The following is a 144,179-nucleotide window of genomic DNA, read 5'->3' as shown; positions in this document are numbered from 1 at the left end:
GAAAAGCATGATCAGTTTACTTATGGGCTCTGACTGTGGGTTTAGATCCATATGATACTGTTAAAAAAAAAAAAAAATGAGTAGAACAAATCAACCCATTGTTTATGGTGTTAGAGATATGAAATATGTTTCTTTTGATATGAAATCACTAAAACATTTGGATCTTGGGGAAATTTGCAAGAAAGATTCCAATATATGTATCCAGTCTAAGAACTGAGTTTAACACAAGCAAAGTTTCTGCATAACTGCAAGGTAAAACTTTTGGCCAGCATTTGGGGGGTTATTGGTGACTATCAAAATCCCCCAAACCTAGGTTTCCCCTTTCAGATCTTGGCTTCTCCTTGGGAAGGTTTGGCCGTCTGCCCCAAGACCAAGCACCCAGACTTTCACAAGACACAAAAAGCTGTTTCCACCTCAGTGCTTTGCAGTTGTGAAAAATGAAAGATTATGGAGAAGTTACTCAGTAGACAACAAAACTTGCATAACTGAAACTGACTAGAAGAATCTTTTTTTGTTGTGAGAATTAAAGAAAATGCCACATCAAGCATGAATAATGAAAAAAATTTAAATCAGCAACAACAAATGACTGAGAGCAAGCTTTATCCATTAACCACCTCTCTTAGCAAGACAGAAACAAATTGTCAATGCTAACATGTATGAGATCCAACAAAATGGCCTCTTTCTAGGACACAGAAGATGCTTGGGGACTTCAAAACTTGATTAAAGTGATTCAGACATGTAGGAGAAAACTGAAAAACAAAAACAAAGACAAAAACAACAAACACATTTTGTTGTTTTACCACTGTTCTAAAAGTTGCTTCATCCTGGGTGACTGTGGAAGGTAAAAACTGAAAAAAAAAAATCTAGCTGTACTGAGAAATGTACATATATTTAGGAAAAGTGAGAGATTGTGTAGAAACCTGGAGTCAGACCCAGTTCCACTCTTAGTAACTCTGTGACTTGGGTATGTGATTTAACTTCATGAGTCTTGTTTCCTTATGGGTAAAACAGAGTGAGGTCTAAATGCGACAGCATATCTAATGCATGATGGATGGTCTAGTCAGTTTGTGTATTGATAGTATCAATGCCAAGAAATTACTTATTAAATTATTTTAAAGTCCAGGAGCTATAAATCCAACCAGACTGGTATTGGTAATGGACGACTTCAGAAACCATTTTTAAATCAAAATTAATTTTGTATATATTACTAAAACTTATTTTTAAAAATTAAAAAATTTTAAAGTTAAAATGTTTAATTTTTCTTTCTATAAAGTAAAATAACTGAATTAAAGTTGGGTTGATGGTCATCGTAACAATTTTGGAGTTTTTCATTATGTTACAATTGACTAGAATTTCTTTTCTTTTTCAATTTGCCCATTTAAAATTCTGGCATTGATCCCTTTTCGATTCATCTGGATCTCTCATGTCAGTAAATGCTGAACTCTACCGTAAAGCAGAAATTACTTGCATAAGATAATGTAACTTATTTAGGGACAGTTTAGAAAATGTTTATTTGGATACCTGTGTTTTGTTTTTAAAGAAAGATGCTTCACTTCTTGGTAATTTCAGAACAAGCTGTTTTCTAGTGGAAAGTAATTCCTCTTTTTACACCTCAAGTTAAATATTTCTGTCTATCCTTCAGTCAAACTGAAAACAAAATATAGCAAAACAATGACCCTTGTTGGTTTCTAACTAAAGAGAAACAAGTACACCATCAATGAGAACTTGCCCTCTTTGTTTGAACAAACACGCATTTAGTGCCTACTGTATCTACTTGGCTTCATGAAGAATATAGAGATGAGCCAGACATCCACACTACCCTTAAAAACACCACGATTGAAGCATATTATCATTACTTATGGGCATAGAGCCGCCTCCTCCTCCCAAAACAAAACAAAAGACACAAATAACAGTGTTAGAGAAACCACTGAATCGCCAGAAAATAATTAAAGCAGTTTGAACTCAATCTTTATCCTCTCTACCACTGAAGTTATATTTTCTCAATCCTTGGCGAGTTCGTGAATTTTGGTGCCTCATTGATTCTAACCCAAATGTGGTATTTTTGTAGTTGCATGAGTTCTGCCATATCAGAGCACTGGAACATATGAAAGAGGTTTAATAAATAGTATTAAGACTTAAAAAAATTTTTTTAACGTTTATATTTTGTGAGAGAAGGACAGACAGAACATGAGCGGGGGAGGGGCAGAGAGAGACGGAGACAGAACACGAAGCAGGCTCCAGGCTCTGAGTTGTCAGCACAGAGCTCAATGAGGGGCTGGAACCCACAAGCTGTGAGATCATGACCTGAGCCAAAGTCGGACGCTTAACCAACTGAGCCGCCCAGGCACCCCAATAGCGTTAAGATTTTTAAAACATTTACTATATGTTGGGCAATATTCTCCGTGCTTTGTGTGCATTGACTCATTTAGTCTTCCTAAAATCTCTACGAGGAAACTACCGTTATCATCTCTTCTTGACAGATGGAGAAATGAAGGAACAGAAAGTTTAGATAACCGGACCAAAATCAGATGTCTGCAGGATGCAGACACAGTGTGGCTTCAGATCCCGTGCTCTTACCCTCCCTGCTGTGCTGCAGCCAAAGACTGCCTGGAGGCATGTTAATGAAGAGGTTTCAGAGTTTATTACCACTGGGACCTACCTGGGTTGGACAACTCCAGAAGCAGTCAGATGTTCGTTTGCCTGTATAGTTTTGTTTTTCCAGGCAATGGGGGATAATCTGACTAGTGTTGTTCTAGATATTCTAGTGTATGTCTTTGATGAATCCTTGAGCTCATTTCTATTCAGTATATAACTGGTAAGTTCAACTGCTGGGCCATCAAGATATAGACATACATAAGAGTGGGATTTCTGGGGCATAGTGTGGAAATGTTGGGAAATGTACCAATTCGCATTTCCAGCATCAGCGTGTGAGAACTCTAGTTATTCCACTTTCTCACCAACATCTGGCATTTTGTTGTTTCTATTTTAGGCATTCTGGTAAATCTGTAGACATATCAACTATGGTTTTCATTTGCATTGTCCTCATGGCTGATGGAATTGAGCTCTTTTTCATGTTTATGGGCTATGTGGCCATCAGTTTCCATGAAGGGGCTTTTTAAGTGTTGTGTTCATTTTTTATTAGGTTGTCTATGATTGATTTGTAGGAATTCTTATCAGATTCTACATATAAGTCCTTTGTCAGATATTTTCTCACCCTGTGTGTTTCCTATTCTTTCTCTTAGTGGGGTCTTTTGATGATCAAAAAGCTCTTAATTTTACATCGTCCTATTTACCAATTTTCCCTTTATTTTTTTGTGGGTCCCATTTAAGCAAAGTTTGCCTACTCCAAGGTCATGAAGACCTCTTTCCACGTTTTCTTTTAAAATATCTACTGTTAACTTTTCACATTTAGATCTTCAGTCCTTCTGGAATTAATTTTTTGCATATCACATCATAAAAAGTATTTCTACTTTTTAAAAAAGTGTTTATTGGGGCGCCTGGGTGGCTCAGTCGGTTGAGCATCCGATTTCGACTCAGGTCATGATCTCACACTCATGGGTTCGAGCCCCACGTCGGGCTCTGTGCTGACAGCTCAGAGCCTGGAGCCTTGCTTCAGATTCTGTGTCTCCCTCTCTCTCTGCCCCTCCCCCACTCGCATTCAGTCTCTCTCTCTCAAAATAAACATAATAATAAAAAATTTTTTAAGTGTTTATTTTGAGAGAGAGAGAGTGAGGGAGGGAGATAGAGATCCCAAGTAGGCTCTGTGCTCTTAGCACAGAGCCGGATGTGGGACTCAAACTCACCAACCATGAGATCATGACATGAGCCAAAGTCAAAAGTCAGACACTTAACTGACCGAGCCACCCAGACACCCCACATTTTAAAAAATCATATGGATAACCAATTGTCCCTACACTATTTACTGAAAAGACTGTCTTTCCCCTTGCTCTATAGCAGTGTCACCTTTATCATAAACCAATTGACTGTATCTCTGTCTACATATCTATTTATCTGTTCATAGACTCTATTCTAGTACATTGATCAACTCGTTTTTTGTCTAGAAAATTTTGTTAAAGCAGTATTAATGAGTTTGAAATTTGCCTCTTTGTATTAGGGCAACACTTGAGTTGTGGGTTTTCGTCTGTAGCTCTAGCCAGGCCATGGCACCCACCAAGGCTTTCATCCTGTGGGTATTTATATGATGAAAAGACAATGCATCTGTTTCTCCTACTGTTTTCTCTTCCCCCTCCCCCCCAAATCTTTATTCAGTCTCTTTCTCTCTGCATGTGTTTGTCTCTTTGTAAGTATAAAAGCAACTCATCGTTGACTTTTTTATTGGATATATTCTCTTCTTTGGGCAATATTTTAAAAGCAGATGAATATAGGATTTAATGTATTTTTTTATAATAAAGAAATTAAGGTACACTTATCTATGTATACTTAAATGAATTTTTCCTACTATAAATTTAGTGCACCCTAATTTTAGAAAAACATTTTGCACTCTCACCCTAAAAAATGGGTATTTGAATTCTACAAGGAAATGATTTTGTCCCAATCTAACAACCACTACAAAACAATACATCCTTTCTGTTATAATTTAAACATCTATAATAAAAAATAAATATTGTATATAACTGCATTCCTAGAATGTTTGCTGACAGCTACAATATTGTAGGGTCAAATGAGCTTTATCTCATACTCACATGTTTGGGAAGCAATATGCAAAGCAATATGCAAAGCAGATCCTCTGTTGGGATGTCTGTTGGCCTCACAGGGAAATAGACTAAAACAGAAACAGTGGGCCATGCCCATCATTTGTGCCTTTCTGTTAATGGTTTATTAAGGTTCCCAGTCACCAAAGCTAAAACATTTGGACCATATTTACTCTTCCGTTTTCTCATAGCTCAGCTTCAATATTGACCTAATCTGCTTTCACAGAATTTCTTCTTCCAATTTCTTCTTTTGTGAATTCACAATTACTGCCCTCTCTTGGCCCTTCTGTTAGGATGTTCATATTGACTTAAACAAAAGGAAGATCATTATCTCAGCAAGAAATATACATGTAGAATGGCTCTGTCTCTATTTCTCTGCAATTCTCTTGGCCTCACTCTGTGGTGGGGGTGGGGGGTTGACTCTATATACACAAGCTTGTAGCAAGACAGCTATGGTAGTCCCACATTCCACACTGAGCAGCCACACCTCGTGTGTCTCACTGGCCACGACCAGGCCCCATGCCCATCCCCCAAACCAATTGTTGGCAAGGATTTACCCAGGAGCCAGGGATGAGACCATCTTTTTCTGGGTCACATGAGGATAGATACCTTAACAAAGTCGGGGCCTTGCCACAGTGGAAGATGGGGGTTTGAATGGTGGTAGACAACCAACAGTGTCTGCTCCAGACCCTAATCACCTCAGTTTAAGTAACTGTAAGCTTCCTCCTAACCATGCTCCCTGCCTTTTGTTTCAGCCCCCATTTTCTCAGCATTTATAATAAAGTCACCAGAATTCTCCTTAAACATATTTCTGTCATCACAGCACTTTCTTAGTATTACAGTGGCTCCTCCCTGAGTGAAGGATAAGGTCTGAACACCTTGGCCTCCCCATTCGAGATGCCCACAATGAGCCTCCAACCTATCCCTTTATCCTTTCTTCTCCTACTCCATTATAACAAGGGTGGGCATTTTTAAATTTTCTGTAAAGGGCCAGATAGTAAATATTTCAGGCTTCGCGAGCCATGTGATCTCTGTTGCCACTACTCAACTCTGCCATTAGAGTGCAAGAGCAGCTATAATTAATATGCAAACAAACTAGCATGGCTGTGTTCTAATAAAACTTTATTTACAAAAACAGTAGACCAGAGGTAGCCCCCAGGTCACACTTTGACAATCTCTGACTTTTAAGAAACCCCTTACTCCACTGAACAAAGCAGCATCCCATTAGAGTCATAATGATGACAAGGTAATGGTTTGAGGCAGTGCTACATATGCAGGATATATGGCAGGGTCCAGGCTTCCTGTCTGATACATCATCAAAATTTGCAATAGCAGCAAGATTTTCTGTAAATGTATTAATTCAGCGAGATCATTATAGTGATTCAAAGATCAAAAGATCCTACAGGGCTGTGTTTCAAATCTTCTCCAAGCTGTGGCACACGGATTTGCTGGACTGAGACAAATAAATGGGTTTATTTCTCTCCTGTGCAGATAACCTCTTGGTGAGTCATCAGTTCAAGCTCATCTTCCTACCCTCACCAGCAGATACTCACCCTAACTCCTACAATCTTTTTTTTTTTTTCTGATCATGCTATTGCTTTTTTTTTATTGTAAAATATACATAACAAAATTTACCATCTTAACCATTTTTAAGTATACATTTTTAAATGCATTCATGTGCAACTATCACCACCATCCAGCACCATAGCCCTTTTCATCGTAAAAATTGACATTCTGTACCCGTGAAACAGTAACTCCCTATTCCCCGCTTGCCCTTGCCCCCGGCAACCACCAATCTATTTTCTGTCTCTATGATTTTGATTACTGTAAAATATTTCGTATATGTGGAATCATACAGTATTTGTCTTTTTGTGGCAGGCTTATTTCACTTAACATAATGTTTTTGCTTGTTTGTTTTTTTTTTTAATATTTATTTTGAGAAAGAGAGCATGAGCACAAGCAGGGAGGGCGAGAGAGGGAGAAACAGAGAGAGAGAGAGAGAGAGAGAGAGAGAATCCCAAGTAGTCTCCATGCTCAGCACAGAGCCCAATGTGGGGCTCAAGCCCATGAAATGTGAGATCATGATCTGAGCTGAAATAAAGAGTTGGGTGCTACGGGGTGCCTGGGTGGCTCAGTCGTTAGGCGTCCAACTTCGGCTCAGGTCATGATCTCACGGTTTGTGAGTTTGAGCCCCATGTTGGGTTCTGTGCTGACAGATCAGAGCCTGGAGCCTGCTTCGGAGTCTGTGTCTCCGTCTCTCTGCCCCTCCCCTGCTCGTTCTCTCTCTCTCCCTCTCTCTCTCTCAAAAATAAATAAATGTTTAGAAAAATTTTTTAAAAAGAAGTTCAATGTTCTATTTCTATAAAAATAAAAAAAGAGTTGGATGCTTAACCGACTAACTCATCTAGGCACCCACTTAGCATAATGTTTTTTAAGGTTTATCCAGGTTGCGGCATATGTCAGAATTTCTTTTCTCTTTAAGGTTGAATAATATTCCATTGAATGTATACACTATATTATGATTATCCATCAATCTGTTGATGGGACACCTAGGTTGCTTGCAAGTTTCAGGTATTGTGAATAATGCTGTCATAAACATGGGTACACCTCTTTGAGACCCTGTTTTCAATTATTTTCTGTGTATACTCAAAACTAGAATTGCTGGGTCATACGGTGATTTTTTGAGGAATTGATATATTGTTTCCCGCAGTGGTTGCACCGTTTCATTTTACATTCCCATTAACAGTATGCAAGGGCAATTTCTACACATCCTCACCAACGTGTTATTTTCTGTTTTTTGTTTTTTGTTTTTTGTTTTTTTTTGGCAGTAACCACTCTAGGGTGTAAGGTGGTATCTCATTATGGTTTTGATTTGCATTTCCCCAATGATTAGCGATGTTGAACATCTTTTCATGTGCTTGCTAGCCATTCATGTATCTTCTTTGTAGAAATGTCAGTTCAAGCCCTTTGCCGGTTTTTAATCAGGCTTTTATTGTTTTTGACTTTTAGGAGTTCTGGATATCAATCCCTTATCAGATATATGATTTGCAAATAGCTTCTCCCATTCTGTTGGTTGCCTTATTGCAATGTTTGCATTGTCTTTTGATGTGCAAAATTTAAAATTTTTCATGAAGTCAGTTTGTCTATATCTTCTTTTGTTGCCTGTGCCTTTCATGTCATATTCAAGACAAATCCAATCTCATCAAGTTTTTGCTCTATGTTTTCTTCTAGAAGTTTTATTATTTTAGCTCTTACATTTGAGTCTTTGATACATTTTAAGTTAATTTTTGTATATGGTGTTAGATAAGGGTTCAAATTCATTGTTTTGCCTGTGGATATCCAGTTTTCCCAGTACCATTTATTACAAAGACTGTCCTTTACTTACTGAGTGGTCTTGGCAAGCTTGCCAGAAATTATTTCATCATATATGTTGAGGGGTTTATTTCTGGGTTCTCTATTCTATCCCAGTGACCTATATGTCTGCCTTTTCCCCAATATTGTACTGTTTTCATTACTACAGCTTTGTAGTAAGTTTTGCAATTAGTAAGTGTGAGTCCTCTAGCTTTGGTCTTTGTTAAGATTGCTCTGGCTATTTGAGGTCCCTTGAGATTCCATATGAATTTCAGGATGCATTTTATTTATTTATGCAAAAAAATACCATTGGGATTTTAATAGAGATTCACTGAATCTGTAGATTGCTTTGGGGAGCACTGGCATCTTAACAATATTAAGCTTTCCAACCCATGAACATGGGGTGTGTTTCCATTTGTGTCTTATTTAATTTCTTTCAGCAGTGTTTTGTGGTTTTCATTTTGTGAGTCTTAAACCTCCTTGGTTAACTCCTAAGTATTTTTTTCTTTTTGATGCTGTTGTAAATGGGATGTTATATCTTCTTGCTGTATTAATTTTTTATTAATATGTAATGTCCTTCTTTGTCTCTTGCAAACTTTTTGGTTTTAAAGTCCGTTTGTCTGGTATTAGTATAGCTACCCCTGCTTTCTTTGCATTACTAGTTGCATGGAATATATTTTCCAACCTTTTACTTTCCATCTGTTTGTACCTTTGGAACTAAAGTAAGTATCCTATAGACAGCATACAGTTGTATCATGTGTTTTGATCCATTCTGTCAATCTTTGTATTTTGATTGGATAGTTTTAGCCATTGAAATTTAAAGTAATTATGGATAAGATGGGACTTAATTTTGTCATTTTTCTATATCCTATATAGCCTATAGCTTTTTTTGTCCCTCATTTACTGCATTACTCTCTTCTTTTGTGGTTAATTTTTTGTAGGGAAATGCTTAAGTTCCCCTCTCTCTCTCTCTCTCTCTCTCTCTCTCTCTCTCTCTCTCTCGTATATTCTATAGCTATTTTCTTCATGATTCCCATGGGATTACATTTAACATCTTAAAGTTCTAACACTCTAATTTGAATTTATGCTACCTTAACTTCAGTAACATACAAAAATTCTGCTCCTTTACAACTTTGTCCCCATCCATTTTGACTATTGAAGTCACAAAATTATATCTTTATATACTGTATCCCCCAAAACATAAACTAATAATTCTTTTAAGTGCATTAATTTCTTAAATCATTTAGAAAACAAAAAGTGGAATTACAAAATGTTGTTACCATAATACTAACTTCTATAATTGCCTGTGTATTTATCTTTATCAAGATTTTTATTTCTTCATATGGCTTTGAGTTACTGTCTGTTGTCGTCTCATTTCACCCTGCAGGACTCCGTTGAGCATTTCTTTGCAGAGCAAGTCTAGTAGTAATAATTATCGGCTCACTGCCTTCTGGCCTCCAAAATTTCTGATAAGAAATCTGCTGATAATCTTATCTGAGGATCACTTGTATGTGATGAGTTGCTTCTCTCTTGCTGCTTTCAAGTTTCCCTCTTTGTCTTTGTCTTTCAAAAGTTTGATTATAATGTGTCTCAGTGGAGTTCAGAACTGAAAGTTCATTGAGCTTCCTGGATGTTTATATTCACGTCTTTAATCAAGTTTGGGAAGTTTTCAGCCATTATTTCTTCAGATATTCTCTTTGCCCTTTTCTCTGTCTCTTCTCATTCTGGAACTCATGTGATGCATGTTCTGGCTCACTTGGTGGTGTCCTACAGGTCACTTTGGCTCTGTTTACTTTTCTTCAGAGTCTTTCCTTTCTGTTCCTCGGACTTGATAATTTCCATTGTCTTATCTTCAAGTTCACTGGTTCTGTCTTCTGCCCTTTCAAATCTGCCATTGAATCTCTCTAGTGAATTTTTCATTTCAGGTATTGTACTTTTGTGCTCCAGAATTCCTTTTGGGTTTCTTTTTAGGTTTTCTATCTCCTTATCAGTCTTCCTGTTTTGTTCATATATCATTTTCTTGACTTCCTCCATATCATCCTTTAGTTCTTTGTGCACCTTTAACACACTTGTTTCAGAGTATTTTTCTAGTAGATCTGCCATCAGGTCTTTATCAGGGACAGTTTCTGTTGATTTATTTTTTCCTTTGAATGCACCATACTTTCCTGTCTCTTTGTATGCCTTATTTTTGTTTTTGTTGTTCTGGTTGAAAATAAGACATTTGAATCTAATAATGTGTTAACTCTAGAAATAAGATTCTCCATATTCCCTAGAGTTTGCTGTTTTGTTGTGGTTTTTGTATATTGTTTTTATTTTGTTGTTGTTGCCGTTGTTGTTACTGTTGTAGTCTGTCTCTGCACCAAGAATCTGTGCCAATTTTACCAAGGTGTAAACTTAAGGTCTTCTCAGGTCTGTTATGAACCTATTCCTTTCTCTGGCCATATGCAGTCACTTAAAAAATTTCCCCATATCTGCAGTTATAAATGTCCTAGTCTTTGTTGTCTGGCTCCCCAAAGGGAAAAAAGAGAAAAATGTGAAGTTTTAGGGGATAGTAAGAAAAAGGGCTTTGACCCTTTAAGTCCCCTGGAAGTCATGTCAGCTGGAGGGAGAGGGGATTGCAGCAATGAGAGGAGATGCAACAAAAATGGCCGCTGCCTCTTTGTCTGCACCTCTGTGGTTAGATGCAGCAATCAGTGATAAGAGAAAAAATCCTCAATATTTGGAGAATAGGGTCTTTTTTGCCTGCCCTGGCTCCCACAAGCTGTGTGTGGGCTATTCCAGGAATATGTGCATAGCTAGCCTCCTGCCATAGGAGTAGGGGTAGGAAATAGGCAACTGATATTGTGCTATGAGCTGAAATGTATCAAACTTAACTGCAATTTACCATGCCTTCCCCTGGAAATTGCAAGTCTTCAATAGATTCCAGAGTTCCAAAATAGTTGTATCAGACAGATTCTGCCACTGTAATTATTGTCCAGGTGGGAAAACAAACTCCTGATGCTTTTCTACTCCATCATCTTTCCCCTGCTGACTCACACAGTCTTATCACTGCCTCTGCCTCCCTGTAAGAGACTGAAGAAACAAAAGGAAGAAACCCAGACATAGTTTTCATCCAGGATTACACTTGTATGTACCGGACAGTGGTTGGGAGAGTGTTTTATTAACTCACAATAATTCATGCCAAGTATTAAAGTATTTCCCATGGACATAGGGATCACAAGCATGGCTGAAGACTAACGTTTGGCTTTAGTTAATTAGTTGGCACCTATGTCAACAAAGAGTTTAATAAAACTCTGTTAGAAATAGGGTAGGAGAGTGATTGAGAGCAGGGACTGTAGAATTAGGCTGTTTGGGTTTGAATTCTGGGTTTGCTGCTTCCTGTTTCTTTGACCTTGGTTAAGTTGCTGTACTTCTTTCTTTCTTGATATGTGTAATGGAGCCAATGATAGTACCTGAATCAAGAGAGCTGTTAGGATAATTACATGAGTTAATATGTGTAAGAAAACTCAAGCACATTGTAAATGCTGAACATGAGCTGGTAGAAGAATATGCATGTTCTGTCCATAGGCATGGGGTAAAATTTCTATAAGAAAAGGACAGAGTCGGGGCGCCTGGGTGGCGCAGTCGGTTAAGCGTCCGACTTCAGCCAGGTCACGATCTCGCGGTCCGTGAGTTCGAGCCCCGCGTCAGGCTCTGGGCTGATGGCTCGGAGCCTGGAGCCTGTTTCCGATTCTGTGTCTCCCTCTCTCTCTCTGCCCCTCCCCCGTTCATGCTATGTCTCTCTCTGTCCCAAAAATAAATAAAAAACGTTGAAAAAAAAAAATTAAAAAAAAAAAAAAAAAAAGAAAAGGACAGAGTCAGTATCTACTTGGGTAGGCAGTCTGCTCTGTGTAGTCAATCAAGGACTCAGATGGATAATGGCCCTGTTATATTCAGTATGTGGTTTCTGAGGTTTCCTTAGGGGGCCTCCATACAGCTTGTTAAACTAGGAGAATATAGAGGAGCTCAGTGGAAAGTTTTTATGAATTGGTTTTATTGGTTAGAATTTCGTCGGTTAGAATTTCATTGGTTAGAATTCAGTCACAAGATCATACCCAGTTGCAAGGGAGGCTGGGACATATAATCTAGCTGGAAAAAGGAGTTTATGAATTTGGAGGGAGAGCTATCAGTGTTGGCTACAGCTGAACATCAAGACCAAATTAGTATTGGTATCCCAGCAAGAAAAGACTACATTGAATTAAAATAGCTATAATGTCACTGGCCTCTATTGAGGTTGTTTTAACAAAGCACTTTTTGAAACTGGTCATTGAATATACTCTAAAAATATGGATGAGGACATTGTTCACGTCATTACATAATGTGCTTTCTAAGGAACTCTAGGAAAAATTTCCCTTTGATCTTAATGCCAAAGTAATTGTGTTTCCTCAAGTGAGAAGTTTTTTTGTTTTACCATCAACCTTAGAAGTATTAGTAATTGTTTAACTGTCCAACATTGGATTGGAAAACTTATAGCAAATTTAACTTTTTAATTCAACTGATATTTAATGAGTATTTACTGCCTGGCAAGCTTTGAGCTAGATACTGAAGATATAGGAAAGAACAAAACATACATGGGTTGGATCCTGCCTGGTGGAACTCGCAATCTGGATGAGGGTCTGGGAGTGAAGGTGGAGATACATAATAAACAGAATAATGACTACATAAGTGCAACAATACCAATAAATAAGAGACCAAGGTAGGGGCACCTGGGTGGCTCAGTCAGTTAAACATCTGACTCGATCTTGGCTCAGGTCATGATCTCACAGTTCGTGGGTTTGAGCCCCACATTGGGTTCCACACTGACAGCGCAGAGCCTGCTTGGGATTCTCTTTCTCCTTCTCTCTCTGCCCCTCTCTCCCCATTCAAAATAGGTGGATAAACTTAAAAAAATAATAATAAAAAGACCAAGATAAAATTTAAGAGTCATGAAATGACTTTACAGACAATGAATAGGGAAGGGATTTCTCTGAAAAGGTAACATTTAAACTGAGCCGTACAAAAGTTGTTGTACTTCCAGCAGGATGTACAATTTGCACAAAAGCTTTAAGGTGGGATTGAGCTTGACATGATCAAGGGATAGAAGGGAGGCCAGAGTGACAGGAGAGTAGCAAATGAAGGAGGGAGAAAAGCACAAGATGAAATTGGAAAGCTAGCCATATAGGACTTTGAGTGCATGGTCAAGAGTTTGGTTTCCATTCTAAATGCAATGGGAAATTGCTGAAGGCTTTAAGCAGGAGAATGATTGATCCTGCTTGTGTTATGAGATCACTTTTGCTACAATGTAGGGACATGGAAGCAGGGAGAACAATCGGGTGATGGGTGTCAAGGTCTGGAAAAAAGCAGATGGTAGCTCAACCACAGCAAGCCTGTGTATTCTGACAGGGAGCATGCATTCCTGGCTTGTGCCCAGGAAGAAGAGACTCCGTGGTTTGGGCTTTATTCTTCTTTCCCTACCCTTTCTTGACCCACTTTCCATTTGTGCTTGTTTGTTGTATGTTAGAGAGCCTTGTGAACAGCTTTAAATTCTTTCTGGATATTCTGTATAATTCTACAATCCTGGGATATAGATCCTTCTTTGTTCCAAAAGTGATTCATTATATTGCTTAGAAAGAATAAATATTGTTGGGGCGCCTGGGTGGCTCAGTTGGTTAAGCATCTGACTTTGGCTCAGGTCATGATCTTGAGGTTCTTGAGTTCAAGCCCCACATTGGGCTTTGTGCTGACAGCCAGAGCCTGGAGCCTGCTTTAGATTCTGTGTCTCCCTCTCTCACTGCCCCTCCCCCACTCGTGCTGTCTCTCTCTCTCTCTCTCTCTCTCTCTCTCAAAAATAAATAAACATTAGGAAAAAAAGAATAAATATTATTTCTCAAGAGGTTTGGTATTTCTGGGTAGTCAATTGGGAAGACAGTTGGGACTTCTAGAGAAAGTGGATCCAGAGGACCCAAACTGCTACTTAAGAACAATTTATAAATGTAGATTATGGAGCTCAGAAAGAAGTTTCTCTTTGATATTTCTCCTAGATTACATGAAAGAGAGTCACTGGGGAATTCTGTGGACAGTCAGGGAAGCTTCAAGTTTGGTGGCTATAAACAGAGGAGTTAAAATTGGGGAACAAAGGGGTGAACGTGGAGAGAGGGAAGTAAGACAGGAGAGTACTTCCTCAAAGTCAGGATGGTTATGAGAATGCTCTGGTTTGAACTTCAAGAAGTTACTGGAAATGAATAATGTCACACACACACACACACACACACACACACACACACACACACACAGACATCTATTGAAAAGATATAGCAAATGTCTGTTGCAAGTCAGCTTTTGGCAAATTAAAGTACCATGATGACCCTTCAATTTGCTAGGGGACAAGAGGCATTGACTGTCCCAGTGTGGGTACGGACAGGGAGTGAGTATCCTGGCCATTGTATCCATAATGAACATGCATTTCTCCCTCTCTTGAGCCCGACAGCACACCACAGCTTGCTCACTCAGTCCACTGGGTCCACTCCTATATTCCCAGAACATAGGTCTCTTCATCCTTAGTATCATGTCTGGCTGGGCCTTTAGCAGCCTTTGGTACCTCATTTGACTCGACTATTTTCCTGTTCTATTGAGCATGAAGGTAATAATTTAACTACCTTAGGCATACAGTATATAGAGTAAATGGTTTGTTGAATTTGATTGCTTAATATTTTTAGAAAACTAACAATTTGTAGAGATAAATTTGTATGTATGAAACATATGTGTGTATACATAGGTGATATAAAGATATATAGACACACACACACACAGAGTGTTTGCCTGCAAGAGAGATCAATAACGCGTATGTCTATTGGACACAAAGTAGCTGCCGCCTATGAAGAAAGGGACAGAGAGAACAGGAGGGGAAGAGTAAAGGAACTAGAGCTGACAAAGAGTAGAAGCAAAAATGTCAACATACCCCCTACTTTTAATGCAAAGCATGCCACTGTCAGATAATGTCACAGTTCCTGCCACTAGAATCCATGGTTCTGTCCCTAAAGATCTTGTTCTCTTTTATAATCCCAGGCCAGGAGGGGCTCCATTCAATCCCCTTTTATTTGTCAGGTTTGATACTCTTAAGAGGTCTCACTTTAAACAGGCTCGAGAACTCCCATTGGTTTCTCTTAAGGTTATCTCATATATATATATATATATATATATATATATATACACACACACACACACACACACACATATACACACATATATATAATATATATACATATATAAATATATATACATATATATATATATATTTCTGATTATTTCAGTAGTGTCTGGTTGCAGATAGAATCAGAGATGCTCACTATTACAAACACAAAGGAGAGCAATAATAAATAAAAGAACTTGGAGCTAGACTATGGGGGCTAAATCTCAGTTCTCCCATTTACTCAGTATATGTCCTTCGGCAAAATTGTCTGCCCTCTCAGTGCCTCAGTTTCCCTATTTATAAAATGATACCAATGAGCATACCTACCTTCTAGGGTTGTTGTAAGAGTTAATTGGGTTAATACACATAAAGCACTTGGAACTGCCCTAGCAACATTTAGAACGCCGTGAAGGTTAGCTTGTATCGCTGCTTTCCTCTTCAGCTAGGAATTACTACAAGTAGGAGTAGACTGCTCATTCCACCAGTTCTTCCTGATCACTCCTCTCCCACACCAAGCCTGTGTGATGGGATGCCCCACCCTAGAGCAGGATCCGAGGATGTCAGGAAAAGAGGCTGGAGTGCAGTGTGTGGAGTGGTGGACCTTGGGTTTAAGGTGAAGTGCCAGGTGTTTCTTTACCTTCACCCACCTGTTAGAAGAGCCCATCTGACTGCCCAAGTCTTGTTCAGTCCAGCCCGTGTCCAATTCCTTCCCATACTCAACTCATCTTTTATTACTCTCTGGCCAGTAGAAGGTGCTGAATCTCATGGCCACCTCTCATCCTTCTTACTGTACGTATCAGCTCTGTTTGCTAGGGAAAAGGCCCAGGATTGCTGGCCAGGTGATAAAGAAAGTGTGGGGCTGGGGAAAAATCTTCCCCAAACATGATTGGAGCAAAATACCCTTGGACATTATACCCTCAGCAAGTTCCTCAAAATTTAAGTGACATTTTTCAGACAAATGAACTTTCCTAGTCTGATTTCCTGGAAAAGCCAGATATTCAAAGAAATTGTATGGCCCTGGTGGCCAAACAAGGTCAGTAAATTCTCCCACTGAGCCCCTTCTCAGGCTTGAAAAATTACCTGCTGGCACAGGAACATGTTTGAAACTTGTGGGCGGGGACTGCCTCCGAATATTTGCCCTCCCACAAACTCACCACTGGCCCACTTCAGCTCCCACAACTAGGTCCTGAATTGCGGCAAAAGCCACATTCATGTAAGTACTGTCAAGCCAGATGACCAGCCAGTCTGTTTTTCCACAATATGTGTTACTCTCCTGGGACACATGTCTTCAGGTATATACCTTTTGATGCAGACAGACTACTTACGGCAGGTTTTTCCAAGGAAATAATCAGACAGGGACCCATGTCATATATACACATAGGTGAGGTCATTTGTGGTTCCGTTGTTTTATAATATCAGCAATACTGGAAATCACCCAAGTGGTTCTCAGTAGTGACGGCTTAAATAAATTATGGTGTAGTGATGCAATGAAATACTCATGAGTCATTACAAGTAATCATGGGATCTATAATTGTTGACATGGAAAGATGCCCATGGCAATTTTGATGAGTGATAAAAGAAGTTCAGTGAACAAACAGCATCTTAATATAATGGCGTTTATTAAAATTGCATTCATACATACATGTGTGTCCAAAGAGCTATAGAAAATTATGTTCACCAAAATACTAGTGATTATCTCAGGTGTATTTGGGTAATCTTATGTATTTATTTATTTATTTATTTATTTATTGTTATTATTTTTTTTAGAGAGAGAGAGAGCGCACGAGCAGGAGAGAGGAGCAGAGGGAGAGAGAAGGAGAATCTCAAGCAGGCTCCATACTCAGCGCAGAGTCCCATGACCCTGGAATTATGACCTGAGCCAAAATCAAGAGTCGGATGCTCAACCACCTGAGCCACTCAGGCGTACTATTTGGGTAATCTTTACTCTTTTCTTTAAAAAAAAATATATTTAGCAATGATATAATGTGTCATTTTGCAATCTGAAAAAACAAACTAAACTTTTTACATTTTAATTCTGAGGGGAAAAGAATGAGCTAGGTTTTAATCATATTTTTATGAATACAATCTTGGGTTGACCATACCAACCAGGTAACAGCATAAGAATAATATAAATAACATTTATTGAGAACTTACTATGTGTTAATAGGCTCTGTTCTAAGCACTCTCCATGTCTCAAACCATTTAATCTACACAACATTCTACATTTGACATTTACCCCTGTTTTACAGATAATGAAACAATACCAAGAGAGAAAGTCCTTTGTTCAAGGTCTCAGGGCTGGTACAAGATGAAACAGAGAGTTGGGCAGAGGTCTCTGATCATGACCCGTGTGCGGCTCCATGGACAGTTCACCTGCTCTTTATCTGCAGGGAGGTCTGAGAATGGGTGAGTGGGTGATAGGAGTAGCACTCCATCCTCTTCCTCTATTGTTTTGAAGGGTCTTCAGCCTCCCATTGGCTACCTGTTCACTTACCTCCTCTCAACTTCAATTTCCTCTTTCATAAAATAAGAAAGACTTCTTAGACCTACTGACTTACAATGCATTACTCCCCTCTGTACCATGTATGGACCTAGGAGCTACTTCTGTTGTGGCACTTACACTGCCCCCCACTGTCATCACCAACATCCTATCTCACGCTGAGAGGCCCCTGGATCCCTCAATGCGCAAGTCGTCAAGACAGGCTAGAAGACAGCTGAGTTGGGCGTTCTCTGTGCCTGCATTTACCACTCTCTACAATAATTCTGTTCATGTGTCATTCTCCCCACTGGACATGGCCCCTCAAAGCAAAGACAATGTCTTGAGCACCTCTGCATCCCCAGTGCCAGGACCATAACATTGTTCAATTAAACAACACCCTTTGTGGAGTGAATAACTAGAAATTACGGCCATGTGGCCTTATGCTATCAGAGTAACAGTCTGGGAAAGCAATGCTTGCATCTGAATTTATTTTTAGTGTTCTGTTTTCTACCTTGTCTGGCACCACATTCAGAATAGAAATGTTCATTAAATAAAGAAGTCACTAATTTTTAACATGCCACTTATGCAAAAGGCACCAGCAGGCCCTGTTTTATATGAATTACCTAATTCAAGAAATACTAGGCTTTCTTTTTTTTTAATTTTTAATGTTTATTTATTTATTTTGGGAGAGAGAGAGAGACAGAGAGAGCAAGTGGGGGAAGGGAAGGGAGAGAGAGGGAGACAGAGAATTCCAAGTAGGCTCTGCACTGTCAGCACAGAGCCCAATATGGGGCTCGAACTCACGAACTGTGAGATCATGAACTGAACTCAAGAGTTGGATGCTCAACTGACTGAGCCACCCAGGTGCTCCAAGAAATACTAGGCTTTCTATATAAGTTAGAAAATATTACAAAACTCCATCTCGTTCTTCAGGCATTTTACCACCATCCCTCAGAGCAGCTAGTGGGGAGTAGAGGCTGATTCAACGTTTCTGCCCTCTGTGTCAACTGCTGTCTACTTTACACATAGTCCCACCTCTCTGCGATTACTATGGCTTCTAAATCCCCACATGCCACGAGTTAGGTGAGTAATTCATGGCTGAATGCTTACGTATTACCCCCCCAAGGGTAAACCGAGGATCCTGATATCTGCTTTTCTTACAAAAGAAAATCCAAGAAACATAGACAGATACAAGGCACATATTGAAATAGCCACTTTTGGCCGGGGAGTTCTCATTTTCTATTCCTCCCTTTTACTCACTTTTCTTCACAAGGATGGTGGCAAACAAAGTAATCAAACCTAGGGATTCTCTAATGCTGAGCTATCAATTAGGGCATGCTGATGACATCCAAATCACCTGTTTTCAAAGTTTCAAAACATGCATATCTCTGCACCTCAACCATGGAGATTTTCAATCAAAAGGTCTGGGGGAGTGTCCAGGCACCTCTATGTTTTTAAAGTTCCCCAGGGGATTCTGATGTGCAGCCAGGTTTGGGAAAAACTGATATGGGTCAGTCTCCTCAAAACGTGAGTCAGCTGTCTTCTCCTGTCTCTGACTGTATTTGAAAAGATGAAAATATGCATCATTTCACTTTCTTTTTTCTTTTTTTAAATGGAGTTGAAACCAAGAGTCAATGTGAGAACTTCTTATTTCCTTTATCTGAGGTTGAGTTTAGGTGTCCCCTCCACTTGACCAGGCACTGCGTCTCCTCCTAAAGATCTCTAAGGGCAAAGGATGCCAATCTAGACTTCAGGAGAAAGATTCCCTCCTCCATTCCACTCTGGGACCTTGTTGTAGTTGTGGTGAACCGTGGTTAGGGAATTCCTGGACGAAAGGGCTATGTGATGCTATGTTTTCTAAAAGAAATACACATTTGGCCTTTGGTTTCTGTTTCTGGCACAGAGCTCCTCAATACCTTGGAATTTCCTAAGTGATGAGGACTGTAAATGTGTTTCTGTTATGTTAGTGAGGTGACTTATGGATGCATCTAAGTTTGGGGCTGGTTTCCAGGAGAACCAACCAGTGATTAGAGACGCGGAACTTTGGAGTTTTAACGCCCTGACCTCCTGACAATAGAGAGGTGTCAGAGGTTAAATCAATCACCAGTGCCCAATGATTTCAACCAACAATCATGCCTATGGAATGAAGCCACTAAAAACCCAAAAGGGGGGCACCTGTGTGACTCATTCGGGTGTCTGACTTTGGCTCAGGTCATGATCTTGCGGTTCAAGGGGTTCAAGCCCCATGTCAGGCTCTGTGCTGACAGCTCAGAGTCTGGAGCATGCTTCGGATTCTGTGTTTCCCCCTCTCTCCGCCCCTCCCCCTGCTCACACTGTCTGTCTCTCTCTCAAAAATAAATAAACATTTTTTAAAAATCAAAAAAAAAAAAAAAAAAGGAAAAGTTCAAAGAGCTTCCAGGTTGTGGCGTCAGAATGCTTCTATATGCCACTGTGCTGGGCTCAAACTCTATCAGGACAGGAGGGCCTTTGTTCAGATCTCACCCTTTGTATCTCTTCATCTGGATGTTGATTAGTATTTTTAATATCCTTTGTAATAAATTAGTAATCTAGCAAGTAAATTGGCTTCCTGAGGTCTGTGAGCCTGTCTAGGAAATTACTGAAACCCAAGGAGGGGTGGTGGGAACCTCTGATCAGTAGCTGGTCAGTCAGAAGCACAGGTGACAGTCTGCATTGTGACTGGTATGTGAAGTGGGGACAGCCTTGTATCACTGACCCCTCCACCTGTGGAATCTGATACTACCTCTGGGTAGATAGTGTCAGAATTGAGTTGAATTGTAGGACACCCAGCTGGTATCCAAGAACTGCTTGTTGGTGTGGGAAAAAACTCACCTCCAACACACACACTGAAATGAGTACACAATTTTAAGCTGGTTCTGGGGATCCTTCAGTCCTGAGTTCCTGGGACCACACCAGGTTCATCTCAGAGCAGGCCTCAATGTCTGGGGCCAACACTCTTGCCTCCCTCTGTCCCTCAAGAGATGAGCCAAGACCAGGAAAATGGAGGAATGTTGGGATGCATGTAGACAGTTTAGTTCCTTAACTGTCTCTACCTTGTCCTTCCCCCAAAACCACCCTAGAAATGACGCCATGCCTATGTCAGCATGTAGCAGTAAGGGGATCTCAAGCTCTGCTGCTCCTCTGTGTTATTAGAACTGTCTGATGTAATGGAGGCCACTTGAGCAAAAATGGTAATTCTACCAGCTACCTAGGCAGACCTGACACTGGAACCACAGGCCGGTCTGCAGAAGGGACTGGAATGAGGACCAGAATTCTAGTCAGGGCTGTCTCTCCCTTCCCTTCTTTGGTTTCCCTCTGAAGAGCTTGCCTAGGCTACATGGTGAAGAGGCCTTCTGCCTTCCTGCCCATCCCCCTGCCTGATGGGTAGAGAGAAACCTTCATCGTATCTCAGTCCAATCTCATACCTCACAGGTCATTTATGACTCAGCTCAGTTCCAGCTCTTTTAACAACTTTCTGATATATAATTCACATACCATACAATCCACCCCTTTAAAGTATACCATTCAACGGTTTTTTGTATATAAACAGAGTTGTGCAACAATCAGTACAATAAATTTTAAAACATTTTCATCATCCTGTAATGAAACCCCATACCCTTTAACAGTCACACCTCTATATCCCCTCCTAGTCCGAGTCCTCAGCAACCACTAACTACCGTCTGTCTCTAGGGGTTGTCTGTTAAAGACAGTTCATATCTGTGGACTTATACAGTATGTGGTCTTTTGTGACTGGCTTCTTTCACTGAGCATGATGTTGTCAAGGTTCAGCCACACTATAGACTGAATCAGTACTTCATTCCCTTGTAAGGCTGAATTCTTTTCCACTGGATGGATACACCAAAGTGTATGTATCCATTCATCAGCTACTGGGCAGTTGAGCTCTTTCCACTGGGGGCTATTATGAATAATGCTGCTAGGAACATTGGGGTACACTTTTTGTATGGACATACATTTTCATTTTCTCTTGGTTATATGCCTAGGAGTAGAATGCTGGGTCATACGGTAACTCTACGATTAACATTTAGGGGAACTGCCAGAGCCCAGTTCCACTTGAAATTCCAGTCTCACATCCTTTTCAATCTCCCCCTACTCCAGGAACAGGGTAAACATGTGGGTCAGCTCTCTTGGAGTGAGAGAGGCAAATATCCCCAGGATGGGTCTGGGTCAGGCCAGTGATGGTACTCTAATAAAGGCCAAGGACCCCTGTGCCTGTGGCTTATCCCCCTTCTGTGTCCCTTGAAGCCACAGGAACCATGGAGTTTTTAATGGCCACTGAGGGCAGGAAGGCCTGGGATGAGGGGTGCCTCCATTTTCATCATCCCTGAAAACAACCCCACAGCCCTTCTGACATCCCAGAAATGGGGTACTTTAGGGAACTTCTCACCTTCAGAAACCCCAGGCAAGCAGCAGGTGTTACATTTTATGAAGAGCACTTTCAAACTTCAGGATGTCCAGCATCCCTTTCTTCCCTCCCAAAGATGAGAGGAGAAGAGAACAGTACATATCCCCTCCAGGACCCCAGAAGGTCCTTCTGGTCTCTGGAATCCCTCTCTTGTGTTTTAAATTTGAAAGGCTGGTGGAAGGGGTGCCTGGGTGTTCAGTAAGTTAAGCTTCTGACTCTTGATTTTGGCTCAGGTCCTAATCTCAGGGTTCGTGAGTTCAAACCCCACATCAGGCTGTGCACTGACAGTGCCTGAGCCTGCTTGGGATTCTCTTTCTCTCCCCCTCTCTGTGCTCCTCCCCTGCTTGCATGAGCTCTTTCTCTCCTTTTTTCTCAAAATAAATAAATAAACTTAAAAAGAAAAAAAGAAAAAGAAAGGAAGGAAGGAAGAAAAGAAAGAAAGGAAGAAAGAAAAGAAAGAAAGAAAGAAAGAAAGAAAGAAAGAAAGAAGAAAAGAAAGAAAGGTTGACCAGTTCAACCTCTCCCACCCCTGCCTTTTCCACCCTCATTTCTCAGCCCTATGCCTCAGAGACTCCCCTTACTGAGGTCTGACAGTTGTGACTTCAGTAACTTTATTCTCCACAAGGAGCTATCTCAAAGGAACTTCTTCCCTAATAGTCAACTGAGGGGAGATGGACTGGGGAAGTACTTCATCAGTAGCTCCCATGAACCCATTCAACTTAAAATAAACCTCCCTTTTATCTGAGTTGCTTTCCGGGAATGAGCCAAACTTTGACCTCGTTCCTTCTAAAAATAAACACCCATCTCTGTTGCTCTGGCCAGAACACCCTTCCCCACCTTCCCTTCCCTCATATTAAGGCAAGGTCTTCCTTAGCAGGTAGGGATCAGGTGGGTCACTAGAGGCCGACCTCCAGTCCCTGGACTCATCATGAGTCAAGGAAGACTGGTTTCCAGGGAGGCCCCAGGTGGTCTCCTCCCCTCTCTCTCTGCCTCCAGTTGTCTGTGACCTTCTCCATCTTCAAGAGAGGGGGCTAGCCATCATTGCCATTCATCACATTCCACATCAACACACATCAAAGCCTTAGTTGCTCAAAGAGGTAAAAGAACTGTATGCTAAAAACCATAGAAAACCTATGAAATAAATTGAAGATGACACAAAGAAATGGAAAAACATTCCATGCTCATGGATTGGAAGAACAAATATTGTTAAAATGTCGATACTACCCAACGCAATCTACACATTCATTGCAATCCCAATTGAAATAGCATCAGCATCCTCCTCAGAGCTAGAACAAACAACCTAAAATTTACATGGGACCACAAAAGACCCAGAATAGTCAAAGCAATGTTGAAAAGAAAACCAAAGCTGGAGGCATCACAATCCCGGATTTTAGCCTATACTACAAAGCTGCAATCATCAAGACAGTATGATATTGGCACAAAAACAGACACATAGACCAATGGAATAAAATAGAGAACCCAGAACTGGACCCACAAATGTATGGTTAACTAATCTTTGACAAAGCAGGAAAGATTATCCAATGGAAAAAAGTCTCTTTAGCAAATGGTGCTGGGAGAATTGGACAGCAACATGCAGAAGAATGAAACTAGACCACTTTCTCACACCATACACAAAAATAAACTCGAAATGGATGAAAGACCTAAATGTGAGACAGGAAACCATCAAAACCCTAGAGGAGAAAGCAGGCAACAACTTCTTTGACCTCAGCCTCAGCAATTTCTTGCTCGACACATCTCCAAAGGCAAGGGAATTAAAAGCAAAAATGAACTACTGGGACCTCATCAAGATAAAAAGCTTCTGCACTGAAAATGAAATAGTCAACAAAACCAAGAGGTAACTGACGGAATGGGGAAAGATATTTGCAGATATATTGGATAAAGGGTTAGTATCCAAAATCTTTAAAGAACTTACCAAACTCAACACCTGAGAAACAAATAATCCAGTGAAGAAATGGGCAGAAGACATGAATAGGCACTTTTCCAAAGAAGACATCCAGATGGCCAACAGACACACCAAAAGATGCTCAACATCACTCAACATCAGGGAAATACACATCAAAACCACAATGAGATACCACCTTACATCGGTCAGAGTGGCTAAAATTAACAACTCAGGAAACAACAGATGTTGGCGAGGATGCGGAGAAACGGGAACCTTCTTGCACTGTTGGTGGGAATGCAAAATGGTGCAGCTACTCTGGAAAACAGTGTGGAGTTTCCTCAAAAAATTAAAAATGGAACTACCCTACGACCCAGCAATAGCACTACTAGGAATTTATCCAAAGGATACAGGAGTGCCAATTCAGAGGGGCACATGTACCCCAATGTTTATAGCAGCACTTTCAACAATAGCCAAATTATGGAAAGAGCCCAAACATCCATCAGCTGATGAATGGATAAAGATGTGGTGTGTGTGTGTGTGTATACACACACACACACACACACACACACACACACTCACACACGAATACTACTCAGAAATGAGAAAGAATGAAATCTTGCCATTTGCAACAACATGGATGGAACCAGAGGGTATTATGCTAAGTGAAATAAGTAAGAGAAAGATATCATATATTTTCACTCATATGTGGAATTTAAGAAACTTAACAGAAGACCATGGGAGAAGGGAAGGGGAAAAAGTAGTTTCAAACATAGAGGGAAGCAAACCATAAGAGACTCTTAAATACAGAGAACAAACTGAGGGTTGATGGTGGGCAGGGTGGGGAAGGGAAAATGGGTGATGGGCATTGAGGAGGGCACTTGTTGCGATGAGCACTGGGTGTGGTATGTAAGCAATGAATCATGGGAATCTACTCCCAAAGCCAAGAGCACATTGTAACATACACTGTATGTTAGCTAACTTGACAATAAATTACATTTAAAAAAATAAAATAAAACCTTGGTTTCTGACTTTGGGGAGGTTGCTAAGGCTAGTTCCAGATAAACTCCTGACTCCTTGAAATTCTCACCCCTTCCCAAGTTCTTGGTCTTTGTTCATTTCTCCAAAACCCTGGGTGCACTTTTTTTCTCATTCTTAGGCTGGATTCTTTTATTTTTTCTGTATAAGGCCAAGCAGGGTGGGAAAGGTTGGACTTGTTGTTTGGATCTTGAACAGTTAACACTGATTTATCTCCTGCTATTGGACAAGGACTCTTCTAGATGCTTTACATGAACATTTACATCACATTACATTATATACACTGCATCTGGAGGAAAATATCTGGGGAAGAAAGAATAGAAGTGAATTCTGCCCTGCATTTACAAAGTGATCCTGGTAAAGCAGAACAATCTCTCTTTGCCTCAATTTTCCCTTCTATGAAATGGACCTTGGAGGCCTCGGAGACTGGTGGTAGACACTGGTGAGGTCATTATTATGCTTATCATATTGCAGTATTTGTGACCTACGTTCTAATTTTCCATTAGTAAGTATCAATGCAACATGGAGGGGTCTGTATTCTGCATGTCAGCTATGCCTCAGGGATCTTTTGTGACAAAGAGAACGACACTAAATTAAATAAATTGGAAACAAACATAAACCCTTGGCCAAGTTCTTAAACTGATTTCTTGTTGCTGTTGGTTAGCAATTGAACTGTACTGTCCATTACTGATTTTTGATGATTATTTCCACATCTTTACAAAAGTCATCTGTGTCCATGGCAAGTTATTTAGGAAATAAAGTAGAAGTCACAAGAAGAAACTAAAACATCACCTGCAAGTCCTCCACCCAGAAATGCGCTGTTAACACTGGTATCTACCCCTCCAGTGTTTCGTTGAGGCATATGGATTTCTGAGGCAGTAAAGTGTGCTGAGATTCCAGTTTGAGTTTCGTTTGGGAACTTTGTCAAAACTCCCAGCCCTTCTCTGGGTTTGAGATGAGTCTTTTTGTCCCCCCAAACCTCAGTTGCTCAGCAAGAGCCCAGAGGAAAGAGTGGAGGGAAGAGGTGGACAGAGAGGGAGGGGGCCTAGAGCACAGAGGGAGAGATACAGCGGGGAGTGGGTCTCCCCCTTCAACACAGGCAGAACTCTGATGGATTGTGTGGGGATCTTGAAGACAGTAAACTCTGAGAGCCACACGGGGGACCTATGCCCTCTCTTTAGACTATCACGGTAACTGGAGAAGGTCAGGTAAGAGCAGGCATCTCCCCTGAAACCACACACCCAGAGCTGTGGGTGGAGAAGCAGGTCCCCAGAGGAAGTCTGGCTTCCCACAGACACAGCCCCATCCTTGAGGAATAGGCAGCCAGTCCCGTTTGTAGCCAATACAAGTTTTACTCCTTCTTGTTTAACGGATGCAGTTGAAAGAACAAGGAAGAAAGAAGAAGGCTGCTTTTTCAGAAGAAAACCAATTAAGGCACGTCATGGAGAGAGTACGAGAAAATATTAGATAAATGCGGCTAAGAACACACACCCTACGTGCACCTCAGAGCCTTGTCCCTGCTCAGGCCACACCTATGAGCCCAAGGGGATAGGGCGGCAGGAATGGGTTGGTCATCCAGCCTTGCGCTCAAGTTGGCCTGTTCTGCACCCGCTTTGAGTCTCACTGCTGGAAAGCCTCACATGTAGTGGTACCACAGAGGCCTGAGTCCAAATTCAGCCATGCAGCTGAGGAAGGGTTGCTTGACCTCGACTCTTTCTTCATATGTAAAATGGGCTCGATGGTATGTAGACCACACATTGCTCCAAGAATGGAGTCCTGTAGTGGGTCAATTTCCCCAAATATTTATGTTCACCTGGAGCCTCAGAATGTGACCTTAGGTGAAGCAAGGTATTTGCAGAAGTGATTAGTTAAGATGAGGTCATCTTGGATTAGGGTGGGCCCTAATCCAATGGCTGGTGTCCTTCTAAGAAAAGGAAAGGACACTCAAAGATACACAAGAGAAGAAAGTCCTGTGAAGATGGAGACAGAGATTGGAGTGATCAGCTACAAACCCAGGGGAGTGGCCAAGGCTTACCAGAATCACACCGCAAGCTGGGAATCAGCAAGAGGGCATTCTTGACTGGAGCCTTTCGAGGGAGTGGCCCTGTGACACCTGATTTCACCCACCTTGCCTCCAGAAATGTGGGGAAACCTTGAGCATACTGTCTGCTGTCTTAATCCACCCAGTCTGTGGTAACTTCTTACAGCAGCACTAGGAAACAAACAAAGGCATCTGCAAAAAGTCCCTGGCACACAGCTAGAATGTGCTGGTATTCTCTTCCTCCCCTTTTCCTACTAAGTGCACCAGCTTCTTCAGGGACACATTGCAAGGTGCACCTGAGGGCAGAGGAGCAGTGCTTAAAAGCAAAACCAAAACTTCTCAGTAGGCTGGGTTTCAGCCAGTTCCTCAGACTTAGTTTTGGTTTGAATTACCCTCGTGTTACAAGGAAGCCTGAGCTAGATGGAGATGATGTCTTTTCTTCTCTTCCCTAACGTACCTTACGTGACAGCTTTTTGTGGCCCGTCCTCATATGTCCCTCTGCCAGCTGGGAAGAATCCTGGCTGGGAGCTGAGGCTTGTTGCAGTGGTTTAGGGAGCAACCTACAATTTTTGTTTTGTTTTGTTTTTGGTTTTGTTTGGTTTCGGCTGTTTATTCAGTTGACTCCTATGACAGAGTCTGACGCAGGAGCTACTGTTTGTTGTTTCTTTTCTTTAACGTCTTTGCCTGTGGGGCCAAGTTCTGATGTGAGTATCCAGTAGGTTGAGATTTCCTCCTCACTGAACTGGTGTTGCAGACGATGATGAGGCTGCCACGGTCAGGTAAGTGTGGGCACACTTTCCCTTCACATCATTGCAAGCAGGAGAAAATCTGCCTCGGCAGTTATGTTCAGGCACGCTAACAAGCTAATATCTTGCTGTCTCCAAAATAGTGGGATTTCTCAAGCTCGCTCGTATACGTATTACTCATGTTGGGAAGATTTATGAGCTGAGATTTTTTTTTTTTCCTGCACAGAATAAATATGCAGTGCAAAAAAAAAAAAATTAAGTATCTTGAGATTGTCTCTCAGCTTAGAATTTGGGGAAGGTTAATGGAACTTAAAAATTTGTTTTTTTGTTTTGTTTTGTTTTTTGTTTACTTCAGATCTCTGGTTGTAATTATCCCTTTGGCAGGCAGGCAGCGTTCCAGACTAATCTGCATTTACAAGCTATGCTCTAAGAGTAAACTGTTTATTTTTTTTTATTTATTTTTTAATATATGAAATTTATTGTCAAATTGGTTTCCATACAACACCCAGTGCTCATCCCAAAAGGTGCCCTCCTCAATACTAAGAGTAAACTGTTTAAAACAAAGAAAAGCAACAAAAAACCCAACTACAATCAAATTAACTTATAATACATGCAACTGTTAGTTTTAATTAGATTAGAGGCCTACTAAATTAGATTTGAGGCCTACTAAAAGACTTACTTTTCTATATAAAACGATTAGAGCAAGATTAGCTAACTGAAAGAACACTGTTGCTATGTATTGCTCACTGCCTGGGTGCAAACAGTAGAAAAGAGAGGACCGTGGATTTCATGTGGGAGAGGGGTGAAGTGAGCAGCTTGAGTGAAATTGCCTATAAATAAGCTTTCTATTCCTGAAATTCTATGATTCTGTGCAAGGGAATTGCAGACATCGATTAACACAGTGCACAGTAAGAATATTCAGTGTGAATAGTAATCAGATGTAGTATCCAGAGTTAAATGCCAATTGACTGGATTTTCTCTGAGCTCCCTCCCAAGCCCAAGAAGTCAATGAATGCACGAACACCATATTGCTCCTGCCTCTCAGAAGTGGTCTATGCGCCTTCATTACCTGAACTCTCTCTACCAGCAGCTCTTGCTGACCTGCAGCTTCCAGATGTGCTCTCCCCAGATTTCTCTTTCTCGGGAGACTTTCCATTCGACTGCAGGTCTTCAGGGACAAGGACTGCACCTTTTAGGTTCTCTGAAACTCAAGTGCCTGGCACAGTGCCTCAGTCATGCAGAGGTGCTCACTGGGTGCCTGTTGAGTTGGAAAACGATTTGATTTGATGAATCCACAGTTGAATCACCAGATGTGGGTCATTTGTGTGTTTGTGGAATACACAGGGAGCAGATGGGGGTTGATTTGAGAAGGATACAGTGCAAATGAGCTCAGAGGCAGTATTTCAGGTTGTGCTTCTGAGTCAACTTGCTTTAAGATGCATGGGATAGAGATCCATAGATAGTTGTGTGACGTTTTTATTCCACATAGCAGTGCCCAAATATACCACGTACCTTCACTGGGACATACTTAAGTCACCCTGCGGTGAGGCTTCTGCAGCCTGGTCTCTTCCTGTCACAGCCTGCTCTACCATTCCACCTGTCTCCTGCACCTTGTGGTCCCCCTGTCTTTAATCAACTGACAGAATTCCAATAGATACAGGAATCTGAAAGTTTATCCAGCACCAATCACCTCAATGCCTTCCAGCACTCTCTAACACCTCTGGAGGCTGGTTTCCAGTTCTAATTTTCCAGATCTGTATTATCAATCCCTCTGCTTCTTGGGATTTTCTTCCTTTGGCTCTGAGATACTACGGTGGGGAGCTTTTCATACTCTTGGACCATTTCTTCTTTGCCTTCTGCTCTGGACTCCTACTCCTGCTCTTCTAATTTGGAGGCATCCGTCAGAGAGAATTCAGACTTTTTTTTTCTCCAACCTGTGTTTTTATATACTTTCCCTCTGAGAGAATTAATTCGTTCCCCCAATGTCAATTGGCATTTGCATGTTGGAAATAACATGTTTGTCTCTAGCACTGAATTGTGCCCCAAACGTGAGGCTTTCATCTGTCTTGAGTTGTTTCAATTACTTCATGACTCAAACCCCACTCGTGGCATTCCCTGTAAAATGGCTCTTGATCTAGTCTTTCCTCCACTCTACCCCTCTGCAATGGCATCAGCATTGTGTCTTGATTTTCAGGCTTCAAAACCACAGTCAACTTGTTGCTTCTCTTTCTTTCCTGTATGGCTGATCACTTGTCAATTGTTTTGTCAATTGTTTTGTCAATTGTCTTGTGATGAGTTTCTCCTTCCTCTGCCTTTCTTCCCTTTTCTGAACCTAAGTCAGGGGCTTTACCAAATATCTGAATTAATACTATGACCCCCTCATTGAGTGACTGGCATTCAATTTTACTCCCTCATTTCTATACAAAAAAAAAAACAACCCATAGATTTGATCTGTTTCACATACTTCTTTGGGATTGTCACTCACTTGTTGACAAGCTATAACTGGCATTAAACTATTGACAGAATGTCTCAACCCATATTACCGGTCTAGATATGCTGTTCCTGGTCCTCCTCGATAAGCCCTGTGTGTGTGTGAACCTCTGAGATTACTTCTAACTCTTCTGCAGGAGCCTCCAGAGTAGCTCCAACTCTCCAAATCCCACTCAATCTTGGACGTATCCTTCCACCAGGCAACTTGCATGGTCTGGGCATTTTCATGTAGAAACCTTTCACATCGCCTCTTACTATTTTTCATGTGTACAGAATTTTGATGTTCTGACTATGGTATAATGTCTTAGAGGGCAGGGATCCTTTCTTACATGAATCCTTGTCTTGATTGCCACTTTGATTTGAGTGAATTTTCTAATTCAAAGACGTGCAAAAAGTGGGAGCATCATATTCATTGGCTAAAAAGTTGAGATGCAATTTAAGTTAAACTTGAACTGATGTTAAATTGACTAATGTCTCAGAGTGCCTGGGTGGCTCAGTTGGTTAAGCACTGACTTTGGCTCAGGTCATGATCTCACAGCTGGTGGGTTCGAGCCCCACATCGGGCTCTGTGCTGACAGCTCAGAACCTGGAGCTTGCTTCGGATTCTGTGTCTCCCTCTCTCTCTACTCCTCCCCCTCCCCTGCTCATGCTCTGTCTCTCTAAAAAATAAATAAACACTAAAAAAAAAGTTTTAATTGACTAATGTCTCTTGATGCCTAGCTCAGAGCTTTCCACCATGCCATCGAGAGAAGCAGCTTCCCTAGTGGCGTGGGGGAGCCATCTGAGCATGACTCTTCACCAATCTAAAAAGAGTGGCCCTTATTACAAACAAATTTTAAGTTGTTCCATATTAAAAATGAGAAATTTTGGTCTAAATAATAATAATAAATACATACATACATGCATGAATAAATAAAAATTTTAAAATAAATAGATTAAAAAAGAGTGGCCTTGCTTCTTCTCTCTCTCAAGTCTGAGCATCTTGTGACTGAGAGCTCCCTTCATGGCTCTCTTTAGGGCCACAAGAAAACGTTCTAGAATTTAGTGTCTTCTGCTGTCCTGTTCCGTTTCATACCATGACTAGACCCCAACCTCTACAGTATGTTCATAGGCAGAATTGTCAGGAATTACCCAGAATTCATTAAGAATTATCCAGAAATTTAAGAAATTCAGCTAAACTGATCATTTGATTGAAAAAATGCCTTTTCTTTTCTTTTCTTTTCTTCCTTCCTTTTTTTTTTTTTTTGAAAATGTTTTTTCTAGTCACATTCTAGTGTATTCCTTAGAGGGGAGCTTGCCCGAGTACAGACAGCTACAATGAACATCCTCTGCCTGATGGAAACTCCAGCACAAACAAACACATACATAAGGAATATACAATCAGGATAAAAATGAATGGCCATGTAGGCCTGGACAATTATATACTTATCTCCAAAACAAAGGTGAATTTTAGAAGGGGAGATGGAAGGAAGAGGGAGCATGGGTGTTTGAACACATTCATTTCATCTCATGGAGAGGTGTCCTCTCTGTGCTCTTTCAGCCAAAGGAGTGCCTTACATACAGATGCTTTGTAAATGATGCTTGAGTGAATTAATTTGGGCAGTGCACTCCATAAGTTTTCCAAAGTAACTCTTTCAGGTTTGCCAGTCTGAATATAAAAGAGTTCAAACTTACCAATAGTAAAGGTTCCCAGAACCTGCTCTTAGAAACCATTCTACGGTGAGTGACATAAATCGATGAAAATTTCTTATTTGATGAAAATGATTAAACAAATTAAGTTTTCTGTTTCTCTCATAGAGGAAGGAGTCAACTGGGGGCCAGTAGTCTCAGAGTATGATACCATATTGCCACACATGCACTCGTTCATCTGTTCCTTCAGGGAACAGTCATTATCCATTATAAACAGTTATAAACATTTATGAAACACACAGACATGCATACACACAAACACACACCAAGATAAAGAGGAGTGTTATAAGGACCTAATACAGTACAAAGAGCTCTTGTTCTAACATGAAAGACAGACATGTAACAAATTAATATACCAACAAGGAGTTGAGTGCTAACATTAGTGAATAGCAGACAACAAATGAGCAGAAGGAACAGCTTGGAGCAGCTAGAAAAGGCTTATCTACTTGTGTTGAGTGCATAAGAATGTAAGGCCACTTAAGGAAATATTTATGACCCAGTACAGTTTCTTCGAGCTCCAGTAGAAACTGAGATAAGGGGAAATAAGATTGGACAAAATAAATGGAGATCAGACAAGAGAGATTAGAATCTCAGAGCACCTGTGAGGGCCTTGTCATGGAAAGCACCTGTATTACTTCTGTGGCTAAGGCAGGAGGGACCGGATCTGAAAAAGTTGTGTAGCCCATGCAAAGGAGAACTTTACCTTATAAATCACGGGAGCTATTGGAATCTTTTAAGCAGGAGTGACATGGTCACATTTGATTATTCAGTATTCAGGAGAGTCTTCCTGCCAGGTAAATGGATAATTCATTCATCCAGTATGAACCAAGTGCCAGCTTCCTTCCAGACACAGTTCTAGGGACTGAAAGATGTTAATAAGCAAATCAGACAAAGATCTCTGTTATTTTAGTGATTAGATTCTTATCGAAGATAGTAGATGATAATATAACAAATGAGTGCATTATGTGGCATGTCAGATGGTCATGAGTGCTTTGGAAAATTGAGAGAGATAAGGAGAATTGGGAATGCTGGAGGAGTGGTGGTGTTGTGATTTTGCATAAGACAGTCTCATCGGAAAGACCAAGGAAAGTCTCTGCATTTAGGGAGTTGCACACTGGCAACAAGGTCTGCTTTTGAGGGAATGGATCTGGGGAAGAAGCCCCAAAGACCTGGCATCAAGCTTAGGGCCACTTAGAGAACTCCAGAGTCCCAAGAACCCAGATTGTGGCGGGTTTTAGGGGCAGGTCAAGGGCCCCAGAGGACGCTCTTAGCTCTGTAAACACCATGAGCATGGCCACTGTCGAGTCCACTAAAGCACAGGGCTCAAGGCAGTGGTCCCTCTTGCCTGGGCTACTAGACAGACTTAGGGCTTTATTCTAAGTGAAATGCTAAGCCATCAAAAGATTGTGAGCAGGATGCTCTGCCATGGTATAAAGCGGAATGACGAGATGCTGAATAAAGATGATGGCAGCGGGGTGGTACAAAGAAGACGCATCATCCAGAAGTATCCCGGCATAGAATTAATAGGACTGGGGGATGGACTGGATTTGCAAGACGAGAGACGAGTAGGTTCAAGACGACACACCCAAGATTCTGGCTTGAGGTGGGTGTTCATATTATTGGCATTACAGGAATATAGGACACAAAGAGTTTTCATAAAGTGCCCAGGGTCTTAGAGGTTCATAATTCTAGACCCAGGTTTTGAGCTCAGATGTGTCTGACTTTAGAGCATGAGCTCTTATCCATTGCACAGAAGAGACCTATCCCTAGCTGGAAGAAGCTGCTGGTTGGAAAGTACCTTCATAACAGTATCTATCTCTCTGTGGAGGCAGTGTGCAAGGAAAGTCCCCTTAGACGGGCAACGAAGAAGGGGAAGTTACAGCCAGGTCTGGGTGAGCCAGGCGTCCTTTCTGTTGCCAGAACGTGTTACACGCTATCCTTCTTAGCTCTAGAAATAAGAATGCTGGGCAAGTGCAGCATGAAGATGATTTCTTTTCTGGGTACATTTGCATTTTCGATAAGGAAGAGGGTCTTCAAGTCCAGCTAAGGTCTAGCATTTCCCTATGGAAAGCACTTGATGGAGCTCCTAGTTGGTACCCGTGGTAATATGTCTCTTTCTAAAATGAAAACAAGATTACAGCCCTCTGTGGACCTCACAATCCCTTCTAGCTACTGCCTCGTTGCTCTCTCTTGTTATAACACTCTTCTCTGAAGCACTGCCTATATTCTGTTGTCTCTACACTCTTAGCTCTTATTTTCTCTCCACTTCACAGTCTTTTCATCTGCACCAAATCCATGGACGTCCCGCAAGTGGGCTCTCTCATGACCTCCACACTGCTAACGCCAACTCTCAGCAGCATTTGGCTCAGCTGAACACCCCCTCCTTGAAACACTGTGTTTTAAATTCTAGGTTTCCACGGGGCATCTGGGTGGCTCAGTTGGTTAAGCATCCGACTGCAACTCAGGTCATGATCTCACGATCCATGGGTTCAAGCCCCGCGTTGGTCTCTGTGCTGACAGCTCAGAGCCTGGAGCCTGCTTCGGATTCTGTGTCTCCCTCTCTCTCTGTCCCTCCCCCACTCATGCTCTGTCTCTCAAAAATGAATAAAAAAGTATTACAAAAATTAAAGTCTAGGTTTCCTTATAATTGAGGTATGGCGAGGCCAACAGATCAGGAGATAACTGCCATTGAAAAAATAGGTTGTTGTGTCTTCAGATCTTGAGAGAAGGAGGCATGCCACCCTTCAGGGACCACCTAGGGGAGCACCCGGCTCAGACAGGAGGCAGAGCGGAAAGGGAAATGTGGCCAGGAGTCTTTATTGTGGTTTCCACAAGAAGGGATGGGAAGGCAGGCTTAAATTGTCTAGTTTGAAATTATTCATCGGGATCTGGAACATAGGGGTTGTCCCTTATTGTGTGGTACCTGGCCCCAGGGTGGTTGGGGCAGTAAGGAGGTGGTTGGAGTGTGGGGTTCTGGATTGGTTGGTTTGCATTTGAAAGGCACCCTCCTGGTGAGTTGCTCACTGCCTCTAGGAATTGACTAATCCTTGGGGTGGGGACGGGGGCTAGTCCCTGCAGGATCAAGAGCCCAGATGTCCAAGTATCAGAAAACTGAAAATAAAAGGCAGGATTAATTAGCCTTTTTACCCTTCCCCTCAATCTTCTTTGCTAGTGCCCACCGTCCCAGGGATCCATAAATGTTGGAATGCCCCATATTCCAGTCCTTCGACACTTTTTCTCCTCTGTCTCTCTCGTGGTGATGTCACGCAGCCCTATGGCATTAAGTAACATGTAGACATTGAGCACTCCCAAATTTACCTCTACCCCAAACTCTGGACCCCCTGTTATCCAACTGCGTACTACACATCTTCATGTGGATGTCGAGCTGGCATCTCAAACCGAGTACGTGCCAAACACGTCCTGATTTCTGCTCCTTAATCTGTTTCTCTCCTCCATCTTCTCCAGTTTAAAAAATACCACCTGCATTGCCCTAATGCCTCAAGTCTCAAATGTGGAAAATTTCCTGCATTTATCTATTTTTGTCAAACTACATATCCAACCTGACAGCAAATCTCATAAGGTCTTATTTGAAAAGACAGAAGACCTAAGTAAATGGAAAGACATGCTATGTTCATTTTTGGAAGACTTAACATTATGAAGATTGGTATATTCCCCAATGGATCTACAGATTGAGTGCAATTCCTATCAAGATTCAAGATTCCAACTGCCTTTTTTTTTTTTTCCTTTTTGGAAATGGACAGCCTGGTCCTAAAATTCATGTGGAAATGTAAGGGAGCCAGAGTAGCCACAGACCCAGGAGCTCAGTCTTTCTGTGAAGGAAGCCTAGTAGCTAATCATTCACGGCTGCACCCTGAGAGGCAGGGTGCCGATTAACACACCTGTAGGGGCTGGTGTAATCCTTTCCAGAGACCTTGGAAGGCTGGTGCTATTTGCACACTCATCCTCTGACGTACTGCAGAACACTAGTGTCTCCTGCCAGGGAGCCTTACAGGGTATACTGGGGTTTTGCAGCAGCTGTCCAGGGGACTCCTTACCCCTTCATCACCCGGCTCTGTTGGCCAGAGGGCTAGAATTCCTAGGTTCCAGAGGACTGTGAAATTGAGAGACAGCTCTGGGCAGGGTGATGCCTCCAGAGCACTGCACAAACAGCACGCTGATGCACACACCCCAGTCTTTCTGTGAGGAAAGCCTTTTTGCTTCTCCTAGGGCTGCACCCTGAGGGGCAGGGTTACGGTCTTGCACACATTTGGTGGCCTGCAGAGCTGCTCCTGATTAACGTAGGCTGTGGGCGCCATCTTGGTGCCCTCCCTCTGCTTCATTTCAGTTCACCAGCAGGACCCAGAAGAAAGCTTGTATACTCATCTTGAGCCCAAATTGTTGTGACTGCTACCCAGAGGACACCTCCAAGTTGCCTGGTTCTGGTGGCCAGTAGGACTTACACTTGCAGGCCACAGGACTGTATTATTTCTATACTTTTGCAAGCTGATGCCTGAGGATCTGACTTTCAGTCAACCTGAATCTAGATGTAAAGATCCTCCCCTTTTGGATACTAACAGGCACATCCTCCACTACTGGGAATTATTTTAAGAAAATAGAATCAGCTGCTTGGGCAAACATAAAGATTTGCAAGACAACCAAGAGATGAGACATGGTTGAACATTAAGGTTCATCTCCTACATAAGACCAATCCTTCAAGACTGGGAAAGTAGTTGTTCCATCTACAGTGTAGAAACAGAGAGTTCAGCAAAATGAAGAAAGTGAGGAATATGTTCCAAAGCATTCAATAATTAGTATTGGAAATATTGGACAACCACATGCAAAGAATGCAACTGGACCACTCTCTTACACCATACACAGAAATCAGTTCAAAATGGATTCAAGACATGGATGTAAGACCTGAAACCAAAAAAGTCCTTGAAGAAAACATAGGCAATGAGCTTCTTGGCAAAAAAAGACATATAGATAACCAACCGGTACATGAAACAGTGCTCAATGTCACTAATCATCAGGGAAATGCAAATCAAAACCACCATGAGATATCACTTGTTAGAATGGCGAGTATCAAAGAGACAAGAAATAACAAGTGTTGGTGAGGATGTGGAGAAGAAGGAAGCTCCTGTGCACTTTGGTAGAATTGTAAATTGGTGTGGCTACTATGGAAAAAAGCATGGAGGTTCCTAAAAAAAAAATAAAAATAAAACTACCATATGGTCCAGCAATTCCATTTCTGGGTATTTATCTGGAGAAAATGAAAATGTAACTCAAGATATATACACCTTCATGTTCATTACAATATTATCGCAGTATGATTTATAATAGCCAAGATATGGAATAAACCTAAGTGTGTGTGTGTGTGTGTGTGTGTGTGTGTGTATGTTTGTGTATGAGAGAGAGAAATGGAATGTTATTCATCAAAAAAAAAAAAAGAATGAAATTTTGCCATTTGCAACAACATGGATGAACCTCAAGGAGATTACACCAAGTGAAATATGTGAAACAGAGAAAGACAAATATTGTATGATTTCATTTACATGTGGAATCTAAAACAAACAAGACAACAAACAAACCAGGCTCATAGATACGGAGAACAGATTGGTGGTTGCCAGAGGCAGGTGTTTAGGGGTGGGAGAAATGGGTAAACTGTTTTTGTTTTGTTTCTAACTTTAAAAATTAAAAAAAAAAATAGGACTTCTTAGAGAAAGGTTAACTGTGTGTGTGGGCAATAGACACATGAAGTCAACTTAAGGCAATTTGTACAGAAAGCAAACAAACTTTCCAAGATTGATAGGATTGTGTGAAAAGCAAACAGAGGCTACCTTGAAGGGACTTCCAGTAGCCAAAACTATAATGATTTAATCTATAAAAGAACAATTATTATCTTTTTAAAAACCCTCAAAATGGGATCAGAGACCTAAATATAAGAACTGAAGCTATAAAATAGAAGAAAACATAAATCTTTGTGACCTTGGATTAGGCAATGGTTTCTTAGATATGACACCTAAAGCACAAGCAATAAAAAAGAAAATAGATAAATGGGGCTTCATCAGAATTAAAATAATTTGTGCTTTAAAATTAAATTAAATTAAAATATTTGTGCTTCAAAGAACATTATCAAGAAGCTGAAAAGACAAGTTGCAGAGTGGGATAAAGTGTTTGCAAATTATATATTTGACAAACAGTTTGGCAATTTCTCAAAAAGTAAACATAGAGTTAGTATTTAACCAAACAGTTCCACTCCAACATATCCAAGAGAGTTGGAAACATGTCTACACAAAAATTTGTACATGAGTGTCCATAGCAGCATAATTCATAAAAGCCAGCAAGTAGGAACAACCCAAATGGATCGTTGGCGTATGAATGGCTAGACAAGATGTGGTATAGTTATAAAATGAAATACTATTCTACCATTAAAAGGAATGAAGTACTGATAGGTGCTACAGCATAAATGAATCTTGAAAATATTAAGCTCAGCGGAAGAAGCTGGATTCAAAAGGCCACAATGTATAATTCCATTTAAATGAAATATCCAGAATAAGGAAAACAATAGAGACATAAAGTGTACTGGTGGTTGCCAGAGGTTGGAAGGAGAGGGAAGGGAAATTGGGAAGTTTCTGCCAATGGGTATTGAGTTCCTTTCTGGGGGGTAATGAAAATTATCCAAACTTAGATAGTGGTGTGGGTTTCACAATTCTGTGACTATACTAAAAACCACTGAATTGTCTGTGTTTTCCATATTTATGTACATACACATGCATGCACGTGCACACACACACACACACATAATCCTCTGTTGTATGTCAGTTACACTTCAATAATGCTGTTGGGAAAAAATAAATTTAAAGAACAAATGTATATTCGTATATAACATATGCCACTTCTCACCTCCACCAGCTCCATCACTCAAACCAACCTATCTTCATCTCTGCGTAAACATGCCTCACTGATCATCCTGCTTCTCATCTTGTCCAACCCACTCTCCTTCCCAAGAGTCTGTTGTCTACACCAAAGTTGAGTCCTCTTTTAAAAATGCAATGAGATCAGGTCATTCACCAGATCTAAATCCTCTGCTGGCTTTCCATCACACTGAGACCTCAGAGCAGATCTGCTTGTACCTGATTTGGATGTACGGCTCCAACCAATTTCCCTTGGAGAAATGGTTCCATAGCTAATAAAATTTTGAAAGCCTCTGTGAGGACAGAATAGCTGACAGTAGTATATCCTGTCCCTTTTGCCTCAGCCACCAGAAGTCCTGGGATGGGAGAAAGCCTGTGAGCAAATGTGGAAGCTTAGGAGTTTTAGCAAGACCAAGGTTAAGCACCCGCTCAATGTCGCCACTTCTGTGCTCTCCCTGTCTAACCTGCTTAGTAACAGGTAGTTCAGATAATGGGCAAACTCCATCACAACACTCAAAAGAACTTGTCACTTTACCTGCTCAGGGAAATATCAAGTGCTTATTGAGAATTTAGTTCTGTTCTACTGTATGCTATCTTTGAGTACCTAGCTCCCAGAGTTCAAGCCCACCTCAAGAAGCTGGTATGCATTATTCATTTGACAATCATTTGATTTTCAAGGATCCACTACTGAAAAATCTATGGGAGGCTTTGTGGAAGGGACAAGGAGGTTCAGACAATCAGCAGTGTGGGTGACTCGTGAGGACTGGTTCATATTCAGAGAAGGAAGAGCTTCTAATTTGGATCGATAAAGAATGCCTCACTTCCCCTCACCCCCTCTCCGGCATTCAACTTATAACTTCTCTTCCAGGCTTTGCTCTGCCCCCTCTGCTTCCCCCTCACCCCCAGAACAGTTGTTTACGAGTCATTTCCCTGTTTTCAGGAATGAGCAAATCACCAAATCACAAGATCCAGCAAAACTGCAGAAGGCCCTGAGACTTTCAATTATTTGTTTCAGATCGAGTACAGAGCATGTTCTTCCTGCTGATGTTGAGCTTGGGAAAGCAGCTTCATCAGACAGCAGGTAAGAAAGGGCAAAGGGAGGGGCCTGAGAAAGAGGAATAGGCAGCTGACCCAGGCTGAAGCCAATGGTGAAAATGAGGTCCTCAGGCTGAAGGCTTTCTTTGAGAGGAAGTGTGATTACTGTCACATGCACAGTAAAAAGAAGGGTGCCCAGGGTGGCTTGTATTTTCCCATGCCCATGTCTTACAGGAACAGTAACCATTCGGCAGATGAAGGTACTGGAATTCAGAAAGCTATTTAATTTTCCTGAGATTATATAGTCATTAGGCGTCACAGGCAAGCTTCCTGCAGAACTTTCTACCTTACCAGCCTACAGTGATGATGAGAATCAAGCATGGCCGACAATCCCTAGTCTTCCCACTTGGAATGGGTTTTTGGAGTTAAGTTTGATCATGGACATATACTGAATGTTGATACTACACATTTACAAAACCAAAAAATATGTACGATGAATTATGTTTATGAATTAGCCAAAAGGAAACTATAAACATATCGTATCTTGGGGCACCTGAGTGGCTCATTCGGTTAAGCATTGGACTCTTGATTTTGGCTCAGGTCATGATCTTGCAGTTCATGGGTTTGAGCCCCACATGGCACTGACAGTGTGGAGACTGCTTGGGATTCTCTCCCTCTCCCTCTCTCTCTGCCCCTCCCCCATGCTCCCCCTCTCTCTCTCAAAATAAATAAACTTTTAAAAAATCTAAAAAAGAAAAGAAAAGAAAAAGTAAAGTGGCTCTATATATTCCGTTGGACATGCCATGCTGTAATTTATTTATCCAGTCCTTTATTGATGGAAATTTTAGTTATTTCAAAAAAAAATTTTTGAGTCTTGCTGGATTAATGCTTGGAAAAAAGTCTGCTTACTAAAGACTGTGATGAAAACGAACTCAGGGTATGACTCAGGTAAACCATTTATCATGAACGCTTTCCTTACCTGTGTGCCCTGTGTGTGGTGCTCTATTCTGTTATCTGTAAAACAATTTAAAATTTGAAGAGAAAAACTGGCAGAAAACATTTCATTTTTTAAACATTTATTCATTTTTTAATATGAAATTTATTGTCAAATTGGTTTCCATACAACACCCAGTGCTCCTCCCAACAGGTGCCCTCCTCAATACCCATCACCCACCCTCCCCTCCCCCCCACCCCCCATAAGCCCTCAGTTTATTCTCAGTTTTAAATTGGCGTACAGTAACATTTAATCTTTTTAGTAAAACATCTATGAGTTTTTGGCAAACATGTAGTCCTATAACCACCCCTACAATCAAGATCCACAACAGTTGTACCACTTGCCAAGCAAACACACAAAAACCATCCCCAAACTCTTAAAGCCAGGTGACCACTGTTCTCTGTGCTAGAGTTTTACCTTTTCTAGGATGTCATGCTAATGGGATTATTCATTAGATATGCTTTCTGTCTGGCTTCTTTCACTTAGCATAATGCAATTGAGATTTATCAATATTGTTAGATATATCAATAGTTCATTCCTTTTTTTCTTGTTGAGTAGTATTCCACTGTATGTACATACCAGAGTTTGCTTATTCATTCCCTGGTTGAGGGACTTTTGGGTTGTTTCCTGTTTTGGGGCAATTATGAATCAAGTTACTATAAATGTTTATATATAGATTTTCATTTTAATTTCACTTGGGTAAACACCTCGGAGTAGGATGGCTGGGTCATATGGGAAGTAAATATTTAACTTTATAAGAAACCACTAAACCTTTCCATAGTGGCTATACCATTTTTACATTCCCCTTGCAAAGTGTGAGAGCTCCAATTGTTTCACATTCTTGGCAGCACTTGGCATTGACATTGTCATTTTTTTTAAGTCATGCTAATAGGTGTGTAGAAGTATCTCTTTGTGTTTTAATTTGCATTTTCCTAATATCTAGGAAAATAGATATTTCTTAATATCTAGGGATGATGAGCATATTTTCACATGGCAGTTGGACATCTATATGTCTTCTTTGGTAAAATCTGTATTCAAACTATTTGACCATTTTTAACTAGAATTCAGAAAAGCTATTTAATGTACCCAAGATTATGTAGTCATTAGGTGTCACAGGCAAGTTTCCCTCAAAACTAATGTCCTTTCTACCTTACCAGCCTACAGTGATGATAATCATCAAAAATGGCAGACTTATTGGGGTGCCTGGGTGGCTCAGTCGGCTAAGCATCCGACTTCAGCTCAGGTCATGATCTCATTGTTTGTGAGTTCGAGCCCCGCGTCGGGCTCTGTGCTGACAGCTCGGAGCCTGGAGCCTTCTTCAGATTCTGTGTCTCCCTCTCTCTCTGTGTCCCTCCCCTGCTCATGCTCTGTCTCTCTCACTCTCAAAAATGATTAAATGTTTTTAAAAATGGCAGACTTATTAAGTTTTTTTCATTTTCTTATTAAGTTTTTAGAATTCTTTGTATATTCTAGATGCAAGTCCTTTATCAGACGCATGATATGCAAATATTTTCTCTCAGTCTATGGCTCATTTTTCATTCTCTTACCAGTGTCTTTTGCACAGCAAAGATTTTAATTTAGATGGAATCCAATTTGTCTTTGTTTTCTTATATGAACTGTGCTTTTGGTGAGATGGCTAAGAACTCTGCCTAATCCAAACTCCCAAAGATTTTTTCCTATATTTCCTTCTAAACATTTTATTTAAACATTTTTTTTCAATGTTTATTTCTTTTGAGAGACCGAGCGTGAGCGGGGAAGGGGGAGAGAGAGAGGGAGACACAGAATCCACAGCAGGCTCCAGGCTCCAAGCTGTCAGCACAGAGCCTGACACGGGACTTGAACTCACAAGCTGTGAGATCATGACCTGAGCCGAAGTCAGAGGCTTAACCAGCTGAGACACCCAGGCGCCTCTCTTCTAAACATTTTGTAGTTGTACATTCTTAGGTTTACCATCCATCTTGAGTTGATTGTTGTCATCAAAGATATAAAGTATAGGTTGAAGATCTTTTTATTTTTTTGGCATGTGGATGTCCAATTTCTTGAGCCCCATTTGTTGAAAAGACTATCCTTTCCCCATGACTCACCTTTGCACCTTTGTCAAACATCGATTGACCATCTTCGTGTGGATCTACTTCTGGACTCCATTCTGTAAACTGTTCTGCTGATCTCTGTGTGTACACTTTCATCCATAGCACACTCTTCGAATTTCTGTAATGTTGTGGTTCTTCTTTTCTTATAATTGAATTTCAAAACCTAAGAACATCTTGTAACCCAGATACATTTAAGGGGAAATATTCATTTCTTTACTTTGTCGTGTCTTGGGGGGAAAAGTAGCCCCAACTGTTATTCCTTTTATTGATGTTTTCTTCTTTCTCCATCCTCCAGAGAAGAATAAAACCAGGGGGGCACATGACCATGGTGATGCTTGAGGTCACTCTGCGGGTAGGGACCACACCCTGGGTCACTCCACTTAAACTATCTTCAGCCTCTGAAACCACTTGTTTGGACCCCTGAGGTATACAAGGCAGAAAATCAGGTTTGGGAAAGGATTTCTAAGAACTGAGATGCACCCAGGCCATTTTCCTACAAAGAGAAGCAGATGAATCAGGTGCCCAGAACAGGCTTCTATCCTAAAGCAGGAACTATAGTTTTCTGAAGACTGTGGTTGTTTAAAGCAGCCCCCACCCTTCAAGTTCATTAAGTACACAGTCTGAAAAAAACACTTAAGCTTCTGTTATTAAATGGGGGAAAAAAAGTATAAAATTAGCTTAAAGGGGAAGCTATCTTGGGAGGTCATGCAAATGATTTGTTTTGTGTTTCTGGAGATGTGACAGGTGCTGACTCCTATTGATGCCTGATTGCAAGTAAAGTGCACAGCTTCCCCAAGAGCTTTCAGAAAGGTCCAGCACTACTCAAACCAGCTTCTTTGGTCTGATTAAAAAGCTGCATATATGAATTTTGCATGCTCTGGCCAAATTTTTTTACCCTTTAATTCAGTCAGGGGGCCCAAATGATAGGAAAACCTGTTTTGCTCTAGGTTTTGCCTGCTTAATTTTGTAGTCGTGGAAACTTTCCGATTTTTTCCTTTGTCTCATAACTTTAGGAGTTCAATGCTAGGTTAAAGCATAATTTCATAACTATATTAACTTCAAGCTATATTACAAAGGTATAGTCATCAAAACAGTATAGTACTGGCATAAAAACAGACACATCACTCAATCGAACAGAATAAAGAACCCAGAAATAAGTACACATGCACAGACATACACACAGAGAAAGAAAATATATTTTTGTTATCATAAAGCTGAAAAGAGTATCTATGTCATTTGTGGATGTATTGTATACATGCCTGTGGATATATAGTCATATCTGGAGAGTTGTTAGCACAGGCTTTCAAGACACGGAGATCTGAGCTGAAATCCCCACTCCATGAGCTGCCATTCTTTGGTCTTGGGCAAGTGGTATCACTTCTGTAAGCCTACATTTCCCCATCATAAGACAGGCATGGTAACTCCCACCTTGCAGAGTTTGGGGAACATCAAGTGAGATGCTGATGTAAAGGTTAGCTCAGTGTCTGGCTCATTGTGTTCAATAAATGTTAGCTATCTCTCTGCTTCCCAGTAACAGTCCAAACGCGGGCTAATGTTAGAACTCTTGTTTCCCAGACATGAATGTTGACATGACTCAACTCAAATTTGTTGGAGTGCAGAGTCTGCTTCTCTAGTCTGAGGCACGGCTTGAGATTCTAAATTCCTAACTTGCTCCGAGGTAAAGCTGAGGGCACTTTGAAAGGCAGGACAGTAAAAGGCGTTTGTGTGTGCAGATGTTTTATTGATCTAACCAGTGATTCTCAATACCTCTACACGTTAGACGCTCTGAAGGAAATTTTGTTTTAAAATTGATGCTGGCCTCACAAAAGAATTAGAATTTATATTTACAGGATCCAAGGTGGTACTCCTGTATCCCTTGGGTAAATTCCTAGCAGTGCTGATGCACAGGAGCACTTGTACCCCAATGTTTATAGCAGCACTCTCAACAATAGCCAAATTATGGAAAGAGCCTAAATGTCCATCAACTGATGAATGGATAAAGAAATTGTGGTTTATATACACAATGGAATACTACGTGGCAATGAGAAAGAATGAAATATGGCCCTTTGTAGCAACATGGATGGAACTGGAGAGTGTGATGCTAAGTGAAATAAGCCATACAGAGAAAGACAGATACCGTATGTGTTCACTCTTATGTGGATCCTGAGAAACTTAACAGGAACCCATGGGGGAGGGGAAGGAGAAAAAACAAAAAAAAGAGGTTAGAGTGGGAAAGAGCCAAAGCATAAGAGACTCTTAAAAACTGAGAACAAACTGAGGGTTGATGGGGGGTGGGAGGGAGGGGAGGGTGGGCGATGGGTATTGAGGAGGACACATTTTGGGATGAGCACTGGGTGTTGTATGGAAACCAATTTTACAATAAATTTCATATATTAAAATAAATAAATAAATAAATAAATAAATAAATAAAAATAAAGGATCCAAGGTGGGGCCTGGTATTTTTAAAAAAGTCTTTCAGGTGATTCCAATGACGGCCAGAGCTGAGGCACTCTGCTTAGTGATTCCGCTGTGCATCGAGGCTTGAGAAAAATATCTTCACACAGTTGTTTGCAAGCATGTTTTTATCTCCTCTGCAATTTACAATAAGCAAGAATAATTTGGGATTTTAAATGTGTATTTCATTTCCTAAACTCATTTTTATATGATAATCAAGCTCAAAGCTTTGCATGTCTTAGAAGCTTTGAGACAAAACTACACCAAATAAGAACTCATCCTCCAGTTACCCTGGGCCATCAGATATTTGATTCATGTTTGCTAATTGCTCTTTCCTCCTGTGAACATAAAGTGAAAACTGTTCACCTACCTAAGAGGTAACGTACTTTATGCCACAGCCCCTGCACACACACTCTGTAGAAGGCAGAGGAGAGAAGCAAGCAGAAAATGGATTTTTGTCAAAGGCCCAGAGCGTAAAGAGGGGAGTTCTGCCCTCTGCTATGGGGAGTTCCAGAGGAAGTTACAGACTGTCTCTCTCTGTCATGAGAAGAAAGCCTAAGTGTGGTAAATAAATTTGTTAAATAAATTCAATAGAGGCAACACCCAAAGTCTTCTGACACTTGTTATATCTCAGATTCAGGGACTGAACTTTCTCGCAAGCCCCATTTCTCTTCCCTGTTTCCTGCTTTATCATGTGTAATAAGATAACAGAAGGAGAGTAAGAGTAAATCCCTGCATCTGGCACACAGAAGATGGTTACTATACATTTGGTGAAAGAATAAGTAAATAGTACTCTTCAGGCCAGAGTGCATTTGATAGCAGATAGCTCTGTCTTGGTTATAGGGGGACTTCATAACTCAAAGTTTCGAGATGGTTCCCATCATCAAGGGGTCTACCCTTAAGAGGGTCCTATTATGGAGACCCAGGGTGAGAGGTATTACTCTCAGGTGTTCAGTGGATTTCATGAAATGGAATCATGCAGGAAATTCAGAAGCACAAATCTCTTTCCACACGTGTCATTCCAGAGTCTTCTCAATCTGTCCAAGCAAATGCAGGTGTGATTAACAGTGTTTTACAGAGAGGCCCTCATGTTATACACCTGCCCCCGCCCCATCCTGCACCACAGAATGCTGGGCAGATATGAACTCTAGCACTGTTAGAAAGTCACCTTCATGTTCTGGTCATGGTTGAAATCGGGTTTGGAGGCAAGATATAAACTTGCCAATCATTTTCGATAAATGTCAAGTTTTGTGCATAACTATCAAGTTTGCTGTGTGATGATTAAGAATGACAGTCTGTGCAATTTGGGTAAGTTGCAGTTTGATGAGAGGAAAACAGAAGTGAGTATGGTTAGGCTTGTCCTTTCTTCTTCTTCTCCCTCTTTCTGTCATTTATTTGCCTTTAACTGGAACTTAGTATGTGCTAGGCACTGGAGATACCAAAACAGACTCAACCTGGTCACTGCCTTCAAAGTCTTGCAGGATAGTAGAAGGAGAAACTCAAGTCAGAAGAGAAATTGCCATGTGAATCCTTCAAGCAACAGGAAACCCAAAATTTACGTATACTGTAAAATCTGTTGCCCAAGATGGTCAGGGAATGGGCTGTCCTGGTTGATAAAATATCGTGGTCAATAAAGAAAGGCCATGTATTGCATAGGTGGATTACCACTTCCCCAAGAATTAAAACATGGTACAAAAGAAAGGAACTGATGTTTACTGACTGCCTGCTACCTGCCAAAATAAGGCACTTCATATGTGCTATTTTGCCTAGTTTTCCCCCACAATACTTAGATGCAGATTCTAACCTTACACCTGTATAGATAAAGAAGCAAAGACTCACAGAGCTAAATGACATGTTCAAGATCAAAGCACTCATAGTCTCAATACTAGTCAAGGTTCATCTGTCACTAAATCCCATGCTCTAACTGTACCACTTTCATAATGGTAAAAACTCCTTGAGTAGCATCTGCTTAGATCCCATCCCCAAGTATGTGTTGAATGGATGTTTTGACTAATCAAATTAATGGATGAATGAAGGAAGCTCTCCTGAATACAGTTTTATCTAATCTTTTGTCAGGATTCAGAAATGACTTTAAGATCTTGCTGCACCTCGGTCATAATGAATATCCATCCATTAATGATGGAGGCAGCATAATTTTCTACAGTTGCCCACACTTTATCCATGCATACACCACCTTCGTTCATTTTGCTTTGCTTTACCGCTCTTCATGCTATTGCTTTTATGGGATTCTTTAAATCAACTCAGCTTTAATTTTTTGAACCAAATGGTATACCCCTGGGGTAAATGGAAAACCAGTATAGTATCACTGTTACTGGTAAATAGAGGATATGAACAAAAAAAAGTGCAACAAAAGTAGTGTTATTAAATTCTACCCAGATCTACAGTATCTGCCTGGGAACTTCCTGTTTTATTAAAAGAAGAAATAGCGATTGTTGGAGGTGTGAGAGTCTAATTGCAAATTATATGTTGTTTGAAAGACTGAAGTAGAATTGAAGAGGAAATAAATTTCTCTCTGGGTAATTCAGTTCCCTTTAGGCCTTAATTCTACCCTAGATAAAATTATTTCATGTGCTTCGTAGGTGCCTCATATTTTGGGAAATACCTTTGCAGTAGAAACTATTGATTTTTAAGTCAAACATCTAACTGGCTCTAAATTTTAACTTTACTAATTGTGTGTCCTAGAGTGAATCACTTTGAGCCAGTTTCTTCAACTATAAAACAGTAATAATAATACATATTTCATGGTTATATTTTCAGGATTAAGTGGCATAGTTATAACAAGCCTAGCACTTGGGGTGCCTGGGTGGCTCAGTCGGTTAAGCATCCGACTTTGGCTCAGGTCATGATCTCATAGTCCGCGAGTTTGAGCCCCACATCAGGCTCTGTGCTGACAGCTCAGAGCCTGGAGCCAGCTTCAGATTCTGTGTCTCCCTGTCTCTCTGCCCCTTCCCCACTCACGCTCTGTCTCTCTCTGTCTCAAAAATAAATAAACATTTAAAAAAAAAAGAATAACGAGCCTAGCACAGTGCCTGGTGCATAATAGGCATACACTAAACATTAGTTCTATTCCTCTCTTCTCCTTATTGACAGAAAATAAACTTCTCCAATGGGGTTGTATGATGCGATGGGTGAGGGCACTAGGGACATACCTGGGTCTGATCCTGGCTACTTTTCCGTGCCTCAGTTTCACTTTCTAAAAAGAGGATGGCTCTACCTTGCTGGCTTCCTGGGAGGACAAAATCTGTTAGCAGATGCCTAGCATATACTAAGAACTCAACAAATGATAGTTGCTACTATTACTGTCACTTGTGAGGGGAGGTAGTATTTGGCAGGGAATGATATAATTTGATCCATATGGAGACAATGAGTCTGGGTAAGGAGGGTTGAGAGAAGAGAACTACCTCACAACAGTGGATCCAGAATTCCACTCTTGCCCAGACAGAATAGGGCACAGCAGAGAAAGAGCCCAAAGGACTGCCCAATGCGTGACAGGTGTCTCCTGGAAAATGGGGGTGTGATGGGTCTCCTCAGCTCCCACTCGGCACGGAACTGAAATGTGAAGGCAGACAATGGGAGAATGTTTTGTGTTCTGTTCAGCTTTATTCACAGTGATGGTCTCCCAGGAACTGTACACAGCAGACTACGGCAGCAATGTGACCCTGGAGTGTCGTTTTGACACTGAAGGTCATGTGGAACTCAAGGACTTAAGGGCCAGTCTGCAGAAGGTGGAAAACAATACATCTTTGCACAGCGAAAGAGCCACTTTGCTGGAGGAGCATCTGTCTCTGGGGAAGGCCTTATTCCACATCTCTCGGGTGCAAGTGAGTGACGCAGGACAGTATCGCTGCCTGATCATCTATAGGGTCGCCGGGGACTACAAGTACCTGACTCTGAAAGTCAAAGGTGAGTAGTTTCAAGGACGAGAATCTTTGGAGGCATCGGCACAAGCAAAAACTCGGAGATGGTTACAAAGAGACCGGGCAGTCTTAGAGAAAACAGAAGCACCTGCGCAGAAGTATTTTCTAATCTCTGAGTGTAACGCAGCTGAGGTGAGGGGAAATAGGGGAAGGAGTTGCAAGAATAATGTGGGTCTGGAGGGAAGGCAGGAAATGCGTCCCTGAAAGGCGGGAGGACACCAAAGCTAAGCCCTGTCTTGCCCACAGTCCTCCAAAGGAACAACACTGACCTGATTGTTAAGCTCCTCTTTGAGAGAAGCTCATTCCTCTGGTCCAGAGTTTTTTAAGCCATGGTTTGCCAACCATTAATGGATGGAAGTATCAATTTAGTGAGTAGCAACCAGGTAGGTGTCTTTTTCCCAATAAAATGAATGAGCAAAATGAATAGATCAGAAGGCATCACATAGTAGGCTGAGTGTTGTCTTGTGACACTCTTGTTTCAGAGGTGTGTGTGTGTGTGTGTGTGTGTTGGTTTGTGATGTAAAATATTTTTGCTCACTCTGGGTCACAGTTTAAGAAGTTTGGAAAACACTGCTCTTGTCCAAGCTTCACCTATTGCAGATGAAGCAGCTAAAGTCCAGAGAAGTCAAGTGGGTAGGCTGGGGGAGCCCCGTTAAGTCAATAGCTGTCCCCATTCCTCTAGGTTAAGGGCTCTCCTTACCCCGATACAAGCCAAGAACCTAAATCCGAAGAGAATCTTCAAGTTCATGTTTGTTCTGGAAAAGGTCATTTTGGAAAAGACCATAAAAGAACAACAGATTTGGCTCTGTTCATCAGCTTGTGTTTTTCATCCTGCCCGGACTGCTCTGGGTTTTTTCTCTGTCCCCTTCCAATCTCACCCATTAGGCCTCAGAGGATCTGTTCTGTCTTCTGGAAAGTCCACAGACTTTGGTCCCTAAAGACCATTGACCTTGGCAGCAATGTTGTAACTTTATGATCTGGCACAAAGAAGGACAAACTAGGAGGGTTAGACATAAGGGTGAATGTTGTTTCCACCTGTGGCCTTGGGCAGGTTATTTCACCTTTCATAATCTCACATTTTTCTTATTTGTAAAAGGATAACAATAGTAGCACCTACCACATAGGATTATTGTAAAAATTGAGATAATGAACATAGAGAACTGAGCATGGTGCTTGGCACATGGTGAGTGTCCAGGGAGTCGGTTTAAAGACCTCCTCTCATCTCAGCCATCAATAAGTCATCAGGAAAGTCATGTGCTTGGATGTAACTGACTTCCACCTTCACTGCATTTCCTACATCCAGAACTGGAATGAATGCTACAACTTTGAAGTTAGCCTGAGTTCAATTAATGGGAAGAAAGAGGGCTCTACATTGTCATGATCTCCTAATGTGTTCAGTATCTTCACCCCTCACTCCCTGACTCCATGTTTGTTAATCTCTATTTAAGTGCTGTAATGCATCTAGGGTCTCTGGGCAATTGGGGGCCAGTCATTTCATGCTTTCTGTCCAATTGAAAGCTGCCATTCATTCCTGGAAAGCCACTCTCCCAGCTTCGTCACCTAGCTCAGGGATGACTCAGGTGTGGAACAGGTTAATTCCTTAAATCCGAATTATTTATTCTTTAGATCATTGATGGTCTTTGAACTAAGGTAGATGGATATACGAAAACTATACTAAGGTATATGGATATATGAAGACAGTTTTAGGAAATGAGTTTCTAATTCCTAATCTTCCCCAACTACTCTTTCCCCAAATTGAGTGTGCCTGAGAATACGCCTTCCAGGCAAGTCTCTTGGGGTTCCCCTAAAACACTTCCTCTTTGATCATTGCCTTCTTCCACTTCATAAAAAGTGTGCCTCTCACCCATTGTGAATATGGTGCATTGCCCTGGGGCATAGAAAAACATGGCGCTGACCAAAAGAGTGATTAGAAATATTGATACCATATCAAACTTTAAAGACTAATAAATACTTCTGAAAAATAAGTGATATCAAGTTCTGTGTTCAACAAATTTGGAGAAGGCCCTAATAGAGTTAATAGATGATAGCAAAAAATGAAATAGTTTTTTTTTTCCATGTAAATCATAATGAAGTGACATTCCTGTAACAAAACTGCTTCTACTCCCACTTACTTATTCACATGAGTAAGCCCTTCTTGCCACAAAAACGGAAAGTCAGAAATAGAACCGATGCTTACCCTTGCCTCATTCCAACCACAAAGTCATATACATCCTCAGATAAGTGGACAAGTTGAAAAAGAGAACCCCATCCATCCTATTAAGAGATACATTTCTAGTCAACTTGCCCTTTTATGCTTAATCATTATCACCATTTTTACATTTGGATCTTACATGTGCTGATAATAATAGAAATGAGATTTCCTTTTTTTAGTATTTTAAATGTTTTTATTTATTTTTGAGAGAGAGACAGACAGGAAGATCATGAGCAGGGGAGCAACAGAGAGAGAGGGAGACCCAGAATCTGAAGCAGGCTCCAGTCTCCAAGCTGTCAGCACAGAGCCTGATGCAGGGCCCGAACTCAACAATGCCAGATCATGACCTGAGCTGAAGTTGGTTGCTTAACCAACTGAGCCACCCAGGTGCCTCAGAAATTAGATTTCAGTGCACAAGAAAACTATGAACACTTGAAGCCTCGTGATCACAAGGAAAAAAACGACCCTCAAGAGCGAGATGTATTTTGTTGTTGCAAAGAAACATAAGGATAATCAATAAAAGAACTTCCAAACATGTTGCGTTAGGATAAAATCCTGCATGAAAAGTGGCATGGGAGCGGAGGGTCACAGAATGACACAGTGTGAAAGAGAAACCGTGTAAAGCTCGGACCATTAGAGGAGAATTTTTGTATATATTTTTCCACAGATGGTGGCATGTGTGAAAGATATCTAGCTATCTTTTGCCCTCTAGACAGCATTAGATACATCTGTAAGAGTCAAATCATTGTTTTACTTAAAATATAAATATTTACAAAATGCTAAACATAATCTATTTTCCCAATATAGAAACTTAGGAAAAATTTTTTTTAAATTTTTTTTTAATGTTTATTTATTTTTGAGACAGAGAGAGACAGAGCATGAATGGGAGAGGGTCAGAGAGAGAGGGAGACACAGAATCTGAAGCAGGCTCCAGGCTCTGAGCTGTCAGCACAGAGCCCGACGCGGGGCTCGGACTCATGGACAGCGAGATCATGACCTGAGCCGAAGTCGGACGCTCAACCGACTGAGCCACCCAGGCGCCCCGAAACTTAGGAAAATTTTTAAGAACCGACCTAAGACGTGTGAGAAGGGGCATACTGCATCCAAGTCCTTTTAGAAGGAATGCAGGCAATAACAGGAAAAGCTGAAGACCGTCAGCTGAGAGTATTCTAACCTGATCAGGGGTCTCTGGAGAAAGCAGGGGAGATTTGGGACCTTAGTAAGGATTTGCTTCAACGAAACAGGACTAGAGGAAGGATGTGCTTTTTCCTTAAAATGCCTCATCTATGGCATAAACTTGAAAACAGGTTTATAGCAACTTCTTGGACGTCCAGGCAATATTTCATATGAAATATAGTGAAAAGAGCGCTAACTTCAAAAGTACAGGAAAAAGTCAATACTAGGTAGAGAGGTTTCTGAAGGGGAAGGCTGCCACTACAGGACTGTGAGTAACCTGTCCGAGGGAGGTCAGGGAACATGGCCTAAGAGAAGAGCGCCGTGACCCCGAGAGTCCAGAGAGGCCAGGGCTTGCGCCCTCAGGTTGAGAACTGGCCTATGCAAAAGATCCCAGACAGTCCCAGAACAAGTCGTAAGAACAGAAGAGCCAAAGCAGCCTGAAGTCTCCAGGCAGGGTGGGAGATGGGAATGGGAGACGGCCAACCCCCAGAACAGGCTGAGGCTCACAGAAGTGTTTCCAACCGGTGAAAAAGCCCCAAGCTCCATGGGCATACAGCTTGAGCAAGTTGAGGAAGGAGGTGGCAAGGCTTCCATTTTTCTCTCACAATGGCCTTCACCCTAAGGAGGGCAAGACAAAGGGCATGGGTGGGGTGGGGGGGAACAGCCCAAGGGAAGTGATGCAGCCTGGAAAAGATAATGACAGCCTCTGGACCTAGAGAAAGCATTTGCTTAAGACACTTACTAATAGGGCTAAATCTCTCCTTTCAGTGCCTTTCCCCACTTGGGGAAACAAAAGGGTAATAAGGAAAGCTGGAATTAAGAAAACAATGTCCCGAATTCTGAAATGAGGAAAAGTGCCTGCAACTTACAAACTATTTAACCTGAGGTTCCTCTGCAGCTCATTTAACAGACAAATTGGGAGCAAGCCTAAAAGATTTATTTCAGCAATTACTATAAACCCGCCTATGTTCTGTTAAGACCGAGGTATTTGTAAAACTATATTTTTTCACCTTAATTACTATCATTATGATAGAGCAAATAATACAATGTGCAGCTTTTTCTTTATTTCAGAAATGCTAGAGTTGCCAGTAGCATAGGGATCATATAGTGAGAGACGACCAGGGAAACAAAAACCATTTAAACCAGTAGAAATTTCAATCAGAAAATAGCAATTCTTTTGATGGAACAGACTGAACAGCCAACCTGGGAACAGTGTGGCAAATCGGCAATTAGCAAGAGCAAGAAGCTGTTGCCCGCACTGGACTGGAGGGAGAGGGGGAAGGCAGGAGTACTGGAGTTCAGAGGCCAAGGTCATTCTACAGACGCTAGAACCACAACGGGCCCATCCAGTGGTAGCAGGAGCCGAGGAAGAGATGTGGGTGCTGGTGGAGAGGCCCCTATAGCATAGACCATAGGGGAGAAATACCCCGACTTCTCCCTCCCGCTTGCCCTCCAGTCTTCCCACCATGCCTCCTATTGGCTGTCAGGAGCCTGGGGAGATAGCCTGCAGGAGTCTCCTAGATCATTCATTTAGTAAAATTGATCTCATGACCTTAGACTGTATTAAAACCCTGTGCTGGGCCTAAAATGTGCTCCACACATAGGAAGTAATTAGTCCCACTATACTTTGTGCTGCTTAAAGTCTGGAATATAGGTCATGTTATACTGGCAAACAAAGCGAATCCAAGTCTGGTCTGAAAACTGTCCTCTGAGATAGGGTTGAAGGAAGTAGCCATGTTTTACCCAGAAGTCAAAGACGATATGGAATCTTGCCAGTTATCTTCAAACACCCGAAGGATCATATGCAACAGTGAATAATAATTGCTAACATTAACCGAGTTTTTGCTATATTCTAGGCACCTAAGTCATTCAATCATCCTAACACCTCTGTTAAGGATAAGTATTATTGTACAACCAGAAGGCTCGACAGGTCATGTAACCAGCCCTTGGCTCAGCATAGTCAGACCTTTCAGACTTCTGTCTACTATGCTGCCCCCATGTTGTCTTATTAAACCAGGCAATTACCAATGGGTTGAAGCTGCCCAGAAGCAAAGTTTGGCTTGGCAGAAGGATGATCTTTCCAATGAAAGTTTAGCTTTCTTATTGTCTAATCATGGTAATGGCTACTCCTGAAAGTAGGAGCTTCTATTAATCGATGTATTTTGCCCAGAGTTAGTTATCTAGCAGGTTACTAATATCAGAAAAGTGTTAGTAAGATAAAAGGAGACACTTCATAAAGATAAAGTCAAGACAACAGGGAGACATAACAATCCTAAATGTGTGTACATCTAGCAACATAGCTTCGAAACATATAAAACAAAAATAAAACAGACCTAAAAGGAGAAATAAATCCTCAGTCATGTTTGGAGATTTCAACTCATCTCTACTATAATGGATAAACAAAAAAGAAAATAGAAGGGTTCAGTAAACACAACCATCTTGGCCTAACTGACACATACAAAACTTACACCCAACAACTGCAGAGTAGGAAGTTGGACTATTTTTAACTTTAAGATGACTTTCATCTCTGAAATTCTAAAATTTACTCATCTTTTCCTAAGAATATCTCCCTTAGTCCAGCTTCCCTGTTGTGTGTTGCTAATATGTATTTTCAGCCACTTCCCAAATTTGCATGAGGCTGTGGAGGTGTCTTTAATGTTGTAAACATGCAGGCTGTGGGCTCCCATCCTTTCCCCAAACCTTGCTGGTTCTTTTAAGTGAACATCTCTCTCATCTGCTTCCTCATTTGTATATCCCAGATTATAGCCTCAGCCTACCTCCCGATTCCTGGCCCCCTGACCTCTGAAACCACCTCTCAACCTGGCCCTCAAGATCAGCTTCTTGTTCTGAGCTATCCTGCAAGAACCAGCCACACCTTCATATGCAACACATTGCTGCTATGAACCCATTTATTCTTCTCCATCCCCCCAAAGACCCCAGAACTTACAGAAATAATCTACACCAAAATAGGATGAAATGATTATAAGAGGACATCAAACCAAGGGAAAATACGTGTAGGTAAATAACGTAAAATGAGAGATAAGGTGAGTCCTCAAAAATTCATGCTTCAAATACTATTGAATCTGTACAGGTAGATCAAAATTGGCTTCAAGGACACTGGTAGGTCTAACCGGTTCAACTCCTCAGCAGGATGCTTCAAAACCTGCTTCTCCTCATCTTCCACTAGTTCTGTGTGTCCCTAGTTCCCCCTGGGAAAACACGTCCCCCTCCCCCCTTCCTGTGTCTATTGCTCTATCCCCAGACTTTTGCAATTACAGAGAGAATCATCGATTCCAATGCAGAATTCAGAATAACGTGGCCACGACTGGCATGAGTTCAAGTCCCTCTACCTACCCCAGATTCCAGCTGTTTTGAATTTTACCTACCTCATAGGGTCCTTGGAGAGTCTAACTGGGATAATGTGTGTCAAGGAGATAGAATCAGGTTTTAGAGCCACTCACCCCTGTTCCTCTCCTTGGACCCCTGGTCCAAGTCCTTGACCAGGTGAGCTCTACGCACAAGAACCAATAGCCAAATGGGAAATGAACTCCATTTGTTAAATTAGTACCTGGATGAGCACATGATTTTCTCCCTTCCCCTCTCGGTACTTTAAGGCTTCTCTGGTGATTTACACTGGAGAACATGACTTAGAATAAGGGCCTCTTTTTTCCTGCACCCCCATCCTAACTTAGAGTCCAGGTTTGCCGAACAGACCCTAAAATTACTCATCTATCCAGCCTCATGGATAATAAAGTCCATCCCACCCACCCAGTCACAAGCAGAAGCTGGAATACTGTGAGCCAGGAAGATTTCAGAGCTTTTTGAGGCAGGCAGGTCAGTAGGCCCAACTGAGTATGCTCTACTGCGTGGAGACAAGAACTTCAAGAGAGGCCCACAGACCGTGAACCACGCTTCCAGATGAGGTCACTCACCGCAGTGAACAGTGACCCCGTGAGCATCTTTGGCTATAACTAATCAAATTAGCAACTCACAACACAGAGACACAAAGGGAAGTACTCAAGGGGCAAAACTGTGGAGAGGGGCCTGAACATTCCTCCCCCTTCCACAGTACATGAAATCACACAGCGTGAAGCTTAGCACCTAGAAAGCACTTACTACCTCATACACATTTGATGTTTTCCACAGGGCTGTCCTCATGATTTTAATGTAAAATTGCTTTTTAGGATGGGTGTGCCTGTTGATACTCCTCCCAACAGTAAGAAAAAAATGGTTTCATCACACCTGAGCCACAAACACAAAGATTGTATCAAAATTCTGTTTCTTAAAAATTTCCTAGCTAATGGAAGTTAGTACTCATTTCCACTTCCCTTCACCAAAAACTAACAGATTACTTTCCATACTCCCTGGTATCTGCATATGTTGTTAATATGTCTTTATTTGGGGCTATCATCTAAGATAACAATTTGTCCTTGTGTCTTATTGCTTTCGATGTCATTTGTATGCATTTTAGATCTCAGTTTTTTAGAGGGTAGGGAGCCACTTTGGATTAATTTACTCAGCATACACTATACACAGGTGTGTGTGTGTGTGTGTGTGTGTGTGTGTGTGTATGTGTGTACAGGATAAGTAAGTTATATAACTAATTCTTAACTCTTTATAGATAGAATCTAGGTCTTTATTTTTTTCTCCTCCTAATCTCATAGAGAAGGGAGGAAAGGGGGAAGTGGGAAGAAAGTTTTCTTCTGAAAAGATGTTGGAAGAAGCACCAAGTAAAACAAGAATGTGGGGATTATCTAGTGATTTCATTTAACCACCTTCTGTCTTTTCTCCAGTCCCCGGTTGTAAGATAATTTACAGGAATACAGGAAGCCACAGAGTGTGGTAGTGGAAAGCACTGTTGAGACTTGGAATCAAACTTCCAATGTGCAGATGTTGGCTCCAGCAATTATTAAAGCCTGGTGACTCTGGGCAAAATACTCAACCTCACTCGCTTCAGTTACCTCCAACAAAAATTGGGAATACCAACAACACCATTTTTGTTATATTATAAAAATGAAATCCTTCGATGTCAGTAGCATGATATCTGGGACACAGGAAATGTTTAAAAAATTAAAAGCATAATTACTTAATATTGATAATGATAATTTTAGCCATTTCACATGGCAATGAGTACGGAGATCTCTAGGAATCAGAAAAGAAAAACTTACTTCTTTTTCTTTTTGTATTATCCAGCTTCCTACAAGAAAATAAACACTCATATCCTTAAGATCCCAGGGGTAGATGAGGTACAGCTCACCTGCCAGGCTGAAGGTTATCCCCTGGCAGAAGTGTCCTGGCCAAACGTCAGCGTCCCTGCCAACACCAGCCACACCAAGACCTCTGAAGGCCTCTACCGGGTCACCAGTGTTCTGCGACTAAAGCCACACCCCGGCAGAAATGTGAGCTGTGTGTTCTGGAATGCTAACGTGAAAGAACTTACTTCAGCCGTCATAGACCCTCATGGTAAGAGCAGCCCACCCTTCCCGACTCCAGTAGTCAGGAAATAGATGGCATACTCAGAATGAGTAATTGGAGGATAGCGTAATAAAAAGTCTATTTGTGGAGGTGTGGTCAGAATCTAGAGAAGCGAGTAAGGTTATGGCCAGACCCTGGGGCTTCAACAGTCAGAGGAGTGACTGCTACTGTTGGGGTGGTTCCCGGATGGAAGCCAGGGAGACAAATACCCCAACCTCACACTCCCCCCAGCCTCCAGGCTCCTGCCTGTGCCTCCCATCCGCGGCACCCAGCTGCGAGTCAGAGAACAAGGGAGTCCCACTGATGTGTTTCAAAAAGGCCAACCTCTCAGAGCTCAGAACCCAGTGTTGAAGTGCAGAGGGTGAATCTCAAGAGGAAACAGATAATAGCCAGCATGAAAGCTAATCACTGTAATTCGGGCACGGTGCCTAGAGAGTCAGCAGAATAAATGTGACTTTGCTGGCTCTGCTGACACTCAGGTGGGTATGGGGTTTTCAAGGAAAGCTGGCCTTTTGTAAAATCTTTCAGAGCCTTTGCTGATGGCTCTGTGCCCCATACTTTAGAACTTCATGCACCAGGGAAATTTCAAACAATTTGGGAGTCTGTTTTATTTTGTAGTTGCTGGGTAAGAACATCTATTTGCCAAATAAGAGCAACTCTACACCTAGTATCAAAATTCTTCCCTAAGAGACGGGTCACCTTCTCACCAAGCTCATCATAAGGTTCCTCTTGCCCCATCTAACAAACTGCTGCAAACTTTGTGGGCTTGAGACAACACGAATTTATTAGCTTACACCTTTGAAAATCAGAAATCCCAAATGGGCTTCACTGGGCTTCAGTCAAAGTGTCGACAGGATTGCAGAGGCTCTAAGGGAGAATGATATTCTTGTTTTTTCTAGCTTCTGCATTCCTTGGCTCATGGTCCCTCTTCCACCTTCCAAGCCACCAGCTGCATCCCTCAGACGTCTGCTTCTGTCATCACGTCTTTCTTTAATTCTCCTGCCTCCCTCTTCCACCTTGTAGGGACCCTTGTAATTGCATTAGATGCCTTCCCCCAACCTGATAATTCAGGTTAATTTTCCCATTTCAAGGTCCTTAATATAATCACATCCGCAAAATCCCTTTTTGCCTGTGGGGTAACACGTTCACTGGTTTCAGGGATTAGAACATGGACATCTTTGAGGGAGCCATTATTCTGCTACCGTACCAGAAAAGGATATAATCTCCGAATAAAGGGCAGTCCCTAGCACTGCTTAAATTTGACATAATTTATAGAAACTTTAATATTGTCATTATATTCCACTTTTTGCCCTTTGTCTTAGTTAGACAAAACAGAGCCTACGATAGGAGCTCGTGTGGCATGCCAGTATTTAGGTGGTGGCCTCAGGGAGCAGGGATGGGAGGCTTAGGAGATTCAGACTAGAAGCAAGAATTGAAGTTGTTGCTATCAGCAAAACGGGAGCTCAAATACCCAAAGACCACCTGGGAAGTGTACAGACAGCCTCCCACGATGCTCACTCAAAGCACTTCAGGTGGAGGTCATCTCCTTTCACCCCTGTTGGTTGACAGCAGTCTGCAGGACTGTGCACTCCATGCTGGGAGCTATGCATGCATGTGGGCTGAGTGAGTTCCCCCCAGCACCTGTAGTGTCAAGTAATCCCAGGGCAGAAAGCAAAGTACCCATTTGAGGTGAATGAAGCAAGTCAAAGGTCACCCAGACTTCTCCCGAGCTGTGGCTGAAGTTAGAGGTGAAGCCAAGAGGAAGTGAGACAGGACTGCAGCAGTCTGTCCCTTGCCCTATAAGCCCCGTGACTAAGCCTTCAGGCTGGGAGGCAGCCATGAAGCCATATGGTATCTCTTCACAAGATTTCATAGGCAAGAGTTCATAGAACAAGCTACAGTTCTGGCTGCTGAAGTGGATGCCAAGCCATAACCGATCATTGTCCTCTCTCTCATCCCCACACATTCTAGATCTCTCTCACTCAGCACTTCAGATGGAGCAGAGGAGTGGGGGCAGGGAGTGGGCTGGTGACACTCGCTGTCAACCCTGAGAGCACCGAGCCCTTGGTTGCCTTGCCCGGAACAGACTGACTTGCTGCAGTTGCCTTTTCTTTGTTATTACTGAACGTGGAAGTACAAAAATCAGAGAATCCATGGATCCCCGAGTTCCAGACCTAACCTTCTGTGCCTGCATTAGGTAGCAGCTCTCACGTTCTTCATGGTAATCAAGACTAATCGCTCTGTCAGTAGAGAAATTCTTTTCTCTGCCTGCTGGTCCACCCATGGGTAGAACTCAAGCTATGAATTTAGATGCAGTAGAGCATATCCCTTGATGGAAGCATTTGCCACTAGGAAGCTGGACCTTTAATCCAGTAGAGCCTAAATCTGTGCGGATAAGAAGGAAAAATCCCACATGTGGGTCACTGGACATAACAGTGAGAAGGACCAAGCTTCAGCATTGAGGAAACCCTGGCACAGAAGCAGCATGTGCTTGAGGTGAGACTATCAGGGGGAAGTGAATCAGAACCCGACTGGAACCATCCATCATTCAGCTACATTCATCCCTGGCTGAAATCAGGGCTGGGACAGACAGGATAGAAGCTGGGGCATCAAAGATATCTGCTCTATCTCAAATTAATTTATATTTCATCATGAACTGGCAGGACTGAGGACTTTGAAGTGACTCAATCCCCATCTCATCATTAATTTCCCAGGATTTTCTTCAGGAGGAAAAAACCCTCCCTGACATAGTTTTCAGGGGCAGCCAGCCGCCTTCTTCTCATTGCCCCCCCCTCTACCACCCCCCCCCCAACCTATCCACACTTTACTACCCAATTCCAACACTAAGGTTAGCCCAGCTTCTTTCTAACTGAATGGATTTGAGAAAGTGAGGCAGTAAAGAGAGATGTCATGCTAAGAATCTTGGTAGAAATGAAGACATTAGAAACACCTCATTTTTAGGGTCAACTTTGAGGAAAAATAGTGAATTAGGCAAGCTGGTCTTTAATGTTCTCTACCTCTCTTTTTATCACAGTGCAGATCCTCAGACTTGACACCTTATGAAAATTGAGATACAATTAATTCATACTAGGGCTTTAGAGGCTTAAATACTAACAGTCACAGAGGAATTTATTTTTCTTGGAATTGTTGAGTAACTGTCCTTTGCTGTGTGGAATTTCCTGCCTGGTTAAGTGTAGGCCAGTACTTTGGATGGAATGTGGTTTTCCAGAAGGATCAGGGAAATAGGGGCCTGGGTAAGATGAACTTTGAGATAACTGGAATCTAGCCTTTGCACCACCGATTACATCAGTGTTTTTTTCTTTGCGGTGGAGAAGTAGGAAGGGCACACTGACCATTCCTCTGGAGACCTTGAACCAGTGATAAATTATGAATGAATGAAGGTGGTTCTTCTTTCCATGGAAGTCAGTGTAGCTGAATGAATAGTCAACAATCACAGGAGAGGCCCGTGGGGTCTGCATCAGCTCAGGATCTTCTAGGATATCACTCATAAATGTAACTGGCAAGGGCACGGAGAGATTTTCATGCAGTTAGAGACTTTCAGCCTACATTTACCTATTCTTCCCAGAATTGTATTCATGCTACTACCTCCTGACATGGCTCCTGGGCTCTGGTCAGCTCTCCTTCCTCACCAGTGCTCTCTGAGATTTCTGCCACCTCTCCCACCCCCATGATTTCTCTGCTCAGGCAGTTTCTTCCACAGAAAACATAATTACTCACCCTCTTCACTGCCCTGAAGTCTGCCCTCTCTCCAGAGCAGCTTAGATAATCCCAGGGCAAAAGTGGTCCTTCCCTTATCTCTTCTTCTAAGACTGATTACCTGTACCATGACTTGGTTTGCCTGTGACTATACTTGTCTTTTATCTTTCATTGTATTTTAATTGTTCACATGGGTCTTCTTTGTGGCAAAAGCTAAAACAGTATGCCCATACTAAGCTAAAACACACTGCCCATACTAAGTGCTCAATTAATGTCAGATTAGTGGGTTGGAGGATTAGCCTTGATAAAACAGTCCCATTATCCCAGCCAACAGACTGTGTGGACCACCAGATCAGAGCAGTCAAGTGACCCCCTGGTTTGTAGCACTAATACCAGCAACAAATAACCAGTCACACATCCTCCCACGGTTCCTGGCATTTTAAGCTGCTTTATGACTGTCCTTTTTCTGGTCATTCTCATCAGTTGAGTTGCTCATTGCTGATTCTGTGACCCATCACAAACTTCTCTAGAAGTCAGTGAATAAAGCAAATAGAGCAATGAGAGTCTGGTGGTGGGAGGTGCTCCAGTGTTTGTAGGATGGATGACTGAACATCCTAACTTGATCAGAAACAAAAGGGCAATGGGTCCATTTTCCTTTTGAAACAGGGTTTCCTCTGCTCAGCCCATTGTTGCATTTCATGAGGAAATACAATGGGATTGGAACACAGGAAATAACTATAAAAACATTTTTATGGGGCCAGAAGTGAAGCCATCCAAGGAGACCTGGAGGGGACTCTCTGGCAGTGGTCAAGAGCATGGGCTCAGAAATCAAACAGACTTGATATTTAAATCCTCTCTCTGCCACTAGTAGCTTTCAGAACATGAACATATAACTGAGTCATCCTAGAACTTGGTCTCACATTTGTAGAATAAGAATAATGACAGATACCTTAGAGGGTGATGGTGAAGATTAAATGGAATATGCCTGCTAAGTCCTTAGCACTCAGAAAGTATGGAAACGGGGGTGGGGGGGTGGGGGGGTGGGGGGGGCAGGGAATATAGTGCCTCTACCAAGAAGCATGGCTTCCTTGAGTGCATGGGACTGTGGGGAGGATGAAACCTAGTTTTCCCATTGTATCATCATATCATTGTTAAGTAACATGTAATTATTATAAAATAATTTATAAGAATATGTATTAGAATAAAGGCTAAGCTGCTACAACAGAGAGACCTCAAAATGTGACTCAAACAAGATAGAATTCTATTGCTCTCTTAGGTAATTCAGAGCAGGTAAGTATCTATATTCCATAAAGTTATTCAGTGATCCAGGTTCTTTCCATCTTGTTGCTCGCCGTTCTCCAAAATGTTTTCTCTGTTGAATTGTCGAAGTCGGGTCACTGCCACATCAAAAAGGAAAGAGAGTCAGAAAGGAAAGTCAGAAAGGAAAAAGAATGGTGGAAGACTTGTCCAATGTTTTAAGGCCAAGGCTCAGAAGACCCATGACTTGAACTTAGTTTACATGGCTGGCCCACATCTAACTGCAGGGGAGGCTCCAAAATGTAGTCTTGAGAAGCCATGTGTCCAGCTAATGACCTCATACTAGGGGAAAAGAGAGAATGGATTTCAGGGATGAGCATCAGTCTGCCACAAGGTAAATAAGGACAGGGAGGATCGGGCTAGGTAGACTACGTAGACAGTGATTAACTCGGCCCAACAAATCCTTACTGACTGACCTCTTTCATGTAGCTGGCACTTGGCTCTATAGGGGATTCAGAGATGACTTAGGTGAAGTCTTTGTTCTCTAAATACTTACAGTCTAAGCAGACTGATGTTCGTTGTTGGAAAGTCTTGAGGGACGAGTAGAGCTTCTGTATGCAGAAGGGACTGTGAAGGAACCTTCAGAGGACAAGGGTTTGTAAAGAGTCACTGAAGTAAGGACTTCTCCTGTTGTGGAGACACTGAAGGTCTCGGGGCCCCTTGACTCACAGTGCTACTGCAGTGGTACTTAATAAGCACTTCCTAAAAGTAAAAGAGCTGTTGTAATTAGTACAAGCTATGCAATGTGTGCATGAGCCAGGCTTCTGAATCCTTTCTTCCTTAATGTTCACCACACTGTTTTCAATAAAGACAAATAACTGCAGGGAATGGAGATTTGATTAAACCAATCTGGGCTTGCAATCCTGGCTTTGCCACTTATTTGGCATTGATAACCTCAGATAGATTTTTTGGCATTTCTGAGCCTTACTTCCTGAACTCTAAAATGAGGGGCTCAGAGTAAATGATGTCCAATCCCTTCTCAACTAAAACAATCTGTGATTCTCAGATGGCACTGAGATGGGGGAGAGGGAAGGCAGTTGCCAGGATTGAGCCTTTCCTCCTGAGCACTGTTGCCAGGTTTCTCCTGGACCATAGTGTTATGTTTATTCTGCAGTAGTTACTCCATGGGGCAAAATTCAGGCTTTTGGAAAGGGCACAGCTTACCTTGGGTATGCTTCTTTCTCCCCATTGCGAAGCCCCCTCCAGTTCTTCCTCACTGTCAGTCTGGAACCCTTATTCTAACTTCTAGATACTCAGAACTCTCCTTTACAAGGCCTTCCCCTGTCTCCAAAATTGCTCTTCTCACCCGCCTCTCCAGTAAACTCACCTTTTCCTCAGTGCCAGTCCTCAGTGATTAGCTGACACAAGGAAAAGGACACGCTGTAGTAATTCACACTAAGGTATGAATGTCTGGATTTTGTATGTTAACACTATCTACAATATTATACTTTTTTCCCCAAAAGGATCCCTGTTAACCCTTGAAATTGATTGACTAATGGTATAGATTCTAAACACTGTGAGTGCTTGACAGTGGAGGGGGAATACATGTTTGGGTTGAGAGACCATCCTACTGGAAAGAAAGAGATGATGATAGATAGATAGATAGATAGATAGATAGATAGATAGATAGATAGACAGACACAGTAGATGGATGATGATGATAGATAGATAGATAGATAGATAGATAAACACAGTAGATGGATGAGAATGATGAAAAACATAGAATCTGGAACCAGACAGCCTGGATTATATCTCAGCTCTGTCTCTTACAGTGCAACTTTGGAAACATTTCCCAGACTCTCTGGACCTCCCTTTCTTCACTGGTAAAATGAGGGTCATAGCAAAGCCTGCCACATAGGATGGTCATGAGAAGTAAATGAACTAGTACGTGCAGCATACACAGAACAGTACCTGGTTATAACCTCCTCAGATGGTCAACTTGTTGGTCTATCTCTAAGTTCCCATGTAATGGGATTCTGGTGTTTTGTTTTTTTCATCCAGGTGACCTAGAACCCAAGATCCCTTCAAATTGGCTGCTTCCTGTTTTCATCCCTTCCTTCATCATTGCTTTGATTTTCATAGCTACGATGACAGCCCTAAGGAAACAGCTCTTCCAAAAGCTTTATTTTAGAAAGGGTAAGTGTGTTTTATTCATGGTAACCAAGTGGACTGGGTGTCTGCAATGTGGGGTTCTGCTCCCCAGTTTCATACCAATCTCCTCAGGGCTTATGAATCCCTTTGGGCTCATCCTGATGATTTTTTTCCCCAGAAGAAAACAGCCCTAGTCTTCTTCAGTGAGCTGAAATCCTCATATGGAATATTTTTAAAGGAATGTTTTGTTCCTATGCTGAAATAGTTTTCTTTGTTCTTTGAGCCAAGAAGAGTCATTAGCCTCATGAGATCAGTGTCATTTTGGTAATGCAGACAACTATGTGGTCAGAGTTCACGGGCAGGAGGATGCCAAGATCACTTCTGAGGATTCCTTCAGTTCTCTCCCCCTCTTGCCACATTCTGGGCGTCAGCTGGGCTAAGCCCTCCCCAACCCCTAGGAATCTGAATCCCTTGGTTGGTAATGAAAGAAGAGAAGTGTGTGAGGCCATTTGCGGGCAGGAAGACCACCTGTTTTGATGGCTCCCTAATGTCTTTCAGTGGCTCTCCTGGAGTCCCTCCTCAGCCTATCCTATTCTCACCCACCTACTCCTGTCATGTAACCTTTGAACCCTGGCCAGAATATCTGCAGACTTGTCTTCTGGTTTACTAAACTACTCCTTTTTCAGCACCCAGTAAGCTCCTCCCAAGGTCTACACATGTTTATAGAAAAGGAAATGACATCTGGGAATAATCCAATAGGAATTGGGGGTGGCCATTATTTGAGAATTGGGAGGCTTTTTGGTGTTTGTTATGCTACATTTACAGTCTAACCTCTGTATTCTCATCTGTCTCAAAATACTATCATGCTCTATTTGTCCACTGCCCTATGTATGCATTAACTTGGGTGCTAACCACAAAACTCTCTACTATAGAACCCAAGGAATTGTTGTCAAAAGAAAGGGGAGTGGAGGTTGAGGAAGAAGGAAGAAGGAAGAAGGGAGGAAGGAGAAGAGGAAGAAGGGAAAAAGAAAAAGAGAAAGAAATGATAGAAATGGAGAGGAAGGGCATTTCACCATAAAGGAGGAATTACAGTGTCTTCTCTGACAGAACTTTAACTAAACAGAATCACTTCTTTTTTTCTTTAAACATTTTATTTGGGGAAGGGGGAGCAGAGAGAGAGAGAGAGAGTTAATTTCAAGCAAGCTCCCCCTTAGCACAGAGCCTGACAGGAGTCTTGATCCCACTGACCCTGGGATCATAACCTGAGCCAAAATCAAGAGTCGGATGCTCGACTGACTGAGCTGCCCGGATACCCCAAACAGAATCACTTCCACAAATCTATGACCTCAGAGAGCCATGGCAGATGCCCCTCATTAGAATTTAATCTTCTGTCATTCTTCTTTCACCTCCCCCATACACACCCCTCAGGAACAGGTCTATACCAAAGTTCTAGGCCTGCAACCTGAGAACTTAGTCACCTGAGAAATGAGCAACAGAGTTTTCTGTCCTTACCCTGTCTGGGGGAATGAAATGGGGTCACACTGAAAGGTAGAGCAGAAAAAATTCTTTCCCTTATCCTTCACCCCAGTCTCAAGAGTGAGCAAGGCTATCAGTAGTTCCACACTAGGTACAAGGCTTGGGTACCAACTGTGGTGGTAGACATTTGTTGCTAATAAGAGTTGAGAGAGTAAATTTCCAAATGGTTCCTTATTTGTTTGTAATGAGCCAGAGGGAAATCATGGCTGCCTGTATAATACAACGCCATACCCCAACTCACATGCACTGGGATCTGCTTTCCCTCATGGGAGGCACATGGACACACACGCACACACATCTGTGTGCCTTGCATGTGTCATGAAAGAAGGTTGAGAATGGCTGACCCTGTAAATAGAGCTTTAAACCAGAGTCAGAAGGCTAGGTTGGGACCTGAAGCTGCCATTTATTGGCTCTATGATCTTGTACGAATTACCTAACTTCCTTGAGATGGCTTTTTCTATCTGTAAAATGGGAAGCGACATGAGAATGAGCGTTTTACTGCTTATTGACCCAACCTCACCGCCACTACTGAGGTTCACCTGGACTGGAACAGAACCCTCCCAACTTGTCTCCCTGCACCCATTTTTGCCACCTGCAGTATGGGTCTATTTTCGCTTCTAGCCAGAACAGGCTTTCAGGTTCTCAAGTCTACACGTCTCCATGATCAGACCTCGCCCATGGCTTCCCACTGCTCCCTAGGCGAAGTCCCAACATGCCCTGAGTGGTGTGGCTCACAATTCTGGCTTTTTCCTGAGACACCATCACCCTCGTTCTCTAAGCTCTAGCCATGTGAGGGTCCTAAGTCCTCAGTGCCACCCCACCCCTTCAGATCTGAGTTTTCTCATGTAGCACACGGTCCTCTTAAAGTATTTTCTTCTCTTTGTCCACCTGACTTGGTGTCATCCCTTAAAACTTGGTGAAGCTACTACTTCTTCAACCCTCTCCTGATTCTGCCCCCCTCACCACACCCATCACAGGACATCCCCTTGTGAGATGCTTCCGGTACCTACTTCTCCTTCCAGCACCCTCAGCACACAGTTATACGTCTAGGACCTGTTTCAATACCTTGGGCCACAAACTCAATTGCGTCCCTTTTAATTTTCCAACTAATTCCTCAAGCACCCAACTGCCTGTCTTAGACATCCAATGTCTCCCCCTTACAGCATGGACTTCCCCACCTCCAACATACTGTCACAAGGCCAACTTAGCCCACAGGGCTGCTGCTTCCAAACAGACAGGGAGGCTCCTGGGGAGCCAGGGCAGTTCCCCTGAGGGCCCTGGTTTTGAGCTCTTTCTATTCCTGCCAGGCACATTTCTGTTCCCTCTGGGGGTCTCCATCGACCATGCAAAGGCAGCCTTGCTGGTCCAGATCCCCACAAAGACCAGAGTGACCCAAGCTGACACTTTTCTGGCCCCCCTCATGTGTGCTTCCACGGTTCCCGAAGCAGGACCCTCAAGGGTTGATGAGGCAGAAGGGGCTTCCCGCTTTCCCCACAGCTGTGCCCAGCCAGCTTCTTCTGGCTGAGGTCTTTATGTTAAGTCTGGGATGCCAGTCCTAACTTCCTTCTCTTGAGTTCCTCTTCAAGCCATTGCTGTCCTGAACTTCTCAGTCTATCAGAGAGAGTCAAGTAAAGGGGTGGCTCTCTTAGTCCCTCTCTGCCCAGAAAGCTCATTGGCTCCTAAACGGACTTGCCCATCTATGACTCAACGACCAGCTCTGCACACCACGCTGTACAGAGAGGGCAGCTGTGGCCAGTCCATAGAAGGTTCTGTTTACCATCACTACCTGAGAGGAGCCCTCAACAGTGCGGGGCTCCAGGTGACTCACTGTGTTCTAGAGAAGGAGCTGGCAACTTCTGTTGCAAAAGTAATGTAAAGTTCTGCCTCATCTGTTGGTCTTTAAGTTTCATGACTGCAGGGGCTGTGTTTCTCTTATTTACCAATAAATGCCCAGTGTCTGAAACATTGCCTGGCACATGTAGATAGATGTTCAATAAAATTTTACACATTGAACCTACTATACGCAGGTATCCATGCTAACTTGCTCTGTATAATATAATAGCCGTATGTGGTTATTCAAATTTAAATTAAATAAAAATTCAATTCCTTGGTCATGTTTTAAGTGCTCAATATTGTTAGTGGTCAATAGCCACGTGGGGCTAGAGGCTATTGGACAGAGCAGATATACAATATTTCCCTCTTTGCAGACAGCAAAATATGTCCCTCTTTGGACAGCACTGGGTAGACCCTTTACAAACTTCTTTTCAGTTAATTTTACAAAAACTTCTTGAGGCAAGGAGTAGTGTCTACACTGCACATGAAGAAACTGAAGCTTCAAAAGTATTCTTAAAGTCAAATAGCTGGGGTTTGAACATAAGTCTGTCTGATGCTGTATGGCCTTCTTGTTGCAAAATAATAAAAACTGACTCAGTCTGGATAGTATTATGTTGGGCAATGGAAGGAGAGAGTCTCAACCCAAAATAATTGAATGGCTTGATCATTGGCTGTGCTGATGGCAAAGTCAAGAACAGAATCCAGGAGGAGTCACCAGCTATAAAGAGACCAGATCTCTAGAACAGGCCTGCAGCTCATAAGAATAATATTTCTCAAACTTTCTGTTATAAGGAACCATTTATTTTTACATTTCCAATATGTTAGCGTCAATGCTTTTGCAATATATACTAAAACTTAATTACTAAAAAGTAAAATAAAAAGAACAAAGACATACAACAATAAGGCCAGTTTTTACTGGATTCAATAAACCTCTGACATGTCAATAAATATGATCAGAAAAAAACACAGTAAAAGGATTACTATAGAAGTTGCTAAGTGTTATACTAAATCTCGGTAATTGTCTCATTGTGGGCTGGTAACAAATCGTTCACCCACCAGCCCCAGCCCATGGACTCTACACTTTGAATGGCACTGCCCTAAAAGACTGAGCTGGAACTTTACAGAAATTTAAACCAAAGACCAAATATGTTGTCTGATGGTTAAGGAAGCACTACAGCATGGCAGCACTTTCTCAAGCGTTAGAGAGGACTGGACTGAAACTCCATCATTCATGGGCAATTTCTATGGGTTAACTCTTAGGCTCCTTTCAAATGTAACTCCTCTTCGGGGAGACTTCAGTGCTGGATAGAGGCCCTCAAAGTCCAGGCCAAGGGTGGTATTGTCATGAGGCAGTTGCTAAAAATCTAGTGTACAGAGCAAAAGCAGAAGTAGGGATGCACATAGTTTAGGAACCCGGGCATCAAGCTCTAGAAGAAAATCAGAGCTGGGACAGGGAACACGTGACACCAAGGGTTGAAAAAGAGATGAAACCAGGGAAACAGTGGTGAACAACATCCTGTTATGTGAACTTGTGCTTCTGCCCCGAGTTCCTCTGGAACAATATCGGTCATGTACACCTTAGTATAAATTAATTGATCAGCCCTTTTGCTTCATGTAGGGCAGACCAGAAGGAAGTGACAGTCAAGAGCAAAGCAGAACAGGGAAAGAGAATTCTGAAGCCAGACGTTTCCTGGGGCTGAATACCCAAATTAAGAGTCCCTCAGCCTTTGAGTGCCTGGTGGCCAGGGGCTGAGAAAAGAATGGAAAGTAGACCTACTATTTTGTTCAAGGTTTTTGCCTAAGGGTACAGTTTTCCCTTATCTGTTGTTCAGCCTGATGTCTCAAGCCACAGTAGGCATTTGGCTTCTACATGTGATTTATTTGGATTAACTTTTCATTCTGCCATCTGTTGGCCTATAAACAGAACACTTTTCTCAGTAATCTTATCCTGTCCCTGGGATTTCTCTTTTTCAGACACAACCAAAAGATCAGTCACCACAATAAGGAGGGAAGTGAACAGAGCTGTAAGTAGTCGTGACTTACCTTATCTCTTTCACCTCTTTTCTTCTCCTAGGTTAAATTAAGAAATAAACCCTGTTCTCGGAATGCACAAAAGGGCAATGGAATAGTTTCAGCCTGCACAGAATCTTCCTGTTCAGTGGCATTTCTGCCCGTTGCTACTGTGACCTTAGGTTGTTCCACACCTCTCTTGGAGGAAAAAAAAAAGTGTCTGCTGTGCAGCCACAGAATAGTTGTGTACTCTTTGGTCTGTCTCTATTACTAGGCATTACCGGGAATCTGCACAGGACATCAGGGCCCACATGCTTAGAAACATGTTTAACACTTAACAGCAAGGGAAGATACTCAAATCTGAACCGATCAACAACTCATGTTTTTGCAACCGTTGTTAAGTACATCGTTGGGGGCTGTGGGTCAAAGTTGGGAGAATAGAAGTCTCTTCATGAGGCTGACAGGCTTGGAGCTGGAATTTGTGGGAAAGGATATGATATGGAGGTCAGGAGAATTGGGGTTGCTAAAAATCATTCAGCCTGGTTGGATGAAATGCTTAGACCCTGGGGAAGTGGTGTTTTGGGGACCAGACCTGGGTCCTCTTGCACAATGGGTATTTCTAGCTTTCTTAGGAAAACCACCTTTCCTTTTGAAATCTGGGGATCACATGGTGTGACGCACGAGCTCATGAGTTTGCCAAAATCATAGGCAACTCATAGAAATTTGTAAATAACTTTGCTATCAGCTACTTGAAATATTCAGAACTGGTCATTTTAGAGTTCTGTTGAATGTGTCTGTAAAATTCCAGAGGCACCAACTGTGAAAACAACTCTAAAAAATCTTCAACACCAGGGTCAGCGCCTGGCAGCTCAGAAGTACAAAATATGACTGACAGGAATGACATTGGGCCCTGCTCCCTCCTACCACATCCCTGAAAGCCATTCGTGAAAACACATCCCATTACTGCAATACTCGTCCCTGGGCACAGAACAAGGAACAAAGGCAGTTTAGGTCTGGACTATACTTAAGGTCTAGTTGTGCTGAATTGCTCTGAATCAACAATGAGATATTCTTAACTCAGAAAAGTTTCAGATTATTACTGGCAGTACTAACTGAAACATCTGTTCCTTGAGAAACAAAACTCCTATAGTCCGATAGACTGGGATACTTGGTCTACATGTGGGTTTCCATGGGAGAGACCTCAGTATTTGTGCTTCATGAGCTCTGAGTCTTTGTATAAGTGTCTCCTTCAACTGCTCAGCATAAGGAAGAAAGAGAAAAAGGGTGTCTGCTGTAGAGCCACAGAGCAGTTGGTTTGAGAGCAGAGGTGGTAAGGTAAACTCAGATGCCGAGACGGCCAGGCAAGTATTGAAATGACAAAGAAGGGCACACTATAACCAGATACGGGATGGTGACCAACTGGAGGGCATATTCCTGTGAATTTAGCACCAGGCTAACATTGTTGAAGAAGATGAAATCCAGATTTTTCTATAAAATGTCCTAGTTATTAAATGCTTGCTGGAAGTATTTCAAATATCAAACAAACCAAATAAAATATGTCCATAGGCTAATTGAACCTATGAGGGACCAGTTGCAACCTGTCCCCTAGAGAGAAAGTATTGTCAGAAAAGGGGTTAGAATCTGAGTAATGAAGGCAAAACCATGTATGTGAGGAATTGAGGGAGGCTCAAAGGCTTGCTGCCATTCTGCATGTCTCATCCTATGGCCTGCCACAAGGCCTGAGTAGCACATGGTTAATAGAGGGACTTTCTTGGATTAACAGGGTATCACAGCCATTTTTAAACAATGCATCTCCTTATAAGCAGAAAAACCTCATACTCTTTTTTAAATGGTAGGTGAAATTCAAAGTAAAGTAAATATCTTGGTCAAAAGTCAAATTAAAGAAATTAGACTGGGGTGCCTGGATGGCTCAGTTGGTTAAGCATCCAACTTATGGTCTCAGCTCAATGTTGATCTCAGGGTGGTGAGTTCAAGCCCTGCATTGGGCCCCATTCTGGGGGTGAAACCTACTTGAAAAACAAAAAACAACAAAAAGAGGAAAGATGGGAGGGAGGGAGAGAGGGAAGGAAGGAAGGAAGGAAGGAAGGAAGGAAGGAAGGAAGGAAAACTAATTCTCTTCTCTTTCCCCCCAACCAGTAACATATAGTCGTCCATTGTGCCTTCTAACCTGGGGAGGGAGAGTAAAGGAGGTGAAAGAATGATGCTTCTCTTCTCTCTTCCTCACCCCTCCCTGGCACTTAAATATGTGGTGTGATGTAAAGAGGTCAGGACCATTTAGATATACATCAAAGAGGGCTCACACAGGAATGTTCCTGGTACTTTTATTTACAATAGCAACAAATCAGAAATACAGGTGAATAGGAAATATAAACAACTAAAATGAAAGCACAAAAAATAGATGTATTTTTGAGATGGATAAATCTGAAAAATATAATTTGGGGAGAAAAGATACACAGCAGAAAGATAGAGAAAATGTGTGGGCAATTATAGAGTTTAAAAACTGCAAACAACCTCTATGTAGTGTTTATGGAAACAGTCATGTGAAGTAAAAGTACAAAAACAACCAAATTTAACCTCTTAAACCGGGTGGTAGGGATGCCGATGGTGACGATATTATTCTCCTAGTTTGTTGTATGCCTGAAATGTTAATTTTTATAAAGAAGAGGTCATGACTAAAATTCAAGAGATTTAGACTCCAGTTTTTCTGTGAGCTACACAATCTAAGGTAAGATCCACCAAGGGGCACTTGAATATTCTCCAGAGAAACAGAACCACAGAACCACTAGGACACTGGCAAGTATGAAATCTATAGGGCAGGCTTGGGGGCTGGAAGAAGTTCGGGTAGGAGTTGAAATTAGGAATCCAAAATCTGTAGAGTAGGCCAGTAGGCTGGGAGCTCAGGTGAGATATCTATACTACGGTCTGAGGCAGAATTCCTTCGTCTCTGGGAAACCTCATTTGTTGCTCTTCAACTGATTGAATGAGACCCACCCACATTCTGAGAAGGCAATATGCTTTATTTTTTTTAATTAAAAAAAATTTTTTAACATTTATTCACGTTTGAGAGAGACAGAGACAGAGCATGAATGGGGGAGGGGCAGAGAGAGAGGGAGACACAGAATATGAAACAGGCTCCAGGCTCCGAGCTGTCAGCACAGAGCCTGATGTGGGGCTTAAACTCACAAACAGTGAGAACATGACCTGAGCTGAAGCCAGACGCTTAACTGACTGAGCCACCCAGACACCCTGAAATTTGCTTTATTTAAAGTCAACTGATGACAAGCATTCATCACATCTACAAAACGTCTTTCCAGCAACATCTAGACTAACATTTGATCAAACAACAGGGTACGATAGTTTAACCAAATGGACACAGAAAACTAACCATCACATGCACTACCACAGGAGAGAGGCAGTCTTGGCTGGAGTAAGTGAATTTGTCAGACCTTCCTGAGCCTCAAAAAATAGAAGTATGTGACTATTCTCTGGTCACAGAGTTGTCCTAGAGGCCAGGGCTCTGTCTAAAACCTGTTCATCCATGAACCTGCCACCCCGGTGCCTGCAGACTCACTATTTAGGGTTTTCTATTTATTTCACAGGGCTGTTTCTCCTCAGCTCACTGCCTCTTTCAACAAAAAAAGGACATGTGTGGTATCTGCACTTTATGTGTTTTGAAATAATGAATAGTTGAGTAAATCAGGAAGGGGAAAAACAGCCCTGTCACCAAAAGTGCTTGATAAAATTAAACTGAAGGGTTTGGAAATGACTTGTCTGTCTTACTATCCATTTGTCTGTGCTTCTTATAGTTTATTCTGCAATAAATATAAAAATTGACTGATTTTGACCTAATTTGTCTTACTACTAAACGATGAATCTTGCTTAATTTTAATTGTGTTGGCCAGCTCAAAAATAAATAACTAATACAACTTTTACAACTAAAAAAATTTTTTTTAATGTTTAATTTTATTTTGAGAGACAGAGAGAGACAGAGCATGAGCAGGGGAGGGGCAGAGAGAGAGACACACACAGAATACGAAGTAGGTTCCAGGCTCCGAGCTGTCAGCATAGAGCCTGATGTGGGGCTCGAACCCACGAACTGTGAGATCATGACCTGAGCCTAAGTCAGATGGTCAACCGATTGAGCCACCCGGGCACCCCTAGAACTTTTTAAAAATTACATATTTTTTTCTGAGCAAAAATGAAAAAAAAAAATCCATTGCACACAGATTACCGTGGTTAATATTTAATAGTGCTTTAATTTCTAATGTTTTTCTGTATTTAAATTTTATGAAATTAAATTATAGTATGTATAGCTTGATATAGTTTTCTGTAACTTAATTTTATGTCATTAGTGTTACCCATGTGCTAAAAATATAATTAATGGCTTTGATATTTTATTGTATATATGGACTAGGACTTACCTAATTCTCTATTGCTCTACCTTTAGTATCTACCTCAGAGTTGTTTTATGTCTTTGTTATTTAAATATTGTCACAATTAGGGGCACCTGGGTGGCTCAGTAAGTTAGGCGTCTGACCCTTGATTTTAGTTCCAGTCATGATCTCATGGTTCATGAGTTCGAGCCTTGTGTGGGGCTCTGTGCTGCTTGGGATTCTCTCTCTCTCCCTCTCTCCCCTCCCCTACTCTCTCTCTTTGTTTCTCAAAACAAACAAGCTTACAATAAATAAATAAGTAAATAAATAAATAAATATCATCACAATGAATAATCTTATACACAGATCTTCATCTGCAGCTCCGATTATTACCATAAGGTAAAATCTAAGATGTAAAATTACTGGACTAAAGCTATAGACGTTTTTAAGACTCTCAAAATATATCGCTGAATTGCCCTCTAAAAGGGTGTACCAACTTATACTAGCAATATATGAAAGATGTAGTTTCATCATTGCGTTTGTTCCAATGCTGGGTATTATCGTTTTTAAATTTTGCTAATTTAGAAATTGAAAACTGTACGTCATCATTACTTTAATTTGCATTTTCAAGTTATTAGTGAGATAAAACATTTGCACAAATTTACAGGTTTTATCTTCTTTTGGGAACTGCCTATGTATCTTTTGTTCATCTTTTTAGTTATGTCTTCACTTACAGTTAATAGTAACCCATTACCTGCTATATATTTTATTTTATTTTATTTTATTTTATTTTATTTTATTTTTTTTTTTTATTTATTTTTGGGACAGAGAGAGACAGAGCATGAACGGGGGAGGGGCAGAGAGAGAGGGAGACACAGAATCTGAAACAGGCTCCAGGCTCCGAGCCATCAGCCCAGAGCCTGACGCGGGGCTCGAACTCACGGACCGCGAGATCGTGACCTGGCTGAAGTCGGATGCTTAACCAACTGCGCCACCCAGGCGCCCCTATATTTTATAAACTTGCCCTTGATTTGTCACTTACTGCTAAGCTGCTTCTTCTTATCTGAAGAAAACAGTATTGGGTATAGTAAAATTGGGCTCACAGGACCAGGTCATAAACATAAATGTCCTATATGTCACATATTTATCAAAAGGAAATAAATGTATTAATTATAACAGTTATGCTAGATAAAAAGCTTACAGGCAATAGGATCCACGGTTCCCAGAGGACCAAGTTATACATCTCTAAGAAGCAGGTGCAGTGCCTTCTTCCTTTAAGAGCCCATCCCATCCTGGGATGCATTGTACTTTCAGTAGGCACCTATGAAATGCTGGCCAACCAACGTTAACATTCTATTATCCACTAACATATATCAACTCCTTTTTAAGGATTAGGTGAACTGTAGCCAGGGGGCCAAATTGCCTCCTGTTTTTGTAAGCAAAATACTATTGAAGCACAGCCGTGCTCACTGTTTCCATATCATTCCCAATGTTCACACCCTTGCCCCCCGCCTCTGATGGCAGAGTTGAGTAACTGTCTCAAAGCCTATATTGCCCATAAAGTCTAAATACTTTACAACCTGGCCCTACAGAAAATGTTTGGTGCCCCAGAAGTTCTCCATGGCTCTGTGCCTTCTCTCACAGTGAATGTACTTGGTCTTGTGCTAAATACTCTAACGCTACCCCCAACTCCTATCTCAGCTCCATAAAGTCTGAGGACAGAGCCCCTCTGGGAAGAGCTTGGTCCAGCCAGCTCAGAGCTCTCGATCTCCCACCTCTATCTTCTGCCATCCCAGCTCTGCCTCACCTCCAAACCACCCACGTGGGGACAGTCAAGTTCTAGGCTGTCCAGGAGTCATCCTGACCCTCCTGTTCTTAGTCACATCACCTCGGTAGCTAGAGTCCTGGGACTTGCCCTGAGCACATTTGTCACACATAGTTCTCACAAGACTTTGATACAGATAAACAGTCTCCCTTCCCACTTAAGAAGGGATGGGCTTGGTGGTTTTGCTTCACTGACCAGAGATTGAAGTGAGACCTGATTAATGTGAGAATGCCCAGCAGGGCTCAGAAGCTCAGGCATCAGCTGTACAGGGCTTGATTTTCCACTCCATAGCTCTGCCTTGAACTTTCTAGGCAACTCTGGGAAAGGTGTTGCCTATTCTTATTCTTGTGGAAATCCAGACTTCTCAGCCTCCCCAGATGGGCTTTCAAGGCCTTAACTTTATTACAGGATCAAAAGACTCAGATCAAACTAAATGTGGCCAAAGAGCTCATTACCATCCTTCTCCATGGTGGATGTGGTGGTCATTAGTGTTATTTCACATATTTCCTGGATCTCTTGCTTTTGTGTGATGTAATAGGATTGCACTTCTCTGCACTTAATTTGTAGTTAGGTGTGGTCATGTGATTTGTATTGATCAACTAAATATAAGCTTAAGTGATGTGTGACTTCTGGGTAGAAGATGTAAGGCCTAGCTTGTGCTTTGCTGTATTCTTTTTCCATCTGGTGTGGCAACTAGCAACATTTGGGGTAGTGTTGCTACATCAGCATGGGTCTCTGAGTAACTACAAATAATGGTCAGCCCCTTGCTGACCCTCAGTGGACAGGGAAGCTTTGTTTACTATTTGATTTAAATAATAGAGATTTGGGGGTTGTTTGTTACTGCAGCATAATCAAGTCTATCCTGACTGATTCAACAGGGAAATCCTGGAACCTCAACTCAATACACTATATATTGTCGCTTACAGTTCTGCTTCTCAGGAGTGATAATATGGGGAAAGGCTTTCTATATAACAAAAAGAAAAGAAGAGTAAGATATAAAAATATACTTACTATATCATTAATGCTTTATTTAAAAAATGTTTTTAATATACCGTCACACCCCTTTCTCCCAAACAAGTGAAGAAAAATATTTAAATGCCCATAAGCATTATATTCTGGAAACTTGTATTGTTTTCTTCTTTTATATTTTCTGAGTTTTCTTTGTACTTGAACACATTTTAAAATGTTCCAATGTTGGGGCACCTGGGTGGTTCAGTCGGTTAGGTGTCCGACTCTTGATTTTGGCTCAGGTCATGATCTCGTGGTCGTGGGATCAAGCCCTGCATTGGGCTCTGCCTTCAGCACAGAGCCTGCTTGGGATTCTCTCTCTTCATCTCTTTCTGCCCCTCTCCTGCTCACGGGCACGTGCTTTCTCTCTTACTCTCTCTCTCAAAATAAATAGACATTAAAATAAGAAAAATAAAAAAGTAAAATGTCCCCATGTATCACTTTTAAGTACCCAGGGGTGCTTGTTAGATGAAGGATGATCTCTGTCTCTATCCTCACCTCTCACCGTATGTATCACCTCTTTGTATCCTATATAACAAATGCATATACAGAGCTCTCCATGGGGTCCTTGTCAACTTTAGGGAGAGGAATGCTATACCCTGTTTCAAGGACACATACCAATGTCTTAGTTGATTTTCAGAGCTTCTTAACCTAGTGAGCCTACAAGGAGTGGATCCATACTCCAAGGATGTAAGAGATCAGGCTTGGGACCATGGCTTCTTGATCTCGTGCAGGCCACCGAGCTATCAACCAGAATAGCTTCAGGAGTGGATTCTGATCCCATAGATCTATATCATGTTTCCTTTTAAAAAAAAGTTATCCTAGTCATCATGACATGGTTTGTTAGAGATTACAAACCATGTAACCTGACTTCCTCATTTTACAAATGGCAAGATTTGGACTAAGGGATGTTACATAACTTTCTTGAGTGAAATAATAACAGAAAAATAAAAGGTCTTGTGATTCCCAGTATAGTGCTACTCGTTAATTCATTCACTCTGAAATATGCGCTGTCTATTTGCAAGACTCTGTCAGGTAGGCTGTGTGGAAGTCGTGAGGGTGAATGAGGCACAACGTTAGTATTCCAAGATTCTTACAATCAAGAGTTGGAGATAAGATACTCAAAACACTGTTTTCATTGGTATAATTTGGGCTAAAATGAAAAGAGCCCAGATTTCTGTATACCCCCTAGCAGTTGATCAAATCTGTGTTTGTTTTGTTTTGTCTGAGTCTCTTGTCTTCCCCTTAGGAACTTCCACCTAAGAACTGACCATAGCCTCCACAGGCCGCCATGGTGCAGGTGCCTTCTCTGTGCAGTGGTTTCCAGTCTTTTCTTTCTTTTCTTCCCATGATAACCCTTTCATAAAGGAAACATTAGACAGAACACCTGTACATACTGAGTGGGGAAACTTGAGTCCTCCTCCTCTGGGTCTCCTTTACTGTCACTACTATGCACACACTTCTGTCGTGAATGCATGGGGCTTTTTCCCCACCCGGAAGTTCTCTGGGATACCAGCTTGGTGTCCTACGATTTAACTCAAGTCTGACCCTGTGTCGCTGGGGATGGCATGAGATCCCACCCGTTAAGGGCTCAGTCCCACAAGACTGCCCTCCCCACCCTCCACCCCCCACTTCAGATGCCAATGGCCAGCCCAGGCTGTCACCTCTGCTTCTGACCAATCAGCTATAAATAATCTGAGGTTCCCACCATCCCCTCCTCGGGTTTGGTGAATTTGATAGAGCGCTTCCCAGAAGCAAGGAAAACAGTTTACTTACTGTTTATTAAGTTACAATAATGGGTTATAAACAATACAGTGAACATCTGATAGAAGAAATGCATATGGCAAGATATGTGGGGGCGTCCACACTCTGTGTGTGTGCCACTCTCCCAGTACCAACTTGTGCTCCACAACAGAGAAGCCCCTGGAAGCCCTACTTCAGGGATTTTTATGGAGGCTTTATCACATAGGCATGACCAATCATTAACTCCATCTTTAGCCCTTCTCCCCTCTCTGGAGAATGGGGTTGGGGTGAGGGGTGGGACTGAAAATTCCATGCCTCTCACCATAGCTTAGTCTTCTTGGTGACCTGTCCCATCCAGGAGCTCATCAAGATTCACTTCATTACAACAAAAGACACTGCTGTCATCCAGGAAATTTCAAGGGATTTAGGAACTCTGTCAGGAAGTGAAGTCAAAGACCGAATATTACGACAAAGATGTTCCCAATGCTCTTATCATTTAGAAAATTACAAGCGCTTTAGGAGTTCTGTGCCAGGAGCCCCGGGCAGAGACTGGTATATATATAAATATATTTTTCAATTATCTCACAAAAGCATGTTAAAACAGTGGTGAAACCAGACTGAGGGGTATATACACCCTGCCTTAGGTCCCTGCAAAGGCCTCTAAGGTACATTGTGCTTCTCGGAACATATTTGGAAAATCATGAAGCGCTCAAACTATCACTTTATCCCAAAGCCCACCTTATGTACCTATCCTCAGAATCCCCAGAAATGCCCGCCCCACATCCAGCTTCCTTCCATGTAGAGCGGAGCTGTTCCAAGGAGGCGGGTGGGGGCTGAAAGAGGAGAAGAGAAAGTAACCTCCTCACTCACCTGGTTTGTGAGGGTTTTAAGAAAAATGTTTATTTATTTATTTATTTATTTATTTATTTATTTATTTATTTTTGAGAGAAAGAGAGAGTGCAAGCAGAGGAGTGGCAGAGAGAGAGGGAGAGAGAGTCTCAAGTAGGCTCCATACTGTCAGCACAGAGCTGGCTGTGAGGCTTGAACTCATGAACCATGAGATCATGATCTGGGCAAAATCCAGAGTCGGACGCTTAACTGACTGAGCCCCCCAGGTGCCCCTGAGCTTGTGAGTTTTTAATTGTGTGAGAAGTCTGTGTATTTTGTATTTTAGTTCCCTATGGCTTTACAAGAAGTACAAAAAATACATGAAAATTCAGAGATGGAGAAAGTATCACTTTAGGCTGGGGACAATCAGGGAAGAGGGAAGGCTTCATGGAGGAGGTGACATTTGCACCAGGCAAACATGCGAATAACAGACTATTCTAGATAGAGGGGACACAGGGGGAAGGGCAGAGGCAGGGGGACATCACATCTGTAGGAAAAGGCGTGTGATCCCAGCCTGGAAAAAGCTAGGTGTGAAGCCAGAGGGAAGCTGGTTGGGGGCCCTGCTGTGAGCCAGGAATTCCAGGCAAAGGAGGTTAGATGTTGCTCCTTAGGCATGCATGCCTCAGGTCTCAGCAGGAAACAGAGGCCACACTCAGAAGGGGTGACTGAGGCAAGCTTACTAGCTGCAAAGGCAGGAAGGGGGCGGTGGGGAGGTTGAGCGACCTGAAACTGGCAAGAGCAGGGGAGAGCTGAGCACCCCTAGGCCTAGAGGGGACGGGGGAAGGCATAGTTAAATTTTTTTTTTAATGTTTATTTATTTTTGACAGAGAGAGAGAGAGAGAGAGAGAGAGACAGAGCATGAGCGGAGGAGGGGCAGAGAGAGAGGGAGACACAGAATCCAAAGCAGGCTCCAGGCTCCGAGCTGTCAGCACAGAGCCTGACGTGGGGTTCGAACTCACAGACCGCGAGATCATGTCCTGAGCTGAAGTCGGACGCTCAACCGACTGAGCCACCCAGGCGCCCCAGGGGAAGGCATAGTTACCAGAATGCTGGTGAGAACAGCAATAGGAGAAGGCCACCTGTAAGGCTTTGCATGGCATCAGCTGGGCTCCCCCGTGCATTTGTGGTCAGTTGACAGATTGTTTGGGGGATGCTGGTCTTAGGTGGCCTCATTCATATGTCTTGGAGTTGCCGCTGGCAGTCGGTTGGGCCGTGTGTCTTCAGCAGGTTTGTCTGTGCTCTTTTCAACACGGAAGCGGGTCCAAAAAGAGCAAAGAGAAGGCAGACCCTGCCATGCATGTGTTTTTCAGGTTTCCGTCCACATCTCATTGACCAAAGCAAATCAGAGCTAGGCCAGATGCGCCTGCAGCCTGTGTGGGAGGTTGCTGAAGCGCATCCCAGCCTCACTATGCTACTCGTTACAGCCTTCTTTATCCCCTAGTCTGAGGGAAAGCATGGCATGCAAGCCGGGGGGAAAGAGAGCCCAGTGAGCAGTCCAAGGTCACCCTCCGGTGACCTGAGCAGGGTAGAGCAGGGTGGAGAATGCGTCTGCAGGAGCCAACAGACATATCTGGCTCCGTGGGGAGCTACAAAAGGCTTTGAACGGGGAGCCCCGCCAACCGTGCTCCAGTGTCACTGGGCCGACTGCAGGCCTGAGAACAGAGCGGAGAGGCCTCTTGCAACAGGTCTGGAGAGAGAGGCTGAAGACGTGGACGAGGACCATGGTGCAGGGGGGAAGCACAAAGGTCTTGACCTCTGCTGCCTCCAGATAGATGAGCTCTTCCCCCACGGCCGTTTCTCACTCCAGTCTGTTTTTGAGAGGTTATCTCTTCTCTAATCAGCAAAGTGATTTTCCTATTTGTGGACTTGTCTCCCCAGATTTGAACCTGTGTTTTCGGGAGCTGGGGTGACCGGATGGGACGTCCTCGAGAATGTTCTGGACTCTGAACAAGAATCCTCTGGCCTGCAGAGCTCGTTGTTCGCACTTGTGCAATGCCTTTGTGGCTCCAGCACTGAAGAGGAGACCGCCAAGAGAGCGGGCAGCGCCTGGCCATGGTGTGCTCCGAGCACGTCAGGCAGTCTGCCCTCCCCACATCCAGGCACCCGCCCCTGCAGCCTGTGACCCTAAGCAAGCACTACTGCACTTTAGAAAATGACCGCCCCGGACCCGGGACCCCAGGGAGTGCTCTGCAGCTCGTTCTTGCTGCCAGACTCAACACAAAGGGAGTTTCCCCCCTAAGTTTCCAAAGTGATTTCCAGAAGCGGAGATGAATGGAAAGTTTCAGTTATAGGAAAGGACGAATTGCCAATAGAGCTATTTTCTCCACTGTTTCCTCTGGGTATACTGGAAAAGCCTTTTGAGACCGTTAGAGTTTACACACAGTCAAGCCATAATTGACAAGTTATGTGGCTTACTGGAATCTTGACATCTGAGTTGTTTAATTAACAGAAAGCATTTAAGTACACAGTGGGCGGCTACAAATCGTGGAGAAAAGCCGTTGAGTATTTTGTGAGGTCTGAATCACAAAGCATTTTTTTTAACCTGCAATGGCACCATGTTGGATGATTTTGTTTTAAACTACATCTTTAAAAAGTTCTGTTTTCTTAACCTCGGAAACCAATGGCATACATTAGAAAAATTTAGCACGCTAGTATGCTGTACCTGCAAAGATTTCAGATGGGCATCCATAATGGTCAAAGTCCCAAACTAGGGCTCCTTTCCCGGCCCTCTCTGTGACTTTAAACTTAACCTTTCAGTGACTCGGTTCCATGTCTGTGACACAGTGACGCTCACTAGTCAAGGCCTTTGATGGTTGGCACTTTAGAAACGCCGTGGAACCCCTTCCGTGCGTGTCAAGGGTAACAGCACGCAGCAACAGCAGGTTAACCATGTGAAATTTGGTCTGTGTACTGGGGCCATGGCGTTCGGGGCACCTGCTGATCTATGAACTATCCAAATGTGTACATTATCTAGAGCCGAGTCTTAGGTTAGCAGCTTATCTTTCTCAGTTTTGAATCATGAGGATTTGAGCACATGTTACATCTTCTCCTTAGACTCTAAGCTCCTGGAGGGCAAGGAGGGAGGAGGGGTTTGTCAGTCCTGCAGCCTGTTGCTTGGAGTAGATGCCTCATGCATGATTGGCTCTGAGACTCATCGTAATATTGAAGAAAATGGCGACTCGTGACATCCTTACTTTTTATGACATTAATAGGATTGGCTAAAAGTATGTAAAGGCAATCCTTGAAACAAAAGAGCCGAATGAACACTAAGTCTTTAAAAAAAAAAAAGTACCTTTTACAAAGGGAGCAAAAATAGTATTCGGGAGAGTTTGAGGAACTGAGAAATGCCAGACAAGCAAAAACCACCTATGATCTCATCATCTCAGCACAAGTATTTTCATTTTTGCTGTTTGCATTTGGTCCTTGTCCAGACATGTATGCGATCTCAGCTAGCGTTGTAATTTTCCATCCTTTTTTCAAATTTGTCATTGTACCACAAGCTTACACCTATATTGTTGATTAGTCCTCCTAATGATCACTTTTAATGGGTGCTTGAGTCACAGATCACAATGAGATGTGATTAGGCACAAACTCTGTTCATCACCTGACCACTGTAAGCCTCTCCTTTGACTAGTGGACCACAGGTGACATTTGGGGTTCCTAAGGACCGGTGTCATTTCAGAGCAGCGTTCAGGAATCCCTGAAAAGCCTGGGTATTTCCATTTCCCCCAGTGCACAGACACCTTCAGGAATGACTTGAAGTCCCCTTGGGGATAGCTTGAAAGAAGATCTACAGTACCCATGGCATTGTCGCGGGGTCCTTTCTAAGAATTTGGGGAAGAAGCTGTGATTCTCAGTTGTGAAAACTCAAGCCAGGTTTCTATTCTATAGATCAAGCCATGCTTTGGTAGGCCGGACAACTACTTAATTCTTAGGGCCAGCCACTACTAAAGATTTCCTGTAAGTAAAAAAATCCGATTGCTGTTCTGGGATCTTATCATCTCATTGAAGTCAGGAAGCCCATATCCGTGGCAGCATTTCCTATCATCATCTTTGTCCTACAGAAAACAGCCGTCTGGTGGCACCCAAGGTTGTGGGGCTCCCTCACTAATGCATTTCTCAGTGCTTTAGTGAAGGGAATATCCCTTGGGCCCTTTCAAGGGGAGGAAAGATGCACAGGTAACACATGACAAATTGCCCCATTATTCCATAGAAATTCTATCAACTTGCATCATTGTTGTCCACAGGGGTCAGCCAACCAACGGAGTAAACAGACCACTTCCAGCTGCTCAAACTAATACATTTGTCTCTGCTTGCTTTTCCTGTATAACAAAACTTAGGGCTTATGTTTATCATTTATGTATTTATGATTCTGTAGATTAGCAACTTAGGCTGGGCTCGGCTGGGGCAACTCATTTCTGCTTTCCACGGCATCAGCTGGGCTCCCTTGTGCATTTGTGGTCAGTTGACAGATTATTTGGAAGATGCTGGTCTTAGGTGACCTCGTTCACATGACTTGGGAGTTGGTGCTGGCTGTCGGTTGGGCCGTGTGTCTTCAGCAGATTTGTCTGTGCTCTTTCAACATGGAAGCGAGTCCAAAAGGAGCAAAGAGAGGGCAGACCCCAGTGTGCAAGTGCTTTTTAGGTTTCCGTCTGTATCACACTTGCTAACGTCTCATTGGCCAAAAGCAAGTCAAATAGCGAAGCCAAAATCAATGTGGAAGGAATTACACGAGGGCCTGATACACAAAATGGCATGATTCCCTGGGGCTACTGCTGAAACAATCTATGGTAGCATTAAGTCCAAAAACCTATGGAAAGTGTATTATATCAGGGCTACCTAAGTTTGGCCCCAACCCAATGTTGTATTGTGTTCTCCTTGATCTGATACCCTTACAATCCATCTCTGCCTATATTGGGTCTGTTCTAGCATGAATTTAACAAAACCTTGTGATTCTTTTGGAGTAAAGCCTTTTCCTCCAGAGCTAGACTCTGCCCTTCTCTCCCTGAATATGCTGGGATCTGACTCTAGATAAAAGCCTGAAGGCCATGGGCATTGGGAGCAGTGGGGTTTTAAAAGATTAGGGATCCCCATGCAAAGGCAACTGCCTCAGACGTGCTTACTACCGGTTTTCAAGCAAAGGAAGGCTGGTATTATCAAATGGGAAATGAGAGGCTTCGTCCACTATCAAGGGAAGATCAGTGACACTTGGGGGGAGGGGGAGGTCCAGATTTTCAGCTTCATCCACGCCCACCCAAAGGTTCCTGTTCCTCATGTCAGAGTCGATTCCTTCTAAATGACCACCTCCACTCTCGCATATGAGACGTGGCCCATCTGTGAATGTTTCGTTTGGGTCTGCTTTTCTAAACATGTCTGTCCTATAACTATAAGGAATAAGAGATATTTTTAGAGCAGCCTTCGAAGCCCTCTGATTCCTTAGAGATGATTTGAGCTGAAAGCTTGTTGTTTATTTCCATCCTGCAAGCACCATGGTGCAGTCGGAAGCAGCCGGCTCACCTTGCATTCCTCGGAATCATCTTTACCAGCTTTAGGCAGCAGTTAATGTGTCTCCAAAACCCTGCCTCCTGCTGGCACTCCAACCCAGCGAGAATAGAGGACAATTTAATGAATCATAACGCCATTGCATGCCATAGATTACCCGCTCCCACTTTCCATTGGCAAAGAGTTCAGCTCTGAGTTCAAAGCAAATAAATCTCAGAATCTTGTTTTTGAGAGCCTGTTCCCTAAGATGATTCCCAGTATCAGGTCCTCTATCAGCCAGGGTCCAGGCAGGAAAGTGCAGTGGGTTTAATATTGGGAATTGGTAATAAAGATACAGGAAGACAGAAAGAGCACAAAGTAGATACCAAAGAAACCCAAATCTTGGAACTGCCAACAGCAGCTAACTTTCTGCTTTCCGCCACCACAGAAGTGACAAATGCAGGAACTGGAAACAGGAAGGAATTCTTTGCCTCTGATATTCCGGTCCCCTAGGGTTTCCCGTCTCTTGGAACTTCACAGGAAGCCAGCTGGCAGGGGAAGCTGGTGAGTGAGGTTTGCTGAATCCCTGCCCCAACCTGGCAGAACAGAATAGAGGAAGGTAGGCTTGGAACTGAGAACAGGAGGTAAACAACCAACCAGTTCCTGAATCAAAACTTGTCTGGATAAATGGAGATACATTCCCTGAGAGAGGAAAATACAGAGACGATGGATTCCAGTTAGATTGTAGCACAAGGAACTTTCTTAAACTTTGTGGCATTTGACCATGTAACAAGGGCCTATTATATATTTATTGATTAGTTGGACAAGAAAGTAGCAATTGGGAACTGCTCTGGCCACGAGCATAGGACAAAAATCAATCTATTTTTAAATGCATTTCATAGAACTTGTATCAGTTGCATCACTTGGTTTGAATTGAAAGAAAACCTGAAGGGGCGCCTGCGTGGCTCAGTCGGTTAAGCGTCTGACTTCGGCTCAGGTCACGATCTCGCGGTCCGTGAGTTCGAGCCCCGCATCGGGCTCTGTGCTGACAGCTCGGAGCCTGGAGCCTGCTCCAGATTCTGTGTCTCCCTCTCTCTGACCCTCCCCCATTCATGCCCTGTCTCTCTCTGTCTCAAAAATAAATAAACATTAAAAAAAAATGTAAAAAAAAAGAAAACCTGAAGCAAATGGGCTTAAATTAAAAACAAAACAAAACAAAAAACCCCAGAATGCATTGGCTTATACAACCAAGCAGCCAGAGGTGCAGGTGGACACAGGGGTCTGATGATGCCAGCAGGATCCAGATTCTCTCCACCATCTCTTCCTCCGCTTCCTTTTTGCTGACTCCGTTGTCAAACACGACTCTGTATTCTCAACAGCAGGCTCTTCTTAGGGGAAATAACTCCAAGAACAAGTTTCCTGCTCAGTTCTGTTTGTCCTGTAAAAATAGAACTCCGTGGTAAAACAGAACAGCTCAAGATGTAGAGAGGAAGCAACTCATGCCAAGTATTAGGAGTTGCACACATCAAGCAGAAATATAATTGGCCTGAATATATATATATATATATAATTTTTATTCAGGCTGCTGGTCAAATCAGGCAGCTTCCCAGTGTCTCAATTCCCCTTGCTTTAAAAGTCAGCAGATGAAACGCTCAACTTATAGGTAATTTAAAGTTTAAATCAAAACAAAACTTAAGGAGGCCTTTTCAGTCATAACATTGGCAAATGCTTTTTTTGTTTTTTGTTTTTTGGTTTTTTTTAAAGAGAGAGAGAGAGGGAAAGAGAGAGAGTGTTAAGCAGGCTCCTCACTGGGCCCCGATGCAGGGCTCAGTCTCACGCCCATGAAATCATGACCTGAGCTGAAATCAGGAGTCAGATCCTTAACCGCCTGAGCCACCCAGGTGCCCCAGCAAATGCTTTTTAACCATAATACATATTGCTCCAAAATATGTTGTTAAATTGGTAGACTCATAAACTGTTAGTGGTCACGTATCAATATGATTTTTTTGGAGGGTGATTTGTCTATAGATTACAGGCCATACTGCATACCATTTATTCAAGTAAGTGTACTTTTATAAATCTATAAATCTGAAATAATCCAAAAGATAGAAAAAGCCAAAGACATGGAGACATTCACTGCCAATATAAATGTACAATTAAAAAAAAAAAAAAAGCTTTGCCATAACATTGAATGAAAATCGCAAGATACAGGGGCACCTGGGTGGCTCAGTCGGTTAAAGCGGCTCCAGCTCAGGTCACAGCTCAGGTCACAATCGTGCAGTTCATGAGTTCGAGCTGCATCTGGCTCTGCGCTGACAGAGGAGAGCCTGCTTGAGATTCTGTCTCCCTCTCTCTCTGCCCCTGCCCCCTTGCTCTCTATCTCCCTCTCAAAATAAACAAACTTTAAAAAAAAATTAAAAAGAAAATATCAAAGTACAAAACCCTATCCTCAGTTACTCAAGTTAAAAAAAGTGAGCTCAAAAACTATGCTTGGATATGTAGCAAGAACCATGTCAAGGTTTATACTTTCACCCCAAAATACCATTCCAAGGATTTTTCTAAAGGAAATCCATAGACTGAAGCAAAACGTGTTTTTATATTGAAAAAAATGTATTAATTACAGTATTACCTACATGGCCCCAAAGTGGAAATAACCTGTCATACAAAGTGGAAGTGAGTTAGTCATAGGAATTTTACTTGTTTTGCAGAATACTATCTATCATAAAATGACAGTTAAAAAGATTATATGGAAAAATAATTGTTATGATATAATTTTAAGCTGAAAAAATAATTTCAAAAAATGTATTAAGCACTTACCCAGCCTGAGCCCATCACTATGTCACTCGGTTTACGTCTGTTATCTCTTCATGCTTAACAATGTGATAGGTAGGAAGGGCGTTCTCCTCATGGTTCACGTGAGAAAATTGACACAAATTTCCTTAATAATTTTCCCAAGTTCACACAGTCAGTAGAACCAGGACTCAAACCTAAGCTCACTAACATGACAGCCATTTCTCATTATCTAACATGCCAGACAAGCCCTGGACACTTAAGGATAATTAGTAAAGTAAAGAGAGAGAAAGAGAGAGAGAGACAAACTGCAACAATGATGTGGGTGGTCACAATAATGGTTTTCTTTCTATTGCAATGCCAAGTCCAAGTAGATAAATAAATAACAAATAAATAAGAAAAAAATGTGAGAATAGGGTGCCTGGGGGACTCAGTTGGGGAAGCGTCCAACTTCAGCTCAGGTCACGATCTCACGGGTCGTGGGTTCGAGCCCCACATCAGGCTCTGTGCTGACAGCTCGGAGCCTGGAGCCGGCTTCGGATTCTGTGTCTCCCTCTCTCTCTGCCCTTCCTTGCTCTCACTCTGTCTGTCTGTCTCTCTCTCTCTCAGAAAAATAAACATTAAAAACAAAATTTTAAAAAAAGTGCGAATAAAACAAAAAGCTGGAGAGAAGCATACCAAAATATTAATGGGGCTTTGTTGAAGTAGTGGACTTGTGTGTAATTTCCCTCTTTCCTCTATTTTATAAGATTTTTTTGGTAACGCACAGCACTGTTACAAAGCATTATTTTACATGTTCACTTTGCGAGCACATGCACAAAAATTGGAAAAACAGAATATTAGCATTCATATTAATATATATACATATATTTGTATATATTCTGATACGGAAACCAGAGCTCTACAAAGCTTATTGATGACTGAAACACTTTAATATCCAGCAATAGCATAGCGGTGGTCCTTCTGACAGTGTAAGTGCTATTAGGAAATGAATGTCTGTCATTTCTTTCAGAAATTTTGAGTATTACTATGATTTCGCTTATGTGTGGAATTCAAACAAAACAGAACAAATGAACAAACGGGACAAAACAGAAACAGACTCTTAGATGCAGAGAACAAACTGGTAACTCCCAGAGGGGAAGGGCGGGGAAAGCAAACTGAGTGAGGGGGAGTAAGGGGCATAAACTTCCAGTTATAAATAAGTCGCAGCATCACGGCATAGGGAATGTTGTCAATAATATTGTAATAACTTTGTGTGGTGGCACATGGTTGCTGATTACGGTGATCAGTTTCATAACGTGCATAAATATCAAATCACGATGTTGTACACCTCAAACTAATGAATATTATGTATCAACTAGACGGTCTCTGCCAATGTGATAAGATTATGGTCAGTTTTTATTTTCTTTACAGTCCTGAAAGATTTTAAAAAATACATTTGGGGCACCCGGGTGGCTCCGTCGGTTGAGCGTCCGACTCTTGATTTCGGCTCAGGTCACAATCTTGCGGTTTGTGGGTTTGAGATCAGTGCCAGGCTCTGTGCTGATGGGATTTTGTCTCCCCCTCTCTGTCCCTCCCCTGCTTGCTCTCTAGCTCTCTCAAAATAAATAAAAATTTAAAATAAAAATTAAAAAAAAACACCCAACAGGGGCGCCTGGGTGGCTCAGTCGGTTAAGCGGCCGACTTCGGCTCAGGTTATGATCTCACGGTCCGTGAGTTCAAGCCCCGAGTCAGGCTCTGTGCTGACCGCTCAGAGCCTGGAGCCTGTTTCAGATTCTGTGTCTCCCTCTCTCTGACCCTCCCCTGTTCATGCTCTGTCTCTCTCTGTCTCAAAAATAAATAAACGTTAAAAAAAAAATTTAATAAAAAAAATTTTAAAAAATAAAAAATAAAAAACACCCAACATCTTTAACCTGAAAAAAAAATAAACTCAGTTTTTTTAATTTAGATTTTAAAAAGATTTTTTAAAAATACTTCAAAAGTTTAGAATTTCAGTGTCTAACTGCAAAATCCAAAGGCCCCACGAATGCCAAATATAATGGTATTTTTGGCAAAAATTTTATACGCACAGCCCACGTCTTTTCCCTTGTGTCATGTGCAAACTTTCACCTGTGTTTTAAAGAGACTCTAAACAGAAACTAAAAGGAAAGTTTACTAAGAGAAGGTGTGCAGGTTACCAGCATCCTGCCCTGCTTAATTAAGTGTCGGATCAGCCTTGCACACAGCACATGACTGGGCTGTGACCGTGCATGTGACACGAATGTGGCAGATGAGCCCCTCTCATCTCCTCCACATAGTCCTCCGGGGAGTTGACCTCAGAAACCACCCTCCTGAAGCAGGCAATTCAAGGGTGGGGAGCAAGCGGGGTCTTTCCAAAACACAAAAATTTTTTGAGTGTTCTAAAAACGAAGATAAGGAAAGCACAGGGGGGACTAGATGCTGGAATGTAACATGTGGAAGCTGTCTGGGGAAATGCCAGCCGACAGACTCCATCTATAACCGCCGCCTCCCCGCCCGCCCCCGCCCCCGCCCCGACAAGAGGCAAAATGAAAAGTTCAAGCCCAGGTTGGCAGAGCTCCACTTTTCTGAGTGTTCACCAGTGAGACCGGGGAGCCACTGGATCACCCCAACAGCATCCCCTCCCTTTCCGAGCTGTTTGGGGTAAGGCAGCTGGTCTAGTCGCTGGGATCTATCCGATTCTAGGCTGGGGCTAAGACCCCCAGTCAGCACTGTGGGAGATGTGAGGGCTACAAAGTCTTTATTAGATACCCTGCACTTTAAGGGATTTTTAGAGAGCTGGATAAATCCACACGGGAAACCACACATGGGGAAAGTTGTCGAAGAAGCAAGGCCACATACAGTTAAGTGTCTGATGAGAGGAAACAAACCATAAGACTCCCAGGAACTCAGGGTGGGTGGGGCCCCCTGTGGGAGGGAGAAGCAAAGGGAAGGACAAATGTCCTACTCCTGGAAGATTTTTAGAGATGGGTAGGGAGTAAGTAGAGCAGTAATGGGGGCAGGACTGATACTCAAAAACTTCACCAACCTACCCAGCAGTGGCACTGGCCAGTCAGAACCGACACTGGTCCAAAGGCTGGAGAAGCTTCCTGGAAGCTCCTTGCTGAGCCAAGAGTTACCCGTTTGGTTGCTAAGTGGGGGCAAAGGGAGGTTTCTGGAGGTCCTGGAGAAGCAGCAAGTCTCAGGAGATGGCCAGGATGGTGGGGGGGAGGGCACTCCACCTGCTTGGGACAAGGACTATTTTCTATCTAGTTCTGTCCAAGACAAAGGTGCAACCATACCAGCATCTGCTGGAAATCAGCCCTGAACGAGGGCAGAAAGTACAAGCACATTTAAAACTTGCTTTTGCATATGGTATTTCATTGGATCTGCCTCTCTGTCAGTCTATCTACCTGTCTAACTAGCCATCTGTCCATGTACTTATCTTTGTGTCTGTCTGTCTGTCCACGAGAGACCAAAACCATAGGCAGAGGAACAGAGACGGGTATGAAGGTGGCCCTCATTCATCATTCATTCAGTTCTTTGGTCATTCTTCTCACAAACTCCATGCTCCTGGGTGTTGACAGTGGGGCACTGAGCTGAGGAGTCAGTCTGTCCAGAGTTGGAATGGTCACATGGGAATGGGGCCTTGAGCAACAAGCCCCGCAGGTCAGAAACTGCAAGTGGCAACAAGAAGAAACAAATGACACGTAATCTGAGTATGGATCAGAGTCAGGTGTCAGGGAAAAAAGGACATCAGAAATTCAGTCCCAGTGTTTTGTCAGGAACTGATGGCCATCAGGCATGGCAGACAGGTTTAAGAAGGAAACGGGGGCGCCTGCGTGGCTCGCTTGGCTGGGCACCCGGCTCTAAATTTCAGCTCAGCTCAGGATCTCAGGGTCATGAGACTGAACCCTGTCTGGCTCTGTGCTGAACAGGGAGCCTGCTTAAGATGCTCTCTCTCTCCCTCTGCCCTGTCCCTGGCTGTCTCTCTCTCTCTCTCTGTCTTTCTCTCTCTCTTTCTCTCCCTGCCAAATAAATAAATAAGAAAAGAGGAAACCAGTGAAGCCCAACCCACTGCACTCAACAGTAGTTACATCATCGTTTTCATTTCTGTGGCACGTTAAACCTTGCAGAGCATTGTCAAATGGCTAGCTGAGCGTTACTGACAACAAGTAAAGGAAATAGTGCCAACAGTCTCATTTTACTGATCAGGCAGATCAGGTTTAGAGAAGTAAAGTAACTTGCCCACTGTACCCATTTCTTTCTAAGTAGAGATACCAGTTTGGTAGCTGAAGGAGATGCTGTAAACACAGAATATCTTGATTTTTATCACAGCACATACGAAGAGCTGCATTTATATGTGTGTATACAATATGGTTGGGAGAAGAAGTCAGACTGACAAAGCATCTATTAAAAAATTGTCCTTTTTGTTTGTTTGTTTACTTCTCTTCTATCGGCGACTTGCATATGGACATAGAAGATGAACCTGTAATATCTGAAGACTAATAAAGCAGGGAGAATAGTTAGCTAGGTAAGTGAGAGTTTTCTAATTTAAAATCCCAGATTGGATCTACTGGGTGGCTCAGTCGGTTAAGCATCTGACTTTGGCTCAGGACATGACTTCCCAGCTCATGAGTTCGAGCTCCGAGTGGGGCTCTGTGCTGACAGCTTGGAGCATGGAACCTGCTTCAGATTCTGTGTCTCCCCCTCTCTCTGCCCCTCCCCTGCTCTCATTCTGTCTCTCTTTCAAAAGTAAGCATTAAAAAAATTAATAAAAATTTAAAAATTAAATAATTTAAGATTGACAGAGTCAAGACCAAGGAGATAGAGTGTAAAGTGTTTGCTTCTACCTGTGTGAACACCAAAAACAGAAGAAGCCTGGTTTGTCAGTAGTGAATATGAAAAAGTTGTAGGGACTTAATATAAAATGATGAGTGACATCATACTCGTAAACTACAAATCTGTCATAACTACAAATGCAGGCCAAATTGAAATCTAGTTGCTAAAAAGCTAAGAGCTTTAGCACATCTGATAGTAGGATATTGTTAGGAACTGGGAACAGATAGTTTTGCTGTAACTTGTACATCTGAACCAGCCTGCATCTAGAGTATTTTGTCCTATTCTAGGCCCTACTTATTAACTGGGACATTGATAAATGGGAATAGACCTGGAGTGAGGAACCCAGCTCCATTGGTGGAATTTCCTTTAGGTCTCAAAGCACTTTTACACTTTAAGAAGCTCCTTAGGAGCTACTGATTGACTCAACCAGGTCAATATATACTAAGCCTTGGGAGAAAGGGCCACTTTTAGGGAAGTCAGGTCCAGGACTATCCTTGGAAGATGCAGTCACAGGAAAACCAATGTAGATTAGGAATACCTAAAGGAGTTGGGTGTATTTCTCCCGGAGAAGAATTATTAAGGGAAGACGTGAAAGCCAAGTTCAATGGGTACAAGTTCCACTGAAGTAGAGTTTGGCTCAGAACTGGCGAGAACTCAACAACAGCTAGAGCTACTCCTCAAAGGTTCATCTCCTGGTTCTTGGAAGTATTCACACATCCTGGGACTACCATTTTCCAGGATGCTCTACAAGGTATTCTTCCCTTGGGAGGTAAACTTATAAGGTCTCCTTCTTATCCGAAGACCCCATAGCATTTCCAACTAGTCACTCAACTTCTTTTAGGTCAGAAGGCTGTGGAGCAGTGGTGGTAGGAAATAGATTTGAACTCTACCCCATCTACGATGCATGTGGCTCTGGAGTGGAACTTTACTTACGTTTCACAGCGATACCAGAGACAGGAATCTTTCATTCCCAGCATGACTCTCAAGATCTTATCCTCAAACGAACAAACTTTCCTCTGCCAACTGAAACAAGTCCTCAAGATATTCTAATAATAGATCATCAAACAAGTCAGGTTTCCACACTTCACTGGTACGGTTCCCTGAGAACGATGTCAACTTGCCATATTCCTTTCTCAGTACTATTATCTTTTCCCCGAAACTGTTCTTAAACCCAAACATCCTGTCTTCAATGCTTTTTGTATCTAAGTAAACAGAGTGAGGCTAATCACACAGGATGAGAAACTAGGTAAAGGGTAGCAAAGATCTGCCTTTTACCTGGTGGCCAATGCCAGGATTAGAGAAGAGCCAATGTGAAATTCTGGGCTTGGTTTTAAGTCAATAACTAGGATTCATACCGCCTCGGAGAATTGGATCCAGATAGGATCCGTCACTATAGGCAAAGTAAGTGGTTGCATCTGGGTGTATTAAGAGGGATACTGGGAGGACCCTACCTTCCCCCTGTATGAACACCACCTGCATTTCTCCTCAACACTCACTTTGATGGAGAGTTTCCTTTAGGCCTCAAAGCACTTTTACACTTTAAGAAGCTCCTTAGGAGCTACTGATTGACTCAACCAGGTCAATATATACTAAGACTTGGGAGAAAGAGCCGTTTTTAGGGAAGTCGGGTCCAAGGCTATCCTTGGAAGATGCAGTCACGGGAAAACCACACTTTTTCATTTATTTTACCACCAGTTTAGTAGCACTATACTAGGCACTGGGGATACAGAGATCGTAAAACAACTTCTCTGTCCACAAGGGGCTTACAGATCAAAGGAGCGCTCACTCTAACCTCTGACATAGTTATATTCTGTATAAAAAGAACAGATGTCACAAGATGACTGAAACGGGAAAAGCAGCTGGGGTATGTGTGGTTGGACAACCCATGGCAGGACCTTTACCCGGGTGATGATGCCAACCCTTTAGTGGCTAGAAACCACTAATTTGGTCAATGGAAAGTACTACACCCAAGGAGGAAGACAGTGATCCTGGAAGGACTGGAGAGATGTCAAACAGAATCTCTCAGTCAAGTGGTGGGGCCATGAATTTTTCTGTAGTTTTTTTGTTGTTGTTTTCAGGCAATCATTTCCATAAGTATGGAGTCCCCCTGGGCAATACTAGTAGGGCTGAAGAGCTAGAATTCCTCAGTGACTTTCTTTTGGAGCTTCAGACAGAGGCTTCAGATAAGAGCAACAGCATGCTGTAAAAGCAGACTTTTACCCCAAAACACTGGAGGATAACTAAACACTGTCCATCAGTAACAATGGCTTCCTTCTGCAGAGATAACACAACCATGAGGGATGCATAGCAGAATATCATGGGGAAAGGGGGAAATAGGGGGTAATTTCACATAATTTCCCAGTTGAGTTTATATGACCTTTTCCAACCTGACTTGAGACCTATAGATGCAGGCTTGAGTTGAAGCCAGCTCTGCCACTGACCAGCTAGGTAACCATGGACACGTCACTCGTTCTCTGACCCTTGGTCTCCTCACATGTGAAATCAGCAGTCTTACCCAGCAGCATTATTGAGAGGATTAAGGATAACATAGCAATGTACCCACCCCAGTTAGTATGTAGCCAAATAGCCAAAGCTTAATGGATGATTGGCCACTAGTAGAATAATTTGTCTTAAAAACTATATTGTGGGACAACAGAGCCAGCTCAGCCAGCCTTCACGCAGAAGTGAAAATCCTGGGATTTTCAGGAAATAATGCTCTTAACAGAAAGTGCCTGTGTCATGAGGTACCCCAGCTTAAACTGGGGGCAAATATTTCATGAAATCTTAATTGCTACAAATAGGACATTGGGACGCAGAGGTGGAGAGAAGTTGCTATTTCCAAGTCACCAGATTTCTTTTTCTAGAAAGAAACTTTAAAATTTACCTTTCAGATTGATGATTCCATGAGGGAAAAAAAAAAACCTTAATAATTAGTTTTAATCACATAAATATTCAACCAAGATCCTAACTGGAATGGGGAAGGTTGAGACCATTTGTTCTTTCATTCATTCATTCACTCATTTAACAAATATTTATCCGTCACCTGCTGCATCCACAGAAGGCATTGAACATAAACACACTGACTATGTGAAAACGTTGTCTTCGCTGTGAGTACAACTGTGACCCCTGGATTTTCTGGGGGTCTGGGAAGCAAGGCTTCGTTAACGGCTGTAAGATGGGGACTGAGGGGGAAAACATTTCCTATGAGGCAAGGGTACTAGTTTTGGAGGGCCCAGTTTAGTATTTTACTTTTCTGCATTATTATTTCTCTCTATTATTCTCACATCTCCTTCAGTAAAATTATGTTATGTGTTACAGTCTGTTCTCTGTTGTGGGGAATTACAAGATGCACCACCATTGGGGCCCCAGATAGTTGGCCGAAGTAAGCGTTCCTTGGGAATTACCAGAAATCCTTGAGGAGGAGAAACCAGAGACCAGCTTTCTTGCAGTCATAGGAGAGGATAAAGCTCAGAGTGATTTGGGCATTAATTAGAAGTGTGACCCTTTAAAGGCTGACTATCTCCATGGCACATTTGTCCTTGTGGGTGTCCTGAATGATTACTGGGCACACTTCCATGATACCAGGCCACTGGGCACATTTCCAGATCTCAAGCCAGAACAACTCACTCTCCACTGACTCAAATAATATTAAAATATTATTTTGTTGATATTAATATTATTTTATTAATATTAATATTATTAAATGCAAGTTATTGGGGCGCCTTGGTGGCTCAGTCATTAGGCATCTGACTTCAGCTCAGGTCATGATCTCACAGTTCGTGAGCTCGAGCCCCACATCGGGCTCTGTGCTGACAGCTCAGAACCTGGAGCCTGGTTTGGATTCTGCGTCTCCCTCTCTCTCTCTCTACCCTCCCCTGCTCGTGCTCTGTCTCTCTCTCCCTCTCTCTCTCAAAAATAAGTAAACATTTCAAAAAAATTTTTAAATGCAAATTATTTCACATGCTGGGATACAAGTGTCCTGAGCTAGCTGACCTGAGTGGACTGGAGATTGTCAACCCAAGCCTATTTCCTTCTGTCCCTCTCTTTCCCTTCCATACCTACTATCCATGCTTCTCTTCCATGCATGCTTCTCTCTTGGGACCTGGTGCCCGAGTGAAAGTAAAGAAGTGGACACAGAAGGAAGTCTGTTGTGCTAACCACTGTGTGGGCTGTTCTGCATAAATTATCTCATTTAATCCCTTAGGGCAATTTGGCACGATAGGTAGGATTATCCTCATTTTTCTGATGAGAAACAAAAGCTGAAAATCCTATGTCCCAAGTAACATAACTGGTAAGTAGGGAAGAGCCCGGGGCCCAAGTGCATGTTTAGCTACCTCCAAATTTTTTTACACAAACCACAAAGGAAAATGTATTTTAGAGCGAGTCTAAGCCAAACGCAGTGAAGAAGTAAAATGTCCTGGGAGAAATGCTTACCACTCCCAAGCGCATATACGTGGTTATCGCTCAGAGACACTCACTTCCGGTTGTAACAGAATCTGAGCTCTGGGGACTCAGGTTCAAGACACTTCCCCTTACTCAGACAACGGTCACAAAGGAAAAAAGAAGTGGCAAACGGCAGTTTCAGGCAGATCACCAGCAAAATGGGCTAGAGGAGTGAAGGGACCGCATCTGTCTGTCCCAGGCACTCAAGCAGGTGCCTGGAAGGTTGATACAAATCCCTTGTTTCAAGCACAGGTTGTTCTACACGTGTAGCCCGAACAGTTGAGGCTGAAAACCTATCCTACATGCCAAACAAAACCACGTTTGTGTGTAAACGTCCCACAGTTTGATCATTCACAGCCCTCCCTCTCGGAACACACTGGCCACACGGCCTTTGCAGGCCCATAACCATCTGCGGATGCGCACAAACGCACAGACCCCACTTTGAGAAGCGCCCATATCGCCTCACGTTCATTTACAACAGCCTTACCCTGGTTGCTTCTGAGCTGCCTATTAATTGCAGGTTGTATTTTCCTCTTTCGCTTTTTGCCTTTTTTCTTCCTTTTTTTTCTTTTTCTGTTTTAACTCAAGCAACCCAGGGTCTGCTGAAAGCAATCTTCAGTTACTACAGACGTTCTGAAGGAAAGAAGAGAGGTGAAGAGAGCTAGATGATATTTTCTTTCCAGTGATTGGTATAGAACTGAGCATGGCCGTTACTTTCCATCTCGAAGATGAAATTTGCGTGTGGAGGCTCGAGGCTAGGACCCTGATATTTGCATGTCTCTCCCCCTGCCTTCCCCTTTTCCTAGCCTGCACCCGCAGCGTTAGAGGAACCATATAACCAGTGGGAAGGAGGAAGACAGAGCAGAGTACCAGCTCATGGTAAGCGTCCAAAGTGGCCTTTCTGCAGTCCTATCGTACAATTGGATTTAAAAGTCAAAGCAGATACCCCCATACCACCCAGTATATCTCTCCTTTGCCATCTCTGTTTTGTGGTCACACGCTTTTCTACCACAGGGTGATGATACCATGATGACCCTCAAGGGGTTTCTATGCTGACTTCCCAGAAACAGGTTGGCGGGAAAGCGTTACTTCTCTTTTGCTTCCCCTCCCCAAAGGTCCCTTCTGTGCACCTCAGACTTGCTCTTCAACCTGTCCTTCTTTTGAGGGAAATTCGTTCATTGTTCTTCGTTCACCCCATTCTGACCTCAGTAGCTAAAACACACAAAACCCAGAGCTAATCCCTGAGTCAAGTACAGAAATAGTCTGCTGCAGATGCCGAAACTCCATTTGTACCTGGATTTTTTCCCCCTCAGGATTCTTTTTGGAGAAAAAGAATTAGAGAAGCCCATACACAGAGGGCAGAGCATAGAACAGAAACCTCAGAGTCTGCCAGCTTCCATTGTTCCTACTGTCGCCACGAGCCACCTGGGGCTGGAGGGAGAGTCTAGCATAGGAAAGACAGCAGCTTGTAGAAGCTTTGGTAAAGGATCTCTTGGGGGATCTGGAAGTGTGTAGAAAGCTCTGTAGTTACTAGGAACATGAAGATATCAGTCCCTGGCAAACAGTAGGTGCTTAATATCTATGGTCAATAATTGAACAGTTGCATGAATGAATGGGCAAAGGGAAAAAAAGAAGACATGAGTGAGGCTGGGTAGAGATAACCCTTGTCTTACTTTCTTCCTAGCATCTATTTATTTATTTGTATTTATTTTTAATTTTTTTAATGTTTATTTATTTTTGAGAGAGGCAGAGACAGAATGCGAGTGGGTTAGGGGCAGAGAGACAGGGAGACACAGAATCCGAAGCAGGCTCCAGGCTCCGAACTGTCAGCACAGAGCCCAACGCAGGGCCTGAACTCACGAGGTGCGAGTCGGATGCTCAACCGACTGAGCCACCCAGGCACCCCTCTAGGATCTTTTTAGAGTTATTTCCATTTTTTCCAGCTGATCCAGGATGGTGCAGACACCATTTCCAGGCTGAAGGCTTCTGGGTCGGTTCATCTTTCCAGCCTCAGTGCTGACTAGACTTAGGCACACATTTCTGCACTTCCCAGGCAAAGGCTCAAGATAAAGCAAGCCTCATTGGCAAGATGAAAAAGGAAAAGGCGAGGGGAGAAGTCTGCATTCTCTTCCTTCGGTTTCAGTTTGCTGGTGCCCATGTGCAAATTAAATTCATGTCCCTGTTTTCCATAATGATGAATCATACTTAATATCACTGAGGCACCCTGATGGTGAAATCTGCTGATGGTAGATTTGTGACAGTGTAAAGGGAAACTCCACGTTTCATAATATCTAGAGAATATGCCTTCAAAGCAAACCCTTACTCTTGTCACTCTTCCTTAAACCAGAGCTACTCAGACTTTAATGTGCACAAGCACCACTGGGGGAGCTTTTTTATATCGTTAGTGAAGTATACTTGACATACAATATTATATTACTTTCAGGGGTACCACACGGTGGTTTGACATTTGTATATGTTGCAAATGATCTCCTTCCATAGTGTAGTTACCATCTGTCACCATCCAAAGTTGATACAGTGTTATTAACTCTATGCCCCAGGCTATACATTATATCCCCAAGACTTATGAATTTCATAACTGGAAGTTTGTACTGTTTGATACATTTCACCCATTTTGCCCCACCAAAACCCCCCTCCTTCCGACACCATGCAACCTGTTCTCTGTGTCTGTGAGTCTGAGTTTGGTTTGGTTTTGCTTATTTTGTTTTCAAAGTTACATATAAAAGTGAAATCATGTGGTATTTGTCTTTCTATGTCTGACTTATGACTACATCTATCCATGTTGTCCTAAGTGACAAGATTTCATTCTTTTTATGGCTGAGTAATATTCGTGTGGGGGGGGTGTACATATGCACCTTCTTTATCCATTCATCTATCTACGGACCCTTACATTGTTTCTGTATCTTGGCCATTGTAAATAATGCTGCAATGAACATAAGGGGGCACATATCTTTTTGAATTAGTGTTTCTGCTTTCTTCTGATAGATACCCAGAAGTGGAATTGCTGGGTCATATGGTAGTTCTATTTTTAATTTTTTTGAGGAAATTCAATATTGCTTTCCATAGGGGCTGCACCGATTTACCCACCAACAGTGTAGGAGGGTTCCTTTTTCTCCACATCCTCACCAACCCTTGTTATTTCTTGTATTTTTTATTTTAGCCATTCTGATAGATGTAAAATGATATCTCATTGTGGTTTTGATTTGCATTTCCCTGATGTTGAGCATCTTTTCATGTGCCTGCTGTCCATCTGTATGTCTGCTTTGGAAAAATGCCTATTCAGATGCTCTGCCCCCCTTTTTTTTTATCAGGTTGTGTGGGTTTTTGCTATTGATTTGTATGAGTTCTTTATATACTTTAGATATCAACCTCTTATTGGATATACATTGAGCGAATATTTTCTCCCATTCAGTAGGTTGCCTTTTTGTTTTATTGATGGTTTCCCTCAACGTACAGGAGCTTTTTAGATTGATGCAGTCACATTTGTTTATTTTTGCTTTTTTTGTCTTTCCATTGGAGTCAGATCCAAAAAAAAAAAAAATCAGTAAGATCAATGTCATGGAGCTTACAGTCTAAGTTTTCCAGTTTCATTCTTTTGAATGTAGCTGTTTAGTTTTCCCAACACTATTTATTGAAGAGACTCTACTTTTCCTAGTGTATATTCTTGCCTCCTTTGTCATAAATTAATTGCCATACATGCATGGGCTTACTTCTGTGTTCTCTATTCTGTTCCATTGATCTATGTGTCTGTTCTCATGCCAGTACCACATTGTGTTGATTATTATAGCTTTGTAGTATAGTTTGAAATCCGGGAGTGTGATACCTCTGACTGTGTTGTTCTTTCTCAATATTGATTTGGCTATTCAGGGGTTTTTTGTGGTTCCACACATATTTTGGAATCATTCCTTCTAGTTCTGGGAAAAATGATATCAGAATTTTGATAGGGATTGCATTCAATCTGTCGGTTGCTTTGGGTAGTATGCACGTTTTCACAGTATTAATTCTTCCAGTCTATGACCGTGGAATATCTTTCCGTTAGTGTCTTCCTCAACTTCGTTCATGACCGTCTTCTAGTTTTCAGCGTACAAGTCTTTCACGTCCTTGGTTAAAGTGAGTGCTAGATATTTTAATCTTTTTGATGCAATTTTGAGATTGTTTTCTTGATTTCTCTTTTATTTTGTTATTAGTGTATAGAAACACAATAATTTTTATTATTAATTTTGTATTCTGCAACTTTACTGAACTCGTCTTACTAGTTCTGACATTTTTGTTGTTGTTGTTAGAGTCTCTAGGCTTTTCTATATATAGCATCATGTCGTCTGCAAATAGTGACAGTTTTACTTCTTCCTTTCCAATTTGGATGCCTTTTATTTCTTTTTTTTGCCTAACTGATGTATCTAGGACTTCCAATACTATGCTGAATAAAAGTGAGGATGGCAGGCAACCTTGTCTTGTTCCTGATCTTAGGGGAAAAGCTTTCAGCTTTTCACTATTGAGTATGATGCTACCTGTGGGTTTGTCATATAAAGCCTTTATTATGTTGAGCTACCAACAAAAAACATTTGTTGAATGTTTTTAATCCTAAGTGGATGTTGAATTTTGCCAAGTACACTTTCTGCATCTACTAAGATTACCATAGGATTTTTATATTTGATTTTGTTAATGTGGTGTATCATGTCCATTGGTTTGCAAATGCTGAAACATCTCTGCATCCCTGGAGTAAATCCCACTTGATCATGGTGTAGAATCCTTTTAATGTATTGTTGAATTCTGTTTGCTTGTATTTTGTTGAGGATTTTGCACCTATGTTCATCAGCTGTCTTGTAATTTTCTTTCTTTTTTATTTTTTGTGGTGTCCTTGTCTGTTTTTGATGTCAGGGCAATGCTGGCCTCATAAAATGAATTTAAGAGCATTCCCTCCTCTGCAGTTTTTTGGATGATTTTGAGAAGGGTAGGTATTAAATGTTCTTTGAATATTTGGTAGAATTCACCAGTGAAGCTGTCTTGTCCTGGACTTTTGTGTGATCACTGATTCAATCTCCTTTCTAGTAATCAGTCTCTTCAAATTTTCTACTTCTTCCTAATTCAGTCTTGAAAGATTGTATGTTTCTAGAAATTTATCCCTTCTAGGCTGTCCAATGTGTTGATGTATAATTGTTCATAGAAGTCTATTGTAATCCTTTATATTTCTGTGGTATCAGTTGTAACTCCTTTTTCATTTCTGATTTTACTTGAGCCCCCTCTCTCTCTTCTCTTGGTTAGTCTAGCTAAAGACTTTTGTCAAGTTTATCTTTTCAAAGCACCAGCTCTTAATTTGCTGATCTTTTCTATTATCTTTTTAGTCTCTATTGCATTGATTTCCACTCTGATCTTTACTATTCCCTTCCTTCTACTAACTTTGGATTTCATTTGTTCTTCTTTTTCTAGTTCCTTTAAGTATAAAGTTAGATTGTTTGTTTGAGATTTTTCTTGTTTCTTGAGATAAGTCTGTATTGCAGTGAACTTCCCTCTTAGAAACTATTTTGCTGTATCCCATAGATTTTAGTATGTCATTTTTCTGTTTTCATTTATCTCTGGGTATTTTTTAATTTCTCCTTTGATTTCTTTGATTTCTCCAATGCTTGTTCATTAGTATGTTGTTTAATCTCCTTGTATTTGTGACTTTTCCAGTTTTCTTCTTGTAATTGATTTCTAGTTTCAAATCATTGTGGTCAGAAAAGATGCTTGATATGATTTCAATCGTCTGGAATCTATTGAGATTTGTTTTGTTTTGCTGAACAGGTCATCGATCCTGGAGATGGTACTGTGTGTACTTAAGAATGTGAATTCTGCTGCTTTTGGATGGAATGTTCTTGATCCCTCCCTGTTGTATGTCCCCACACTGGGGATGGTATTTTTTCGCCAAGATCATATTCTGTCCCTCCATCCATTTTGATGTTGTCCTTTTATCCTTTGTTGTGGGGAGAAGTCACCTAGTTTTCACACCATTTTCAGAGGGAAAAGAGGGGAGCACAGGATCTTCCTATGCAGCCATCTTGAAACCCTCCTTCTCTAAGAGCTTGTTAAAATGCAGTTCCTGATTCAGTAGGTCTTGGGTGGGACCCAGGATTCCACACTTCTAACAATTTGTCTGGTGATGCCAAAGCTACCCTAAGGGGAACCAGACTTTGAGTAGCAAGGACCTAGAGTTTAGGTCCTAGATCATTGCTCTAAGTGTCTTCCAGCTTCAATACTTATCAAGCCATCTCCACACCCATGCACCTGCTGGACACTCTGGACATCATCAATGACTTGCGGAGCCCCAGATACGGCATGCTCTTCAAACCTGTGTGGCTTTGTACATCTCTCTGCCCTTCACCCCCCTTCACTGGATGAGCTCCTTCATGTCTCAGCTCACATGTAACATCTTCCATGGAACCCTCCCAATTCCCCAAACTCCCAGGCATTCAGGTCCTCTCTCCTCTGTGCTCATCACACATAATATGCTATTTACATTTCCTGATCTGTACCCTAAGTTTTCTCAGGTTATGCCCTACACAAGTGTCCTTAACCAAGGAGGCAAGAGGAGGCTGAAGTCCATTCTGTTCTCCACTTATTATTCCTGAGCACTGGCACAGAGCTGCCCCCGCCAGGAGGAAGGGGTGACTTTTTCCAAATCACATAAAGGGGCCATAGGGGCTCATTGTCTTTTCTACCAGGCGCAGGATCTCATTCATGTTTCCATTTCTATCTCCTAGCCCAGTGCCTGTCACTGCACTGTATTGAGTGAAATGTTTGTTGAGAGATGAGAGCAAGAAATGAAGGGCTACCACAGAGAGGAATGTGCAGACGGTAACTTCATTTGGTTTTAATGGTAAATCAACTAAACTATGAGCAACAGATCTGGGGTTTGCGGGCACCTGGGTGGCTCAGTCCATTAAGCATCTAATTTTGGCTCAGGTCATGATCTCACAATTCGTGAGTTCGGGTCCCACATCGGGTGAGCTTGAGGCCCGCATTGGGTGAGCTCAAGGCCCGTATCAGGTAAAACACAAGCCCTGCTTTGGGTGAGCCCCGCTTCTCTCTCTCTCTCTCTCTCTCTCTCCCTCTCCCTCTCTCCCCCATCTCTCTCTCTGTCTGCCCCTCATAAGATTCTCTCTCTCTCTCTGCCCCTCACTCACTTGCTCCCTCCCTCCCCCCTCTCTCTTTTGAGAGAGAGAGAGAGAGAGAGAGAGATCTGGGATTTGCTCACATGCTGCTAGAAAGGCCAGGTCCTCAAAGCCCCCATTTTACTATAAGGATTATAATAAGTATTAGTGAAAAGAGATGTAAAGGCCACTGTAGAAAGCTTATCAGAATGAGCAAAGAAATAGGCTGCCCACAGTCAGTGCCCAATTGCCGTGTCTTTTCAGATCTAGGGGAAGATGAGGGGGACTCTGAAGATATCATTTGGTCATGAGCTTTAGAGGTTATTGAAAGCAGCGGTTTCTACAGCAGAAAGAACATCCTGGGAACAAGAAGAGTTGATGGCAAAACTATGAATTCACCTAGGGGGCTCAACTCAGAAACCAAGCAGAATGTGCTAGATTGTGAACGTGAGGCTCCCCTGATAGCTAAGGGCCTGGTTTTTGTGGACAAAGGCCTGGCCCAGACGAAGGGGCCTCTCCGTGCAGTCTTGTAGGTGGGGCTCGTGTGATCTGGTGTGTGAGAGCTCCTCAGTTGTTTCCCTGTGAGTGTGGCTTTGACAAGACTGTAAGCTTCCTGGAGTTGGGGCTCAGCCTCAGACACCCTCTCTCTTCCTGGGATTGTGAGACGCCCTAGGAAATGAGATAGGTGCTGGATTTGCAGGGAGTTTACAGCTGCCATTGATGATAAAATAAACAACCGAGGTTCTAACAATCCTCAGCCAGCATATCCAGAATTTCACCCTGCAACTCTAAAAGAGATTCCTCTGAGCAACATACCAATACCCTGCAGAAACCCAACCTGGACTCTGCCTTCTTATAGCATCTTCTTCTCGTTAAAGGCGGTTTCTGAACATGTAAGCGTGGTTTTGCAGTAAGGGGAACTGAGAGTCTTGAGAGCTGCATGTTATCATGTGACTTCAGGATAAAATGTTATTCAAAATAAAACCTAAATAAATTAAACACACACACACACACACACACAGAAGGGAAAGTAGGGTAAGATATCTAAATCCCCATTTATCTCTTACCAGAATTTAATCCTGGATCTCCTTGCCTCCAGCTAGTATGGCAAACAATCAGAAAGTGCATGGGCAGCATTTTGGGCCATAATTTTTCACCTAAGGGACTTTCTGGTCTTGTTATCTAGGATGAACTTAATGATCAGATGATGTGTAATCACGCCCAAAATAAAAGAGATATGGTCTTTCTGATATATCACCATCATGAGACTTAACACTGATAACTGCCTAAGAATCTACTGGCTGTACTTGAGGCAAGAATTGAATAAAAACAAAGTTTCCTCTTTTTAAGGCAATACAAAATGCTGACTTCATGTACTTATTCCCTGTGTCATTTCTAGAAGGAACGCAGACTAGTTAATGTCTCCTTTTTTCCCTAAAAAAGTCAGCCAGGTTGCATATGTTGTTACTTAAAAAGTTACATGTCATTTTGCAAAAATTTGGAAATCATAAAAGAGTTCAAAAAGGAAAGGTCCCTCCAAATGCCACCAACCAGCACAATCTTCCTAGTATCCTACTATAGCTTTTCAAAAGCCATAGAGAAAATCAGTGTATGAAAAGCTATGTTCATATATTCATTAAGTGAATCAGATGCAGGCTATGTTCTTAACTCTGAGGACGGGGGGAGTTACATAAGTGCAATAATCCGGAAGTGTTAAAGGTGAAATTCAAACATTAAGATAGTATGTGACCGTTGATCGTTACACTGTCACTGAATGACAGTGCAAATTTCCTGATCTGTAACGTGACTTTTTGTTCTAAAACAGATTAGAAAGGTTTGGACACATTTGTGTACTGTCTCTACATTTTGGATGAAAGCAGAAAGTACCTTCTTAGATACTAAGATATCTTTTAAGGTTGACACAGGTGCGTGCACACACACACACACACACACACACACACATAGAAGGAAGGAAGGAAGGAAGGAAGGAAGGAAGGAAGGAAGGAAAAGAAAGAAGAAAAGGGGGGAAAAAAGAAAAAGAAAAGAGAAAAAAGAAAAATCCATTCAGGAAAATAGAGAAACCAAACACATTATTTATCAGGCAATTCACATGTATCCTTTTGAAAAAAAGATTAACTCTGGATATTTTGTTACTTCTAAGACATTTCTTCTGAGCATCCATAGCATCTTTCCTTCTTACTTACCTCTTCTTTCTCAGCTTCTTTACCTGGTTCTCAAAAGAAATCTGAAGTGATCTATCTCCTTTGGATGCCTCATAGTAGGCTGCTAAATTTCTTGCTCTGTGATTTGCAATTGCCTTGAAGCTGAGTACTGAAACTGCAAACTTCAAACTTTGATTTAAGCACCAGATATGTTTGAGTAGGTGTGTGTGGATGAGACAACACAAAACCTTGAGATAGCAGAGCTGGGATGGAGGTTCAACATCATCCCCCACATTTTACAGATATGGAGACTGAGCCCCATGGGGGCTCGAGGCACATTCATGAGAACACAACTCATTTGTGACTTTAAAAATACGTATTTCCTGAAGGCATCTGGGTGGCTCCGTCGGTTAAGCGTCTGACTTCGGCTCAGGTCACGATCTCACAGTTTGTGGGTTCAAGCCCCACATCGTGCTCTTTGCTGTTAGCACAGAGCCTGCTTCAGATTCTGTGTCCCCCCACCCCTGTCTCTTTGCCCCTCCCCCACTCACACTCTCTGTCTCAAAATAAATAAGTATATATATATATATATATATACACACACACATAAGTGTAAACATATATATCATATAAATATTTATATATAACTTGTATAATTATATATATAATTTGTATAATATATATATGTATACATACACACACAGCCTTTTGGGCTTATTTTATTTTACAAAAGAAAAGAACAGAAATTATTTTGCCTCTTTGGCCTTCTAGAAACGGCTCATGGAATAAGGCTCGTGACGTGAAGTCGGCACTTGATTGTCTTGCACAGAGGAAATCTCAGTTACTACCTCAACCCCAAAATGGCTCATTCTAGGGCCCTAGGGTCTATCCAGTGCAGTGAAAATGGAGGAGAGGCCAGACATTGGTCTCTTAGCTGTGGTGCCACTTACTCCCCATCGCTGGCTGGTCCTTGGGCATCTGTTGGGCTCTATTACCCTTGGCAGGGTGCAGGTAGGCCCCCACACAGGTTCTCTCTTGGTCCCAGGTCTGCCACAAGGGATTCTTGCCACTGCTTTTGGGGTCCCAGTGCTCAGGGCAGGCCAGCACAGACATCCCCTTGCACTGGAGCCCTGTGTGAAAGTGCAGGCAGATCCCCAACTCTTACAGAGCCTGCCACAGGCCTGTTGCCCCCAGCTCCCTATTCATGCCAGTCTCGTCCATTCTCCCTCCTCCTTAGGGCCAGGCCACCTCTTTTCCTCTTCACCTCCCATCTCCAGTTCTTATCATCCCAGAGACTTTCTAAAGCAAGGGCAAAAATGTGACCCTGAGGCTAGAAAGCCCTGAGCCCCAAGACAGAAAGCCTAGGTTTCTGCTCTTCCTTTCATGGGAGGCTAGAGCAGAAAACAACATCCCCGTTATCCTCAACCAGTTATCTGTATTATTTTAGATAACCAGTTATTGAAAGTAATCTTTGAAACCCCTTTCTCTTTTAGGATCCATTTCAGGTCCCCAGTTCCCTAATATTTTGCCCATCTTTCTTCATCCACATCTGCTTTTTTTTTTTTTTGTAATGTTTATTTATTTTTGAGAGAGAGAGAGACAGAGTACAAGCAGGGGAGGGGCAGAGAGAGAGACTCACACATAGAATCCGAAGCAGGCTCAAGGCTCTGAGCTGTCAACACAAAGCCTGATGTGGGGCTCGAACTCACAAACCATGAGTTCATGACCTGAGCTGAAGTTGGAAGCTCAACCGACTGAGCAACCCAGGCACCCCCACATCAGCTCTTAAGAAGTGATCTGGTCATCTCAGGTAATCTCATATCCTCATGTGCTTAATGTCTGACTTTCTCCAGATTATAACTTTCATGAATTAAGGATTAGAACTAGGTTAGGGTTAGGGTTAGTGGCGCATAGAAATAATAAGAGTCTAATTTAAGGTTGCTCTCAGAGGAGATAGAGAGAGAGACGGCTGGGAATGAAGTTGAAATATTAAGAAAAAATTTAGAGGGCTTGCTAACAAATTTGCCATGAAGGATGCGAAAGGCAGCAGTCAAGATGAATCTGAGATTTTTTTTTTAATTGACTCATTCAAATGTGCTGTGGGACAGCAAGAGGAAGACGGGGGCTTGTTTATTGGTAAAGGGTGGCAGACAGTGGAGGGCTTGTGAACAGTGAGTCTGGTTTGGAAACTGTAAGATACTCGGGGAGGTTATCCAGAAGGCAGATAGACTTGTTTTAAGTCAATGTGAGCAGGAAAATCAAAACGAAATTGCGAAGTGGGCAAAGTTATCTTTAGAAACTCCTTTCTCTTTTAGGATCCATTTCAGGTCCCCAGTTCCCTAATATTTATTTATCCACAATCTTTCTTTATCCACATCTGCTCTTAAGAAGCAATCTGAGCAGCACCTGGGTGGCTCAGTCGATTAAGTATCCGACTTTGGCTCAGGTCATGATCTCGTGGTTCATGGGTTCAAGCCCCTCGTCAGGCTCTGTGCTAACAGCTCAGAGCCGGGAGCCTGCTTAGGATTCTGTGTCTCCCTCTCTCTCTGACCCTCCTCCACTCATGCTCTGTCTCACTCTGTCTCTCAAAAATAAATAAATGTAAAAAAAAAAAAGCAGCAATCTGATCATCTCGGGTGATCTCAGTTTTGAAGGTGACCTATTGATGAGACACGATGAGTTAGCTCTCTCATGTTGTACTTGAACGCTAATAACACCACTCATAGAACCAGTGCTCACATAGCTCTTTATGTGTGCCAGGTGCTGCTCCAAATACTGAATGTTTTTCCCAGCACCATGAGGCAGGAAGTATTTTATAAGTGAGAAAACAGATATTGGGAGGCTGAGTTGTTCAAGGTCACGCAGCCAGTTAGCAATGTAGCAGGAAACATCCCCTGGATGGGGGCTCTAGAATCCGTTCTTGTAACCGCTCTCCTGGGAATGAAAGCATAAGGGTTGAAATATGTAGTAAATTGGGGGGGTGAGGTGAGGGGACACTAAGCAAAGTTCCGATTCCATTGTGCAAATTCACTGCGGTCTCATCCTGCTAACTAGTGAGTGCGATGATATGGACTCTGCCCAGAATTAACCTTGGGCAATTCACTTAATCTCTTTCTGTTTCATTTTCCTCATACATAAAAGAAGGAGAAATGACCCATATACAAGTTTATTCCTTACAACAATGCTTGTAATAGCAAATAGCGGGAAACAACCTAAATATCTCTTGATAGGAAACTGGATTAAAAAAAAAATGATTGTACACCCATAAAATGGAATATAAAGCAGTCATAAAAAAGGAGGTGAGGTAGATCTCTGTGTACTGCTATAGAGTGATTTCTAGAATAGATTGTTTTACACACACACAGACCATGGTACACAGCTGGGTATATAAAATGCCACAATTTGAACAAATAGGGGTGATAGGAATATATATATATATCTATCTTTATATTTGTACAGGCAAACATACAGGAAACCTATAGAATTAGCTGCTTCAGGAGCACTGGATAGATAGCCAAGAGAGACGTCAGGAGGGAACCTTTACCAGTTAGGAAAGCCAGCAGGAAATACACAGCATACTCAACAGGTGTAATCAAAGGGGGTTTAACAAGGAATGATCTACAAAGGTGTGGCAGGGCTAAGGCACCCAACAGAGGATGTGATGTGCCCACCCTTGGGCCAGCTACAGAGGGGAACAATTACCATGCCTAGGCCCCAAGGGACAACAGGAGTAAGTGGTCACCTGAACCCAGAGAGAGAAAAATAAAACATGAAGCGAGATGTGGCACCTGGGTGGCTCAGTCGTTTAAGCTTCTGGCTTCAGCTCAGGTCATGATCTCACGGTTGGTGGTTTCCAGCCCTGCGCTGGGCTCTGTGCTGATGGCTCAGAGCCTGGAGCCTGCTTCGGATTCTGTGTCTCCCCCTCTCTCTGCCCCTCCCCCACTCATGCTCTGTCTCCCTCTCTCTCTTTCTCTCTCTCTCTCTCTAAAATAAAGAAACATTAAAAAAAAGAAAAAACATGAAGCGAGGATTAGAGAAGGTTTCTAAGCCTCTCCCTTTCAAACGCTACTTAGTTCTTTGAAATCACAACCCATAGCCCCATCTAGTGGCAAAGCGATGCCTCACTGTCCTCAGCACAGTCTCATTTTAGGGGAATTCTATCGCGAGCCAGGCTCTGGGCTCCAACAACACTGGCGTGCGTGAGCCGTTTTCACTGTGAATTATACCCACTTGGTGAATGATCTTATCCCCTAAAGGTAGAGAATAATCATTTTGAGACACAGAATATTTGTTGTGTTTCCCTCTAAAGAGATAGTGGAAATTCACTTAAATTCAGTTTTGCACTAAGTAGTTATGATATTGTCCTGCATTTCAAATCATTACATAAACTTAGAGGTAAGCAGCACACGATCTAAGACTGTCAATTTTCCATAAGCCCACGTTTCAGCTTTGCCACCACCCTGCTCATATGTCCTTACTGCAGTGAATCTCCTAGTCTTAGCAAGCTCCTACTGGAGATTCTAACTTAATTGGGCGGAGATGAGACTCAGGCATTGATTTTTCGGTTTAGTTTTGGTTTTAAGATCCACAGTGGTTTTGGGGCGCCTGGGTGGCTCAGTTGGTTGAGTGCCCTACCCTTGGTTTCGGCTCAGGTCATGATCTCCAAGCTTCATGGGTTCGAGTCCCACATAGGGCTATGCACTGGCAGCACAAAGGCTGCTTGGGATTTTCTCTTTGTCCCTCTCGCTCTCTGCCCGTCCCCCACTTGCTCTGTCTCTCTCAAAATAAATAAACTTAAAAAAACAAAGATCCCCAGTGGTTGTAATGGGCACACAGGGCTGGAAGTCCCTGCTTCCTCCTCTGAACTCCCAAAGATTTTTAAAACAACTTTTGTGATCTTTTTTCCTTAATAGAAAAATTAATGCGACAGTATTCTTTTTGCTCATCAGATCGACAATAAGCAAACCGTCTGGTGTTTCTGCGAGGAAAATGAGCACTCAATTTTATGATGAGAATATAAATTGGTGCACCGGCTTTAGGAACAATGTGGCAACATGTGTCAAAATGCATTCTGTTTGAGCCAGTGATTCGACTCCTAGGGATTCATCCTATGCACCTAATCATACATAGGGATAAACATGCCTGCGAAGGAACCCTCATTGCAACATTGTACACACAGCAGAAGATGGAAAGTAACTGCAGTGTGTCTTGAGAGAGGACTGGTAAAGTAGTTACAGAACACCTATGCAGTGTTATCTTGAGCAGTCAGAAAAAAAGAGGTATATCTATAGAGACGCAGAAGAACCGTTCTAAGGTGTACCATTAAATAGGAAAAAAGACCCAATCCAACGTTATAGAATGCTCACATTGTGCCTCTTTACAAAAGAAGACATATGTCTTGATCTATGCTTGCAAATGCATTGAGTATCTTTACAAGGACACACAAGCACCTGTTAAGAATGACTGCCTGCCTGTAGGAAAGCATACTACACCCGATGGGTGTGGGTCAACCACATAACAAAAGATAATTTTGTAAAATTCCCCACATGTTTGAAAATAATTGAAACACACTTATAAATAACTCATGTGTCAAAGAACAAAGGATCATAGAAATGTAAAAACACTAAAAACTGAATGATAATGAAAATACTACCTACCGTGTCCTGTAGGATATAGCTAAAGTTGTCCTTGGAAGGAAGTTTATTAATTTAAATGCTAATTGTAGAAAAGAAGAAAGTTAAGAGTTAGTTAGCTATGTGTTCAACTTAAGAAATTATGAAAAGACCAATAGGGAAAAAAAAAAGTAGAAGGAAGTACCTAGTAAAGACAAAAATAGAAGTTCATGCAAAAAGTTAACAAAGATGCAGGGCACCTGGGTGGCTCGGTCAGTTGAGCGTCTGACTTTGGCTGAGACCGTGATCTCATGGTTTGTGGGTTCGAACCCCACGTCACGCTCTGCGCTGACAGCTCAGAGCCTAGAGCCTGCTCTGGATTCTGAGTCTCCGTCTCTGCCCCTCCCCCTTGTGCTCTGTCTCTGTCTACTCAAAAATAAATAAATGTTTTAAAAAAGTAAACAAAGATGCAAAAGAGAGAGTTAATAAAGTACAAATTCTGTCTTATAGGGAAATCTCTGCTGAGATGGAACAAGAAAAAAAAGAGAGAAAGAACAAGCAACACTGGGGTGGAAGGCACATAACCGAAAATAAGGCAGACATTTTTTTAATTGTGTGCATTGAGGTCAAACATTTGAAAATTTAAGTGAAATGGACAAATTCCTTAAAAAATATAACATCAAAACTTACTCAAAAATAGAGAACCCAAATTGCCTTTTAGCTATTGAGGAAGCATAATCAACATTTTAAAGTCTTCCCAGAAAGGAAATATTAAGTTCACATGTTTTCACAGATGATGTACAACAGGTTTTTAAGGAAGATATCACTCCAATCGTTAAAACTGTCTCAACAGAAAAAGAGGGAATACGACACAGGTAATTTTCTGAGATTAATGTAACCTTGGTGTCAAGATTAAGCAAGGACAGTACAATAAAGAAACATCAGGGACCAATCCCAACCAAAAGCATAGCTATAAAATTCAAATAAAATGCCAATAAAACAAACCAAGGAGTTTATTTTAAAAACACAATACATCATAAACACGCTGGGTTTTTTTTTTCAGAAATGAAAGGGTAGTTAAACACTAGAGAATATACAATTATAATTCAGTAATTAACAAATTAAAGGGGAAAAACACACAGTCATCTCACAAGATGCAACAAACAATACTAGTGTTGAAAAAAAGAGAAGCAGCCCCTAAAAAATCAGGAAGAAGATAAAGAAGCCCATTTGCTTCTATTCAGGATTATACTGGATTTCCTAACAAGTGCAGTAAGACAGGAAAAAGAAGTAACAAAACTCAAAGATGGGAGAAAGCATGGGGTGCCTGGGTGGCTCAGCCAGCTGGGTGTCCAACTTCTGCTCAGGCCATGATCTCACAGTTCATGGGTTTGAGCCCCGCATCAGGCCGTGTGCTGACAGTGTGGAACCCGCTTTACATTCTCTGTCTCCCTTTCTCTCTGCCCCTCCCCTGCCCACATTCTCTCTCTCTCTCTCTCTGTCTCTCTCAAAAATAAACATTAAAAATAATTAATGGGAAAAGGCAGTAAAAGGTAGATGTATTGGAGTAATCTTTATTTATAAAGATATAATTGTCTACATAGGAAGTCCCAAAGGATCTAAAGGCAAATGATTGGAAATAACAGAGCTCAGTACATGGTTGAATAGAAGACCAATACACTCAATCATATATAATTTCTTTTTTTATTTAATTTATTTTTTAAAAGTAAACTCTACTCCCAACGTGGGGATTGAACTCATGACCCCAAGAGCCCATGCTTTATGGATGGAGCCAGCCAGGCACCCCTCAGATATTATTTCTAAACATTGGCAACAAACAGAGATATAATTTTGGGGAAAAACACAGTTTGCAATAAGAATAAAAAAAATTAGCTACATCTAACGAGAAAGTGGTACAAGATCTGCAAGGAATAAATTCTAAAACGCTATTCAAATAACATCAGAGAAGACCTTTTACAGAAATAAATGGTGGGGCACCTGGGTGGCTCAGTTGGTTAAGCATCTGACCCTTGATTTCGGCTCAAGTCATGACCCCAGGGGTGTGGGATCGAGCCCACATTGGGCTCTGTGCTGAGTGAGTGTGGAACCTACTTAAGATTCTCTCTCTGCCTCTCCCTCTCTCTCTGCACCTCCCCTGCTTGCACGCATGGTCTCTCTCTCTCTCTCAAATAAATAAATAAATGGTGAAGGGTCTTCAATAGGAAGAACTCTGTCAGTCCTCCCCATTCTGATCTATAGATTCAATGTAATTTAATTCCAAATCCTAATGGTTTCCTCCTCAAACTGATAAGCTGATTCTAAAACTCGTATAGATGAACAAAGATCAAAATATAAAATAACAAAGACTCTTAGAGAAGAATAAGGTAGAAAGGCTCACCCTATCAGATTTTAAGACATTCAAAATTAAGGACTTCATTTCTTCAAAAGACCCCACAAAAGAATCTGTAGACAAGCCACAAACCAATAGCCGATATTTGCAACATGTATAATAGTGGTGTGCCAATCAATGTTTAAAAGCTAGCTGTCCGTGATTTGTAGGGTTGGATGATTTCCGTGGAGCAGATAATCCCATCAAGGCCACTTTCAAGCTACCAATGTGATGTCACGAAATACAGAGTGAGGAAGAGATGGAAACGCACAAAATTGCTCTTGGCCAAACCAGCTCCAGCACACCGCTGCATCTGACCCTAAAGCACTTGTTCCCATCATATATAAAGAACTCCCTCTGTATATCAGTAATTAAACATCCCACAATGCACAGAACATGGGTAAAACTCATGGGTCGTCATTTTGCCAAAGAGGAAATATAGGGAATAGAAACATAAAATTATATTCTCCACCCTCACTAACAATTCTATAAATGTTAATTAAGATGACAGTCAGAAAACCTCTCTCCAGATGGGCTAAAATTAAGAACTACTACTCCACAAAGTCATTGCGAAGACTTGTATCAAGGGCAGCTCCTAAGCAATGCCGGTGTGAGTATATAAATTGGCACAAATGCTCTAAAATGGAACTTGGCATTATCTCATAAAGTCGAACATTCGAATACCCAACAATCCAGCGATATGCACTCTTAGGTACCTACCGTAGGGGAATTCTTGCCCAAGTGCGCCAGGAGGCACAGACCTGAGTGTCGACAGTGGCACTTTTTGTAACAGTAAAAAGTAAGAACAAAAACATTCTAACCCAAATGTATCAGTCCAGGTTTGTTCAAACCAGCTGAGCCACTATAGAAAGAAACACTAATGGGTTTATTAGAGGGATTTGATTGTATGCAGTATAAAAGCTGGTTGCACGGTCTATGCGAGGCTGTCACTCTGTGTTTCTTGCTGGAGCTAAAATCCCCGGAATGGGTAGTGGGGATGTGAGCGGGGGAAGCCAGGACAAACTGGAAGCCCCAAGGACACACCGGAATCTGAATTCGTCTCTCACCACTTCCACACCTTTAGTGTGTTCATCACGGAGTTAAACACGCACCTGACCCAAGAGTTGGAGAACCTGAAGCAGGTCCTAAAGGAGTGGGAGAGGCTATGGGTCTGCACAGACCTCCTCAGTGTAGAAATATGGCTGCTTCTTCACCTGCACCTTTTGTTTTGGGCGTGCGATGTCTCTTGTCTTTTCATGTGACACGTCTAAGAGGCTTAGAGAAGTGAAGTGACTTGTAACCGAGAAACCCATATATACATATACATACATTTATTTAATTCCAGTATATTCATACGTTATATTAGTTTTAGGTGCACAATATAGTGATTCAGCAATTCTATACATTACTCAGTGCTCATCACGATAATCGTACTCCTTTTTTAAAAAGTTTATTTAGGGGCACCTGGGTGGCTCAGTCGGTTAAGCATCCGACTTCAGCTCAGGTCATGATCTCATAGTCAGTGAGTTCCAGCCCCGCGTCGGGCTCTGTGCTGACAGCTCAGAGCCTGGAGCTGCTTCCGATTCTGTGTCTCCCTCTCTCTCTGCCCCTCCCCTGCTCATGCTCTGTCTCTCTCTCTCTCAAAAATAAATTTAAAAAAAACGTTAAAAAATAATAAAAAGTTTATTTATTTTGAGGTGGGGGGAAGGACAGAGAGAGAGGAAGAAAGAGAAAGAATCCCAAGCACACTCCATGCTATCAGCACAGAGCCCCACACGGGGCTCGAACTCCTGAACTGCAAGATCATGACCTAAAGTAAAATCAAGAGTTGGACACTTAACCAACTGAGCCACCCAGACACCCCATGATAATTCTACTTTTAATCCCCATCACCTATTTCACCCATCCCCTTACCCACCTCCCCACTGGCAACCATCAGTTCTCTACAGTTAAGAATATGTTTTTTGGTTTGCCTCTTTTGTTTGTTTGTTTGTTGTTTGTTTCACAAATTCCACATGAGTGAAATCATGTGATATTTGTCTTTCTCTGACTGACTTCACTTAGTTTCATACCCTGTAGCTCCATCCATGTTGTTGCAAATGGCAAGATTTCATTCTCTTTATGGCTGAGTAATATTCCACTCTATACATATGCCACGTCTTCTTTATCCATTCATCAGTCCATGGATACTTGGGTTGCTTCCATAATTTGGTTGTAAATAATACTTCAGTAAACATAGGGGTGCATATATCTATCTGAATTAGTGTTTTGTATTCTTTGGATAAATACCCAAGAGTTGAATTACTGGATCAGATGGGAATTCTATTTGCAATTTTTTAAGGTTTGTGTTAATGTTTCTTCGTTTACTTTTTTAAAAGAGAGAGAGAGAGCAAGCAGGGGAGGGGCAGAGAGAGAGAGGGAGAGAGACAATCCCAAGCAGGCACTGCAACTGATGTGGGGCTTGAGCTCTCGAACTGTGAGATCATGACCTGAGCTGAAATCAAGAGTCGTATGCTTAATCGGCTGAGCCACCCAGGTCCCCCTATTTGTAATTTTTTAAAGAAACCTCCATATTATTTTCTACAGTGGCTACACCAGTTAGCATTCCCATTAACAGGGCAAGAGGGTTCCCCTTTCACCACCTCCTCGCCGACACCTGTTTCTTGTGTTGTTGATTTTAGCCATCCTGACAGTTGTAAAGTGATATATCATTATGGTTTTGATTTGCATTTCCCTGATGCTAAGTGATGTTGAACATCTTTTCATGTGTCTCTTGGCCATCTGGATGTCTTCTTTGGAGAAATGTCTGTTCATGTCTTCTGCCCCTTTATCTATTTTGTATTCTGCCTCCTTATCAGATATGTCATTTGTAAATATCTTCTCCCATTCCATAGGCTGCCTTTTATTGTGTTGATGGTTTCCTTTGCTGTGCAGAAGCTTTTTATTTTGGTGTAGCCCCAATGGCTTATTTTTGCTTTTATTTCCCCTGCCTCAGGAGACGTATCTAGAAAAATGTTGATTTTGTCAATGTCAGAGAAATTACTGCCCATGCTGTCTTCTAGGATTTTTATGATTTCAGGTCTCTCACTTAGATCTTTAATTTATTTTGAGTTAATTTTTGTGTATGGTGTATAAAAGAGGCCAGTTTCATTCTTCTGCAAGTAGCTGTCCAGTTTGCCCAACACCATTTGTAGAAGAGGCTTTTTCCCATTGCATATTCTTGACTCTTTTGTTGAAAATCAATTGAACATATAATTGTGGGTTTGATTCTGGGTTCTCTATCCTGTTCCATTGATCTATGTGTCTATTTTTGTGCCAGTACCATACTGTTTTGATTACTACAGCTTTGTAGTATGTCTTGAAATCTGGGATTGTGATGCCTCCAGTTTTGTTTTTCTTTTTCAAGATTGCTTTGCCTATTTGAGATTCTCTTGTGGTTCCATAGAAACTTTAGAATTGTCCATTTTGTTATAGTTCTGTGAAAAATGCGGTTGATATTTTAATAGGAATTGCATTAAATCTGTAGGTTGCTTTGGGGAGCACGGACGTTTTAATATTTCTTCTCCCCATCCATGAGCACGAAATATCTTTCCATTTGTTTGTGTCATCTTTGATTTCTTTCATCAATGTTTTATAGTTTTCAGAGTGCAGTCCTTGGTTTATTCCTAGCTATTTTCTTCTTTTTGGTGCAATTATGGATGGGACTGTTTTCTTAAATTTTTTTTCTGCTACTTCATGATTAGCATATAGAAATGCAACAGATTTCTGTATTTTGATTTTGTATTCTGCAACCTTACTGAATTTGTTTATCAGTTCTAGTAATTTTCTGGAAGCCTATTTTTAAGAAATATCCTTATGCATCTGAAACTCTTTTCTAAAATTTTTTAAATGTTTATTTATTTTTAAGAGAGAGAGAGAGAAACAGAGTGTGAGCAGGGGAGGGGCAGAGAGAGAGGGAGGCACAGAATCTGAAGCAGGCTCCAGGCTCTGAGCTGTCAGCATAGAGCCTGACGCAGGGCTCAAACCCATGAACTGATCATGACCTGAGCTGAAGTTGGATGCTTAATTGACTGAGCCACCCAGGCATCCCCTGAAACTCCAAAAGAGTACATGTCAGTGTTTTAGATTGGGGTACATACGATTCCTCCTCTCCAAGGGACATTCCTGACCATGGACTTGTGCCTCTTGCCTCTGATGATACCATTTTGCAGGCTTAGGTCGATTTGCAATAACAGATCTACTTACATAATTATTCACCAAAGGAAATTACTCATTCTACTGCAAATAGATGTGATCTCAGGACTGATTTCCTCCTGGATCTTTATAATATAATCTTAACTAAATCTGAGCGCTGCATCTAAATGTTCATTTTATTTAAATATGAAATACTGGCTTTGAGCTGTGGCCAAGTTCTCAATGCTCTATCCAAATCTGGCATCATATTATCCATGGTTTCTCTGTGACTACTAATCTAAGGGGAACAAAAACACTCTTTGGTGGAAGAGGATAGTAAATTCCTAACCTTCATTTCTCTCTTCTTAACTACTCATCTAGGAGGCAGTTTAAATCCACCGCTAAAACACAGCATTACAATTCAAATTATTTTGGGGCTCCTGGCTGGCTCAACCACTGCAGCATGTGACTCTTGATCTTGGGGTCGCGAGTTCAAGCCCCACATTGGGTGTGGAGCCTACATTAAGAAAAACAAAAGAATTAAAAGTATTTAAGAGAATAAGTCCTTGTCAATGCATTTATTGTGGGCAATAGTAATAAAACAGAGTTCCAGTACTGGGGGAGTGTTTGGATAATCTCCTCAAGAATATTACAGCAACGTATAATTTGATGCAAATTTTTCTTCCTCTGTCTTTAAAATCATTGGGCTGAGAGTAATTAATTAGAGTTGAATGCAACTTTATATTAGGTGTTTTGCCATGGTTTTATATTTTGAATAACAGATACTTTATTTTATAATTAATGTAGTTTTAAACAGGGCCATTCCCGTATGCGTCTACACATGTTTACAAACACACACACACACACACACACACACACACATATATATATGTTTATTTTTGCAAGAGACAGAGAGACAGAGCGCAAGTGGGGGATGGGCAGACAGAGAGAGAGAGAGAGAGAGAGAGGGAGGGAGGGAGACACAGAATCGGAAGCAGGCTCCAGGCTCTGAGCTGTCAGCACAGAGTCTGACGCGGGGCTCGAACTCACAAACTGTGAGATTGTGACCTGAGCTGAAGCTGGACACTTAACACTTAACAGACTGAGCCACCCAGGTGCTCCTATTCATATATATATATATATATATATTCTTTTTAATACATTTTATGTTCAGGTTTTTGTGTGTGTGTGAAAGAGAGAGAGAGTGCGCATGAGCGGGCAAGAAGGGAAGGGGTAGAGAGAGAGGGAGAGAGAGAATCCCAAGCAAGTTCAATGCTGTCAGTGCAGAGCCCAATATGGGGCTCGATCGCATGACCTTAAGATCACGACCTGAGTTGAAATCAAGAATCAGACGATTAACCAATTGAGCTGCCCAGGTGCCCCTACAAACACTTATATTTTGATGAAAGGAGACATGAATAACAAATACTTTAGTTTAAATCATTTCAGTGACTGAAAATCTAGTTTCCTAAAGTGAATCGGAAGGTAATGATTCAAAGTTGCAATTTTTTCTCTGCCAAACGATTTGTCAGTTGAGTTCTCCTGCTGACATTAAAATATAATTTAATTCACCAAAACGTAATTCATAGTCTGCTTTTCTAAGAATGTGTTTTTTACGAAGTGAGATATATTGATATTTCTTTCATTTCTTTTAAGTCACCTCTATTCTTTTTTGGTATTTTATTTTGACTACTAATAAGACAGTTTACAACAGGGACGCCTGCGTGGCTCAGTGGGTTAAGTGCCTGACCTTGGCTCAGGTCACGATCTCACGGTTCATGAGTTCGAGCCCTGCTTCCAGCTCACTGCTGTCAGCACAGAGCCCCCTTCAGATCCTCTGTCCCCCTCTATCTCTGCCTCTCCCCCGCTCACGTTCCCTCTCTCTCAAAAATAAACACACTTTTAAAAAAAGACAGTTTAGGGGCGCCTGGGTGGCGCAGTCGGTTGGGCGTCCGACTTCAGCCAGGTCACGATCTCGCGGTCCGTGAGTTCGAGCCCCGCGTCGGGCTCTGGGCTGATGGCTCGGAGCCTGGAGCCTGTTTCCGATTCTGTGTCTCCCTCTCTCTCTCTGCCCCTCCCCCGTTCATGCTCTGTCTCTCTCTGTCCCAAAAATAAATTAAAACGTTGAAAAAAAAATTAAAAAAAAAAAAAAAAGACAGTTTACAATAAAATGCCCCCACAACCCACATATTTATAAATCTACCTATTGGGTTATATTCTGATACGGTTATTATTCAGAGACCTCGAAAGAGAGACAGGCAAACTTCCTTTTGCAAAGAGAAAAACACTACCAATCAACTGAACTGAGATAATTTCACATACAGACAATAATAGGCTGCTATGACCTTTTCCTTCTTTTACTCCTTTTTTTTAAGTTTATTTATTTATTTTGAGAAAGACAGAGGCGGTGCGAGTGGGAGGGGCAGAGGGATAGAGAGAGAATCCCAAGCAGGCTCGTACTGCCAGCGCAGAGCCCGATGGGGGGCTTGAACCCACAAAACACTGAGATCAAGACCTGAGCTGAAGCAAAGAGTCAGATGCTTCGCAGACTGAGCCACCCAAGTGCCCCTCCCTTCACTCTTTTGGGTCTAGACCTGAGGGGTTAAGGTGTCTGGATATGTGCCCCTGGCCTGTGGGTACCTGCCACAAACCGGGTTTTCGGGGAAGCAGACTCTGAGACAGACATTAGGGTACAGGAAGTTTATTGCGAAGTGCTCTTGGAATCAAACCAGCCGACTGCTCTGGCTTAGGCCCGTATTAGGGGAGAGAACAATGCCTTCCCCCCCAGGCTAAGGGGAAGATGAATCTAGAGGGTTTACAGCCCAGCTGTTCTCCACATCAACATTCTCCTTCCAGTGCCAACTTTGGAAGAAATGTTTATTCTAATTCAGGCAGGCAATACTTTTTTAAATCAAGGATCTGTAAATACTCATTGCGGAACACTTTTTGAGATTTGTAATTTCAATTATAATCTTCATGATCAATGAGTGATTTAGAATAATACAGCATTGTACTGAAAGGAGCTTGCTAGATATTTATTTCAGTGTCTTAAGAATTAAAAAATTAGTGTTTTCTGCCTTTTAGAAAATTTAAATTTTTTTTCCTCAAAATTTGCTTTTCTGTTGTCTTTACGTGGCCTCCTAGGGCTCTCCTTGGCCTTCTACACCTGTTCTTGCTGTCAGTTAGGTAGAGATGTTTAGCAAGAAAGAAAAATCTGAGCGGGACCCACCCAGCTTTTATATCCTGCATGGCTGAACTTTAATGAAAGTTTGAGCTTTTCCAAAAGTCTGGTCTCCGCTGACTGGGGAGGAAAAACAGTTGGAAAAAAAAATGCTTTGAGCATGTGAACCATGTAATTTCATTTGAGCTAAGGAATTCCAAAAATACTTGCTTATTGAAAGGGCAGTTATGTTTTTGTGTTGGAACTTGTTTTGGAGAATAAGAAATACCAGCTCTTTCCTCCCTTACTTTTTCTCATAAACATAAAAAAAAAAATTACAGACTGGGTGTCTGGGTAGGAAAATAGTGCAGAGAGTGTAAGGTGAACCACAAAAGAGACCTTGCTTGGGACATCTATCCACTCTTCTGTGACCTATTGAGCCCCCTCAGCTTGAAACCACCCTCTCCCCACTCTGATGGTAATTCAGGGCTCCATCTGGCCACGTCTCCAAGATTACAGTAGTTGGAGTGATACCCAGACATTTTGTCAGTTCTTCTCACTGATGTAAATGCTGTGCCAGCAGAGAGACAGAAACTTCTGGGTCCCTGCTGGGCAACCCGGTCAAACAGAACATTTTTTAAAGATTTTTTTAATGTTTACTTTTATACTATTAAAAACTATTGTTAATGTTGATTTATTTTAGAGAGAGAGAGAGAGAGAGGGAGAGAGAGGGAGAGAAAATGAACAGGGGAGGGGCAGAGAGAGAGGGAGACAGAAGATCCAAAGCAGGTTCCACGCTGTCAGTGTAGAGCCCCGTGTGGGGCTCAAACTCACGAAATATGAGACCCTGACCTGAGCCTAAGTCAGACCCTTAACCGGGTGAGTCACGCAGGTGCCCGAAGCAGAACATTTTTAGGTCGTGTCTGACAATTGATCTCCGTGAGGCGATCAGGTGTTAATAAAAATATTCACAACTAGCATTTGGGGGAATATGTACTATTGTCAATCACAATATTGGGGACTTTTACACGAGTGACACAATTCAATCCCTACAACACTCTTTTGTGGAGTTTGGAAGTTTAGAGAGGTTAAGAACCCAGATTTTGGGGGCACCTGGGTGGCTCAGTGGGTTAAGTCTCTGACTGCAGTTCAGGTCACGATCTCGCAATTCGTGGGTTCGAGCCCTGCATTGGACTCTGTGCTGACGGCTCAAAGCCTGAGCCTGCTTTATATTCTGTGTCTACCTGTCTCTCTGCCCCTCCCACGCTCACATTTTCTCTCTCTCTCTCACTCTCTCTCAAAAATAAACATTCAAAAAATTAAAAACAAAAACAAAAAAAGAACCCAGATTTTGAAAACAATCAGTCTGTCTCCAGAGCCTTTGTTCCTTTTCCCTCGTCTGTGAGCCCCGGCTTTTGACAATGGGTTTCACTGTGCTTGATTAGAATCTTAGGCACCAGTGTAGCAGATGCTGTTGGTGCTCTGACCATGTCTCCTTGGGGCTTCAGCAACCGCCAGCAGGTGCACCACCTTGCAATGGCTTTTTCTAGTGGCCAGAGATCCAACCATGAGCGTGGAAGCCCAGCGTGTGGAGATTTAACACCTCCCAGGAGCAGCCCCTCTCTGATGACTGATAAGAGTTGGTGTATAACTCTCTCACTCCCTCACTTCCCAGGTAGAATACCTCAGAGGCACGGGTCCCACACTGGTTCCCAGAATTCCTCAGAGGGACTGAGCACCTGTTACCCATGGTGCTGCCAACAAGCTTGGAAACACTCCTTTTGTTGGCCGTCTTCCCTACCATGTCTTACTTTCCCTGCTGGAATTTCCCGACATCACCACCCAAAAAACTATTTGTGTGTGTATTTATGTCTCAGAGTCAGCTTCTGGGGGAACTAACACGAAGACAAAGAATAAAGGTGAGTCTATGAAGGAAGAGAACCCAGGTAGAAAAGGTGCTGCATGGTTGGAAAGAGAAAGGTGACAGTGTCTTTGCGAGACAGAGAGGAAGACTTTGGAGGATTACTGGACGTTGACACACTGGATGGTTGCTTGACTGCTCAGTTGGGTGGACCTCCTTTCAGAAGTTCTCTTTTGCTCCATTCTTTCTTACCTTATATTTGTCCAAAGTGTAATGAAAAGTCAGAGAACCCAAGAAATGCTATTGTTGATAACTGGAATAATAAAACAAGATAGAAATGCCCACATGTTCAAAAAGAACGCTGAGGATGTAATCATAGGAAATGAATAAGGAAATTGTTAGTATGCTTTCATGATGAAGAAGCTTAGAAATGTCCATTTTTTAAAAATTTATGTATTTATTTTGGGGGGGAAGGGGCATGGAGAGAGGGAAAGAGAATCCCAAGTAACCTCTGTGCTGTCAGCGCAGAGCCCAACGAGGGCTCGAACCCATGAACCGTGAGATCATGACCTGAGCTGAAATCAAAAGTCCAACAACTCAGCCCCAAGACTGAGCCACCCCGGTAACCCAGAAATGTCCACTATTTTTATCAAGTCTATAGATTAGGAGAATGAGGATCATAGTCAACATTGTAATAACGTTGTTTGGTGACAGATGGGGAGTATACTCATCATGGTGAGTGTAGTATAATGTACAGAATTGTTGAATCACTGCATTGTACACCTGAAACTAATATAACATTGTATGTTATATATACCTCAGTTATACAATGTTTTTAATAGAGGATGATTAAGCCTTAAGTAAATGTTTCTTCTAGTGAATACTTTAGCCACAAGAGGGAACTATGTGAGCAAAAATTGGATATTTTGAGATAATCTCTAGAGGACCTCAACACCCATGCCCATCCCTGGAGTCTTGAAGCATCCCAATATGTCTGCCACATTTTAGCCAAATAGTGTTTTGACCGTAGACCTGGGCTACAGAGCTGAATAACTCCTCTCTGCCTTTTAAGAGACATTAACAGGTAAACTGGTTTTTATCCACCACATCATGGGAAGAGGTGGCCTTTGCAGCAAAGTGTGCACAGGCAATGGCCAACTTCCTTTCCTAATCCATACACTAGGCTCATCTACTGATCTACGCCCCTGTACTTCCCCCACCTGTTAGGGTAAAAACATGGAAGGAGCTCTCGCCATCCTTGTCCATTTTCTTCTTTGCTATTGAAGAATCCTGAGATGACCAACAAGGAGGTTGCTTGGGGCCTTGGAAGTGTAGGTGGAGAGGAGTCGCTGGGACCCTGTTTTCCCTTCTCAGAGTCCTGCAGAAGGAGATCCTCACATGCTGGGAAGCAGCAGGAAGTGCCACACAAGGCAAGAGCACAGCTACCTTTGGAGGAGAGTAAGACCCCGCAGTGCATTATGCTGGGCATTTTTAGGGAGTGACTTGGGAAGGGAGAGAGACTTCCGTTGGTGAATCAAATGTGGAACTGAGGTGGGTGGGTTAATGTTGTTAAAATTCTATCCAGTTATTAAACGGTTAATTCCTGGTTCATGTATTGCCTCTGACATCATACCTGGATGATGTGATTCCTTCCTCTCTCTCTTCCCTCCACTGCTGATTTTCAAGAGTCCCCACGACCCTTTGGATAAATTCTTGTCTTCATTATTGCTTAAGCTACAAAGGATGCTGTCCTCCAGGTGAACGTGAAAATGCTAATTTCACTCAGTTTCTTAGCAATTTTTCTTTCTTTTCTTTTTTTTTAAGTTTATTTATTTATTTTGAGTGGGGGGGGCAGGGGGAGAGAAAATCCCAAGCAGGCTCCACACTGGCAGCATGGAGCCTGATGTGGGGCTCAAATCCACAAACCGTGAGATCATGACCTGAGCCAAAACCAAGAGTCGAGTGCTCAATTGACTGAGCCACCCAGGTGCCTCAGCAGAATAATTTTTCTGCATGAAGCGTTGGGCCAGAAAAAAAAATATTCTTAGGAATTAAAAAAAAATTTAATTAGCAAGTCAGCCGAACATAAATTACTACGTATATTTAGTTAGTGAGAAAATAAGTCTGTGGAAAGAGACAATATAGTGAAATTGATAAGCTCAAGTCTGTGGAAAGAGACAATATAGTGAAATTGATAAGCTCAAGTTTGGCCTCCACTGCTTCCCGAGTCTGTGAACCTTGAGTCTCTCTAGAAGCCTCAGTTTTTTCGTCTGTGAAACAGGGATGCTATCTATCTCATACAATTGTTAAGAGGATAAAAATTAACGCAGAGTGCTTAGAGCAGTCTCTAGCACACAATAAGGGCTGAATAAATAATGGTTACTGTTATTTGTGAGACAGAAGCCATCATTAGGAAGGTCTCCTTTGTTCTAAGGCATGGAGTACTCTGAACTCTCGGTTTCTAGCATTAAAAAAAGTGAAAATCTGAGTAGATAGGTACTAGGACTGTCTTCATTCTATGGATGGGGCACAGTTACGGGGGGCTCAGTGGGCCAGCAATGCAGCACGAAAGTGAGCGGGATGAGCCACACAGTCCATCAGCACGGTGGGCTCGACTCACTCCTGATGGTTGCTACTGAATGACCTCCGGTCACGCCAACCACAGTCTTCATTTGCTTTCAATGGCAGGGTTGCTACGTCCTTCAGACAGCTCTTTCCATCAGGAAATCAAGAAAACTCCGGCTTGCCGGAGGAGGGATTGGAGGAGGGATCGTGCTTCCATCAACCAGGAATCCAGTGTACCTTCTGACATTTCCGTGCGGGGAGGACAACGGGCAGGTGCGGTTCGGAAACTCTAGCACATGTATAAAGAGAGTATCAAAGGGGGGCACTTTAGCTATTTTACTCCTGATCAACTCTTTGTCAGCCTTATTAAAATGCATGAGAATCACCAGGGTATTTGTTAAAAATGCTAACTCTTGGCCTGGGACTTGGCCAAGGAATCCACATTTAAATTCTCCAGGTGATTTTGATGCAGTCGATGAGCAGACCACACTTTGTGAAAACTGATCTCAATAACAAATGAACATTCTTAAAAAAAACCCCACTTATTATTCTTCTGGTTATGAGAGAAAAAAAAAATTAGAAAATGCTTATAATACAAAAGAAAATAGAACCCAGTCATAATGACACTTTCTACAGATGACTATCACAAATATTTGACAGCTGTCCCTCTAAGTTCTCCTTTTAAAACCATGCAGCTGCTCCTCCCCTTTCAAATACTTATAATCAAGTGTATTGAATATTCAGTTTCATAGATGTGTTCCTTTTATATTAATTCTTCAATCATTTTATAAATGACTTCTGTGTTTGAAGTACGTATAAAATTACTCTATGAAATCCACTTATATTCCTGTTGGGTCTAGAAACTGGACTGGATGCTATTTAAAGCCTACTCTATGATGCCATACTTGTAAGAGTCGTGCCATTCTTCGAGCGTAAGGATTAACCACGTTCAAACTTGATGGAGAATCCAAAACTACATCCTCCAAAATTTCAAAGCTCAAGAGCAAATCTTCGAGTTTAAGTGCAGACATTCTAATGTGATACAGTATCAAAGGTAATGATAGCATTTCTTCGGAGATGATGTACAAACGGCCAACAATTACGTGAAAGGATGTTCGATATCCCTCATCATCAGAGAAGTGCAAGTCAAAACCACAATGAGATGTTACCTCACACCCATGAAAATGGATGGTTTTCCACCTGTGTGAGGCATTTGAAGTAGTCAAATTCACAGAAACAGAAAGTAGAATGGTGCTCATAAGGGGAAGGGGAAAAAGAGAAGTTACAGTTTAATGAATACATTTCACTTTTGCAAGATGAAAACGTTCTGGTGACGTGTTTCGCAATTATGAATGTATTTAAGCTAGTAAACTTCATGCTTCAAAATGGTTAACATGGTGGATTTTATGTTATGTGTTTACCACGATAAAATAACATAAACCATACAGAAAGATAATAAAAATGACAGTGTTGCCCTTTTATAACATTTTGGACTGTTACAAAACAGTGATATCTTATAGTCAATGGTAAGGTTCAGTTCGATAAAACATCGTCATGGAACCTGCTAATTTCTAGAATCATACTCACTTGGCGTTTATAATTCTTTTTTTTTTTTTAATAGAAAGGAACTTAAAAAAATTTTTCTAAATGCTTATCCAAGAGAGAGAAAGAAAGAGAAACAGGGAGAAAGAACAGGGGAGGGGGCAGAGAGAGTGAGGGACAGAAGATCTGAAGCGGGCTCTGTGCTGACAGCAGAGAGCCCGATGTGGGGCCTGAACTCATGAACCGTGAGATCATGACCTGAGCTGAAGTCAGACAGATAACTGACTAGCCATCCAGGTGCTCCGGGGGTTATAATTCTTGAAACTGTCAGATTAAACCTAATGGAAAATATAAGAATAATGGATGAGAATAGGCCAGGAGTCAAAATTATTAGATACTAGAATGGTGTGTTACAATTGGGCATTACATTTGACTCGAATCTCCCTGATAAACATGAAAGATAAAGGGCTAACACAATGAATGTGAATTTTTGCCCAAATTAATGAAGACGTATTTGTCTAAATAGAGAGGGAGAGGGAGAAGGAGAAGGAGAAGGAGAAGGAGAGAGAGAGAGAGGAGAGAGAGGTCTAATTAGAATTATAGTAAACTCTATTTTCTCATGTTAAACAATGTCTGTTTCCAACTCCTCTTGCTATTTTAATAGAGAATGCACACAGAAAATTCAGCTATGGCATTTTTTATACTGGAAAACTCTTTGAGACATAGTCAAACAGAACAATTGTTATTGTTGGCTAATTTAAGTGAAATTAGGTCTGTCTCCAACAATTTTTTTTTAAATTTATATATAAAGAAAACACATTTCCCTGAGATCAGGAACATGACAGGGATGTCCACTCTCACTGCTGTTGTTTAACATAGTGTTGGAAGTTCTAGCATCAGCCATCAGACAACAAAAGGAAATCAAAGGCATCAAAATTGGCAAAGATGAAGTCAAGCTTTCACTTTTTGCAGATGACATGACATTATACATGGAAAATCCAATAGACTCCACCAAAAGTCTGCTAGAGCGGATATATGAATTCAGCAAAGTTGCAGGATACAAAATCAATGTACAGAAATCAGTTGCATTCTTATACACTAATAATGAAGCAACAGAAAGACAAATAAAGAAACTGATCCCATTCACAATTGCACCAAGAGGCATAAAATACCTAGGGATAAATCTAGCCAAAGATGTAAAAGATCTGTATGCTGAAAACTATAGAAAGCTTATGAAGGAAATTGAAGAAGATAGAAAGAAATGGAAAAACATTCTGTGCTCATGGATTGGAAGAATAAATATTGTCAAAATGTCAATACTACCCAAAGCTATCTACACATTCAATGCAATCCCAATCAAAATTGCACCAGCATTCTTCTCAAAACTAGGACAAGCAATCCTAAAATTCATATGGAACCACAAAAGGCCCCGAATAGCCAAAGTAATTTTGAAGAAGAAGACCAAAGCAGGAAGTATCACAATCCCAGACTTTAGCCTCTACTACAAAGCTGTAATCATCAAGACAGCATGGCATTGGCATAAAAACAGACACATAGACCAATGGAATAGAATAGAAACCCCAGAACTAGACCCATAAACGTATGGCCAACTCATCTTTGACAAAGCAGGAAAGAACATCCAATGGAAAAAAGACAGTCTCTAACAAATGGTGCTGGGAGAACTGGACAGAAACATGCAGAAGATTGAAACTAGACCACTCTCTCACACCATTCACAAAAATAAACTCAAAATGGATAAAGGACCTGAATGTGAGACAGGAAACCATCAAAACCCTAGAGGAGAAAGCAGAAAAACACCTCTCTGACCTCAGCCGTAGCAATTTCTTACTTGACACATCCCCAAAGGCAAGGGAATTGAAAGCAAAAATGAACTATTGGGACCTCATGAAGATAAAAAGATTCTGCACAGCAAAGGAAACAATCAACAAAACTAAAAGGCAACCAACGGAATGGGAAAAGATATTTGCAAATGACATATCGGACAAAGGGCTAGTATCCAAAATCTATAAAGAGCTCACCAAACTCCACACCTGAAAAACAAATAACCCAGTGAAGAAATGGGCAGAAAACATGAATAGACACTTCTCTAAAGAAGACATCCGGATGGCCAACCGGCACATGAAAAGATGCTCAACGTCGCTCCTCATCAGAGAAATACAAATCAAAACCACACTCAGATATCACCTCACGCCAGTCAGAGTGGCCAAAATGAACAAATCAGGAGACTATAGATGCTGGAGAGGATGTGGAGAAACGGGAACCCTCTTGCACTGTTGGTGGGAATGCAAACTGGTGCAGCCACTCTGGAAAACAGTGTGGAGGTTCCTCAAAAAATTAAAAACAGACCTACCCTATGACCCAGCAATAGCACTGCTAGGAATTTACCCAAGGGATACAGGAGTACTGATGCATAGGGGCACTTGTACCCCAATGTTTATAGCAGCACTCTCAACAATAGCCAAATTATGGAAAGAGCCTAAATGTCCATCAACGGATGAATGGATAAAGAAATTGTGGTTTATATACACAATGGAGTACTACGTGGCAATGAGAAAGAATGAAATATTGCCCTCTGTAGCAACGTGGATGGAAATGGAGAGTGTTATGCTAAGTGAAACAAGCCATACAGAGAAAGACAGATACCATATGGTTTCACTCTTATGTGGATTCTGAGAAACTTAACAGAAACCCATGGGGGAGGGGAAGGAAAAAAAAAAAAAGAGGTTAGAGTGGGAGAGAGCCAAAGCATAAGAGACTCTTAAAAACTGAGAACAAACTGAGGGTTGATGGGGGGTGGGAGGGAGGGGAGGGTGGGTGATGGGTATTGAGGAGGGCACCTTTTGGGATGAGCACTGGGTGTTGTATGGAAACCAATTTGACAATAAATTTCATATATTGAAAAAAAAAAAAAGAAAACACAAAGCTAAGGACAAGAATAGTGACTCTCTTCCCATTTTGCTGGATTAGGAAACATAGGCTCTCTCTCTTTATTTTCTAGTTTGCGTTCATGCTTCAGCCCAGACTTGTTTACAACCACGAAGGCCTTTTAATAATAAGCCATCCTGCCTTTATGGTTAATGAAATGATTCCAAGTAATAGTCACCACTGTTGGGAGGATAGGGGACAAAGTAGACTGGTTAGTCACATGTGACCAAAGTTACTGAGATGCTCTTTTTAATTTAAATGCTTATCCTTTTTATGACTGCAAATTTCATCTGTATGGAAAAGGAGAGCAAACACCTCAGTGAGTTCCCAGTTACCCATCACTTAGTTTCAAAGATGATTGGCTCACGGCCAACCTTGTTTCATGTATATTTGCACCTTCTCCACTCACCCCCAGGCTACTGAGAAGCCAACTCCTGACACCATTATCATTTCTGCTCAGATACTCATTACCAATCTTCCGAACAGGATAAGTGATAATCAGGAGTCCGGCCCAGAAGCAAATACATCAGCTGTCCATAATGAAAGCGTAATAAAGGATGAATGTTAAAAGCATATACACGAGTCAGCAACTAAAGCAGCATCCTCTTCAGGGAACATTTGCGTAGGCTCTCATAGAGGTCACCAAACATGGGGAGCGGTGCATTCACAACCACAATCCAGTCCTGGTGCTGTGCCATCGTCACAAAGTCTGTGAATGTGAGCAGTACACAGGGCCTTTCATCCTGACCCTCCTCTTGCTAGTCTCAGGACTGCACCTGAGGTGCCACTACATTGCTCCCTTTGATCCGCCAAGCATTTCAGGCCCTAGTGAAAGCTGGACATTGAGGGCCATCGTCCATCATTAGCAATGTAAACTGTTTCACACAACTTTTTTTTCTCACTACAAAAGTAACATGTTCACGATAGACAATGTAGAAAATACCAAAAAAGCCCAAAAGAGAACATAAGCAGCACCTGTAATCAGGGGGTAAACACCAATGTTTTAGTGCAGGTCTTCATTTTTTTTTTTTTTCCTTTGGCCCACATATGCTCCCTCCCACCCCCACCCCAATGAACATGGGATATTTTACATTCTGTCTTAATTTGCTTTCAGTACTGGATAATATATACTAAACATACTTCTATATGATTAAATATTCTTACCACACTTTTTTTTTATTTTTACAAAATATTCCATTCTAAGAGAGAACTGTGATTAATGTCTTTTTGGGGACACTTAGTGACACCTTTGTGGGGTACATTCTTAAAGCTAAACTCTATACATACCAGTGTTTATTTCCTTGGAAAGTAACCATTGGACAGAAATAGTTGGGGGCAAGAGTATGCATAATTTAAGGATCTTTCCATTTTTTTAATTAAAAATTTTTTTTGTTTTATTAACTTATTTTGAGACAGAAAGAGAGCAGGGGAGGGGCAGAGAGAGAGAGGGAGAGAGAAAATCCCAAGCAGGCTCTGCGCTGTCAGCACAGAGCCCGATGCAGGGCTCGAATCCATGAATTGCTAGATTGTGACCTGAGTTGATATCAAGAGTCAGATGATTTACCGACTGAGTCACGCAGGTGCCCCAAGATCTCTCCATTTTTAAATGTAATTCCAACTACACTTAATTTTTTTTAAGTTTATTTATTTTGAGAAAGATACAGAAAGCAAGCAGGGGAGGGGCAGAGAGAAAGGGAGACAGAATCCCAGGCAGGCTCCACACTGTCCGTGCAGAGCCTGGTGCAGGGCTTGAACCCACAAGCCATGAGAGCATGCCTTGAGCCAACATCGAGAGTTGGACACTTACCAACTAAGCCACCCAAGTGCCCACCAAATATACTTTAGAAAAACTGCACCACATTATAGTCCCAACAGTTTATAAATGTACTTCTGTTTCTGTGCACCCTTACCCACATTATTTCTTGCAATAAAAACAAATCTGTTTGAAAAGATGCACCTGTTAATTTTCATTTATCAGCTTAGTCTTCGCTCAGAATACATTTCAGTAAGTTTGACTGGAGAGTGATGTTGGGAGGCTACAAGAAGGAAGATCCATGGCATGGAATTGCTTGTGTATTTTACAAAGTAAACCTAGAATATGATATTTGAAAGTTGGAAAATCCAGCCCATAAGGTTTCTATCACGATGTGGAACTCTCATGTAAGGGACTGTGGGGAGTCAGACATATCATCCCACCCTCCAGCTCCTCACTGCCTTCAACCACTAGCACGATTCAATTCAATCCGGTCTCAAGATTGAGTGGGTCTGCAGAAGGAAGAGTTCTTTTCAGGCCATGTGACTTTGGGATCCTCCACCAGTCTGGTCCTGTTTCCTCACTAAGAAAGTAAGAATAAACATCACACCCGTATTACCCACCTTGAAGATTTGCTGTGGAACTAAATCAAGTCATATATTTGAAAATGTTTTGTAAACCTTAAATATACAGAAGAGTGTAGCCAGGGAATTAGATTCTAAAGTTAGCAAGTAAAGTTAAAACCGAGTGCACGCTCTGCCTGTGTCAAACATAGACATTAAAAAATTAAAAAAGAAAAGGGGGGGGCGCTGTGTGGGTGCCTCAGTCCGTTAAGTGTCCGACTTCAGCTCAGGTCATGATCTCATGGTTGGTGGGTTTGAGCCCCATGTCGGACCCTGTGCTGACAGCTCAGAGCCTGGGGCCTGCTTCAGATTCTGTGTGTGTGTGTGTGTGTGTGTGCACGCCCCTCCCCCACTCACGCTCTCTCTCTCTGAAAAATAAATAAACATTAAAAACTTTAAAAAAACAGTGCAAGAAAATTACTTGGAAGTTGGTGCTCTCACTTAGAAGGCACAGAACAAAGACCTCTGAAGGGGAGCTAGGACGAATACATTCTCAGTAAAATTGCCCGTGTAACTGCTGCACTGTAACCTATTTTCATTTTCTCTCTTTCTCTGCCAAGTGCATAACCGAATACAAGTTAGATGAAAGTATGACGCAACTGTATTATTCTTCTACAGTTTTATTTTGGTAAGTCAAGAAACTTCTCTGGGTCTCTTTGTCCAATGGTGTAGTTCAGCTGGATCAGGGTTTCATCCAATTTTCATTTGACACATATTTTCAGAGTTTACTATTCCTGGTGTGTGCCAGGCTGCTGTGCTGGACGTGGGGGGGGGGGGGGGGGACGCCAGGAAGGAGACACAGTCTGACCACAAGAGGCCAGTGAGTGGTGCGGCAGTTTCAACTGTGATTTGAGGAATCCTGGGTTCTTTGATCACCTTCTGGGGAATGCAGTGAATGTTTAAAAAAATTATGTAAAAGTTACATATTTTGTTACGAATACCAGCTACAATGCTACATCTGATACGCATTAAGTTACTTTGTTTCCTCCTTTGCTGTTTATTGTTACTTTTTCATGCAACATTTGTTTTAAACCTGGGTTAACGTATTTTTTTAATTTAAAAAATGTGGAAAAATGAAAAGTGAACAAAAGGGGCAGACAATGAGAAGTCTTTCATTTTGGACCCCCCCACCCTTCGCCTTCTCTACACACACTCCATCCCCATTGACGCCGTCCTCCTATTCAGAGGTAACCACTGGGTCAGGACTCAAAAAGAAACAGTTGTTAAGGTGATCCCTGGGGTCCAAAAGTTAAACATCCAACTAGAGAGACTCTAAGGCCCGTCCCAGATCTAAAATTATGTCCAATTCTTTTGTGGCATATACTCTACCGAAGGGTGCAAAAAAAGAGACAGCCTTGCCTTGTCTAACATTGTGGTTGGTAAAGGGATAGATGAATACAAATTGAATTCTTAATTACACGCTAGATTTGGAAACCCGAAGGAAAGAGGACGCGGCTCAGGCACTTTCAAGGCGGGTGGTTTATTCACGGATCGAATAAAGGCCCCCTCTAGGCTGTAAACCCCATGAGGGCAGGAACTCCACCGCCAGCTTTCACTGCAGAGCCTGGCACGCAACAGCGGCTCACTCGGCCAAGGACCCCACGGTCCAGCACGGGGAACGGTTGGGGTGGGTGGGCTGGCCAGCAGGGAAAGTCACGTGACTATGGCGCCCCTGCAAATTTCCGCCCCCCCCGCCCCCACCTTTTCCCCGAGTTGCAGCGCCAGGCCCGGCCCACAAGCCTCACCAATCCGCGAAGGGAGTCAAATTTGGCTTAAGGCCGGGCGAGAGGCGTGTTCCGCGATTCGAGTCACCCCGCAACTGGGTCTCGCCCCGTTCGGCCCACTTTCCCCTGAGTCTCAGGCGGTAGTCCCGCCCACCCGGCCCCAACAACGTGGTGCACATTGCAAGTGGGAGGTGCAGAGGGGCCAGAAGGGGGCAGAGGCGCATGCGTGTTGACGCAGCGCGGCGGCCGCTCGTGAAGATAGGGGCGGAGCTTCAGAAAGAAGAGCGACGGCGGGGCGGGGGAAGTAGGGAGAAGTCTCCAAGGCGCGTGCGCGCGGCAAGCCTTCCCCGGCCCGACCCACGCGGCGCGGCGTGGTGACGCCCGTGCGGCCCGAGGAAGGGGTGGGGCCGGGCCGGGGCGGGCCTCCGCGCTCCTCCCGCCCCCTCTCCATCCCGACTCTCCCTCCCCCTACCTCCCCCACACTGGGCCCAGTCAGCCCAAGGGTTCCTTCGTCGCTTAGCTTCGCGTCGGCCCGGCCCGGCCCGGCCCGGCCAGCGGGCAGATGCTCCGAGCTGCCGCTGCCGACGCGGCCGACTCGGCCGGTGGCGGTGTGGGAGGCGGGCGTCCGGCCCCGGGCCGCTGAGTGTGACGGACGGGGCCGGGGGCCGCCGGGCGCCGCGGCGTCGGCGGCTCCGCGCGGACCATGTATTTCCTGAGCGGCTGGCCCAAGAGGCTGCTGTGCCCTCTGGGGAGCCCGGCCGAGGCGCCTATCCACGTTCAGTCCGACCCCCAGAGGACTTTCTTCGCCGTGCTGGCCCCGGTCCGCCTCAGCATCTGGTACAGCCGCGTAAGTAGAGCCGCTCGCCGCCTCTCGCCGCTCCCTCCCCGGCGTCCCGGCGCGGTCCCGCCCTCAACTTCCACCCGGCGTCCCGCGCCCCTGCCCCTCGGCGCCGGGCCCGTTCGGCCGGGGCTCGGGGGGCAGAGGCGGCGGCGGCGGCGGCCGCCGAAAATCCGTGCGCCTCCCCGCGTCGGACCGGCGGCCGCGCGCCGCGCACACCCCGCGCGCTCCCTTGGCCGAGCCCGGACTTGCCCTCCGCTCCCTTCCCCCATTCCCCGAGGAGCAAATTTGTTTAAACTTTCCGCAAATAGCAGTCTGGGCGCCGTGCGCTCCCGGCCCGCCCCTGCTTTCAAGGCCGTGGTTCTGGAGTCTGGGAGAGCCTGTTGGGCTTCACCCAGTGCCAGACTTGGCAGGCCTGTGAGAACTTTCTTCTAGCAGCCGCAGCCAGGATTCCTTCGTTTTTGACCGAAGGTCTGCTCGTCCCACGCGTCGCTTCACCCCAGCATCTCCTCCCCGCCTCGCTGCTGCCCGGGACTCTCGGTAGAGAATTGCAGGGGGAGGTTGGCAGGAGCGGAAGTTGAACTCCGCTGTGCCCGCGCTGCGCCCGGGCATTTAACACCTGGAAGTCATGAGGTTTGGGAAAAGCATGAAACTGAGTTCTGTGTGTGCTTTCTGCGAGCCCTGTTTTTTTTTTTTTCTTTTTTTTTTTTTTTTCCTCCTCGTTCTCGCGTCACTACTGAGTAGGTAAGAGAAAGAACTTCACCGAACTTAAGTGGTGGGTGGGCTACTCCCTTTTTTCCGCGAACGCTGCTCTTAGGTCAGGCTCTAAAAGCTACAGAAGGGGGAAAAAAAATGTTTGTTGGTGGTGGTTTGTCCCCCAAAGAGGGCAGTACTTCCCGACGTCAGAGTGCAGTTTGTGTCTTTTGATGGCTGACTTGACCTCGTGGAAATAGGTTATGACCTTGGTTGTATTAGATCCGTGTGGCGTTACTGGCTTTAGTTGAGTTAAAACCCTCAGATGTCTGGCTGGCCGTGTGAATACTTGAAAAGTCCTGTCTACTCTCACAGCCCTGGTGAAAGTGATGATGGGACTGAGGTGTTTCCGGTAGCTTCTTTATAGGACTGTCATAGTTAGGCTGTAAGGCGAAACTGTTCGCCGTTGAGTTGGGGCCCATGTACGTTGTAAGTAAATATCAAAACCGAAGAGGTGGTTATGTAACCGGCAGCGTGACTCTTGTGTCTGGTGCTTGATGTCCTTTTTGAATATGGGCATTGTATATCATTTGGTGTTTAAATGAGATGCTACCTCACAGTGTGTATGCCAGTGGAGTAATTTTTATTTGCTTGTGTGTATATAATCCTCTTGAAAGTTCATGCAGAAGAAATAATTAGAACTTGAATTTTAACTCGTCTTCCGAATTTGGAATGAATTTCACCTTGATGGAACAGCCTCAAATTTAACTGTCCCTGAAAGGGTAGACTTAAGTTTCGACAGTACCCAACTTACTACGAGGGATGAATGGACCCGAAGCCTGCAGGTTACTTCATTGCTCTGTGAAAGAAACAAAAATGTGCGTCAGTTTTCTTAGGAATATTAAGAACATCTGTTAGGGCGCCTGAGTGGCTCGTCACTTGAGCGTCGGACTTCGGGCTGGGGTCATGATCTCGCCGTTCGTGAGCCCCACGTCTTGCTCTCTTCTGTCAGCACAGAGACCCCTTCAGATCCTCTGCCCCCCACTCTTTGCCTCTCCCCCGCTTGTGGTCTCTCAAAAATAAATAAAAAAAGAAAACTAATACCTGCTTTTTTTGCCTTTGGAGTTAGACACTATGTAAAATAGGCAGTCACGGAATTTAAAGCTGCTGGTGACTCCTACCTTTAAACTTCCATGCTACACACAGCTGCTTTCTTACAGAAGTCCTGGGGTCACTACCAATAAGATCCCGTGTGTGGGGTTAGGGCATATGAGGTGAAATGAGATGCCTGAGTGGAGGCTGCGTGTTACTGTAGGTCCAGGAATGGTTAATCTTGGTCTCTGGCATCAGCTTCATCACTTGAAGAATCACGTATTGGATCAGATGCTCTGAAGGTCTGTGATTAGATGGCTGGGTTAATGGGGAGCCGGTGCCAGACTCCTGCTTTCAGTCTCCTCCTCTTGGAATATGCCTTTTTTCACTGTCTGAAAGCTTTTTTTTTTTTTTTGCTTTGTTTTTTTAATTTCTAAACTTACTGAAACTATGTAAGTTAAAATCAATTTAGGTTAACAAATTTCTTTTAAAAGTGAAAACACCTCTAGCTAAATTGAGGAACTATCAGTACTCAATTTAGAATGAATTGGTTTAAAATGTTTGCATGAGGGGCGCCAGAGTGGCTCAATCGGTTAGGCTTCCGACTTCGGCCCAGGTCATGATCTCATCGCAGTTGTGAGTTCGAGCCCCGTGTCGGGCTCTGTGCTGACAGCTCGGAGCCTGGAGCTTGCTTCTTATTCTCTGTCTCTCCACAACCCCCCACCCCCACCCCCTCCTGTCTATCTCTCTGCTCATGCTCTGTCTCTCTTTCTCTCAAGAGTAAATAAACATTAAAAAAATTTTTAAAAAGTAAAACGTGTGCTTGAAAACACGAGAGCTTTGATATTGGAAAGCTCCTGTACATACACGTAACTTTAGAGAATAAAGTGAACACTGAAGATGGAAATGTGGGGTTGAGGTCTTAAAAGCTGCTTGAGGGCATTTGAGATGGGGAGACATGCACAGAGAGATCAGGATGTATAACATGATTTGCTTATTTGAAATTTTGTTAGGCCTCTCTCAGTCACTTAGGAGGGATGCATTTTTGAAAAGAGAAAACTAGCCTGTGGAAAGTATCCGTGCATTTAAAAGCCTAAGCTCTGTGTGTGTGTTTAATGTCCAAAAAGAATTGCTATGTTTAAAATATTGTTTAGTCATGAGACTATGGAAACATTAAATAAAATTCCTAAGAATAACTTGTGTACGTTTTATGGGTCTTCTAGTGAACTTTTTTGTACCTGCTGTAGTTACTATTATGTACTCTAAGCGTCTGTTTGTAATATCAGTGTCAGCCAGACCTCTTTAAAATTCTTTCCTAACTCCAAATTTGAGAAATAAGTGCTGTTTGGTTGTTTATGAACAAAAGACTTTCTTCAAATACTCGCTTTGCTTTTTTATTTCATTTTTAGTGTGAAGGTATAACTCGTTTCATTGTAACATGTTGATACAAATTTGTTTTCTCTACTTTGTGATTCTACTTAGGAGTTCTAAAAACTGCTCAAGAGTTTGCAACAGGGGTCATCCATAGATTTTGGAACCCAAAAAAGGGTGCTCACAAAAACAGTTTAGTACGTGTGTGTTAGGTTGGGGTGGCAGAGGTATGATCGATGGAGCAGTTGATGATGTATTTCTGCTAAGGGCATTGAAAAAGGACTAGTTTCGGGGCACCTGGATGGCTCAGTCGTTCATGATCTCACGGTTTGTGAGTTCGAGCCCCGCGTCGGGCTCTGTGCTGACGGCTCGGAGCCTGGAGCCTGTTTCAGATTCTGTGTCTCTCTCTCTCTCTCTGCTCCTCCCCTGTTCATGCTCTGTCTCTCTCTGTCTCAAAAATAAATAAACGTTAAAGAAAATTAAAAAAAGAAAAAGGACTGGTTTCAGCTTTGGGATTGAAGCTGCTGTTTAAACCGTGTTATGATTTATGACTGACAGGGTGTTTTGTGAGATTGTGTTTTGAACTGTGCTAGAGGGCCTAGAATGATTCCTCTAATGCACTTCTTAACTCTGAATACGAAAGTCTACATACGTGAACCACAGAATGATACCTTAGAATGCTGTAATTTTAAGTTAGTTTTATGTCAATTTTGGGGTCATTATTTTATATATGTAAATTACCTTTGGAAGTATTTTTGAGCACCTTGTGTGAAAGATAGCATTAATAGGCAGTATAGGAAACGGATGAAGGGGTATGTTATACGTAACAAAACACTCCATGCAAAGGCGTTAATATGTTAAATGTGTTAATAAAAATGAAAATTTTGTGATTTATTGCTGTGAAGTTTGCTAAAAAAAAAAAAAAAGCTGAAATAGATACTTACTTGGCTTATGAAATAAAATGTGTGTCTTTGAGTAACCCTGACTACAACCTTATGTTCTTGTTGGTGTATGCTAATAAGAGAGAACAAGGAGATGTTTAAAGAAGCCAAGTTGTAGGATTAGGTATATGGTTAACTGTGGACCTCAGGAGGGCCATTTAGTTTGTACCTATATTTTCCCACTCTCCCATTTCATACCTTGTCAACTCTGTTCTATCACTGATTGCCTCCAGAGAGCTTTTTTTTTTAATTGAAAAAAAATTTTTTTAATTCATTTTTGAGAGAGCTTGTGAGTGGTGGAGAGGCAGAGAGAGGGGGAGAGAGAATCCCAAGCAGGCTCCTCACTGTCAGCGCAGAGCCCGATGCCTGGGTTTGATCTCACAAGTGGGATCCTGACCTGAGCCGAAACCAAGAGTCAGACGCTTAATGGACTGAGCCACCCGGGCGCCCCTGGAGAGCCTTTCTCACAAACTCACTGCTTGGAAGTCTTTTAGGGTTCACTGTTGGTTACAGAATGAAGTTCAAACTCTTAGTTTGTTATCAGAGACACTCCCCTCTTAGAATGATCACTTGCCCCATCTCTGCCTATCAGAATATTATCCATCCTTTAGCTTCTGTTGAAATTCTGCTTTCTCTGAGTCATTCTTTATTTACCATAACAAGATGTGTTCATTTTTTTGATGAACTAATGTTTGCAAGTTTTTGCACACGTTTTATTTATCCATTTAGATAATAAGTTTCTGGAGGGCAGAAATGATCTTTTGTACTATACATAATGCCTGTACAAAGCATATGCTTAATAAGTATTTTTATTTTTTAAATGTTTACTTATTTGAGAGAGAACTAGTGGAGGAGGAGCAGAGGAAGAGGGAGAGACAATCCCAAGCAGCGTCTTGTCTGTCAGGGCAGAAGCCTGACGCAGGGCTCGAACTCACAAACCATAAGATCATGACCTGAGCTGAAATCAAGAGTTGGACACTTAACCAACTGAGCCACCCAGGTGCCCCTAATAAGTATTTTGAAACTAAGTTGATGAATTTAGGGTATCCTATGCATAGCACAGAATGTTTTAAAGGTTATTTAATAAGGGGAAGATTTAAAAATGTTGACATGTAGTTTAAAAAAAAATGGTAGTATTAAATTACAAGTTAAATTTAGAAATAGTTATTTTAGATAGGGTTATTTAGGTGAAAGTGAATTAAATACTTTATTATACACAGTTTGGTTATGTTAGAAAAGTAGTACTTGTTATTCACAGTAGCCAAGATATGAAAACAACCTAAGTCAACCTAAGTGTCTGTCAGCGGATGAATGGATAAAGAAGATGTGATATATATATACACAATGGAATGTTACTCAGCCACCAGAAAGAAAGATAATCTTGCCATTTGCAACAACATGGATGGACCTTGAAGGCATTGTCCTAAGTAAGTTAACCAAAGGCAGATACTGTATGATGGCACTTACGTATGGAATCTGAAAAAGCTGAATGCATAGAAAGAAACAGACTAGAATGGTGGTTACCAGAGGTTAGGAGGTGTGGAAAAAGGGGAGTTGTTCAAAGAGTGCAAACTTCCAGATGTCAGGTGAATACGTTCTGGGGATTTAATGTAATGACAGTAGTTCGTAATACTGCATTATATACCTGAAAGTTGCTGAGATAGTGGATCTTCAGTGTTCTCACTATGAGAAAAGTGCTAACTATGTGATGCAGGTGTTGGCTAACACTACGGTGGTTATCATTTTGTGAGATATAAGTGTATCAAACAGCCTGTACATCTTAAACTTATGCAGTGTTGTATGTCAGTTATATCTCAGTAAAGCTAGGGGAAAAAGGAAGAAGTGGTATGTGGTAAAGGGTCCTCTGTAGTTTACCAAAACGTAAACTATTGTGCGGTCTCATAACCAATTGAACTGGTTCCCAGTCTGTGTTTATATTGGAAGTGACCTGTGGAAAGGAAAGTCCCATAAAACAGTAGTATAAACATTTAAATAAGGACATTTCACCCATCCTCGGATGCTTGTTAAGCATTGATTTGATGCATATGACAGGGAAACATTCATTCTGAGTTTGTGGACTAGGTGATTTACATCATAGGAAGCAGCGTTTCTTGAATTTAGGTCCTTCACATGCCTAATTCATGATTTTTGCCCTGTCCTTATAGTACTTCTCCAATCTAACTTTTAATTCTCTTTTAAAGTAATTTATATCTTTACTATAAATGGAAAGCCAGCACCACTTGGATAAATACAGTGTTACTGTATGAGGGAATAGAATGAAAACGATGTTATGAAAATTTAGGTTCCTGCCAAAGGCTCTTGCCCTTTTCTTAAAAGGAGGAGTTAGCAGCTACGCGAGAGGTGTTTAGAAGTAAACCTGCACAGGACAGGGGCACCTGGGTGGCTCAGTCCTTTAAGCATCTGAGTTGGGCTCAGGTCATGATCTCACTGTCAGAACCTGGAGTCTGCTTCAGTTTCTGTGTCTCCCCCTCTCTCTGCCCCTCGCCTGCTCACACTCTGTCTCTTCCTCAAAAATAAACAAACACACACGAAAAGATCAGTAGCACCTGTCACAGATATCCTCTTTAAATCAAAAGGATTGAAGAAAAGTTGGAAAAATTATTTTCTTACACTGTGATTAAAAAAGTGTCACCTATATGGGAAATACTGCATTAAAGCATTCTGTTTACTGCTAAATATGCAATTTATCAAATTAGATATCATATATAGATATCATATTAGAGTGAATAAACTTAAAATTTAAAAGTATTTAAGACCAGTCTAGAATTCACACTTGCCACAAAGTGACAGTTACTTAATTAAAAATATTTTATTTCCTAGCAAGCGTCACTTGGTTGGAATCAAGGTATCTTAGGTTTCTTTTAAGTTCATTCTAATTGCTTCATTTTGAGTTGCTATCCCAAACCCGTCTCCCCAAGTGATTTGCCTTAGATCCATAATAAAGCATACATAAGTTTACATGTGAAAATTTGAATATTATTGTAGGTGTACAGTAGAATTTGCTGTGGTTTAATTTTCTAACAGCTTTATTGAGATGTATGAAAGTATTGTAAAGGTACAGTGACTTTTAGTAAATTTATAGAGTTGTGAAACGTCATCACAATCTAGTTTTAGGACATTTACAGCAACCCCAAGAAGTATTATGCCCATTTGCATTTAACTTGTGTTCATATTCCAGCCCCAGGGAACCATTGGCCTTTTTGGCCCTGTAGATTTGACTTTTGAAAGTTTCATGTGAAGGAAACCATACAACATGCAGTCTCTTGTGTCT

The 144,179-nt window shown here is 42.3% G+C and overlaps 2 protein-coding genes across 6 annotated transcripts in view; both read left to right on the top strand.

Annotated features, from left to right (window-relative positions):
- Nucleotides 1-26,946: 26,946 nt before the first annotated feature.
- On the top strand, nt 26,947-103,548 carry PDCD1LG2 (programmed cell death 1 ligand 2). Of its 3 annotated transcripts, none has more exons than XM_049642383.1 (7): nt 26,947-27,948; nt 40,024-40,089; nt 49,200-49,505; nt 58,101-58,370; nt 65,418-65,552; nt 70,851-70,900; nt 103,194-103,548. In XM_049642383.1, the coding sequence occupies exons 1-7, from the start codon at nt 27,927-27,929 to the stop codon at nt 103,215-103,217; spliced, it is 873 nt and encodes a 290-aa protein (XP_049498340.1). In that variant the 5' UTR covers nt 26,947-27,926; the 3' UTR covers nt 103,218-103,548. The 3 variants fall into 3 exon arrangements, with proteins under 3 accessions (XP_049498340.1, XP_049498426.1, XP_049498507.1); XM_049642469.1 differs by lacking the exon at nt 103,194-103,548 and adding an exon at nt 82,623-87,325; XM_049642550.1 differs by lacking the exon at nt 103,194-103,548 and having other exon boundaries at nt 27,898-27,948; nt 70,851-71,604.
- A 32,829-nt stretch (nt 103,549-136,377) lies between these two features.
- RIC1 (RIC1 homolog, RAB6A GEF complex partner 1) overlaps nt 136,378-144,179 on the top strand; it is a 145,979-nt gene continuing 138,177 nt past the window's right edge. For 2 of the 3 annotated variants that reach the window (XR_007460117.1, XM_049641944.1), the window contains exon 1: nt 136,379-136,799. Coding sequence is in view for 2 of the 3 variants with exons in the window: in XM_049641944.1 (XP_049497901.1) it covers nt 136,656-136,799 (144 nt within the window). In the remaining variant the exon portion in view is untranslated. Of the gene's footprint in view, nt 136,800-144,179 lie in introns of all 3 variants that reach the window. The other variant, XM_049642053.1, reaches the window with a different exon arrangement.

This window comes from Panthera uncia, chromosome D4, assembly GCF_023721935.1.
Source record: "Panthera uncia isolate 11264 chromosome D4, Puncia_PCG_1.0, whole genome shotgun sequence".
NCBI lineage: Eukaryota > Metazoa > Chordata > Mammalia > Carnivora > Felidae > Panthera > Panthera uncia.
This window is presented reverse-complemented; position numbering and strand designations above follow the sequence as displayed.

What these genes read in the sequence shown, in the direction of transcription:
- PDCD1LG2 (XM_049642550.1), top strand. Translation starts at nt 27,927, where the DNA reads ATGATGAGGCTGCCACGGTCAG. An exon ending in GATGAGGCTGCCACGGTCAG is followed by an intron (nt 27,949 to 40,023) that starts GTAAGTGTGGGC and finishes TATTTGTTTCAG; the next exon opens with ATCGAGTACAGAGCATGTTC. An exon ending in CCTGACTCTGAAAGTCAAAG is followed by an intron (nt 49,506 to 58,100) that starts GTGAGTAGTTTC and finishes TGTATTATCCAG; the next exon opens with CTTCCTACAAGAAAATAAAC.